The 117,536-nt window shown below is 42.7% G+C and overlaps 5 protein-coding genes, 1 non-coding gene and 1 pseudogene across 10 annotated transcripts; 3 read left to right on the forward strand and 4 right to left on the reverse strand.

The window, feature by feature from the left end:
- Window positions 1-12,209: 12,209 nt before the first annotated feature.
- tonsl (tonsoku-like, DNA repair protein) lies at window positions 12,210-39,917 on the reverse strand. The gene is made up of 28 exons (XM_014210148.2): window positions 39,521-39,917; window positions 39,107-39,202; window positions 38,437-38,579; window positions 37,950-38,133; window positions 36,055-36,184; window positions 35,442-35,613; window positions 35,001-35,115; window positions 34,657-34,805; window positions 34,244-34,396; window positions 33,972-34,097; window positions 33,533-33,731; window positions 33,272-33,318; window positions 33,046-33,135; window positions 32,883-32,955; window positions 30,209-30,372; window positions 29,936-30,059; window positions 29,237-29,457; window positions 28,570-29,047; window positions 28,203-28,387; window positions 27,637-27,731; window positions 26,921-27,077; window positions 23,808-23,886; window positions 23,190-23,497; window positions 21,045-21,216; window positions 20,598-20,773; window positions 13,042-13,115; window positions 12,758-12,891; window positions 12,210-12,680 (listed from the first exon to the last, which is right to left on the reverse strand). The coding sequence occupies exons 1-28, from the start codon at window positions 39,543-39,545 to the stop codon at window positions 12,481-12,483; spliced, it is 4,269 nt and encodes a 1,422-aa protein (XP_014065623.2). The 5' UTR covers window positions 39,546-39,917; the 3' UTR covers window positions 12,210-12,480.
- A 5,512-nt stretch (window positions 39,918-45,429) lies between these two features.
- On the forward strand, window positions 45,430-60,203 carry LOC106610684 (gamma-aminobutyric acid receptor subunit rho-1). Its single transcript, XM_014210149.2, has 10 exons — window positions 45,430-46,060; window positions 52,403-52,456; window positions 52,683-52,789; window positions 56,924-56,991; window positions 57,391-57,614; window positions 58,450-58,532; window positions 58,647-58,787; window positions 58,961-59,113; window positions 59,359-59,555; window positions 59,886-60,203. Exons 1-10 carry the CDS (start codon window positions 45,945-45,947, stop codon window positions 60,201-60,203), a joined length of 1,461 nt encoding a protein of 486 aa, XP_014065624.1. The 5' UTR covers window positions 45,430-45,944.
- Window positions 60,204-61,498: 1,295 nt separating this feature from the next.
- On the reverse strand, window positions 61,499-61,574 carry trnat-ugu (transfer RNA threonine (anticodon UGU)). Its single transcript has one exon. It is a non-coding gene; the product is annotated as a tRNA-Thr (tRNA).
- A 128-nt stretch (window positions 61,575-61,702) lies between these two features.
- LOC106610685 (peptidase M20 domain-containing protein 2) lies at window positions 61,703-67,653 on the reverse strand. Its single transcript, XM_014210153.2, has 7 exons — window positions 67,193-67,653; window positions 66,866-67,014; window positions 66,592-66,734; window positions 62,809-62,963; window positions 62,576-62,702; window positions 62,378-62,485; window positions 61,703-62,134 (listed from the first exon to the last, which is right to left on the reverse strand). The coding sequence occupies exons 1-7, from the start codon at window positions 67,616-67,618 to the stop codon at window positions 61,956-61,958; spliced, it is 1,287 nt and encodes a 428-aa protein (XP_014065628.1). The 5' UTR covers window positions 67,619-67,653; the 3' UTR covers window positions 61,703-61,955.
- Window positions 67,654-95,159: 27,506 nt separating this feature from the next.
- LOC106610686 (cannabinoid receptor type 1A) lies at window positions 95,160-98,314 on the forward strand. Its single transcript, XM_014210154.2, has 2 exons — window positions 95,160-95,448; window positions 96,288-98,314. Exon 2 carries the CDS (start codon window positions 96,298-96,300, stop codon window positions 97,711-97,713), a length of 1,416 nt encoding a protein of 471 aa, XP_014065629.1. The 5' UTR covers window positions 95,160-95,448; window positions 96,288-96,297; the 3' UTR covers window positions 97,714-98,314.
- A 1,201-nt stretch (window positions 98,315-99,515) lies between these two features.
- Window positions 99,516-107,688, forward strand: LOC100379103 (akirin 2(2a)). 5 transcript variants are annotated; one of them, XM_014210079.2, is made up of 6 exons: window positions 99,516-99,749; window positions 99,986-100,194; window positions 106,408-106,542; window positions 106,673-106,822; window positions 106,919-106,990; window positions 107,131-107,688. In XM_014210079.2, the coding sequence occupies exons 2-6, from the start codon at window positions 100,017-100,019 to the stop codon at window positions 107,139-107,141; spliced, it is 546 nt and encodes a 181-aa protein (XP_014065554.1). In that variant the 5' UTR covers window positions 99,516-99,749; window positions 99,986-100,016; the 3' UTR covers window positions 107,142-107,688.
- A 1,262-nt stretch (window positions 107,689-108,950) lies between these two features.
- Window positions 108,951-114,560, reverse strand: LOC106610647 (origin recognition complex subunit 3-like; annotated as a pseudogene).
- Between the last annotated feature and the right edge of the window lie 2,976 nt (window positions 114,561-117,536).

A 117,536-nucleotide genomic window follows, 5' to 3' on the forward strand; every position in this document is an offset into this window, starting at 1 on the left:
CTGTTCACCCCGCTACCATCCAGAAGGCGAGGTCAGTACAGGTGCATCAAAGCAGGGACAGAGAGACTGAAAAACAGCTTCTATCTCAAGGCCATCAGACTGTTAAACAGCCATCATTAACACAGAGAGTCTGCTGCCTACATACAGACTCAAATCTCTGGCCACTTTAATAAACGGATCACTAGTCACTTTACTAATGCCACTTTAATAATGTTTACATATCTCCATTACTCATTTCATATCTATATACTGTATTAGTATAATATATATATATATATATACTGCCTAGAAGGCCAGCATCCTGGAGTCGCCTCTTCACTGTTGACACTGAGACTGGTGTTTTGCGGGTACTATTTAATGAAGCTGCCAGTTGAGGACTTGTGAGGTGTCTGTTTCTCAAACTAGACACTCTAATGTACAATGTCCTCTTGCTCAGTTGTGCACCAGGGCCTCCCACTCCTCTTTCTATTCTGGTTAGAGCCAGTTTGCGCTGTTCTGTGAAGGGAGTAGTACACAGCGTTGTACGTAATCTTCAGTTTCTTGGCAATTCCTCGCATGGACTAGCCTTTATTTCTCAGAATAAAAATAGACTAATGAGTTTCAGAAGAAAGTTCTTTGTTTCTGGCCATTGAGCCTGTAATTGAACCCACAAATGCTGATGCTCCAGATACTCAACTAGTCTAAAGAAGGCCAGTTGTATTGCTTCTTTAATCAGGACAACAGTTTTCAGCTGTGATAACATAATTGCAAAAGGGTTTTCTAATGATCAATTAGCCTTTTAAAATGATAAACTTGGATTAGCTAACACAACGTGCCATTGGAACACAGGAGTGATGGTTGCTGATAATGGGCCTCTGTACGCCTACAGTATGTAGGTATTCCATTAAAAATCAGCCATTTCCAGCTACAATAGTCATTTACAACATTAACAATGTCTACACTGTGTTTCTGATCAATTTGATATTATTTTCGATGGACAAATAATTCACTTTTCTTTTCAAAAACAAGGACATTTCTTAGTGACCCCAAACTTTTGAACGGTAGCGTATATATTCTTATTCCATTCCATTCCTTTACTTAGATTTGTGTGGATTAGGTAGTTGTTGTGGAATTGTTAGATTACATGTTAGATATTGCTGCACTGTCGGAACTAGAAGCACAAGCATTTCGCTACACTCACAATAACATCTGCTAACCATGTGTATGTGACCAATGAAATTTGATTTGATCAATTGAATGTTAAACATACTTGTGATGTTCACCTACATGTCTGTCATGTTCTCTTACAGACTTCTCCTGTCAGCCATGCATTACAATGAGAATGCAGACATTCTCAGGCCTCAGGCAACCACTCCAGCCGGAGAATCCTGGTTCAAATTCGGTTCCCTAAGGGGGCTTTCACACCAAATTGGTTTGGAGCTTTTTTTTACTCTGGTGCATTTACCCTGTTAGTTCAGTTCGTTTGGACTGGTGTGAACAATCTTCTGGTGTGAACTGGTGTGAACACGCTTCAGATGACAACACAGTCCAGACTAAACGCAGGAAAATAACCAGAGTCGCACAGTATTATTGGTTGTTTGACTGTGAGCATTTGATGAAATGCACGCAGCATCATAACTTGATATGTCTGAAACATTCTGTGAGTAGCAGCGCATTTATGAGCACATCCGATGCAAATAATGTAATGCAGACAGGTTACGCTTCATGATAATCATAGATGGATTTAACTTGAGCATGGACACGTGGTTTTGTTTAGGAATTTTTGTTTGTTTGACATTTGGCAATGTGAAACCAACCAGACCAAATTAAAAAATGTGACAAATAATTGAACTCTGTGAAAAACGCCCTAGTTCGGCGTTAACACTAGGGGTGCGCCATTAAGGCCATACTCATATTCGTAAACATATCTATAAATTGACAGTTGATAGTCGGATAGGATGATACTCGAGATCGGGAAAAAAATGAAGTGTTTTCATATGTCAAAGTAGGAAATCTCCCTGCACCAAATGAAAAAAATACAATGTAACAAATAATCAAACTCTAATTTGAACGATAGCTCAGAACTATGTATGCAGTGTAATATAGAAAATCCCCATCAACTGGATGAGTCACCATTTATAGTTTGGTGGAAATTATCCAACCATTATGTAGGTTGGTGGAAATCCCCATCAACTGAGGATGAGGGGTCTCCATTATGTAGATGTGGAAAGATTAGGCTGAATACTAATAAACTACATTTGGTGACTGGAGTCATTGACCATTTTTTGGGCCTTCCTCTGACACCACCTTGTATATAGGTCCCGGATGGCAGGAAGCTTGGCCACAGTCATGTCCTGGGCCGTACACACTACCCTCTGTAGCGCCTTACGGTCAGATGCCGAGTAGTTGCCATACCAGGCGGGGATGCAACCGGTCAGGATGTTCTCGATGGTGCAGCTGTACAACTTTTTGAGGATCTTGTCGTGCCCTCTTCACAACTGTCTTGGTGTGTTTGGACCATGATAGTTCGTTGGCGATGTGAACACCAAGGAACTTTAAACTCTCAAATACAAAATATCCTAAGTCTTAACAGCATAGAAAATGTACTACTATGATATACAAACGTACATCAGGAGATCGGTTTACCAATGACTTCATGATCTAAGTTCAAACCCAGCTTTTATTCTTCCAAGAGCACCAACTCCCAATATCTCCCATCATCTAATAAACATCACTTTGCATGGACCTAAACATTAAAACAAAGGCATGAAACTTCACACGCATTCTCAGATCTAATCATCACACCTCAACACTGCATGATAAGTGTCGCTCCTCTTTGAACTCTCTGCTGTACAGAATAACACAGTTTCTCTGTAACAATACATCCATAGCACTTACAGTACAATGAAACATATCAACATTCATAGCTCTTCATGAACTCTTAAAACAATCCAAACATGACAATTGAACTCACAGAATATCATTAATTTAGTCAGTGACCCTAGGACGTCACTGACATCAGTGACCCCAGGACTTCAGTGAGAATGTCTCTTCATCGAGATTGCCACAGATCAAGTGTGTTTGACCCCTGTGATAACCCACAGATGGTCTTTCACTCAAACAATGTCATAAATCGGGATTGTCATCACGCTGTGCTGCCACACCAGCCAGTCGGCAAGTCGCGAGTATCACCTTCTCTCAGTCTTCCATTACATGTGTGAAAACACCCTGAGAACGAAGGAAACCACAGTGTGCAACTGTGTGTCTTTAGAAGCTCACACCTAGTAGGGGGGGAAATAGTTATATTGCAAGACTCATGACATTCCACCCATAGAGTTGTGTCGGAGATAGAGCGGCTGTGGGAAGAGACTGGAGGGGCATAACAGAATGAAAGGCACATTTTTTGGTTTGACCTTTACTCAGTCAGTCTGCTAATTTTGGGAGGTTGCATGGAAAAAAAGCACCATGGTAATAAACATAGTCCAAAAATAATTGTATTTTTCATTGAATACATAGACACAATACAAATAGACACCATTCATATGTATAAGCACACACACACACACACAGACAGACACTGTATGGATGGTCAGTCCCTTGCATCCATAGCTCTCCCTATGAACTTGACAGTGGTTACACTTCTTCATGAACTCTTAAAACAATCCAAACATGACAAATGAACTCACAGAATATCATTAATTTAGTCAGTGACCCCAGGACGTCACTGACATCAGTGACCCCAGGACTTCAGTGAGAATGTCTCTTCATCGAGATTGCCACAGATCAAGTGTGTTTGACCCCTGTGATAACCCACAGATGGTCTTTCACTCAAACAATGTCATAAATCGGGATTGTCATCACGCTGTGCTGCCACACCAGCCAGTCGGCAAGTCGCGAGTATCACGTTCTCTCAGTCTTCCACTACATGTGTGAAAACACCCTGAGAACGAAGGAAACCACAGTGTGCAACTGTGTGTCTTTAGAAGCTCACACCTAGTAGGGGGGGAAAATAGTTTTAATGACATTCCACCCATAGAATTGTGTCGGAGATATAGCGGCTGTGGGAAGAGACTAGGGGGACATAGCAGAATGAAAGGCACATTTTTGGGTTTGACCTTTACTTCAGTCAGTCAGCAAATTTTGGGAGATTGCATGGAAAAAAAGCACCATGGCAATAAACATAGTCCAAAAATCATTTTATTTTTCATTGAATACATACAAATACATAGACAATACAAATAGACACAATTCACATGTACAGTGCCTTGCAAAAGTATTCACCCCCCTTGGCGTTTTTCCTATTTTGTTTCATTACAACCAGTAATTTAAATAGATTTTTATTTGGATTTCATGTAATGGACATACACAAAATAGTCCAAATTAGTGAAGTGAAATTTAAAAAATAACTTGTTTCAAAAAATAAAACAAATAAAACAAAATAAGTAGTGCGTGCATGTGTATTCACCCACTTTGCTATGAAGCCCCTAAAAAAGATCTGGCGCAACCAATTACCTTCAGAAGTCACATAATTAGTTAAATAAAGTCCACCTGTGTGCAATCTAAGTGTCACATGATCTGTCACATGATCTCAGTATAAGGCCCCAGAGTCTGCAACACCACTAAGCAAGGGGCACCACCAAGCAAGCAACACTATGAAGACCAAGGAGCTCTCCAAACAGGTCAGGGACAAAGTTGTGGAGAAGTACAGATCAGGGTTGGGTTATAAAAAAAATATCTGAAACTTTGAACATCCCACGGAGCACCATTAAATCCATTATTAAAAAATGGAAAGAATATGGCACCACAACAAACCTGCCAAGAGAGGGCCACCCACCAAAACTCACGGACCAGGCAAGGAAAGCATTAATCAGAGAGGCAACAAAGAGACCAAAGATAACCCTGAAGGAGCTGCAAAGCTCCACAGCGGAGATTGGAGTATCTGTCCATAGGACCACTTTAAGCCGCATACTCCACAGAGCTGGGCTTTACGCAAGAGTGGGCAGAAAAATTGCTTAAAGAAAAAAATAAGCAAACAGGTTTGATGTTTGCCAAAAGGCATGTGGGAGACTACCCAAACATATGGAAGAAGGCACTCTGGTCAGATGAGACTAAAATTGAGCTTTTTGGCCATCAAGGAAAACACTATGTCTGGCGCAAACCCAACACCTCTCATCACCCCGAGAATACCATCCCCACAGTGAAGCATGGTGGTGGCAGCATCATGCCTTGGGGATGTTTTTCATCGGCAGGGACTGGGAAACTGGTCAGAATTGAAGGAACGATGGATGGCACTAAATACAGGGAAATTCTTGAGGGAAACCTGTTTCAGTCTTCCAGAGATTTGAGACTGGGATGGAAGTTCACCTTCCAGCAGGACAATGACGCTAAGCATACTGCTAAAGCAACACTTGAGTGGTTTAAGGGGAAACATTTAAATGTATTGGAATGGCCTAGTCAAAGCCTCAATCCAATTGAGAATCTGTGGTATGACTTAAAGATTGCTGTACACCAGCGGAACCCATCCAATTTGAAGGAGCTGGAGCAGTTTTGCCTTGAAGAATGGATGAAAATCCCAGTGGCTAGATGTGCCAAGCTTATAGAGACATACCCCAAGAGACTTGCAGCTGTAATTGCTGCAAAAAGGTGGCTCTACAAAGTATTGACTATGGGGGGTGAATAGTTTTGAATGCTCAAATTTTAAGTTTTTGTCTTATTTCTTGTTTGTTTCACAATAAAAAATATTTTGCATCTTCAAAGTGGTAGGCATGTTGTGGAAATCAATTCCTTTAATTCCAGGATGTAAGGCAACAAAATAGGAAAAATGCCAAGAGGGGTAAATACTTTCGCAAGCCACTGTATAAGCACACACACACACTGTATAGATGGTCAGTCCCTTGCATCCATAGCTCTGCCTATGAAACTGACAGTGGTTACACTTTTCCAGTGTTTTCCCATTAAAAGCGATAATAATTAAAAGCGATAATACTCATTCAAGGGTTTTCTTTATTTTTACATTGTAGAATAATAGTATGAAATAATACATTTTGAATCATGTAGTAACCAAAAAAGTGTTAAACAAATCAAAATATATTTAATATTTGAGATTTTTCAAAGTAGCCACCCTTTGCTTGATGGATTAAATAAGGATTTTTAAGCTTTGAGACATGGATTTTGTATGTGTGCCATTCAGGGGGTGAAGATTTAAGTGGTAGTAGGTGCCAGGCGCATCGGTTTGTGTCAAGAACTGCAACGCTGCTGGGTTTTTCACACTCAGCAGTTTCCGGTGTGTATCAAGAATGGTCCACCACCCAAAGGACATCCACCCAACTTGACACAACTGTGGGAAGCATTGGAGTCAACATTGGCCAGCATCCCTATGGAATGCTTTCGACACCTTGTAGAGTTCATGCCCTGAGGAATTGAGGCTGTTCCGAGTGTAAAAGGGGGGCGAGTGCAACTCAATATTAGGAAGGTGTTCCTAATATTTGGTATACTCAGTGTATACTGATGTTCCCTTACAGCCTGCGCTTGAGGTTCTAGTGAGAGTGCAAATAGGTATCCCTGTTTTGTACTCCTATGCAATACAACTCAGGCGGACCAGGTTTCCTATTTGGATGCATGCAGTGGGACCACGGTAGAGGGTACGAACCATATGGATAAATGAGGGTGCGAAGCCAAAACGCTTAAAAAGCTGGACATAGATAGTCCCACTCCACACCGTCAAAGGCCTTCTCTGAATCCAAAGAAAAGCCTGAACAAGACTGCTGCTGAGCAGGGGCAGCATCAATAAAACTGTACGTAGTAAACAACGGATATTATCCGAAGCCATACGGCCCTTTATGAATCCTGCCTCATCTAGATTTACCAGGGATGAAATACAAGTGTCCAATCTTCTTGATAGAACCTTTGCATACAGCTTGAAATCACAATTCAAATATGACAAGGGCCTGTAGCTGGAACATTTCACAGAATCTTTTTCACTTTTTAAAATAAGGGAAATAAGTGCAGTTTTCTGATATCTGTGAATAGTTCCAACCTCAAGCGAATAATTAATTGAGTCCAGAAGAACAGAACCAACAGTATCCCGTAATACAGTGAATAATTTGAGTGGTATGACATCCTGCCCTGGCAATTTAGATTTTGGCATTGAGTCCAAATAATCTTTCAATTCACCCAAGGTGATGGAAGCATGACATTTGATTGCATGATTCTCTGAGTGTAGGGAGCTCCAAAGAAGTGAAGGCTTGATTGATTAGAGGTACATAAGTTACCATTTACATTTTTTATTATATCAATGGATGCTAATTGTTCCGATTGCCTCAGTCTCAATGCCAAAAGTCTGCTCAGCCTGCATTTTGCATTCTGCATTTTCATAGTTGTTTTGACAGGTTCTCAGATGGAGAAATTCTGCCTTGGAGGACATTAGAGACTTGCATTCAGATTTGACAGTAGAAAGTTCCCTCTGTCTGTCATCTGTATAGTTGGATCTTTGTAAAGACTCAAGGCGAGATATTTTATTCTCAAGGGAAGATGACTTACAGTTAGGTTCTCTATTCCGATGTGAGGAAAAATATGTACAAGCTCCCATTATGAAACACTTTGTTACTTTCCATAAGGAGTGTGAATTGACATCTGATTGAGAATGAACCTCGAACAAAATCTTGACCGCCTTTCTTAATTTGGTTAAGGAAGTCGTTATTCTGTGAGAGAGAAACATTGAAATGCCACCTCTTAAACCCAGAAGGTCCAGGGGTGTTCAAAATAAATCAAGGCAGGCGCATGATCTGACAAGAGTATCTAATAGTTGCATGGGTAACACATTTAAAAAATATATATATAATCAATTTGAGAAAATAAATGGTGGCGAGAGGAATAGAAGGTGTAGTCTTTGGTAGTTGGGTTTCTTAGACACCAGACATCAAAAATGTTCAATGAAGCCCTTCCTGCAGAGATGTCAGGGTAGAATCAATAGAGTGGTCAAAAAGTTCAAATCATCTCCCAGGATGAGAACATAGTCTGAGAAATCCTACAACTTTAGCTGTAGCGTAATCCAATAGTAACCAATACAACAGAAATATGTACATAGTTCTCTCAATCTCCGTCACATGAATTCTAATACAATTACTCTTACATATGTAAATAACTGTAGCTCAATGAGTTAACTGTAAACATTAACTCTGTAACCCATTAAAGTTACAACATCCTCCTCCCCCATGAACAAATGTGTTCATCTAAATCTCTCAACAGTATATCAACTGAATAGGTCTTCTCATCAAAGTCCCTGAGGCAGTACAAACTGAACATGACCTAACTAGGCTATCTGGGCCTTCTGTCCCACTTTTGACTGAGCTAGCTCGATTCTTCTACCCAGAGACCTCCAAAGAAAATCCTGATTGGATATTTTTTTCTCTTAAGTATTAACTATTCTATTTCCAACAAAAACTGAAGAGTTTCAATCAAAAGATCATAAAAATGATTGTAAAGATTAAGTAAAAATTAAAAACGAAATTGAATGAAATATATACAGTACCAGTCAAACGTTTCAACACCTACTCGTTCCAGGGTTTTTCTTTATTTTTACTATTTTCTACATTGTAGAATAATAGTGAATACATCAAAACTATGAAATAACACTTATGGAATCATGTAGTAAAAAAGTGTTAAACAAATCAAAATATATTTATATTTGAGATTCTTCAAAGTAGCCACCCTTTGCCTTGATGACAGCTTTACACACTCTTATCGTGTTGCACACTCTTGTCACTCGGGGCTCCCGAGTGGCGCAGCGGTCTAAGGCACTGCATCTCAGTGCTAGAGGCATCACTACAGATCCTGGGCTGTATCACAAACGGACGTGACTGAGAGTCCCATAGGGCGGCTCACAATTGGTCCAGCATGGTCCGGGTTAAGGTTTGGCTGGGGTAGGCCGTCATTGTAAATAAGAATTGTTCTTATTTTAATTGTTTTATTAATCTGTATTCGCTTCTGAATCTCAGTCTCTTCAACCCAGCGAGTGAAGGTTATGAGCTGTTGTAAGAAGTGACTCTGGAGGCTGGAAAGTCCCGCCTATCACACTGTCAAATGAAACACAACGCTGGAAATCTATCTGCATCCACATGAACTAGTCCCGGCATTGTTCTTTGACAAACACGAAAGGTTGTAAATTGAATTCAATAGAAGAAAACAGAGAGAAAGGGAGAGAGACTGCGAATTCCTTAATGTGGGAATTGGCTACAGTCTCTCTCTCTCCTTCTCTCGCTCTGTTTTATTGTATTGAATCATATGTGGCCTAAATACTTAAACACTTATCTAAAGTGGGCAGGGGGGGAACACTTGAAATGCACTAATCTGAAATATGTAGTTTGGCTGTTATAAGGTATTATATAAGCCAATGGTCATCTATTAGGCATTTATTCAGTAATATTTCTTCTTTATCTAATAAATGTGTTCATTCATTCAGAAGTAGGAAGTTGCTGGGCCCAGCACATGCAGTGTGGTCCCCTGTTCTTCTGGTACCAGTGCAGTGGGAAAGGATACTAGTTTTAGCAGAGACAGCTCAGAAGTGAGTGCAGTAGATATAGGAGAAGAGAGACACACAGATGTAATGCCAGTTAATATGTTGGCTCTATTTGTAATAGCAATTAACACTTAGGAGTGACAGTGACAGACAGAGTGACAACAGAGGAGCACAAGGAGAATCACAGACAGACAGTGACAGGCAGACAGAGACAGACTGCACACCAAGGAGGCAACAGAGGCAGTTATACTGGTGAGTTGCATCTCCAGTGGTGCTTTTACCTGTTGTATTTTTATTAAACATGAGCTGGTTAAAAAAAAAGGACTATGTTTCGCCGGTCACTGTTACAGTAAAATGAGAGGGGGGAATTTGTCCCAGTCCAGCCTTGTTTTTAAGAGACACTTTCCCAAGTAAAGTATTGTTAATTGTGAAACGTACCTGGTTGTCAGTCATACTTCCTGAATTTGCACCATAACCAGAGTTTTCTCATATCTGACATGTCTTAGTCTGGCTTGCCTTACACTCATAGGTTAGCACAGCAGCTGTGGGAAGAGAACATAACCACAGATATGCACTTGCTGCACGTTTGCAACACTGTCCTATACCATAATACTGTAGTTAGCAACACATTTTATTTGTCACATGCACCGAATACAACAGGAGTAGACCTTACAGGGAAATGCTTACTTACAGGGTCTTAAAAACAATGCTTTAGGAAGTTAAGAAAAATAAATAAAAAAAAGTGTTAAGTAAAACATTTTAAATAGAAAATAAAAGTAACAAATAATTTAACAACAGCAGTAAAATAACAAGCGAGGCTATATCCAGGGGGTACCGGTACAGAGTCAATGTGTGGGGTCACTGGTTAGTTGAGGTAATTGAGGTAATATGTACATGTAGGTAGAGTTAAAGTGACTATGCATAGATTATAAACAGAGAGTAGCAACAGCGTAAAAGAGGGGTCTGGGTAGCCCTTTGATCAGCTGTTCAGGAGTCTTGTGGCTTGGGGGTAGAAGCTGTTAAGAAGCCTCTTGCACCTAGACTTGGCGCTCCAGTACTGCTTGCCGTTCAGTAGCAGAGAGAACCGTCTATGACTAGGGTGGCTGGCATCTGGGACAATTTTTAGGGCCTTCCTCTGACATCGCCTGGTATAGAGGTTCTGGATGGCAGGAAGCTTAGCCCTTTGATGTACTGGGCTGTACGCACTACCCTCTGTAGTGCCTTGCGGTCGGAGGCAGAGCAGTTGCCATACCAGGCAGTGATGTAACCAGTCAGGATGCTCTCAATGGTGCAGCTGTAGAACCTTTTGAGGATCTGAGGACCCATGCCAAATCTTTTCAGTCTCCTGAGGGGGAATAGGCTTTGTCGTGCCCTCTTCACGACTGTCTTAGTGTGTTTGGACCATGATAGTTTATTGGTGATGTGGACACCAAGGAACTTGAAGCTCTCAACCTGTTCCACTACAGCCCCGTCGATGAGAATGGGGGCGTGCTCTGTCCTCCTTTTCCTGTAGTCCACAATCATCTCTTGGGCACAGGGACTATGGTGGTCTGCTTGAAACATGTTGGTATTACAGACTCACTCAGGGAGAGGTTGAAAATGTCAGTGAAGACACTTGCCAGTTGATCAGCGCATGCTCGGAGTACATGTCCTGGTAATCCGTCTGGCCCTGCGGCCTTGTGAATGTTGACCTGTTTAAAGGTCTTACATCGGCTACGTGATCACACAGTCATCCGGAACAGCTGGTGCTCTCATGCATGTTTCAGTGTTACTTGCCTCGAAGCGAGCATTGAAGTAATTTAGCTCATCTGGTAGGTTTGTGTCACTGGGCAGCTCGTGGCTGTGCTTCCCTTTGTAGTCTGTAATAGTTTGCAAGCCCCGCCACATCCGACGAGCATCGGAGCCGGTGTAGTACGATTCAATCTTAGTCCTGTATTGACGCTTTGCCTGTTTGATGGTTCGTCAGAGGGAATAGTGGGATTTCTTATAGGCTTCAGAGTTAGAGTCCCGCTCCTTGAAAGCACCCGCTCTACCCTTTAGCTCCGTGCTGATGTTGCCTGTTATGCATGGCTTCTGGTTGGGTCTACTTAAACAGTTAACAAGGTGGCAGTAGCACCATCAGAAACCATTTACAAATTTTTTATAAATTGGAAATGACAATAACTATTAAAGAAATGAGTTCTCCTAACCGTAACCACCTAACCATAACCATAGTCATATTGTGGAACACTGAGGTGTGTGGTGTGAGTAGGCACTTTTCCCACATGATCTTGAAGCCAGTGGAGGCTGGTGAGAGGAGCTATAGGAGGACATGTGGTTTTCATGTTTGATACTATTCCATTAATTCCATTCTAGACATTACAATGAGCCGGACCTCCTATAGCTCCTCCTACCTCTGCTTGAAGCCCACCCAACACCCTCCTTTGTGGAACTATTCAACAGTGAGAAGGCCAGTCAGTGGGTTAACTAACAAGGTAGGAAACCACAGTGTGCAACTGTGTCTTCAGAAGCTCACACCAAGTAGGCGGGGGAACAGCCCCATTTGCAAGACTCATGATGCTCCAACCTGAGAGTTGTGTCGGAGACAGCGGCTGTGGAAAGAGACTAGGAGACAGAATAGAGGGATTTAATCATTTCACAGCTTGACCATAAAATCAGCTAATTTTGTGAGGTTGCATGGAAAAAAGCACCATGGAAATAAACAGCCCAAAAATAATGACAATCATGTTCACTTTATTTTTGTGGGTTTTCCATTGAATACATAGACAATACACAAACATGTATAAAACGCACCCACAAACACACTGAGAAAAGTATATCTACATTATGCATACAAGATAATTCATTCTGAGATCCTTCTGCAGCCTGTGTCACCAAAATATGCCTCAAATATGAGGACCAAAGGGTGTAAATCATCTCAAGTGTATGTATTGGAATCCAAGTGACACTAGTCGTTAACGGTGTGAGAACTCAAGGAGGCATCCTCACAGTGAGGGGGCAGCAGTGAGCAGGCACTTGGCATCTCTGGAGAGGAAGTGGCCCACGGGACTCCTCTGGCCCCAGGTCTGCCGCAGGGCCTCGCGGTCCAGTTTGTTGAGCCTCTGGGAGCACAGCCGCAGGTCCTGGACCTGTTCTGACAGGCCGTCCAAACTACAGCTGTCCCAGGGGCCGGCTACCTGACAACCTGAGAAAGAGAGATGGAACAAATTAGAGGGACTTAGAGAGAGACAGAGCCAATAGACTACTATAGGCCTAATGTACCTTGGAGGTTGAGATGGGTCAAAGGTCTCTGGGCGTCACGGAGGGCGGAGAGGAGGCTGTAGAGTCCTGCTGAGGTCACCGCCGGGTTCCCTGACAGGTCCACAGACACCACGGAGGGACAGACAGGCAGACATCTGGACACACAGAACATACGGATCTCAATACTGGACAGTCACATAAACCGGAGGTGCTGTACAGGGCAGACACTTGGAAAAGGCACAGGCAGCTCAACTAAAAGGACATGGGTGACATGAATAGAGAGAAAACACAAAATGCACACACACCTGGCGAGGGTGGCCACGCTGCTGTCCGTCAGTCCATTTCCCCCCAGGCTTAGGTGGGTCAGGGAGCAGTCATCCTGTGGAACACACAAAGAACCACAATCAGAACCATGTCCTCTGTGACTCCTCCATTTTCAGCAAGGGACCAATCAAATCCCTGATCTCATGGTGTGCCCCTGACCAGGCAATTAGAACCTTGTATGAGTAGTACGTCTTAGTACCACAGCTGGGTGTGTATTTGATCATTTGTTATTTAAATATTTATTTTCTGTGTATGAGTATTTTCAAATAAATGTGTCCCGAATCAACTGCTTCTATTGGTTAAATGGATGGGAGTGTATTTGAGTCAGTGAATTCTTTTTTCAAAATACATGCCAATACTTCAAGTGGATTTCCAAAAACGTGTTTTCCGGAAAATAATGCATGACGTGGAAGGTGTGTTCCAGAACACGTGAGCGGAGTTGCATTATTTTTCAGAGAACGCACAGAGCCCTGAGTTGATTATCCCTTTTAGACATACTATGGCTATAATTTAACATATTTGCTGCTAGAAATGTATTAATTTGCTAGTACAAAATGTGACAACATCCACTGAAGTAGCTAGCAAGTTTACTGGCTAGATAGTTGCAGTAGTTGCCTTGGTAACCAAACCATCATCCTGGGCTTGCTATTATGAAAATCGAATTAAACAATGCCAATGTTTTCAATTCGACTTTTGCCTTCAAAAGCAGCTCAAAAATAGAACATGTAAGAATGAACTTCATTGCCATTGAACTATACCGCGCAATTGTATGGAAATAATTAAGCAATAAAGGCCAATCAGCATTCAGGGCTCGAACCACCCAGTTTTATAATGTCCCCTGCATATTTATAAACTGGGTGGTTCGAGCCCTGAATGCTGATTGGCTGATAGCCGTGGTATATCACAGGTATGACAAAACTGTTATTTACTTTTATAATAGCAATAACACACCTCAGGGGGGAGTGATATACAGTGCATTCGGAAAGTATTCAGACCCCTTTACTTTTTCCACATTTTGTTACATTGCAGCCTTATTCTAAAATGGATTAAATCGTTTATTTCCCCTCATCAATCTACACCCAATACCCTATAATGACAAAGCAAAAATCATTTTTTTTTTACAATTTTTGCACATTTATTAAAAATAAAAATAAACTTTAAAGCATTCAGACCCTTTACTCAGTACTTTGTTCAAGCACCTTTGGCAGCGATTACAGCCTCGAGTCTTCTTGGGTATGACGCTACAAGCTTGGCACACCTGTATTTGGGAAGTTTCTCCCATTCTTCTCAGCAGATCCTCTCAAGCTCTGTCAGGTTGGAAGGGGAGCGTCGCTGTACAGCTATTTTCAGGTCTCTCCAGAAATGTTTGATCGGGTTCAAGTCCGGGCGCTGGCTGGGCCACTCAAGGACATTGAGAGACTTGTCCCGAAGCCACTCCAACATTGTCTTGGCTGTGTGCTTAGGGTCGTTGTCCTGTTGGAAGGTGAACCTTCACCACAGTCTGATGTCCTGAGCGCTCTGAAGCAGGTTTTCATCAAGGATCTCTCTATAATTTGCTCTGTTCATCTTTCCTTCTATCCTGACTAGTCTCCCAGTCCCTGCCGATGAAAGACATCCCCACCACCATGCTTCACCGTAGGGATGGTGGCAGGTTTCCTCCAGACGTGACGCTTGGCATTCAGGACAAAGAGTTCAATCTTGGTTTCATCAGACCAGAGAATCTTGTTTCTCATGGTCAGAGTCCTTTAGGTGCATTTTGGCAAACTCCAAGTGGGCTGTCGTGCGCCTTTTACTGAGGAGTGGCTTCGTCTGGCCACTACCATAAAGGCCTGATTGGTGGAATGCTGCAGAGATGGTTGTCCTTCTGGAAGGTTCTCCCATCTCCACAGAGGAACGCTGGAGCTCTGTCAGAGGGACCATCAGGTTCTTGGTCACCTCCATGACCAAGGCACTTCTCCCCCAATTGCTCAGTTTGGCCAGGCAGCCAGCTCTAGGAAGAGTCTTGGTGGTTCCAAACTTCTTCCATTTAAGAATGATGGAGGCCACTGTGTTCTTGGGGACCTTCAATGCTGCAGAAATGTTTTGGTACCCTTCCCCAGATCTGTGCCTCGACACAATCCAGTCTTGGATCTCTACAGACAATTCCTTCGACCTCATGACTTGGTTTCTGCTCTGATATGCACTGTCAACTGTGGGACCTTATATAGACAAGTGTGTGCCTTTCCAAATCGTGTCCAATCAATTGAATTTACCACAGGTGAATTTTGTAAAAAGCTAACATCTGTGCTAACATGTAAAAAATAAAACCCCTCTGGTCGCATGCCTTTGACGTCTAGCTAACAGACTTAGCTTACTTATTAGACGGACCCAAAGTCTCCTCGGGACAACATCGTTCGAGAAACAATGAAATGAGCACCTTCCCGCTGAAGAGATATGGTTTGCAGCCTGGAGCAAAACAATATACCATCCTTGCATTTTTGTTTGAGCTGGTAAGCAGAAAGCTAACGAAACCAACTAGCTTTTTGGCGTAATGTAGTTGCTAACGAGTTAGTGACTCGTTAGCAACTAACTTATTTTGAGCACATAAAGGCTCTCCTGGAACAAAGCGTATAAGATCTCCTTAGCCTGTGTTAACCTCAGACCTTATTGTTGGCATATCTCCTTATACCCAATTTATTTTCCCATTCATTTCCCCCTTTAGGAATGCCCAACGGAACGAGAGGTAGAAAATGCTAACTAATTTCCGCTTTTTTTAGGACTACAAGCTGGCAAGTTCTATTGAACACTTATGGGAAATTCTGGAGTGGCGCCTGAAATTTTCAACACAAACATGAAACACCAAATGATGGAATTTCTCATGGAAGAATGGTGTCACATCCCTCTAATATACACTGCTCAAAAAATATAAAGGGAACACTTAAACAACACATCCTAGATCTGAATGAATGAAATAATCTTATTAAATAATTTTTTCTTTACATAGTTGAATGTGCTGACAACAAAATCACACAAAAATAATCAATGGAAATCCAATTTATCAACCCATGGAGGTCTGGATTTGGAGTCACACTCAAAATTAAAGTGGAAAAACCACACTACAGGCTGATCCAACTTTGATGTAATGTCCTTAAAACAAGTCAAAATGAGGCTCAGTAGTGTGTGTGGCCTCCACGTGCCTGTATGACCTCCCTACAACGCCTGGGCATGTTCCTGATGAGGTGGCGGATGGTCTCCTGAGGGATCTCCTCCCAGACCTGGACTAAAGCATCCGCCAAGTCCTGGACAGTCTGTGGTGCAACGTGGCGTTGGTGGATGGAGCGAGACATGATGTCCCAGATGTGCTCAATTGGATTCAGGTCTGGGGAACGGGCGGGCCAGTCCATAGCATCAATGCCTTCCTCTTGCAGGAACTGCTGACACACTCTAGCCACATGAGGTCTAGCATTGTCTTGCATTAGGAGGAACCCAGGGCCAACCGCACCAGCATATGGTCTCACAAGGGGTCTGAGGATCTCATCTCGGTACCTAATGGCAGTCAGGCTACCTCTGGCGAGCACATGGAGGGCTGTGCGGCCCCCAAAGAAATACCACCCCACACAATGACTGACCCACCGCCAAACCGGTCATGCTGGATGTTGCAGGCAGCAGAACGTTCTCCACGGCGTCTCCAGACTCTGTCACGTCTGTCACATGTGCTCAGTGTGAACCTGCTTTCATCTGTGAAGAGCACAGGGCACCAGTGGCGAATTTGCCAATCTTGGTGTTCTCTGGCAAATGCCAAATGTCCTGCACGGTGTTGGGCTGTAAGCACAACCCCCACCTGTGGACGTCGGGCCCTCATACCACCCTCATGGAGTCTGTTTCTGACCGTTTGAGCAGACACATGCACATTTGTGGCCTGCTGGAGGTCATTTTACAGGGCTCTGACAGTGTTCCTCCTTGCACAAAGGCGGAGGTAGCGGTCCTGCTGCTGGGTTGTTGCCCTCCTACGGCCTCCTCCATGTCTCCTGATGTACTGGCCTGTCTCCTGGTAGCGCCTCCATGCTCTGGACACTACGCTGACAGACACAGCAAACCTTCTTGCCACAGCTCGCATTGATTTGCCATCCTGGATGAGCTGCACTACCTGAGCCACTTGTGTGGGTTGTAGACTCCGTCTCATACTACAACTAGAGTGAAAGCACCGCCAGCATTCAAAAGTGACCAAAACATCAGCCAGGAAGCATAGGAACTTAGAAGTGGTCTGTGGTCTCCACCTGCAGAACCACTCCTTTATTGGGGGTGTCTTGCTTATTGCCTATAATTTCCACCTGTTGTCTATTCCATTTGCACAACAGCTTGTGAAATTTATTGTCAATCAGTGTTGCTTCCTAAGTGGACAGTTTGATTTCACAGAAGTGTGATTGACTTGGAGTTACATTGTGTTGTTTAAGTGTTCCCTTTATTTTTTGGAGCAGTATAGTTCCAGGCACTTGTAGAATCTATGCCAAGGTGCATTGAAGCTGTTCTGGCGGCTCGTAGTGGCCCAACTCCCTTTGTTGGCGTTTCCTTTATTTTGGCAGTTACCTGTACCACAGGTCTGAGGCAGGCGCAGCTGAAAGCATGTGGAAATAACATTTCACAGCTTGAAAAGGAAGCATGTCATTCACACTTATCTGCTGCACAACTTTGCCTTTGCTATTCAGGCCAAGAAATACATGCTATGTTAAGGAAGACTCAATGGTTGTATCTTAAAGTGTATGTAGCGTTTGACTTAAAGGGGAGCTATGGCAAGATTGTCTTCAATAGAGGAACACATGTAGTGATGGTCCCCCTGTAAGTAGGATTCATGTCGACTAATGTTTAAGCTGGAGGCCAAGCTGAGAACTCAACATTGATATATCGGGTGACATAGTACTAACTGCCTGGTACTAAGCAGACCTGGGTTCAAGTACTATTTTAAATATCTCAGTTACTTTCACATACTGTACATTTCGAAGTAAGTATTCAGATATTGTTTATTTGAAAAGACAAGTAGTTGAATATTTAAGCAATAATGCCCAAGGAGGTGTGGTATATGGCTGTTCTTAGTGCCTGGACACAGACCTTAGCTGTGGTATATTAGCCATACAGTGCATTCGGAAAGTATTCAGAGCCCTTGACTTTTTCCACATTTTGTTACAGCCTTATTCTAAAATGGATTAAATAAAAATTCCTCAACCATCTACCATTTGCACTCTGAGGTCTGCTGTTGGTGGTGGGATTTTGAGGATGATTGAGGCAACAGGGGAAAGAGCCTCAGATCCACAAAGTCCCTTCCACCAGGTGGCTGATGAGATGTGTTGGCACGACTGCCATATTGCATCTCCATCCCAAAGCCCTTGCTTGGAAGTGTACTCCGTATGACTGCCAAGAACCTTGCCCTCATCTAGGCCAAGGTGGCGAGACACGGTATTGATGACACCATAGGCCTTGTTGATCTCTGCACCAGACAGGATGCGCTTGCCAGCATACTTGGGGTCCAACATGTACGCTTCGGTGTGTATCGGCTTCAGGCAGAAGTCTTCACGCTTTTGGATGTATTTCAGAACTGCAGTTTCCTCTGCTTGGAGCAACAGTGAAGTGGGCAGGGCGGTACGGATCTCTTCTCTTACATCTGCAAGCAGAGTCTGAACATCAGACAGGATGGCATTGTCGCCCTCAATCCATGCAATGGCTACTGCTATAGGTCTCAGGATGCTTACCACTCTCTCCCAAAATACATGATCGAGGAGGATCCTCTTGATGGGGCTGTCCATATCGGCAGACTGATATGGCCATTTCTTGGAGAGACTCCTTCCCCTCCAGGAGACTCAAACATGATGACAACACCACCCCAACAGGTGTTGCTGGGCAGCTTCAATGTGGTGCTCTTATTCTTCTCACTTTGCTTGGTGAGGTAGATGCTGCTATAACTTGATGACTCTTCACATACCTAATCATTTCCTTGGCTCTCTTGTAGAGTGTATCCATTGTTTTCAGTGTCATGACATCCTTGAGGAGCAGATTCAATGCATGAGCAGCACAACCAATGGGTGTGATGTGAGGGTAGGACTCCTCCACTTGAGACCAAGCAGCCTTCATGTTTGCAGCATTGTCTGTCACCAGTGCAAATACCTTCTGTGGTCCAAGGTCATTGACTGCTTTCAGCTCATCTGCAATGTAGAGACCAGTGTGTCTGTTGTCCCTTGTGTCTGTGCTCTTATAGAATACTGGTTGAGGGGTGGAGATGACTTAGTTAATTATTCCTTGCCCACGAACATTTGACCACCCATCAGATGATTGCAATACAGTCTGTTTTCTCCATGATTTGCTTGACCTTCACTTGAACTCTGCATCCAGCAAATGAGTAGATAAAGCATGTCTAGTTGGAGGGGTGTATGCTGGGCGAAGAACATTCAGAAATCTCTTCCAATACACATTGCCTGTGAGCATCAGAGGTGAACAAGTTGCATACATCAGCATTTCTCTGACTACGTTCCTCCATCAAGTCAAAACAAACTTTGATTCCAGGAGGACCATGAGCTGTTGTTATCGATAAGGTGTCTGATTCATCATTTTCACCTCGAATAGAAGTATTGGGACTTTTGTGAGAGGTTGCTTGTTGTGAGCGCTGAGGGAACTTTGCTGTCGGCTACTATTTACTAGTTAACAAAAAAAAGTATATAAGATCTTGAAAATCAGCTTAACGTGATGGGGATAGTTTAACCAAAATATGCCACAAGACCTTGAATTGCCTTGTGTATCCCACCAAAAAATTCACTGTTATAAGCTAATGTTTTTTGATGAATTTAAGCAAAATTCCCAAAATTCCAGGGCTTAACTTCCCATGGAAAAATTCCAGAAAGTTTCTGACCCTTTGCAACCCTAATCCTGTGTTTACCACAGACCTTTCTATGTTCATCCCAAAACCCTACAAAAAAAAACATTTATGGTGAAGTTAGCCTCCTTTAGTGCCTACAAAAAGACACCATTACCATTGCTCTCTATTGGGTTGAGATCTCGTGACTGAGACACACAAACACACCCTTTAAACCTCCTATGCTCATTTGAGACTCTTCTTTCAAAGTCACTGAGATCTCTTCTTCTAGCCATGTTAGCCAAAATAATGGGCAACTGGGCATTTTTATACTAATCAACTCAGGTACCACACCTGTGTGGAAGCACCTGCTTTCAATATACTTTATATCCCTCATTTACTCAAGTGTTTCCTTTATTTTGGCAGTAACCTGTATGGGTTTACAGGTTACAGAGAAACAAGAGTTTCCAGAAACCTAACCAATTATTTGGACAAATTCCAATAAAAAGCTTTTTATCATTTACCGATTTATTTCTTGTAATTGCATATCAGTTTATTTTCGTGTACCTTCATGGACAAATGTACACCCACTTAAGACTACTTAGTTTGTGCAGTTCTTTAGCCAAACAACGCTTCATTCATGTCAAGTATTCTAATGATGCAGTATTTGAATTTGCGCGTGTGTGTGTGTGCATTTGTGTGTTTGCATGTGCTTTGTACCTGGGACAGGACTGACGTCAGGTGTTCTAAAGCAGGGTGGTCAGCGGGTCCACAGCGGATGGCAGACAGATGGAGGTGTGTGAGACAGTAGAGAGGCAGAGTCTTCAGGACCAGCTCAAAGCCTGTAGAGCCCAGAGCATTATGGGATAGATTCACAGACTTCAGGTGCCCTGTACCTGTAGGATGATGAGATGTTCCAGAAGAATCAGTATCATTTCAAACTACCTCAAACAGATAGCAATGTATCCATTTGGAGTTGTCTCTTTCGCCATTTATATAAATTATATTTAATAATAAAATACCATTTAGCAGATGCTTTTATCCAAAGCGACTTATAGTCGCAAACATGCATACATTTTATGTATGGGTGGCCCCGGGACTCTGGAGAGGCTAATGGTAATATTTAGAATATCAGTGTGAAAAGGGTATATTAATGAGCCTGTTTACCTGCCAGGGCTCTGGCCAGTAGGAGACGGTGTTGCTGTAGGCAGCGGGCTGTGAGGTTGCAGGCCTGCAGGGAGAGGCTGGCCAGCAGGGGGCACGCTGACAGCAGGCAGGACAGGGCCTGGGACAGACCATCACCCAGCGGGTTCACACTCAGGTCCAATTCCTCCAGACACTAGAGAGAGATGGGAGGGAAGAGACGACCATTTTGTTTAGCTAGCCATCAACACATCCATCCATATGGAGCAAGGTGGACTTGATGTAGCCGTACTACGCCATCCTTTACATATTCATCCTGTTCTTATAGTTTAGATATGAATAATCTACACATTGCTGAACCTATAGGTGAGCAACAATAGCGAACACATACATACTACATTATTGATTCAAACGTTTGGTCAGTCCATATACTATTCTTAAATAACATGACCTCTGTGCAGAATAGAACAATATAAAATGACACAGACCAGTGTACTGTAAACCACGACTGAAGATAGGTTACAGAATCCTGGGCCCCTACAAGTCCATATAAGGGCACAGCACAGCGAGAGTCTTACACGTCAGTCCCATAGGGGTGCATATGTTTCTGAAACAACATTCTCGGATGCTAAAACATTCAAGGGAAACAAAAAAAGGCCTTCCGACATTCATAGCTTCACTTGCTTTCCAGCTGAGAGTATTTCACTACAAAATAAGAAACTATTCGTACAAATTACACTAAGCGAACTAAGTAAATACAAAAATCAGTCCTATTTATACTGAACAAAAATATAAAACGCAACATGTGTGTTGGTCCGATGTTTCATGAGCTGAAATAAAAGATCCCAGACATTCTCCATATTCACAAAAAGCTTCTCTCTATTTAGTGCACAAATGTGTTCACATCCCTGTTAGTGAGCATTTCTCAATTTCCAAGATAATCCATCCACTTGACAGGTGTGGCATATAAAGAAGCAGATTAAACAGCACGATCATTACACAGGTGCACCTTGTGCTGGGGAAAATACAAGGCCACTAAAATTTGCTGTTTTGTCAATACAATGTTGAGGGAGCATGCAATTTGCATGTTGACTGCAGGAATGTCCACCAGAGCTATTGCCAGAGAATTTAATGTTAATTTCTCTACCATAAGCCGCCTCAAACTTTGTTTTAGAGAATTTGGCAGTACATTCATCCGGCCTGACAAACGCAGACCACGTCTGGCCACGCCAGGCCAGGACCTCCACATCCGGCTTCTTCACCACCAGGATTGTCTGAGATCAGCCACCCAGACAGCTGATGAAACTGTGGGTTTGCACAACTGAAGAATGTCTGCACAAACTGTCAGAAACCGTCTCAGGGAAGCTGATCTGCGTGCTCGGTGTCGTAACCGACTTAAGTGGGCAAATGCTCACCTTCGATGGCCACCTGCACACTGAAGAAGTGTGCTCTTCACGGATGAATCCCGATTTCAACTGTACCGGGCAGATGGCAGACAGCGTATGACGCCGTGTGGGTTTGCTGATGTCAATGTTGTAAACAGAGTGCCCCATGGTGACGGTGGGGTTACGGTATGGGCAGGCATAAGCTACGGGCAACGAACACAATTGCATTTTATCGATGGCAATTTGAATGCACAGAGATACCGTGACAACATCCTGAGGCTCATTGTGGTGCCATTCATCCGCCGCCATCACCTCACGTTTAAGCATTATAATGCACGGCCCCACGTTGCAAGGATCTGTACACAATTCCTGGAAGCTGAAAATGTCCCAGTTCTTCCATGACCTGCATACTCACCAGAGATGTCACCCATTGAGCATGTTTGGGATGCTCTGGATCAACGTGTACGATAGCGTTTTCCAGTTCCCGCCAATATCCAGCATCTTCGCACAGCCATAGAAGAGGAGTGGGACAACATTCCACAGGCCACAATCAACAGCCTCTATACGTGTCACGCTGCATGAGGCAAATGGTCCCACCAAATACAGACTGGTTTTCTGATCCACACCCCCTGTATTCCCAGTCATGTGAAATCCATAGATTAGGACCTAATGAATTTATTTAAACTGACTGATTTTCTTATATGAACTGTAACTCACTTTAAAATCTTTTTGAAAAAATGTTATTGTTGCATGTTGCGTTTATATTTTTGTTCAGTGTAGTTACCGGGAAAGCAGGTTGAGTCTGCCCTTCCATGGCGTTCGCCGCCTTCTTAAGCCCCTCCCCCGTGATGTGATTGGAGGACACATCCAGATGGCGGAGCCGGGGCATGGTGACGGCAGCGGCGACCAACTCAGGGAAGAGGTCGTCATGGAGACGGTTGCCAGACAGCTGTAGCCGTGTGAGGTTGGCCTGCAGTTTGAGGGCACGGAGGAGAGGGGAGAGGGAGGAGGGGGGCAGGCTGAGGCCACACACTGACACAGAGGGACTGCCGTCCTGCACCTCACACAGACGAGCCACACGCTTGTTCTCCTCTAGAGAGACAACACACACACACACACAGAAACACACGGCATGGATTAACAATGCACATCAGGTATTCAAATACCAGTAATTTAGGGATACACGCTGAAAACTCTTAATTCTGTTATACACCGATGAACTGGATGTGGATTAAGGGAGCCCCCCCGCACCTCTCTGATTCAGAGGTTAAATGCGGAAGACACATTTAGGTTCAACGCATTACAATTGTGCAACGGACTAGGTTTCCCCTTTCCTTCTCTTATTCGCACATCTCCGCGGCAGGAAATGAACCAGGGAGGTATCAGTTGTTCACATACTCACCGACTGCCAGGCTGCGACAGGCCTTCTTGTAGCGCTCAGGAAGAGGTGGGAGGTCCCACGAACACACCTCAGCCAGGACCTGCAGTGGACATAATCATCAGCCTTTTCCTTACTTAGTTACGTTCACTACATAAACAACTGTAAAGATTAGTGTTTCTAATATTGCAATCCTTCACGGCACCATTCAAAACTGAGGCAGCACTGTACCAGATGATCAAAACAAGTAGCAGAATTTGCCATCGCACTCCTACTTACGCCAATTTGAAGGTAGGAGTTTCTTCTACCGACAGATCTAGGATCAGATTACCCTATCCTCACTCTTAATGTTAACCATCAGACTGAGGGTTTAAATAAGATCTGATCCTGTGTCAGTGGTTAAAAAGGTCCAATGCAGCCGTTTTATTTTCAAATTATTTCTGGGTAACAATTAGGTACCTCAGTGTGATTGTTTACAATTAAAATGGTCAAAAGGAACAAAAATAGCTTCTTAGCAACAAAAATGTTGCTAGGAATGTCGGAGTGGGCAGGGTAAAATTAGCTGAGAAGCAGGAAGCACCAGTGACTCTGTCTATAAAAAAAAGTGGTCAGATGAAGCAGATGCTAAACTACAGGACTGTTATGCTAGTACAGACTGGAATATGTTCCGGGATTCTTCCGATGGCATTGAGGAATACACCACATCAGTCACTGGCTTTATCAATAAGTGCATCGAGGACGTCGTCCCCACAGTGACTGTACGTACATACCCCAACCAGAAGCAATGGATTACAGGCAACATTCGCACTGAGCTAAAGGGTAGAGCTGGCGCTTTCAAGGAGCGGGACTCTAACCCGGAAGCCTATAAAGAAATCCCGCTATGCCCTCCGACGAACCATCAAACAGGCAAAGCGTCAATACAGGACTAAGATTGAGTCCTACTACACCGGCTCCGATGCTAGTCGGATGTGGCAGGGCTTGCAAACGATCAGACTACAAAGGGAAGCACAGCCGAGAGCTGCCCAGTGACACGAGCCTACCAGACGAGCTAAATTACTTCTATGCTCGCTTCGAGGCAAATAACACTGAAACATGCATGAGAGCATCAGCTGTTCAGGACGACTGTGTGATGACGCTCTCCGCAGCCGATATGAGTAAGAGCTTTAAACAGGTCAACATTCACAAGGCTGCAGGGCCAGAGGGATTACCAGGACGTGTACTCCGAGCATGCGCTAACCACCTGGCAAGTGTCTTCACTGACATTTTCAACCTCTCCCTGACTGAGTTTGTAATATCAACATGTTTCAAGCAGACCACCATAGTCCCTGTGCCCAAGAACACTAAGGTAACCTGCCTAAATGACTACCGACCTGTTGTACTCACTTCTGTAGCCATGAAGCGCTTTGAAAGGCTGGTTATGGCTCACATCACATTGTTGTATGTGTCGAATTGCTATGCTTTATCTTGGCCAGGTTGCAGTTGCAAATGAGAACTTGTTCTCAACTAGCCTACCTGGTTAAATAAAGGTGAAATAAAAAAAATAAAAAATAAACAACATCGCAGAAACCCGAGACCCACTCCAATGTGCATACCGCACCAACAGATACACAGATGATGCAATCTCTATTGCACTCCACACTGCCCTTTCCCACCTGGGCAAAAGGAACACCTATGTGAGAATGCTGTTCATTGACTACAGCTCAGCGTTCAACACCATAGTGCCCTCAAAGCTCATCACTAAGCAAAGGACCCTGGGACTAAACACCTCCCTCTGCAACTGGATCCTGGACTTCCTGACTGGCCGCCCCCAGGTGATAAGGTTAGGTAACAACACATCTGCCACGCTGATCCTCAATACGGGGGTCCCTCATGGGTGCAAGCTCAGTCCCCTCCTGTACTTCCTGTTCACTCATGACTGCACGGCCAGGCACGACTCCAACACAATCATTAAGTTTGCTGATGACAACAGTGGTAGGCCTGATCACCGACAACAATGAGACCGCCTATAGGGAGGTCGTCAGAGACCTGGTCATGTGGTGCCAGGACAACAATCTCTCCCTCAACGTGATAAAGGAGAGGATTGTGGACTACAGGATAAGGAGGACCGAGCACGCCTCCATTCTCATCGAAGGGCTGTAGTGGAGCAGGTTGAGAGCTTCAAGTTCCTTGGCGTCCACATCACCAACAAACTAACATGGTCCAAGAACACCAAGACAGTTGTGAAGATGGCACAACAAAACCTATTCCTCCTCAGGAGACTGAAAAGATTTGGAATGGGTCCTCAGATCCTCAAAAGGTTTTACAGCTGCACCATCGAGAGCATCCTGACAGGTTGCATCACTGCCTGTTATGGCAACTGCTCTGCCTCTGACCGCAAGGCACTACAGAGGGTAGTGTGTACGGCCCAGTACATCACCGGGGCCAAGCTTCCTGCCATCCAGGACCTCTATACCAGGCTGTGTCAGAGGAAGGCTCTAAAAATTGTCAAAGACTGTTCTCTCTACTACCGCACGGCAAGCGGTACCGGAGCGCCAAGTCTAGGTCCAAGAGGCTTCTAAACAGCTTCCACCCCCAAGCCATAAGACTCCTGAACAGCTAATCAAATGGCTATCCAGACTATTTGCATTGCCCCCCCACCCCCCCCCCACTGCTACTCTGTTATTATCTATGCATAATCACTTTAATAACTCTGTGTATATATTCCCTCAATTACCTCGACACTGGTGCCCCCGCACACTGACTCTGTACCGGTACCCCCTGTATATAGCCCCGCTATTATTATTATTTACTGCTGCCCTTAAATTATTTGTTATTGTTATCTCTTACATTTTTTTTATGGGTATTTTCTTAAAACGCCATTGTCGGTTACGGGCTTATAAGTAAGCATTTCACTGTAAGGTCTACTACACCTGTTGTATTCGGCGCAGGTGACTAATATAATTTGATTTGAGAAGTTTGGAACTCTTTCCTATTGGTCTATTAATTAAATTTACTCCGTCCCACCAAAACAGGCTGAAATTTCAGGCGGTCTTTTCAAACAGCTCTTACACTAAAAGTGCATTGTCATTTTCACACAATTATTCCAACCTCCAGTGTTTTATGTGCATTTCCACACTATCGTAAGTGTTTGGCCTCACCTCTTCATTGGTGTGGAGAACAGCCAGTAGCAGGTCTTGGGGAGAGAGCAGAGCGCCCTCTTTCTGCAGCGAAAGGCGTGGCAGGAGGCCACAGGCCTGGTAGTAGCGCTGGGACGCCTGTTCACATAGCCACGACACCGTGCATGAGTCTGCCTCGCTGGAATACACAGTGTTATGAGCACGCACAGTGTTATGAGCACGCACAGTGTTATGAGCACGCACAGTGTTATGAGCACACACAGTGTTATGAGCACACACAGTGTTATGAGCACACACAGTGTTATGAGCACACACAGTGTTATGAGCACACACCCCCCCCAGTTACAAAATATTTTCTTCTTCTTGAACTGCACTGTTGGTTAAGGGCTTGTAAGTAAACGTTTCACAGTAAAGCCTACACTTGTTGTATTCGGCGCATGTGACAAATAAAGTTTGATTTGAGTACAGAAGCTGAATCTCAAGCAAGGCCAAGTGCGGCAGGTAGCCTAGCGGTTAAGAGTATTGGGCAAGTAACGAAAGGTCACAGGTTCGAACCACTAGGCCGATTAGGTGAAAAATCTGTCCGTGCCCTTGAGCAAGGCACTTAACCCTAATTGCTACTGTAAGTCGCTCTGGATAAGAGCGTCTGCTAAATGACAAACATTTCAATTTAAAATGTACCACTTTAGACATTCACTCTCTTTCACACATACATGCAGGAAGACAAATACACCAACCTATGTGGTACTGGTATCAGAAACACGTTAGCTTGAACCCTGACCCGCATTCTGATTGGTGCAAGCATTGGCACAGCGACTGTCTGGTTTGGGACCTGAGGTTGAGAGGCAGAGAAATACAATTTTAGAAACAATAAAAATAGAACTACTAGAACAAAATCCACATTCAAGTCAATGATCCGTGATGGGTGAACCAGTCTAGTAAAATATATTTCTACGTTACAAACCATGAACTACCCATGAACTGAGTCTGCGACATAATCTTTGCAAGTCCGTTCACCCATTTAGGACCTTCATCTCCATACTGCCATCCCTGACAGTCCAAAACAGAATCTTGATGAACGATGTTCCGGTAACAGCCTAATATGCCCTGCTACAGTAATGATGTGACTTGACTCTGTCTCTCGCGCTGCGCTTGATGGAGCTTGCTTGTTAAAAATGAACCAATAGAAAAAGGTCCAAAAGGGCAAACCCGCCCACCTGGCACTCCAGGCAGACTAAATCAAACGCTCAAGGTATCTGAAAGATCTGAAATAGTATTTGAACCCAGGTCGGATCTCACTGACCTGCTGAGTGCTGTAGCGAGTCTGAGGCGGCGTGGAAGCTTGAGGGTCGTCGTCGTCAGTTACGGTGGGACTCTGTGGCCTGCTGACCTCTCGGCGGCCCAGCATTACCATGCCTGAGAGCTGAGTCATCTTCACCTGCCGCGGCATGCCGCGCAGAGGGAGACCCCTACTGGAGGAGGTCGACACTGCAGGACGAGAAAAAATATATATAAATAAATAAACAGGTTGTAATTCCACTGGCTAATACTGCCCCTTATAGTTCATAGATAGGCTTGTGCTCCTCTGTTAGGTTCCATATGGTTTCTACATTGAAGTATAGAGATGGGGCTGTGTGTGTGTGTGTGTAATCAGTGCAGCTGCTACACACCTCTGCTAGCCATTTCAGTCGTGGTTGAATGACAGTTCTGACTCCTGGCCCCTGATGACATCATATTCAAGTCCCGCCTTCCATTCTGCTCCTCCCCCACTCTCCTCTTCTTCTTCTTTGGCTGAACATTGCCCATGTCGTTCTCCAGCCAATCATCTATCAGACATTCCTCCTCGGGAACGAGCGCTGGCCTGCTATTGGCCGACACTGCCGGTGTGCTGCTGAACTGCGGCAGGCTCTGGGAGAGAAGGCGGGTCTTGGCACTGCCTAGGCCGCGAATGGCACTGTGGTACTCCTCCCTGCCAAAGACAGAGGGTACCGCAGACTCTCTCGCTTCAGGAACAGAAGAGCTTGTTTCCTGGCTGAGGGGAACTTCCTGTGGAGCTGGGGCTGCTGGGAAACGTCGGCGTGGTCGGACAGGGCGCAGAGGGCTAACCGCGCCATCCAAGTCACTGTGGTCGGAGGAGCTGCTGTCATCCTGAGGAAGACAGAGATTATTTGTCAGTAGGAACAGTGTCTCACTTGCAAATCTGCTTCACAACAACTAACTTTATGAACGCTGCTCTAGACTGAGATTCTATGACAGTCGTAAAGTGCCGGGTCATTGAGAATTGGTTTCAAACCTATGACAGACATCTAATTTCCTATGTTGTAATTCAACTAGTACCCCAAAGAGGATGGAGGCCCCTGTCCCTCTATGTCGTTGTTGGGGCCTCGGTTTGGGGATAGGTGGTACTGCGCTCTCCTTGGGGCTCCTGGTTCTGGGCTGGCTGTTGGTGGACGAATGGCGCCCCCCGGTGGGGATCAGAGGCTCTGAGTTCTCTGCGTCAAACAGCTGGCTGTCCTGCAGAGCATCAAATGTCTTGGGGGGTGCAGGAGCGGTGGGGACTGTGGTACAGAGAGTGTAGAAAAGTTAAGCGCACAGTAGAATAGTTAACGTCCTTACAGCAACAGGAATGTATATTGTGGGAGACGCCATATTTTCTGGACATTAATCAAGCCGATTTTAGGCCTCACAAACAGTGTGTTTAAGATGATGAATCCACATGTACGGAGTATATTTACACACAACACAAACTAAATGTGACACATTGAATAGACAACAGGGTTGGGGTCAATTTCATTTTAAGTCTAGTCAATTCAGGAAGTACAATGAAATTCCAATTCTCTTTAATGCTTTTCAATGAGGAACATTTTGAATTTGGTTTACTTTCTGAATTGACTGGAATTTCAATGGAACTGACCCCAAACCCAGACATAAAGGCCTCATAACCACACAGTTTCATTATATAAACCACTCTACACTGTTCTAGCCTTCTTGTATTGCGTAGGCCTACACCCACCAGAGGAAGCACGTAGACCTCACCTAACCCTGCTAGGGCCCTCCTCAGCAGTTCCTCTGTGCTGGACAGCTCATGTCTGGCCTCCTGGTCCAGCTCTCTTCTGTACATCCTCTGCCACAGACGCAGGCTGTCCAGGGGTGTCTCACCCTGAGGGGGACACAGACATACATGAGCCACTTGCACAAACACGTACAGGTGCGCACACGCACACACACACACACACACGCACACACACGCACACACACGCACGCACACACACACAGTCCTCCAAAACACACACACCATCTTGTCCTGACCTTGGCATTGCAGACAGTGACTGAGGCCCCCCTCTCCACCAGTAATCTGGCAGCTTGAAAGTGTCCACAGTTGAGGGCGTCGTGCAGGGGGGTGACCCCCTCACACAGTGACCCCCCCGGGTCGTTAATGTCAGCCCCCCTTTCTAGCAACAGAGCCACCACGTCTGAGAGAGAACAGAGAGGGAGAGAGAGAGAACAGAGAGGGAGAGACAGAGAACAGAGAGGGAGAGAGAGAGAACAGAGAGAAGCAGATGAGGGTTAAAAATGTGGATTAAGTCCAGACCTGCCAACCCTGTCCAACTTTTTAGAGTACCAGACGCTCGCGGCAAAGTGGGGTTTCAACTCACGCGCCGAATTTGGGTTCTCTCCCCGCCGCGCGGTTTGTGAGTCTGATCGCAATTATAGAATTGTACCAAATGAAGTCTATAAAAAGGTTGGAGTACTATCTTGACAGCATTCCATTCACACATATAGTAAAAGTCACTAACAAAATGTAATTAGAAAGAACACACAAAGGACCTTTCTTCTTGGAGTAAAAAAAGTAATAATATTTAACAAATAATAAAAGTTATTTGTTTAGGTACAAAATGTACAAACGTCTTATCCACGCTATTTTTTTTTTTTTTAACTATGATAAGAACAAAATGTTTGAAGAAGAGCATCAGTATCAAATAAACATGTTACCCATAATAAAAAGGAAAAAGCTATGATAGGAAACACTGGGTGAGAACAAATCTTCTGGAGACAGATTTGCCTGGTAGCTAGCAGATTTAGCCTTACGCAGCAGAGCATCCGGGTAGACTTCTCTGTGGCAAACAGTGCCCCTGGCAATCGTTGAAACCTATTAGGTAACGAGGGCACTCAGCATGTCTGTACTGAGGGAGGCTCTGTACTGGGTTTTGTCCTTGGAAACGCGACTGAGTATTCGTTCGCAGTCTGCATTGCTATGGAATATGACCAATATACCCAGCATCACAGCCGAAAGGTGGGAGTAGACCGGACTGCCCCCCCCCTTCTCATTGTGCCGATTTCTCTCCAGGCCTGATCCGTACACGTTTCCCAGACTCTGCTCAAAGGTTGTTGCCTGATGGAGTATTAACTCATCTTCCACCAGATCAACAGAGGCTCCCCTCGGGAATAAATGCTGTTGAGGGATGAGAACTTGGTCGTCTGCCTGTTGGCAATGTCAGCGACCACTGCATGCTGGAGGAGCACATCTTCAAAATGGAAATTTCATGGAGTATTAAGAAGAAAATATATTTCTGACATCTGCATAGGTCTTCAGATCCAGCTTGCCTTGGCCCCCAAGTTTGTCACCTCTCAAAACAGGACCAATCACTAGGGCCAGCTCACAAGTATTGGCTTTTCAGACACGGTTCCTAATCAACAGTAAACTGGCTACCGCAAAGGGAATCTGACCGCTGTTCAGCAGGCTACCGCAAAGGGAATCTGACCGCTGTTCAGCAGGCTACCGCAAAGGGACTCTGACCGCTGTTCAGCAGGCTACCGCAAAGGGAATCTGAACACTGTTCAGCAGGCTACCGCAAAGGGACTCTGACCGCTGTTCAGCAGGCTACCGCAAAGGGAATCTGACCGCTGTTCAGCAGGCTACCGCAAAGGGAATCTGAACGCTGTTCAGTAGGCTACCGCAAAGGGACTCGGAACGCTGTTCAGTAGGCTACCGCAAAGGGACTCGGAACGCTGTTCAGTAGGCTACCGCAAAGGGACTCGGAACGCTGTTCAGTAGGCTACCGCAAAGGGACTCGGAACGCTGTTCAGTAGGCTACCGCAAAGGGAATCGGAACGCTGTTCAGTAGGCTACCGCAAAGGGACTCTGACCGCTGTTCGCTAGAAGAGTCCGCTGTTTCAGCCTATGTAAAGGTGCCAATTGAATTTCTTTGCAGCGCATCCATCATTTGAGATCTTTGACATTGATAAAATGCCAAATCTCGTGCAAAGGCATTTTAGAAGCATTGCCTCTATAGCTAATACTCATTCATTCTTCATCGCGCCGTCTTCTAAACTCCCGACTCCATTTAATGCCAAGATGTTTATATTTATTTTTTATTATACTTTTGTAATGCTTTTTGTGACGTGGATCACAATTACAGTTACAGTCTATCAGGTTGCGTGGTCCTCGTAATGTTACGTGGAAAATACAACTAATGGGACGCAGAATGAAATCTATATCACACTCGCAGAAATGCGACCGGTTATTTTTCGTATTTGCGTTTCATTTCTTTCACTAGGAAATGTGAGCGAACTGCTGTCACTTTAGAGCCCACTGAATGTCCATCTTACGTTCGCTAACGTTAGCTTGAAACCATTAGGGGTTCAGCTTCCCACAACACACGGAGTGGAAAAGGGATTTGTCCGTGTGTTTACGTACAGCTGACAGTGGGCAAACTCAGCATCACAACAAACAGGGGGTAGCTACGTCGAATAATGATGTATTCATCTCCATGTCCGTTGACACAAAACTCCTTACATGTCTGTGTTGCAGCTCGAGAATCGGGATGTTAGATTTACTCAGTGGATTTATTTTTTATTAAAATGTAAAAAGAAAAATGTGCAAAATATATATTTTTTTATTATTTGTATTATTATTATTATTATTATTAATTTTTTTTTTAAAATCAGGCCCTATTCATTTCTGCATACTTTTAACTGTTACCTGTGTGTCCGTGGTTGCTGGCCTCGTGGAGAGGAGTCCAGCCACAGTAGTCCCTGGGGTTGACAGGATGACCCTGAGACACAGACATACTGGCTGAATACTACCATAGACAGTACCAATAGTCACAGAGAAGTAGCAGGAGTATAAACCCAGCTCCACTCACCTGCTCCACCAGGTACTGGACCTGCTTCAGGTTCCCATCTATACAGGCTCTGTGGAGAGACGTCTCCCCCTTCTCATTCCTCTTGTTCCACTGAAATCGAGGCAGACAGACATGAGTCTCTGCTTCTTTCAGTAACTTGAAAGCAGACCGCTTACACAAGTTAAAAAAAAATTATAATCCCAGACAAATCAAAAACAAAGCCGTCATTGACAAATTTGGCACTTACCCGACCCGGCTTTCTCCTGCCGCTACAGACCATCTTGTCATCGTCCTCTACGGAGAGACAAGAGAAAGACACTCAGACAATTAGCCAGATTGAAAAGAATCTGCGTAAGCAGTGCCAATGTTCATTGCTTTATTCAGCAACATCCTGTATGCTAAACTAAATGACTGGATAGCTCAAACTGAGGTAAAAGGTGCTTATTCTGTCATATAACAGATGCCCGCAGAGGACAAACATAGCTGTGGAGACCATAGTCTCACTCACCAGAGTCTGAGAGCTGGATATCGCTGTCCTCCATGGGTTCACTGTTCTCCATCTCCTCTTCGTCCTCCCCTCCCTCGCTCCCCCCATCAGGACTCCAGCCCTCGGTGGCACACAGCTCCTCTAGCCTGGCCTGCGTGTCATCAGTCTGCGACGAGCCCCCACGGCTCTGGGCAGCCAGCCATGTCTTCAGCACTCGCCTCTGATGAAGAGAGTGACAGGAAGGAAAGAGATCAAGAAAGATAGAGGGGGAAAAAAATTAAAAATGAAGATGGAAAAGAAAAACACGTAAATAACTTGCGGTTTCTGCTGTCCGGTTGAATAAAATATTTGATCTATACAGGCCTAGTGCTTTTCATTTCACTAAAAAACGAAACAAAAAAACAATTAGCATATTTCTATGGTGAGCCCAATCAGAGTGGACCACGACAATCTACAGTACCTGTAGTTTGGGTTGGCCAGCCCTCTGTGCACAGCGCAGGGCAGTGTCGTAGCTACAGTCCACATCCTCCACGGTCCTCCCACTCTCCTCCTGGGCTGCTGCGATGTTCAGCCACGTGTTACACTCCTGACACACACAAAAATGACGTGAGCATAGATTAAAAGAAACACAGCCAACGCTGATAAGATAGTATGCACCAAAGGAAACTCTTCCATATGACAAGCCCAGACTAAGAAATCCAGCCCCAGGCCTGAGTCCCAGGCAGGTCGTACCTCTTTGGGGTTGCCCTGTCTGAGGGCCAGCTCCTGTCTGTAATGCTCCACAGCCTTGTCATGCTGCCTGATGTCTGCGTAGGTGGCCGCCAGGGACACGTGAATGACAGCCAGCTCCCGAGCAGGCTTCCCCAACGCCTCTGCACTGGATAGCTACCGAACAGCGGCAACAGACAAGTGTCACGTCATTGGATAGGTCAAGGTTATACAATAAATACATGGATTGTTCACGCAGCTCACGACACACAAGACTGACGGGTATAGATGGGGCGGGAGTGGGGATAGGGAACGTTTGGATGGACGTGTACTCATCCAGGCAAGTGATTTAAATAGTTCAACGTTAAGAAACAGGAAGTGAAAATGGACACCGGAAGTGGTGACGGTGTGGGGCTAAGTGAGTGTGATGTTTTCACCTGCGTACGGTAGGCGTCCAGGGCTTTGCGGTAGCATCCCACTTTACAGTAGAGGTCCCCCAGCTGCTCCGCCAGTCCCACAGCCTCCTGGGAACGCCCCTCGTCACCCAGCTCCCCCGCTGCTTCCTCCAGCTGACTGCCCCGAATCGCTACGGCAACCATACACACAGAGAGAGAGAGTTCAAAGTTGCTGCAAGAGTAAGAAAAACCATTGAATCTATGAAAATGACATTTTCCCCCAGACACAGACGAAAAGCCCAGTCCAGGTTGACATGTGTGGCCCAGCCCCACTCTCTCTATCTCAGTGGTTTTAAGAGTAACAAACAAACAAGCCTCTCTCTCACCTTGTTTGAACGCCTTCTTCACAGCCTCCCTGTCCACAGCCTGCTGGGAGCCCAGAGAAAAGGCCTTCTTCAGGGAACGCCTGGCTGCCACAAAGTCCCCCAGAGACAGCTGCACCTACACACACACGTAACAGAGGTGGTTGAGTGACCACCCTCACGTGATCACTTGAGAAACCCTGCTTAAGATCGGAAGAGTTGCATTGCGAGTCAATACCCAGGCTTTTTAATGGGCAGGTGGAGACCCAGGTTCGAACCCTGTCGCATGCTCAAATGCACAGCCAAATGCGCGCGCGCACACACACACACACACACACACACACTAGCTTATACTGTTAATGGGAAGTCAGTTATAACATACAACTGTAATGCTTTATAACTGACTGAATTAGTGTGTTCATTTAAAATGAAAAATCGAACACCGTGAGAATTTCCACTCCTTACCTTGCCGATGGAGTAGAAGCACTCGCTCTCGCTGAACTTGTCTTTGATCTTGCGGGCACACTCCTTGGCCTGCTCCAGACTGCGCAGGGCATTGGAGTGGTGCCCGTTGCGGAAGTAGATGTTGCCCAGGTTGACGTTGGCACGGTACAAATCCTCCAGGAGCTGGTTCTTCCTATACAGACAAGGCAGAGGGACACCAACTCACTTCATGGTAAGATATTAGGAAAGGTATTATCTACTACTGTACAAGGATGCCATGGCTTGAACCTTACTCTAGGTCCTAGTTCAAAGTGTATTAGACCTAGCTATATATTTATAGAGTGTGGCATTGTATTGCGCTGTACTTCATGTTCTGCCTGCTATTAAATGTGTGGCACTGCATTGCAGGTGTATCTGTAGTCTAGCCGATGCCTTTGAACAGCAAGCGTTGGTGTCATGGTGTGCTAACTGTGTTACCATTGGCAGACCAGGGCCCGCATCCACAAAGCGTCTCAGAGTAGGAGTGCCGATCTAGGATCAGAATCCCACCTGTCCATACAATCGTATCAATTATGATGTGAAAGGCCAAACTGATCCTCCGTGGATACGGGCCCAGGTTGAGGTGAGCTCTTACTCAGCAATGTAGACGCTGAGGCGGATGTATTCACTGCATTGCTTGGGCTCCCCCAGGTGGTCACACACCAGCCCAAGGTTGAGGTACAGACGGGCCCTCATCTCACTCAGCTCCAGAGCAGCCACTGTTCCTGAGGGGGAGAGGAGATGAAGCGTTGTACAGGAGGAAGATAAAGACGGAAAACCCTTTGGCTTAACTCATGAATAGGCCCAGGGGTTTATCCTGATCAGATCAAGTGGTCAGGAAAAACTCTGGGCCCCAAATATGACTTTTCTGTTCACACATTTATTTGCCTCACTTGGATTCACATATATAAAAGCCATCCCACAAACACACAGTACCAGTCAAGTTTGGACACACCTACTCATTCAAGTTTTTTTTATTCGTTTTTTTTACTATTTTCTACATTGTATAATAATAGTGAAGACATCAAAACTATGAAATAACACATACGGAATCATGTAGCAACCAATAAAGTGTTAAATCAAAATATATATTTTAGATTTGAGATTGTTCAAAGTAGCCACCCTTTGCCTTGATGACAGCTTTGCACACTCTTGGCATTCTCTCAACCATCTTCATGAGGTATTGACCTGGAATGCATTTCAATTAACAGGTGTGCCTTGTTAAAAGTTCATTTGTGGAATTTCTTTCCTTCTTAATGTGTTTGAGCCAATCAGTTGTGTTGTGACAAGGTAGGGGTGGTATACAGAAGATAGCCCTACTTGGTAAAAGACCAAGTCCATATTATGGCAAGAACAGCTCAAATAAGCAAAGAGAAACGACAGTCCATCATTATTTTAAGACCATCAGGCATTACGATGAAACTGGCTCTCATGAGGACCGCCACAGGAAAGGAAGACCCAGAGTCACCTCTGCTGCAGAGGATAAGTTCATTAGAGTTACCAGCCTCTGATTGCAGCCCAAATAAATGCTTCACAGAGTTCAAATAACAGACATCTCAACATCAACTGTTCAGAGACTGTGTGAATCAGGCCTTCATGGTTGAATTGCTGCAAAGAAACCACTACTAAAAGGACACCAATAAGAAGAAGAGACTTGCTTGGGCCAAGAAACACAAGCAATGGACATTAGACCGGTGGAAATCTGTCCTTTGGTCTGATGCGTCCAAATTTGAGATTTTTGGTTCAACCGCCGTGTCTTTGTGAGACAGAGTAGGTGAACGTATGATCTCCACATGTGTGGTTCCCACCGTGAAGCATGGAGGTGGTGGTGTGATGGTGCTTTGCTGGTGACAGCGTCTGCAATTTATTTAGAATTCAAGGCACACTTAACCAGCAGGGCTACCACAGCATTCTGCAGCAATACTCCATTCCATCTGGTTTGCGCTTAGTGGGACGATCACTTGTTTTTCAAAAGGACAATGACCCAAAACACACCTCCAGGCTGTGTAAGGGCTATTTGACCAAGAAGGAAAGTGATGGAGTGCTGCATCAGATGACCTGGCCTCCACAATCAACCGACCTCAACCGAATTGAGATGATTTGGGATGAGTTGGACTGCATAGTGAAGGAAAAGCAGCCAACAGGTGCTCAGCATATGTGGGAACTCCTTCAAGAGTGTTGGAAAAGCATTACTCATTGAAGCTGGTTGAGAGAATGCCAAGAGCGTGCAAAGCTGTCATTAAGGCAAAGGGTGGCTACTTCGAAGAATCTCAAATATATTTTGATTTATTTAACACTTGGTGACTACATGATTCCATGTGTTATTTTATAATTTTGATGTATTCACTATTATTCTACAATGTAGAAAATAGTAAAAATAAAGAAAACCCTTTTTATAAGTGAGGACTGGCAAAGTGTTCTCAATTCTCCGTTTTTTTGTTGGTTTACTATTCTTGTGGTACTCACAAGTATAGTAAAACGTGTACACACCTTCCAGTTTTTTGTCCACAATAGTCATGCTCTTTATAAAGGCATCTTCCGCCTGCTTCAAGCTGTCCCTCGATTGGTCTGACTCGTAGCGGAAGAGGAAGGTTCTTCCAATGGTGGCCAGTGCCCTTTGTTCCTCTGCATGATCATTGACGGAGCGAGCCAGATCGAGATGACATCTCTGGTGCTGAATCCAAAATACACACTCTTAATTAATATACTCTGCTTGTGTATGATTGGCAACAAGTGAAATGGTGGGGATACTCTCGTAATAGGTGGTTAGTACAGAATCTGATTGTATTAAACATTTTGCCTGTTCTTGTTGTGCCTTTCAGGCTGCATAGTTAAGTCTCAAAAATGTATCCAAATGTGTAGCACAAGCCCAATCTGAAGTTCCAGTCCTGCAGACAGTTGGCATCCCAAGTAATGTGCCCATCTGAAACAAAAGCAGGTAGAGGTTCAGAGAGTAAAGCTTGAGCTGTTCACTCACCTTCAAAGCCGCCTCAATGTTCCCCATCTCCGCATAACACTCCCCAATCTTACGATTGGCCACTGCACGTCCAATGACGTCATGCATTGCCGTGGAAATTTGCAATTCCTGCCGATGTTCCTCAATGGCAGCTCCATAATCACCTGATAGGAAACACAATGTGTAGAATCGTAGAGATGAATCAAGAAAAAAAATGATGATTAAATGATTCCTCATGAAACCCAGACAAAAAAAAAACATGACTTGGGGGATTTTCTCAAAATGTAATGCATAGAATAGTGGAAGGATTGTTGACATATGTCAAATATAATTGAGAAAGAATTACTCAAAATTGTTGAATGTATGACATTTTGGCCTGACCCAGGCCTTCTTTAAGACTCCGTGTTTCATCTGTAGATGTTACAAAACAAAAATTGGTGTCATATGAAGCTTAACGCTTGCTCTGTAATGGGAGTAGTAAATCATAAATATGCCAACTTTCCTAAAAGCATAACTGAGAAATAATTTTAATACCAACATATGTCAAGAATCCTTCCTCCAAAAGGACTACTCTATGGATTTGTGAAAATACCAAAATTCATGGTCTTTTTATGTCCGAGTTTCATAAAGAATAGATATGACTAAATTGACACTTTCTCTATGCAATACAGTAAAAAGATGACCACATTACCATTTCGTGACAGCACCACTCCCAGTTGATTGCACAGACTGGCCTCTTCTCTCAGATTATTATTGCTCTGAGCTTTACTCTTAGCTTTCTGTAGCTCTGTGGGTAAAAATATGAAAATACATTGTGTGTGTGTAATATATATATATATTACACACACACACACACACACACACACACACACACACACACACACACACACACACACAAATGACTGAATGCCTTGGTATGAGTTATGTTTGGTCAACAATAGTCTCGCGTTGCCATTCCTTCAACATCACGTCAACAGCAACCAGGCAATCATGATATATATATAAAAAAAGTTTTGGCAAATTCAGCTAACAGGCAATGCAACTTTTGGCAACTAGCTAGCTAGTACTCATCGTTACATGATCGGAGTAAAGGTGAGCAACTTACGTTTTATCTCCCGGGCAGTGTTCATCTTGTCCCGTTTGAAAGCGTACGTTAGGCAGAACTGACTAAATAAATCGAAACTCTGCAAGCTAGCTAGCTATCATTGACAGAGTAAAGTACTAACGTTACACGGATTACTAGCTAAATTAGCTTGCTAACTAGGAGTGATTGTGAAGAAACTAACGTCAGCTACCGCTTTTATTGTTCTGTCTGCTATTAGACTTTCCTGCCTACCTCATTATACGACTTCTACACTCACATTTCTCTTGATCATGATCCATAGTTCCTATATAATCCGATTATTAACGTTAATCCGTTTTTGTAGCTAAAATCATTTGTTGTCGTCTCAATACCTTTCCATAAAGTCCCGCCAATGTTTATTCTTCTTCGGGATTGGGTTGGCAGATCACAGCCAACGTTTAAGGTGCATACACCGCCACCTACTGTAATGGAGTGTGAGGCCAGTCACGGCCGACCTACATTCAATTCTCTTCATTATTCCTGTTCCTCTAAGAAAGTGAAATAGAGCCCGAGACACCACTTCCCTCCCCCCACTACACCACCCAAACCCGTCCAGCCTCTCTAACCCTTTCACCCAATCTCACCTTATCTATGTCATACAGTTCACAAAATATCAACACACTTGCACCGTTTCCTCCACTAAACACTAATAATCGTAGACTTGTTTCATGTCTCCCTATCATCCATAACGTGGCATTCAAACCTGTGTGCCCAAACCGTAGTCTACTCCACACAACTTCCTCTCACCTACATCCCATACTCCCCACCTCTTCCTTTACTGACCGGTGCAGAGGATAAAATTGCCTCCCCTTACTTCTAGCATCCTACTCCCTCTGCCAAGGATTGAGCCCTTTTGCCCGGATGATAATGGAATTTATATGTCTAAGGTTTTGACTAAATGATTCCACCCTAAAAACGTATAACTGAGTGATTATAAAACTAATTCTCTAAATGTCTGTGCATAGGACAAGCTAAGACTTTACTATTTAGCAATGTAAGTGAGACATTCAAGGAAAAGAAGAACTGTTAACAGACATCTTGGGACAGACAACTTGTGACCACTGTGAAACTAATAACAGGAAATGGTTTCTCCCCTCCCACCCAGGGAGGGGAGAAACCATTGGGCTTGCAGTAGATTATGTAACATGGGGCAGGATATGACAAGCAATGTATGTGTTGGAGAAGACTTGTAAATAAGCATTGACAGTGTTAAAGAAGAGGAGGGGCATTTGCAAGGGGTATGACATTTGTATGTGAAATGTGTAATATAAAAGGTTATGTGCATTGTATGAATTTCAGAGCCCTCGTGAATAAACATTGTTGACTATTGTAAGCTGGGCCTGTGTCATTTAACCAGAATCTTACAAACTCTGGGGTACAGACTGAGTAGTTTAATTGAAGTTCAGTTTATGAACATTGGGAACAGAATTCCCATATCAACGGATCAAGGACTTGACTTCCCTGCGGCCCAGCGGGACCTGAATATCTACTCCCTCTCTCCTCACAGCACTCTTAGCCACAACATTGTCTTTCTCATTATCCTCCACACCCACATGGGCGGGAACCCAGCCAAAGCTTACCACCACTCCCATCCTCTCCAATCCCATTAACAGCGCCATCCTGTCCGACCTGCCCGTCCTCACACTACTCAACACTGCATCAGAATCAGAACAGATCACCCTTCTCAGTGATTTCACCTCCTCCACCCATCTAAAACCTATAATCATGGCCATCAACTTGCCCGCATATACTGACACATAATCAGTTAACCGCTTACATATTCTAACATTGAAATCTGGGATATACACCCCTGCCCCCACTGTACTGTACCACTGACTGGATCCTCTGAACCATCTGTATATATCCTATATATCTATGTATCTCTCCACACATACAGTGACGGAAAAAAGTATTTGATCCCCTGCTGATTTTGTATGTTTGCCCACTGACAAAGAAATGATCAGTCTATAATTTTAATGGTAGGTTTATTTGAACAGTGAGAGACAGAATAACAACAAAAATATCCAGAAAAACGCATGTCAAAAATGTTATAAATTGATTTACATTTTAATGAGGGAAATAAGTATTTGACCCCTCTGCAAAACATGACTTAGTACTTGGTGGCAAAACCCTTGTTGGCAATCACAGAGGTCAGACGTTTCTTGTAGTTGGCCACCAGGTTTGCACACATCTCAGGAGGGATTTTGTCCCACTCCTCTTTGCAGATATTCTCCAAGTCATTAAGGTTTCGAGGCTGACATTTGGCAACTCGAACCTTCAGCTCCCTCCACAGATTTTCTATGGGATTAAGGTCTGGAGACTGGCTAGGTCACTCCAGGACCTTAATGTGCTTCTTCTTGAGCCACTCCTTTGTTGCCTTGGCCGTGTGTTTTGGGTCATTGTCATGCTGGAATACCCATCCACGACCCATTTTCAATGCCCTGGCTGAGGGAAGGAGGTTCTCACCCAAGATTTGACGGTACATGGCCCCGTCCATCGTCCCTTTGATGCGGTGAAGTTGTCCTGTCCCCTTAGCAGAAACCCCCCCCAAAGCATAATGTTTCCACCTCCATGTTTGACGGTGAGGATGGTGTTCTTGGGGTCATAGGCAGCATTCCTCCTCCTCCAAACACGGCGAGTTGAGTTGATGGCAAAGAGCTCCATTTTGGTCTCATCTGACCACAACACTTTCACCCAGTTGTCCTCTGAATCATTCAGATGTTCATTGGCAAACTTCAGACGGGCATGTATATTTGCTTTCTTGAGCAGGGGGGACCTTGCGGGCGCTGCAGGATTTCAGTCCTTTACGGCGTAGTGTGTTACCAATTGTTTTCTTGGTGACTATGGTCCCAGCTGCCTTGAGATCATTGACAAGATCCTCCCGAGTAGTTCTGGGCTGATTCCTCACCGTTCTCATGATCATTGCAACTCCACAAGGTGAGATCTTGCATGGAGCCCCAGGCCGAGTGAGATTGACAGTTCTTTTGTGTTTCTTCCATTTGCGAATAATCGCAACAACTGTTGTCACCTTCTCACCAAGCTGCTTGGCGATGGTCTTGTAGCCCATTCCAGCCTTGTGTCGGTCTACAATCTTGTCCCTGACATCCTTAGAGAGCTCTTTGGTCTTGGCCATGGTGGAGAGTTTGGAATCTGATTGATTGATTACTTCTGTGGACAGGTAGGTGTCTTTTATACAGGTAACAAGCGGAGATTAGGAGCACTCCCTTTAAGAGTGTGCTCCTAATCTCAGCTCGTTACCTGTATAAAAGACACCCGGGAGCCAGAAATCTTTCTGATTGAGAGGGGGTCAAATACTTATTTCCCTCTTTAAAATGCAAATCATTTTATAACATTTTTGACATGCGTTTTTCTGGATTTTTTTGTTGTTATTCTGTCTCTCACTGTTCAAATAAACCTACCATTAAAATTATAGACGAATCATTTCTTTGTCAGTGGACAGAACGTACAAAATCAGCAGGGGATCAAATACTTTTTTCCCTCACTGTACATCCTCACCCCATTCACTCCTACCCTCAATCATGTCCACATCTACACCTGGTTTCGGAAACAGCCACAGAGGAATGTTCCCCAATGCAATTGCCTGCCCTATCTCTCTCTTCCCCAGTCCATATTCTACCACCTTTTACCCGATAGTCTACCCATACAGTACGCCCTCTGCTTACCCACTCCTCGCTCCCAGCATTCCCCAGTTGCCGTGACCGCAGGATGTCCTTCTGAACTCCCTTTCAATCTCGCCCAGTACACTAATGCAAGTTTGTCCCGCCTTATCCTCAGTGGCAGTTCCCCACTATCCACCTGCAATGCCTCAACAGGTGTCTTCCTGAAGGTACCCACACACAATCTCAGGGCCCTTGAATGTATCCTATTCAGGCGCTGTAGTACCGTTTTGTCTACCGATCCATATACAAAGTACCCATAATTCAAATATGACCTGATCAATGCCTGGTACATATATAACAGTGTATGTCTATTTGACTCCCAATCACATTCTGCCACTGCCCTCATGAGGTTCAGCACCTTCCTACACTTCATTTCAATATGCTCAACATGTCTCTTCCACGTAAGCCCCTCATCAAACCACATACCTAAATACTTAAACTCAGACACCCAACTTATATCCTGACCATATATTTGCATCCTAACATCTTAAACCTTCCTCCTAGAATACACCATAGAATACACCCATGTAAGAGACCAATTTTACACAACTCCCACAGCTTCCTGCATCTTCCTGATCACATATTTCACATTCCCACCTCTCTTCCATACAGACCCATCATTGGCATACAAGGCCACAACCACTCCCTGTCCCACCTCCTTAAATATGTAATCTATCATCAGGGTGAACGACACCGGGCTAAACACACTTCCCTGAGGAGAAACCATTGTCCACCCTCTCTCGTTTGACTCTGAAAACACCAAAAGAAAGATGCCCAGGGTCCCTGCTCATCTGTGTGAACGTGCCCTAGGCATGCTGCAAGGAGGCATGAGGACTGCAGATGTGGCCAGGGCAATAAATTGTAATGTCCGCACTGTAAGACGCCTAAGACAGCGCTACAGGGAGACAGGATGGACAGCTGATCGTCCTCGCAGTGGCAGACCACGTGTAACAACACCTGCATAGGATTGGTACATCTGAACATCACACCTGCGGGATAGGTACAGGATGACAACAACAACTGCCCGGGGTACACCAGGAATGCACAATCCCTCCATCAGTGCTCAGACTGTCCGCAATAGGCTGAGAGAGGCTGGACTGAGGGCTTGTAGGCCTGTTGTAAGGCAGGTCCTCACCAGACATCAGCGGCAACAACGTTGCCTACAGGCACAAACCCACCGTTGCTGGACCAGACAGGACTGGCAAGAAGTGCTCTTCACTGACGAGTCGCGGTTTTGTCTCACCAGGGGTGATGGTCAGATTCGCGTTTATCGTCGAAGGAATGAGCGTTACACCGAGGCCTGTACTCTGTAGCGGGATTGATTTGGAGGTGGAGGGTCCGTCATGGTCTGGGGCAGTGTGTCACAGCATCATCGGACTGAGCTTGTTGTCATTGCAGGCAATTTCAATGCTGTGCGTTACAGGGAAGACATCCTCCTCCCTCATGTGGTACCCTTCCTGCAGGCTCATCCTGACATGACCCTCCAGCATGACAATGCCACCAGCCATACTGCTCGTTCTGTGCGTGATTTCGTGCAAGACAGGAATGTCAGTGTTCTGCCATGGCCAGCGAAGAGCCCGGATCTCAATCCCATTGAGCATGTCTGGGACCTGTTGGATCGGAGGGTGAGGGCTAGGGCCATTCCCCCCCAGAAATGTCCGGGAACTTGCAGGGGTCTTGGTGGAAGAGTGGGGTAACGTCTCACAGCAAGAACTGGCAAATCTGGTGCAGTCCATGAGGAGGAGATGCACTGCAGTACTTAATGCAGCTGGTGGTCACACCAGATACTGACTGTTACTTTTGATTTTGACCCCCCCTTTGTTCAGGGAGACATTATTCCATTTCTGTTAGTCACATGTCTGTGGAACTTGTTCAGTTTATGTCTCAGTTGTTGAATCTTGTTATGGTCACACGATAATATACACATGTTAAGTTTGCTGAAAATAAACGCAGTTGACAGTGAGAGGACGTTTCTTTTTTTGCTGAGTTTATGTGGATTATCAAAATAACTACTCATAAACAGAGCTGACTTCCTAAAATAATGAATGACAGCCTATGCTGGTATACTCTTCATTGATGAATATGATTCATTTCTATATTAATGAACTATTTGTTTAAATAGGTTAGGCTCATCCAATAGACACCAATCTCTTTAGAGAGTGTATGTAGGCTAATCCCACATAACTATGTTAGCAAAACTCAGGCTGAAGCCATATTTTAGCAGCATACTCTTGCAGCCTTTCGAAGACGTCTTAGCAAAATAGCCTCGGGAGACACGTTGAATAGCACTGATAAACACGCAGCTGAGGGATTTAACAGCCTTCCACATCAAGGACTCTGTGTCTGACTGTGCGATCCAGATCCTGTAGCTACAATATCTCCCGCCATTGACCTCCCAAACGAGCACGCCGCATCATTATGAGAATTGGTCTGGGCGGTACAGAGCAGAGTAGAGTAGAGCAGCAGAGCGAGTGAGCCACATCCGCCACTGGAGGGATCTAATCTGTGCAATCTGACGCTCAAGGATTTATAGGTTTAGTCAAAATTGCTTTTCTCCACTGTGGAGATTAAGCACCGTGGGATGTTTTGTTGGTCAGGCCAGAGCTGCTGCTTCTTACCCGGCCCGAAGCTGTTCTGCTGAAGACAATGTCCCAGGACCCACGCAGAGAGGTTTTATCCCTATTGGGGTGTGGAATTTGACTGGAATTTGAGGGGTCCGCGGTGGTATGTGCACCATGCAAGTGGATACTGTGTTTGTGCTGTTCTGCGTCTGCCTCATGGGGGTTGCTGGGAGATCAGCTCATCAAAGAGGCCAAAAGCTAGAGACCTACAAACAAAGCAGGTAAATGCACCTTACATCCTGACATCTATACATAAAATACATTTTAAAATGGCATGAAATGTATAATTTGATTCACATTTTAGATCTGGGCATGGGTTAAAATGTGAATCTGTATTTTTTTTAAAAAGTGATTTCATTTAATAGTATTAATAATAGTATTAATAATAAGCCATTTAGCAGACGCTTTCATCCAAAACCATGTATAGTCAAGCGTGCAAACATTTTTACTTATGGGTGGTCCCAGGAATCGAACCCACAATCCTCGCATTGCAAGCGCCATGCTCTACCAACTGACACATATTTGATTGGTGCTGAGTGCCTGGGTGAGGTCCACTTGGTGATAATAATGTGTCACCTGTTCTGTTTTCCTCACCTGTTTCCTTACCCCACCAGGTGAATTCAGATTTATTCAGAAAGGGGATTAAGAGAGGGCACCTATATTCCGGTATCTATTTATGTTCTATTGGTGGATGTTTTGGCTGTTGCTCCATGGTGTGCTGGATGTGGCACTATTGGCAGATATAATGTATGTAATTCTCATCAGCTTATGATACATGTTTATGGAGCCCTAGCTCAACCTAGCCTAGTCATAGATCTGTTTGTGCTGTATTGTGGTGTTTAGTCACCTATTTTTGGCATGTCAACAACCATAGCTGGTGGCAAGACAGCACTAACAGATCTAGGACTAGGCTAGGCTCAACGAATACTTTGTATGAAATGCATACACTTAACAACAAACATAACTAATTATGCGGGAGTGATGGATTAATTGTTACCCGCAAATACCATAACAAATACCACAGCACGCAAAATATGAAATATTCCTTAAACGTGATAGCTGAATCCTACATTACAATGACAAGTACAGAACAGTGCACCCGTTCATCTCTGGTAAAGATGATAAGGATTTTTCCTATCCAAAGTGCAGGGTGCCTTTATCAGCTTTGAGTGATTTATACCCACTTAATGTATTCCAAAGGCCCTTTCATATCATAATCCCACAAAACCATGTCTCCTTTAGGCAGTATCACTCTCATGTGATCATGGCCCTTTGAGCTATTTTTAGGTCTGATCTGAAAACAGCAGCTAGAAATCTTTTCACCATTAGACCAATCTTACAGATGGTTTATAAATATATATCAGTGGTTTATTATAGAGTAGGGTTCCCCGACTGGCGGCCCGTGGGTGATTTTATTTGGCACCCCAAGTTTTTGTATTTACATGTTTTAATTGTTGTACATCAAAAAACTGTTCAAACACCAGTAAATCAACTCCAAGTGATTTTAATTTTGGAACTCTGTTCCAATGTAATCCCACGCATATTAGAGAGATATATGTGATTGTATACAAATAAATGTAAGCAAAGTTTTAAATGATAATTTTTTGTTATATCTCTTTGGGCTTCTTGCGGTCAATTTGCTGTCTACAAATGATATGTAATTATGTTCCAGCACCATCCGTTCAAGAAAAAATCATCCCGCAGCTGAACTACTTGATGATCCCTGTTATAGAGTTTGACTTCTCACAAGAGATATAGTCTATCAATAGGCATTAGGCAATGCATACTTTTACAGGACAACCATGTTTTAAATTTAAAGGAAAAAAACATTGTGTTACAATATTGAAACACAATTATATGTTTCAGGGAAAATGTCAAGTTCTTTATTTCAAAGTTATACAAATGAAGAGTTTATTTCCAAAATGCTATATCCACCAATTCTTCACATTAGTTTTTTTTTCATCAGAAATGATTGCTTATGGGTACCTTCATGTGTGTAAAAATATCACTGTTCTCAGATTTTTCATTCAATTTGGTATTCAAATGAATGTAAATGTCATTTTTTTTGGTCAACAATCTACACAAAATACTTTGTAATGTCAAAGTGGAAGGTTAAAAAAATATAATAATTAAAGATGAAGAGAAATGAAGTAACTAAAATATAGTCGCTGCATAAGTATTCAGCTCCCTGAGTCCCACTCCAATTTTTTTTTTTATCAACTAGTATATTTGAGTTTAACCATAATATTTGTTGTAATATTTGTTCTGTCTTTTATGGTGGATTAAACATGTTACATATTAGAAACACCTTTGGCAGCGATTACAGCTGTGAGTCTTCTTGGGTACGTCTCTAAGAGCCTTACACACCTGGATTGTGCAATATTAGCCCATCTTTGTTTTCATAATTCTTCAAGGCCTGCTCTGTCAAGATGTTGGGGATCATGGCTAGACAGCAATTTTCAAGTCTTGCCATACATTTTCAAGCATATTTAAGTCAAAACTATAACTTGGCCACTCATGAACACTCATTGTCTTCTTGGTTAGCAACTCCAGTGTAGATTTGGCTTTGTGTTGTAGGTTATTGTCCTGCTGAAAGGTGAATTCCTTTCTCAGTGTCTGGTCTAAAGCAGACTGAAGCAGGTTTTCCTCACGGATTTTCCCTGTGCTTAGCTCCATCCCGTTTCTTTTTATCCTGAAAAACTCCCCAGTATTTTCCGATGTCAAGCATACCCATATCATGATGCGGCCACCACCATGCTTGAAATTAAGGAGGCAGTTACTCAGTGATGTTTTCTGTTGGATTTGCATCAAACGTAAAACAGTGTATTTCTTTGCCGTGTTTTTTTGTTGTTGCAGTATTACTTTAGTGCCTTGTTACGTATGTTTTGGAATATTTTTATTCTCTATATTTGTATTCTTCTTTTCACTCTGTTATATAAGTCATTATTGTGGAATCACTACTACTGTATGTTGTTGAGCCATTCTCAGTTTTCTCCCATCACAGCCATTCAACTATGAAACTGTTTTAAAATTACCAATGGCCTCATGGTAACATCCCTGAGCAGTTTAATTACTGTCCAGCAGCTCAGTTCAGAAGGACAACAGTATCTTTGATGTGTCTGGGTGGTTTAATACATAATTATTAACTTGACCATGCATGTTAAAGATACATTTAATGCCTGATTTGTTATTGTTACCCATCTACCAATCACTACCCTTCTTTATGAGGCTTTCGAAAAGCTCACTGGATTTGTAGTTGAATCGATGCTTAAAATTCAATACTTGACTGAGGGACCTTACAGATGCTGTATGTACTGTATGGGGGACCAAGGAAGGGTTAGTCATAAGAAAATAATGTCAACCCCCATTATTTCATACAGAGTGATTACATGTAACTTATTATGTGATTTGTTAAGCCAAATTTGATTCCTGAACTAATTTAGGCTTGCCTGAACAAAGCGGCTGAAAACGTATGCATTTACTATATTTTATTAATCACATTTTTATTCATATTTTTTTTTTTTAATCTTCCACTTTGATATTAAAGTATTTTGAGTACATCGTTGACAAAAAAAATTACAAATACATGTTTATCCCACTTTGTAACATAATAAAATGTGAAGAAATCCAAGGGGTATGAATAATTTTGCAAGGGATTTTGCAAAAGAAAAATGATTATTTGTCTTCTTGAAATGAAACCATCAAGTGATACATATTAAACAAATACATGTCTGTCATTAAACAACCCCATGCCATGATAAGATTGTGAAAAAAACGCACCGATCGCTTTCATCATTTATTTAAACAATAAAAGCTAATTTATCAACATTTCTGAATATGTACAGATAATTTAGGCAATAAGGCCCGAGGGGGTGTGGTATATGGCCAATATAACATGGCTAAAGACAAACCCTCGAGGGGCCTTATTGCTATTATAAACTGGTTACCAATGTAATTAGATCAGTAAAAGTAAATGTTTTATCACACCTGTGGTATACTTACATACCACAGCTGTCAGCCAATCAGCATTCATGGCTTGAACCACCCAGTTGATAAATAGCGTTTGGAAATGACTCTTCAAATATTGTTGTAGATCACCAATTTCTCTCTCATGTAGACTGGAAATGATGAATTGTATGGTCATAGATGCCACACATTTTTTGCAATTGAAACATAGTAGCCTATATTGGTGTGGGTGATACCAAATGTTAGTGACACATAACTTGAACCAGACCTATAAACTGTACATACATGGCTTAGACTTGAACATGTGTTATTTTCTCTCTATAAAAACAAGTGAACAGAGTACAACAAAAACACTATCAGACCAGCTTAGCTAAGTTTAACAGACACTGAAGGTATACTAACTAACCCTGACTTCTCACCCCGAAGGTGTTTCTCCAAAGGTCATGAAAAACATTCTCTGTCCTCTTGAATGGCACCAAATAACAACAATAATCAATAGTACAATCCGATTCTGAGAAATGCAATGGCTTGTTGGCTTGCCGTGGATCCAATCACAAAACTTGAGCAAACCTATTTCTGGACAGAGCAATTTTCAATTGGGATCTGTGAACTGCGATGCACTTTTAACTGAGTTTGCACTTCTTATGTGCACTTAACAGGAGTCGATTAATGATCATGTTGTTGACTCCGTCTGTCCAGAAAAGGCAGGCAGCTGTATAGCAGCAGCAGAACTATAGGAAGCCCAAAGGCAGTGTTCTGCAGACAGACAGACAGACAGACAGACAGACAGACAGACAGACAGACAGACAGACAGACAGACAGACAGACAGACAGACAGACAGACAGACAGACAGACAGACAGACAGACAGACAGACAGACAGACAGACAGACAGACAGACAGACAGACAGACAGACAGACAGACAGACAGAGACTCACAGACAAACACATTCAGTCGTACACACACACACATGAATACACACACATTGACAGACTGTTCTAGTCTCCGGTTCGTGGAGGGGATTCTGCCAAGCGGATTAGCTGCTGGGGCGTACAGAGAGGAATAGCATCCATTACCCATCAGCCCACAGCAGTTAGCACCCAATAGCTCTCTCTCTCTGATTGTCACGGTAGATAATATCGCTGTCGGCTGTTCTCTCTCCATGCACGCCTGTGGGGCATGTCACCACATGCACTCATGCCTCTAGGCTACCCATTAATCCAGTTTAGGGTTTTAGGGGGAAATCTATTTTTGTATTCTGTTTCAAATGTTTATGCCCTGACTGGGATAATGCAATCAAAGAGACAATTCATTCAGATGTAGGATCTCTTTGAGCGTTGTCAAGAGATGAGTGCGTTCTCTTGAAATAGTGTTTCTCTGAATGCCTTCATGCCCTTCATGTCTTTTGGGATAAAAATGGCAATGAATCAGCCTGATCTATCTCCTTGAGCCAAGTTGAGAGTAAAAGAGACATTTTTGTTTGTTTAGCTGTATAAGAAAACATGATATAAAGTGAGCTAGAAAAGTATTGGGACAGTGACATTTTTTGTTTGTTTTGGCTCTGTACTCCAGCATGTTGGATTTGGAAGGATACAATGACTACGAGGTTAAAGTGCATACTGTCAGCTTTAATTTGAGGGTATTTTCATCAATATCAGGTAAACCGTTTAGAAATTACAGCCCTTTTTGCACTTACTGTAGTCCCCCCATTTTAGGGGACCAAAAGTATTGGGACAAATTCACTTATAGGTGTATTAAAGTAGTCAAAAGTTTAGTATTTGGTCCCATATTCCTAGCACGCAATGACTGCATCAATCTTGTGACGCTACAAAAAAATGTTGGATGCATTTTCTGTTTGTTTTGGTTGTGTTTCAGAATATTTTTTGTCCAATAGAAATGAATGGCAAATAAAGTATTGTGTTATTTTGGAGTCCCTTTTATTGTAAATAAGAATAAAATACGTTTCTAAACACTTCGAGATTAATATGGATGCTACCATAATTTGTAGAGTCACAAGGTCGATGTAATCATTGCGTGCTAGTAATATGAAACCAAATACTAAACTTTTATCCCAATACTTTTGATCCCCTAAAATGGGGGTTACTGCTGTATGTACAACTTCTAAACAGTTCACCCGATATGGATGACAATGCCCTCAAATTAAAACTGACAGTCTGCACTTTAACCTCATAGTCAGTGTATCATTTCAAATCCAAAGTGCTGGAGTACAGACTCAAAACAACACAAAATGTGTCACTGTCCCAATACGTTCGTAGTTCAATGTAGTCTAAGCCTTTGTAGTTTTTTGCTTTGAATTATTTATTTGTTGTCGTTGCTGCACAAAACTTCCTTTGTATTTCAGCCTCACAATACTGTCATACAATGGTCTTCAGCAAGATTATAGGTCATTACAAGGTTACTACACTTCTATGGTCCTTTGTCACTTCTTCTGTTTCTACCACCTATACTAGAATTCATCTTGACATTTTGACCAGAAGTTGTTTGCAATCATTTTGTGTTCTTTTCATTATGCCCAGGTGAATGCCACTATTTCTTTCCTAAAAACAACAAACATCTTGTGATTTTTCCATCAACAGATCCAGGAGACAAACGTCAAGAATGGATGGAGGAACTCATAGCAAGTCTGAAAGGTTAGAGTTCATTGTCATTGTACAAAACACTGATCTGAAAAAGTGGGTTGCAAACTCATAGCATAACATGAAAGGTGTTATCAATACTATTGAGATTGTAAATACAGTAAAGCTGATATTGTAATTTGATACCCTACTTGACAGTGTAAAACATGTCTTTGCCCATTGAAAAAAGAGATAATCTCATAGCCTAACCCTATAAAATAACCAATTTTCCTATCTACAGACCAATGCTAAAGCGAAGTTCAGACATGACAAAATCTCCCATGACAAAATCTGAGCAGCTCCTAAGAATAGATGACCATGATTTTACCATGAGACCAGCATTTGGAGGTAAGACTTTACAGGAGTCATGTAATTTGTATATTTCTACCTAGTGAAATCATCAGGTTTAGCACAGTTGAAGTCGGAAGTTTACATACACCTTAGCCAAATACATTTAAACTCAGTTTTTCACAATTCCTAACATTTAATCCTAGTAAAAATTCCCTGTCTTAGGCCAGTTAGGATCACCACTTTATTTTAAGAATGTGAAATGTCAGAATAATAGTAGACAGAATGATTTATTTCAGTTTTTATTTCTTTCATCACATTCCCAGTGGGTCAGAAGTTTACATACACTCAATTAGTATTTAGTAGCATTACCTTTAAATTGTTTAAATTCGGTCAAACGTTTCGGGTAGTCTTCCACAAGCTTCCCACAATAAGTTGGGTGAATTTTGGCCCAATCTTCCTGACAGAGCTGGTGTAACTGAGTCATGTTTGTGGGCCTCCTTGCTCGCACACACTTTTTCAGTTCTGCCCACAAATCTTCTATAGGATTGAGGTCAGGGCTTTGTGATGGCCACTCCAATACCTTGACTTTGTTGTCCTTAAGCCATTTTGCCACAACTTTGGAAGTATGCTTGGGGTCATTGTCCATTTGGAAGACCCATTTGCGACCAAGCTTTAACTTCCTGACTGATGTCTTGAGATGTTGCTTCAATATATCCACATAATTTTCCTTTCTTCATGATGCCATCTATTTTGTGAAGTGCACCAGTCCCTCCTGCAGCAAAGAACCCCCACAACATGATGCTGCCACCCCCGTGTTTCACGGTTGGGATGGTGTTCTTCAGGCTTGCAAGCCTCCCCCTTTTTCCTCCAAACATAACGATGGTCATTATGGCCAAACAGTTCTATTTTTATTTCATCAGACCAGAGGACATTTCTCCAAAAAGTACAATCTTTGTCCCCATGTGCAGTTTCAAACCGTAGTCTGGCTTTTTTATGTTGGTTTTGGAGCAGTGGCTTCTTCCTTGCTGAGCAGCCTTTCAGGTTGTGTTGATATAGGACTTGTTTTGCTGTGGATATAGATACTTTTGTAGCTGTTTCCTCCAGCATCTTCACAAGATCCTTTGCTGTTGTTCTGGGATTGATTTGCACTTTTCACACCAAAGTACGTTCATCTCTAGGAGACAGAACGCGTCTCCTTCCTGAGCGGTATGCGTACTATTGTTTGTACAGATTAACGTGGTACCTTCAGGCATTTGAAATTGCTCCCAATGATGAACCAGACTTGTGGAGGTCTACACATTTTTTTCTGAGGTCTTGCCTTATTTCTTTGATTTTCCCATGACGTCAAGCAAAGAGGCACTGAGTTTGAAGGTAGGCCTTGAAATACATCCACAGGTATACCTCCAATTGACTCAAATGATGTTAATTAGCCTATCAGAACCTTCTAAAGCCATGACATCATTTTTTGGTATTTTCCAAGCTGTTAAAGGCACAGTCAACTTAGTGCATGTAAACTTCTGACCCACTGGAATTGTGATACAGTGAATTATAAGTGAAATAATCTGTCTGTAAACAATTGTTGGAAAAATTACTTGTTTCACGCACAAAGTAGATGTCCTAACCAGCTTGCCAGAACTATAGTTTGTTAACAAGAAATGTGTGAAGTGGTTGAAAAACGAGTTTTAATGACTCCAACCTGAGTGTATGTAAACTTCCAACTTCAATCCAATGTGAAAAACATGCTCCACATAAGATTTGAAGGAGCACTTCATCAATGTACGTAATGTGCAACAGCAGTGATGCACAAATTACTTTGAGGGCAATGTACAAATACTTTATTCGCTCCTTTTAGTTGTTGTTGTAGTTGCTTTTTTGTTGTTTTTTATTGTTGCTTAGAGCATAATTTCTTCCCTTTAAACGGGGTCGTCCAATCTATCCAATGGTCTTATCAGCTCAGGCCTCCAAAAGCCCTTATGACACCAGCAACATGACAAGCTGTACATTGGCATGCTAGTACTCTTTCTTTTAACAGGGATGTTGACAGAGTGTTTTTGGTTTCATGGTCAACGTACAGGGATTTGCTGTTGTGGGATTAAAGGCCCTGCATGTGGGATCTATTGTATTAGTGAGAGGCTTAATGGGTTCTCATGTTAAAGTAACATGTTCTTTTTGAGCTATTTACATGTTTGGAATCCATAATACCTTGAGGACGGCCATCTCAGGTCAGAGATACATCAATGATCTAGGACAAATGACAAAATGTGTTTCACACAAGCCCATGGATCAAGCAACGTGTGGGTTGCTGAAAATGAATGTCATATTTTTGAACAGAACAATGGCCAAATATATTTTGTTTTATGTGTTTTATGAATATATATAAAATAAACAATAACAGACTGTAAAGAGTAATCTGAGTGATAAAAACATCACACTATGAATGATCCTCCTTTAAAATGTCTGCTATTGGGCCTCCCGAGTGGCGCCGTGGTCTAAGGCACTGCATTGCAGTGCTAGCTGTGCTACTAGAGATTCTGGGTTCAAGTCCAGGCTCTGTCACAGCCGGCCGTGACCGGGAGACCCATGGGGCGGTGCACAATTGGCCCAGGGTCATCCGGATTAGGGGAGGGCTTGGCCGGCAGGGATGTCCTTGTCCCATCGCACACTAGCGATTCCTTTGGCGTGCAGTGCACGCTGACATGGTCGCCAGGTGCACGGTGTTTCCTCCGACACATTGGTGCGGCTGGCTTCCGGGTTAAGTGGCCATTGTGTCAAGAAGCAGTGTGGCTTAGTTGGGTTGTGTTTCGGAGGACGCACAGCTCTCGACCTTTGACTCTCCCGAGTCCATACGGGAGTTGCAGCAAAGAGGACAAGACTGTAATTGGATACCATGAAAAAGGGGTAAAAATTTAACATTTTACATAAATAAATAAAAAAGTTGCCACACCAGCTCTCCAAATCTGTCTGGAAGAAGAAAAATAAAAGATCTCAATAGCTTCCAGATGTTTGACGCTGCAACAACTTGATCCATTGTGACCTAATTGTATTCCTGTACAATGGCGGATGATGGCGAGTAAAGGCTAAAATAGGTCAAAAATAGCCAGTCATGGCACAAGCAAATCCAGCCTATTAATAGGCCTACACTGTATTTGAATAAAACTACTATATACTCCACACAGCCTAGTCACAATACACTCAGTGGTCAGTTTATTAGGTATACCCATCTAGTTTCGAGTCAGACCCCCCTTTCCCTCCAGAACAGCCTGAATTCTTCAGGGCATGGAAACATTGTTCAATTGGTATCAAGGGACGTGTGCCAGGAAAACATTCCCCACACCATTACACCACCAGCCTGTATTGTTGACACCAGGCAGGAGGGGGGGCATTGACTCATGCTGCTTACTCCAAGTCCTGACTCTGTCATCAGCATGACGTCGGACCAGGCAATGTTTTTCCACTCCTCAATTGTCCAGTGTTGGTGATCGTGTGCCCACTAAAGCGGCTTCATCTTGTTTTTACCTGATAGCAATGGAACCCGGTGTGGTCATCTGCTGCAATAGCCCATCCGTGACAAGGGTCGACGAGTTGTGCGTTCCAAGATGCTGTTCTGCACACCACTGTTGTACTGCGCCATTATTTGCCTGCTTGTGGACCGCCTGTTAGCTTGCACGATTCTTGCCATTCTCCTTCAACCTCTCATCAACAAGATGTTTTCGCCTACAAGACTGCCACTGACTGGATGTGTTTTGTTTGTCACACCATTCTCGGTAAACTCTAGGCACTGTCATGCTTGAAAAGCTCAGGAGGCCGGCCGTTTCTGAGATACTGGAACCTGCGCTCAAAGTCGCTTAGGTCACTCGTTTTGCCCATTCTAACGTTCAATCGAACAGTAACTGAATGCCTCGATGCCTGTCTGCCTGCTTTATATAGCACGCCACGACCATGTGACTCACTGTCTGCAGGAGTGAACCATTTTCGTGAACGGGGTGGTGTACCTGACACATGATGTTCTCTGTGGTAGAATCAATGAGTATCCATTACAGCAATGCATGAATGAATGAAGGAAAAACTGTAGTGCCCTTCTAATTACATTTCTTTGATAGCTTTTTGAAAAGAGGACAAATATAGCAAATTCAATCTGAAAATCTACTCTCTCACTGAACTTTCTATTAATATAATTGTATTTAATTACAGGACCCCCTATTCCAGTTGGGGTAGATGTTCAGGTTGAAAGTCTGGACACAATCTCTGAAGTGGATATGGTGAGTGGGATTTGAGTCTCTTTATTACACAGTGAAGAGTAATCTTTCCTAGCATGGTGTAAACAAGCCTCATAGCACGATAGCTCACATTCTGTTTCACTTGAAGCGAAAGGAAACGTGAGCACAGCAGTCAGTCTGCTTGACCAAGCTAAATCTTTGCCCCATACTATTGCAAAAGTATTCCACTATCTAGAAAATGTTTCAACCAGAGAAGCCTTTCATGAATATTACATAAGCACAAAAAGTTAAGCTCACTCAAATCAGATATCTCTATGTGGAATCCTCCAACACATGCTGTACCTACATTCAATCCAAAAAGCAGCTTCATCGATAGGTGTGATTGTCCCCCAACAGAGGGCATCACCACCACCATAACAAGCCCCTATTGTGTTGTTTCAGGACTTCACCATGACCCTGTACCTGAGGCACTACTGGAAGGACGAGCGCCTATCCTTCCCCAGCACCAATAACCAGAGCATGACCTTCGACAGCAGGCTGGCCAAGAAGATCTGGGTTCCTGACATGTTCTTCGTCCACTCCAAAAGGTCGTTCATTCATGACACCACCACAGACAACGTCATGCTGAGGGTGCACCCTGACGGAAATGTGCTCTACAGTCTAAGGTAGCTGCTCAGCTCTCCTGTATTAGAATGATGAGAACTGGGCCGTGTCCATTAGGGCACACCATAGAAAAAGTTTTGCAACGGAACATGAAAACAAACGTTTCTTATTGGACAGGTTCCAATAGTACCCCGTTTCCGAACGTTTTCATGCTAGCTGAACACGACCGTCGTCTGATGAGTATTGGATTTAGCGCTGAGCTCATGTTCAAACTGATTTATCAAGGTATATGAAGAAGGCCGATTTGTTGGACTGCTAAACAAAGCTATTGAACATGCTACTTAGTAAGCCTGTAATGTTACCATATGGGAAAAGGTTAAATCATGTGCGAGCAACCTTCCTGGGTTGTTGAATTGGACAACCTGGAACACTTGAATGAGTTATCTTAACACATATTTTGTCCATTGAATAAATTATGTCCATTGAAAGATATACAGTGCGTGACATAATTTTCCATTTTATGAGACAGATGGACAACACTGAAATGGATTCTAAACACTTTCCCTTCCCCAGCCAAATAGAGACCTCATGTAACCCATGTTATACATAAGTCCTTCAGTGACATCCCACTGGGAAAAAAACTGGTTGACTCAACACTGTTTCCACATAATTTCATCCCAAAAAATCAATGTCATGACGTTGAATCAATGTGGAAAACTGATTGGCTTTGCAAATAGTAATCAACGTAGGGGCATTTTGTCGTATTTTTTTCACCCAATGACATGGTGAGATGTTTTTGATTGAATTCACGTTAGTTGAAAACTCAACCAAATGTAAATCAAAACTAGACGTTAAATTGACATAAGTCAGGCTATGATGTCACTTTTGTTCTCACAGAATCACAGTCACGGCCATGTGCAACATGGACCTGAGTCGCTTCCCTCTGGACACACAGACCTGCTCGCTGGAGATAGAGAGCTGTGAGTGCATCTCTCAACTTCACCATTTATCTACACATCTCTGATGACATTTGATCCAGTTTTATCACAATCATGTGAGGTATTCATTGTTTTTTTTTAACGTTCTCTCATCAGACGCGTACACGGACGATGACCTCATGCTGTACTGGAAGAAAGGCAACGAGTCACTGAACACGGACGAGAGGATATCTTTATCCCAGTTCCTCATCCAGAAGTTCCACACCACTACAAAGCTGGCCTTTTATAGCAGTACAGGTAACCCTGAAGTCACATATTTACTAAGACAACCATGGGCCACATTAAATTGCCTTGCGGGCCGCATTTAGCCAGCGGGTCGTGAGTTGCAGACCTCTGCACTGTGGGAATGGAAACAAGTGAAAGGGGCAGGATTTGCGTAGAATATCAGCTGTGTTCTTTTTCCTTCCCAGGCTGGTACAACCGTCTGTACATCCACTTCACTCTACGACGCCACGTCTTCTTCTTCCTGCTCCAGACCTACTTCCCTGCCACCCTCATGGTCATGCTGTCCTGGGTCTCCTTCTGGATTGACCGCAGGGCTGTCCCCGCTAGGGTCCCTTTGGGTAGGAAAGGCCCTTGCCAGAAGGACAAGAATGTTTCTAGCTCTAGGTTTAATGGATATTTCAGTTTTCTATTTGAGATGTAGTACAGTCTTGATGCTCATGTGTTTGATTGTGATGTTTGGTCTCAATTGTGGCCCCAATGAGGCTTTAAATGAACTGTAAAGGGACAGACTAAAAAGCTATTTCAATGGAGATCGGTGTCAAATCACCTATGTTGCTGAACCCTCTGTTTTGACTCTGTCCAGGTATCACCACGGTGCTCACCATGTCCACCATCATCACTGGAGTCAACGCCTCCATGCCCAGAGTGTCCTACATCAAAGCGGTAGACATCTACCTGTGGGTCAGTTTTGTGTTTGTCTTCCTCTCGGTCATAGAGTATGCAGCGGTCAACTACCTCTCGACCGTGCAGGAACGGAAAGAGAGGAAGCTAAGAGAAAGGGTACATTTTGTTTAATTTCATTAACATGAAATGTTTTTCTGCATTCATTTATTTTTAGGACAACATCTGGTGCACAACATTGCTCATATCTCTCCATATGCCAAATGTTGTGGCATACGGAGCTTAAACTGCATAAGTAGCCTCAGGAGGAAGTATTTCAACACAGAGTCCCCGAAAACTTTTCTTGCCACAAACAACCTTGTTTAGAAGCCCTATGCAAAATAATTTGCATATTAGACATATTAGTGTCTTTAAAGCCACTTCAAATACTTCAGTTTTGTAGTTCTAGCCTTGTCCGTTAATTCACCTTTTACTTCCGCATACTTGCAGTTGCCCTGTACCTGTGGCATTGGCAACCCGGACGACATGACGTGCGACCCCCAGATCTCCGGCTACACCACCATGGACGTCAACAGCACAGTGAACTATGGCACAGCAGGGAACTATGGGATGCCAGAGAACGGCGGCAGGCAGGAGAGGATGTTGGCCCAGGTGGTTCTGGGGGATCCCCAGCTCACGGGCCAGGTAAAGAGGCCAGGCTATGTGAACATTTGGATAGACACCCACGCCATAGACAAGTACTCACGGGTCCTATTCCCTGGTTCCTACGCCCTGTTCAACATCATCTACTGGTCCATCTACTCCTAACGCCTGGCCTGTGCCACAAATGGGGAAGGACCCTTCTACCCTGTCACACTCACATGCTGCAGTTAGAGCACAACATGGTCATACGCATTAAGCACCAAATAGGCAGAGAACTGGCTCAAACAGTGAAGCAGTGGGACTACCTGAACTTGTCGATTTTTAGAGTGTGCCCTAATGAATATGACCCAGGACTCCACTGTGACTCCAATAACAGGGATAGTGGCCACAGAGAGAACATGTTTTTGTCTGTTTTTCAAGACGCAGAAAGAGATTGAGATATGGCTCATAAAAGGAAAAGGAACATTGCCTTCTTGACCGAGCCTCTTAAATGGACTTATTTAAATATGTACTCTTTCCATGTGTATTCAAGAAAACAGTTAAGGGTTTATCGTCATTTCCACTGAGCCACCGGGTCAAGCATTACAAAATTGGGTGCAGTATTTTTATTTAAACATCCACTGAAAATGTTCAGTTACAATATGGTTTCTCAAACATCAGACTAATTAATATTGATAACTGGTGCATCGGGGTTGAAAAAAATATTTTTGATTGCAATGTTTTGGGAATGTCAAATTTTGAAATACAATGTTTTGAATTATTTTCCATAGAACGTATAGCCCCTTGTTAATTATATATTTGACATTGAGACGTTTTTTTTTATTATGGTCACGATTAATTCTAAATTCGAACTTTTTGGGATTGCGTCATATTGACTGTGGCCAATGGACAACTAAGCAACTGAAAAACAACATTGATAGGTTTCAGATCTGAAGGCTTGCCCACTGGGTGAAGGGCCTTGAGATGACGTGTATATATTAGTGACTTAGCATGACTATGACGCCTCGGAGAGTGCTAGCCCGTTCAACTCTAAAGCCTGAATTTCAGGTGATATTTTTCATTTTTATTTTCGTATTTGCAGTTCTAAAATATGAACACACTATTTGGATGTTATGTATCGTTGCTTCTGATTTTAAACACTAGTTTGTTGGTAATAAGCAACCATTTCACTTTGTGATAATTTTCACATCAATAGCACAACTACATGTGACACTAATACATAAGAAACAAACAGGTTAGGTTATTTGAAGCCAAATGTACAAATCACCTTAGAATGTTTTCCACTATTTTGATACTTTTGAAATTGTCTCTTGGTGTATATTATTGTGGGAAATTCACTGTATTAGTTGTTTCAGGTTTTAGTATTTTTCCACTTACATTTTAGTCATTTAGCAGACGCTCTTATCCAGAGCGACTTACAGTAGTGAGTGCATCCATTTCATATTTTTTTTTCTCCGTACTGGTCCCCTGTGGGAATCGAACCCACAACCCTGGCGTTACAAACACCATGCTCTACCAACTGAGCCACACGGGACCCGCACTTGAATGCGTTTGAATAAATAACCTCGTTGATAACCTCATATATAGCTACAGGATGGATATATTATTGTCTTACGAGGAGAGATCGTGTCTCCAAATACCCCTTATTTGTATAATCAATATGAGCATAATCACTCAACACACCTATGTAAAGCTATGTTGTGATCATTGTTAAACATATTTAATAAATGTGATGTTTTCTGAGAAAGAGGAAGTCATTGCATCTGAAATGGAAGAACACCTTTTGAACTAGCCTACTGCAAAGTAAAGACATGGAAATTGACATATTACAGTAATTGCAATGCTGTAGTGTCTCATTAGAAGCTTTGCTTTATGCTTCAATACTTCCTGTTAATCACGAGGTCATCAATGTTTTTTTCATGAATGTGTGGAGCCAGTAGTGTCCTTGTCTTTCGGTCCTTGCTCCTGCTTTAGTTTGGCCTCAGAGAATTCCTCCCTCATCTTGTTAAACAGCTCAGGGCAGCACAGCACATCCACAGCTGTCATGGCCAGGGCCTTGGCCGTCCGGAGTGTGTAAAACTGGGCCTTTTCTGCACCTGGACCGTTCAATGGAATAGGCATGTGAATCAGTGGAGGCTGCTGAGGGGAGGATGGCTCATAAGCCGTCCTCCCCTCAACAGCCTCCACTGATGTGAATAATGTCATAATGGTCCGAAAAACAGTCTGTACCAGGGTCCATTTTGTATCCATTTTCTGTATTCACAGTTTATTTTGTAGAGCTTAAAATAGGCTGAAATCAAGTTGAGCAGTACCCATCTGTTTTTATTACTGGATCCTACCTGCAGCTGCAGTATACTCCTCAGTATGGTTCAGCGCATCGGTGCCAATGTAAAAGAAAGGGTGTATCCCGGGGACGACAAATGACACATTGCCAAAGTCAGTGGAACCTGCCAAGACATAGACAAGACTATGAAGACAAGTGCTCATCTCCAGTAATATTACTCGCTCTACAATGATTATTATTTCATTTTTTCTACCTGAGAAATTGTTCTGCACTTCCACAAACTCAATCCCCAAGGCTCGACCATTCTCTTCGTAGAGCTGTGCAAGGGTGGTGTTGGGAAGGATGTTGGAATATGTGTGGTTTGGATAAGTTATCTCCACCTATGAGAAATAAACTTACACGATTTACCCACCAACATATTTTCCCTCAACCTTGATGGTAAACAAGGGACAACGAAAAATATATATATATTTTGAGCATGCTTACTTGGCAACCAGTTGCCATGGCAGCTGACCTGAAGCAGGCCTCTGCCTTGGCTTTGAGGTCAGACAGGTCCGTGACCAGTGGAGTGCGCAAGTAGTACTCCAGCTCGGTGTAGGCTGGGATGATGTTAGGCTTCACTCCACCATGTTTGATGATGCCTGTGGAAGAAGACAAAGAAGAAACCAATTGAACCTTTATGTCTGATAAGGAAGAGGTGTACACAGAGACTGTGAATCAGCCAGGTATGGTGGTTTGTTCAACAGCTGTTACAATATGAAGCCATCAATGGGGTACACAAAGACTTGATACATAACTGCACAGGTGCAACAGGTGAATACCAAAATATTTTTTTAAAGCACATAAAATCAAAACATTACTTTCAATGGTTAAGCCCACACATGCAGGCAGGGGCGCAACTTTGGTTTTAGAAGTGTGGGGGGGGGGACATAATATACACTGCTCAAAAAAATTAAGGGAACACTTAAACAACACATCCTAGATCTGAATGAAAGAAATAATCTTATTAAATACTTTTTTCTTTAGATAGTTGAATGTGCTGACAACAAAATCACACAAAAAGAATCCATGGAAATCCAATTTATCAACCTATGGAGGTCTGGATTTGGAGTCACACTCAAAATGAAAGTGGAAAACCACACTACAGGCTGATCCAACTTTGATGTAATGTCCTTAAAACAAGTCAAAATGAGGCTCAGTAGTGTGTGTGGCCTCCACGTGCCTGTATGACCTCCCTACAACGCCTGGGCATGCTCCTGATGAGGTGGTGGATGGTCTCCTGAGGGATCTCCTCCCAGACCTGGACTAAAGCATCCGCCAACTCCTGGACAGTCTGTGGTGCAACGTGGCGTTGGTGGATGGAGCGAAACATGATGTCCCAGATGTGCTCAATTGGATTCAGGTCTGGGGAACGGGCGGGCCAGTCCATAAAATCAATGCCTTCCTCTTGCAGGAACTGCTGACACACTCCAGCCACATGAGGTCTAGCATTGTCTTGCATTAGGAAGAACCTAGGGCCAACCGCACCAGCAAATGGTCTCACAAGGGGTCTGAGGATCTCATCTCGGTACCTAATGGCAGTCAGGCTACCTCTGGCGAGCACATGGAGGGCTGTGCAGCCCCCCAAAGAAATGCCACCCCACACCATGACTGACCCACCGCCAAACTGGTCATGCTGGAGGATGTTGCAGGCAGCAGAACGTTCTCCACGGCGTCTCCAGACTCTGTCACGTCTGTCACATGTGCTCAGTGTGAACCTGCTTCATCTGTGAAGTGCACATGGCGCCAGTGGCGAATTTGCCAATCTTGGTGTTCTCTGGCAAATGCCAAACGTCCTGCACGGTGTTGGGCTGTAAGCACAACCCCCACCTGTGGACGTCGGGCCCTCATACCACCCTCATGGAGTCTGTTTCTGACCGTTTGAGCAGACACATGCACATTTGTAGCCTGCTGGAGGTCATTTTGCAGGGCTCTGGCAGTGCTTCTCCTGCTCCTCCTTGCACAAAGGCGGAGGTAGCGGTCCTGCTGCTGGGTTGTTGCCCTCCTACGGCCTCCTCCACGTCTCCTGATGTACTGGCCTGTCTCCTGGTAGCGCCTCCATGCTCTGGACACTATGCTGACAGACACAGCAAACCTTCTTGCCACAGCTCGCATTGATGTGCCATCCTGGATGAGCTGCACTACCTGAGCCACTTGTGTGGGTTGTAGACTCCGTCTCATGCTACCACTAGAGTGAAAGCACCGCCAGCATTCAAAAGTGACCAAACATCAGCCAGGAAGCATAAGAACTGAGAAGTGGTCTGTGGTCACCACCTGCCGAACCACTCCTTTATTGGGGGCGTCTTGCTAATTGCCTATAATTTCCGCCTGTTGTCTATTCCATTTGCACAACTGCATGTGAAATTTATTGTCAATCAGTGTTGCTTCCTAAGTGGACAGTTTGATTTCACAGAAGTGTGATTGACTTGGAGTTACATTGTGTTGTTTAAGTGTTCCCTTTATTTTTTTGAGCAGTATATATATATATATATATATATATATATATATATATATATATATATATAGTCAGAAGTTTACATACACCTTAGCCAAATAACTGAGTTTAAATGTATCACAATTCCTGACATTTAATCTTAGTTAAAATTTCCTGTCTTAGGTCAGTTAGGATCACCACTTTACTTTAAGAATGTGAAATGTCAGAATAATAGTAGACAGAATGATTTATTTCAGTTTTTATTTCTTTCATCACATTCCCAGTGGGTCAGAAGTTTACATACACCCAATTAGTATTTAGTAGCATTGCCATTAAATTGTTTAACTTGGGTCAAACGTTTCAGGTAGCCTTCCACAAGCTTCCCACAATAAGTTGGGTGAATTTTGGCCCATTCCTCCTGACAGAGCTGGTGTAACTGAGTCAGGTTTGTAGGCCCTCCTTGCTCGCACACACTTTTTCAGTTCTGCCCACACATTTTCTATAGGATTGAGGTCAGGGCTTTGTGATGGCCACTCCAATACCTAGACTTTGTTGTCCTTAAGCCATTTTGCCACAACTTTGGAAGTATGCTTGGGGTCATTGTCCATTTGGAAGACCCATTTGAGACCAAGCTTTAACTTCCTGACTGATGTCTTGAGATGTTGCTTCAATATATCCACATAATTTTCCTTTCCTCATGATGCCATCTATTTTGTGAAGCACACCAGTCCCTCCAGCAGCAAAGCACCCCCACAACATGATGCTGCCACCCCCATGCTTCACGGTTAGGATGGTGTTCTTCGGCTTGCAAGCGTCACCCTTTTTCCTCTAAACATAACAATGGTGATTATGGCCAAACAGTTCTATTTTTGTTTCATCAGACCAGAGGACATTTCTCCACAAAGTACAATCTTTGTCCCCATGTGCAGTTGCAAACCGTAGTCTGGATTTTTTATGGCGGTTTTGGAGCAGTGGCTTCTTCCTTGCTGAGCAGCCTTTCAGGTTATGTCGATATAGGACTCGTTTTACTGTCGATATAGATACTTTTGTACCCGTTTCCTCCAGCATCTTCACAAGGTCCTTTGCTGTTGTTCTGGGATTGATTTGCACTTTTCGCACCTAAGTACGTTCATCTCTAGGAGACAGAACGCGTCTCCTTCCTGAGCGGTATGACGGCTGCGTGGTCCCATGGTGTTTGTACTTGCGTAATATTGTTTGTACAGATGAACGTGGTATCTTCAGGTGTTTTTAAATTTCTCCCAGGGATGAACCAGACTTGTGGAGGTCTACAATGTTTTTTTTAGGTCTTGGCTGATTTCTTTTGATTTTCCCATGATGTCAGGCGAAGAGGCACAGAGTTTGAAGGTAGGCCTTGAAATACATCCACAGGTACACCTCCAATTGACTCAAATGATGTCAATTAGCCTGTCAGAAGCTTCTAAAGCCATGACATCATTTTATGGAATTTTCCAAGCTGTTTAAAGGCACAGTCAACTTAGTGTATGTACATTTCTGACCCACTGGAATTGTGATACAGTGAATTATAAGTGAAATAATCCGTCTGTAAACAATTGTTGGAAAAATTACTTGTGTCACGCACAAAGTAGATGTCTTAACCTACTTGCCCAAACTATAGTTTGTTAACAAGAAATGTGTGGAGTGGTTGAAAAACGAGTTTTAATGACTCCAACATAATTGTATGTAAACTTCAGACTGTATACCTCCTGTCCCCAGTGAAAGTTGCGCCCCTGCATGCAGGTACATGACAGTAGGAGCCTCTCTCATTCATTATTTACCATGGAGTCTCCAGTCTGGCTTTAACTGCTGCCTCAGAACTGACAGGCTGTTGTACGCCAGCACTGCTGCATCCAGGGCATTGACCCCCTCCCAGGGGTACGCTGCAGCATGAGACGCCTTCCCATGGTACTTCACTGTCACACTGAGAATAGATGAACCAAGATTGAACCAAAATGGAAGCATACACCTTAGCCAAATAACTGAGTTTAAATGTTTGTAAGTTACAATGTTGTCAACTGGAATTGGATACAGACGACAGAAACAGAATCTCACTCTGTAATGGATACACAGGGTAGGAAGGCAACATCCTGCTGAGCGGGGTGAGCCATGAAGACAACATCCATGTCTTCAAATGCCCCAGCCAGGATGAGGTCAACCTTCCCTCCTCCATCCTCTTCTGCTGGGGTCCCAAGAACTGTCACCTATGGCAATGACACATGGCTGTGTTTACTGAGGCAATTTAATCAATCAGTAGGTCAATCGATCATTTATTCAAATGGCAGATGGTGACATTTTATCCATGCGCAATAATTTAGTAAGTGGACAAATGGACACACCTTTAAGGCCACAATATATGCACTCGCTGCTGGAAAAATGTACCTTTACACGGAGAGGAGTCAGACAGTCCGTTGGTTCTCTTACTAATCCTAATGCACCAGTCAGCCCTAGTGCAGCAGCCACACCGACTTCTGCAATAAGGTTGTGTCCACATGCATGGCCAATACCTGGCAACGCGTCGTACTCGCATAGGAATCCCACATTCAAAGCTCTGTCGCCGTCTTTACCACCAAATGGGCCCCATGTCGCCCTAACTGCGGTAGGCAGTTTGTAGTGACTTTCAACTACCCATAAATTATCATCAGAGAGAAAACGAACGAGCCTGTCGTGCGACTGTTTCTCCCCATATGCAAGCTCTGGACACCTCCATATGTCTTGGCTTAGAATAAACAGCTTGTCTTGAATTGTGTCTATGCAGGGTCCAATATTGTGTTTCAACTGCATTCGCGATTGAGAGCCTAGTGCCATAATCTGTTTAGCAGTCCAGCAAACTAGTAATAGTCTTGCGCATACTGATTTTGAGATAATAACTAGGGCAGAGGTGTCTCACCGCCATCTACTGTCTGGAGTAAGAATGTGCACTTATTCAATATGAGGTATCTGAGGAAGGATGTAATTATTATGGGGCTATAATTTAAACCATTCTGAAATTAACTTGATTTTTTTTTTTTTTTTTAAGTAGGCCTGAAAAGCATTTGTCTTAATCTATAGATGGTCATAAGCAAGGCTGAGACTGTTTTGAATGGTGTCATTTTTTGCAATCTCATATATGTAGGCTAAAACGAGAAGCGAATCGAGTGAAGTCCATCAACCTTCTGCATTTCAATCTAATAAAAAGAATCAGAGGTTCTTTTTCACTCTTACTACACTAGAGGGACCCAAAGTAATATTTTTGTGCCGATGCAAGCACCACGCTCCATGGTTGTTATTACTGTATTATATACCAATGCCTACAGCACTTCAAATCCTATTATTTGACAGAATGAGGGTTTTGCAGCAATTATTTCAGAATCCATTTGGTGAAAAAGACAATACACTGTATTCAGTAGAGCATTTGTCTCTCACCTTGAATTAATAATGAAATCCAAACTGACAATATTAGTGTGAAATAAAAGCATAGAAGGAATCAATTATTCCCCCCCCTCCTTTTTCTATTGTCAAGAGTCTTTTTTCATGGTCACTCGAATAATAAAACACTCATGCAGGAAACAACGGAGTACCTTGGGATGGGGCTACACAACTGCGAGCAAGGTCTGACCCAGCGGAACGAGCTCAATTAGTGCCAAATGAATAAAAACAAGACCATATGGCTGTCACGCTACGACAGAGGACTCAAGTGTGTGTGCGTTTGTGTGTGTGTGTGTGTGTGTGTGTTAGAGAGAGCAATTGTGTGCATGCGCTGTGTGTCTGTGTGTGCGCACTCTTCATGCGCGTGTGTGTATAGAGGGGCTGCCGTGTAGGAGTTGGGGGGTTAATTGGGGTCTTTGTCAGCCACAGGAGGAGATGTTGTTGGACAGTGCAGAGCAAGCTGTCACCAGTACCCCTCTCTGACAGGGCCTGTCACTCAGTTTACTTTACACACCACCGGTGTCACTCTCTATTGTCTGTCAATTAGCTGACATAAGGGAAATAACCCTTTTGCTTTCCTATTTTCTTAATCACTGATTTAGTTTGTGGACAGCTGTTTAATTCCACCTGATTACCTAGTAGTGCTTCATACCCTTTCATATCTACCCTGAGAGGGTCAAGACTGTTCCATGCCAAACAATTTCCGTCAGCTTTCGCTCTGTTTCTCAGTGGTGGATAAAACGTTATAATATAATATCTATGTTATTGCACTACTAAAACAGACGGTACAATATTAGTTTAATAGTGTAGAATACATTTCAACTCGTGTCTTAATATGAAATAAAGGTGCCAGGAATGCCAATCTGAATGATGGGCCAAATAAAATCCTTGCCAAATCCATAAAGTTTTCTCTTGCAGCAACGTAGAGACATTTCCTATGTTCAATATTTCAAGTAACCCTTGACGTGATGACTTGATCAGTGCAGTCCGTCAGTGAATTGGCATCAATCCAAAGTAGAGTGATATGATATGCACATATAGGCATCACAACAACAGGAATTCCTTAGGGAATAGTGTGTTGATAGGCAGAATAAATGTGCTCCTCATTTCAATGAAATTAGTGATTGGATAACAAAGACCTGTGTTTAGTGCGTCGTGTGTGTTGTGTGCTATCTTTGTTGTGTGTGGGTGTGTTTACGTGTGTGTTTACGTGTATGTTTACGTGTATGTATGTGTGTGTGCGTGTGTGTGCGCGCGTGAGTGTGTATGTGGTGCGTTTGTCTGTGTGTGTGTGTGTGTGTGTGTGTGTGTGTGTGTGTGTGTGTGTGTGTGTTTGTCTGTGTGTGTGTGTGTTTGTCTGTGTGTGTGTGTGTGTGTTTGTCTGTGTGTGTGTGTGTTTGTCTGTGTGTGTGTGTGTGTGTGTGTGTGTGTGTGTGTGTGTGTGTGTGTGTGTGTGTGTGTGTGTGTGTGTGTGTGTGTGTGTGTGTGTCATTGACTCTCATCACAACCAGTGATGTCCTCAGAGACACACTCAGACAGTACTGATCAGACGGTTTTAAAACATGAGGTTTCAGTCGACTGAGGTGAACTGTCATTCTGTCATTATTTCTGGAAAGATGGAATCTCAATACCACTATCGAACAAAAAGCACACCCCAGCACGCACTGCTCCTCAGGGCAAGAGCTCTGTTAATTGGAGGAGAGGCCGCAGGGCCTCTTGAGGGTGTCTGTTTGTATTCTGCTTGAAAGCCCTTCTTGTCATTTATGTCACACTGCACACACAATCACAGCACTCCTGCTGTGGTAAACACCTTCGATACATTTCTTTTCCCCCTGTAGGTCTAGGTGGAGGTTGGGTGGGATTCTCTCAGTAATGGTCCTGGTTTTGTGAAGACCGAAGGACAAAAACTGTTACAAAATATTGTCCAGGTACTTCTTTGTCTATTAGGTAAAACATAATACAGTATATAAATGCTTGCTAAAACACAAATATTCTCTCCAAAAGCTCCTCCCCAGCATTGTAATACAAAACAATGTTGTAATGCATTTCTCTCCTTAGATAAATTATGCACGGGGGTCCTATTCTTCTGCCTACTTCAGTTCTGTCAGTCAGTGGATTGTGAGTCTCAAGATTCACACAGAGAGCCCATACAACTGCCCAGCTTCTCCCCAATATTCCACTGGAGGAGCGTGTAGTTCCTTTGTGAAACCACAGAAAAGGCTGCTGCCAGTCTCAATAATGTCAGCCTTTGTTGCGAGTCTCGCTGAACAGGAAAGAGTGAGCTGTTCCTCCTACCGCAGAATAGCCTATCAGCAGGGTGGGTGGAGAGGTCTAGAGAATCAAAGGTTAGCACAGTCTCATGGTTTTTCTGTCCACAAAAGGTTAACCGCATGCTGTGCTCAAGTCTGTTGAGAGGCTAAAATGGCATTGTAGTGTTACCATCATAGTCTGAGCGCAGTGCAGAGACAACTACATTCTGGTCATGAAGAGAAAAATAATCATTAGACATTAGGACATCAGACATTTCTCAAACAGACGCATCCAATGCTACAAAAGTACCAGCAATGAGATTGGAACTAAGGTTGGAACTGGTCTGTGTGTCTGTCTGTATCAAACCTATAGTCCCCAATACTAAGCGACAAAGTGTAAACTAATACATACAGACACAACAATCCAGCAGGCAAACAAATCTTCAAAATAAGTCAGTGTTGGTGGAGCGTTCACAGAGTTCAAACGTGGCTCTACAAACATTTTACATTTTGGTAGAGGACCTACAATACCTCCTCTCAGTGAGAGCTTATTACGACTAGAATGTCTTCTACTGACTTGAACATTCAAACACTGAACCCTGCATGTGTGTTCACAAAGACATGAAAGCTAGAGAAGCTACGATCGCAGTGCATTCCCCAATGGAAAGATCTTTGTTGGATATTTCCCACTTGGTAAGGTGAGGACAAGGATATTTAGATCTATTAATATTTTGAAGATGAGCTTTTTGTTTTGGGTCTGTGATTCATTTCTCTCTTTCTCTCATATCTGTGCATCCTTCCATTGCTATTTTCATCATAATGATGCCACATATTTTTATTATTGATTTAGTTCACCAGTTTACATGTTCTTTGCCGTGACCTTTGAATTACAGCAGTTGACTTATCACTAAGGAAGATAGTTAATTTTACCTCAGATTCATCATCATTCATTGTTGAGATGCTGGGTTATAGGTCTTTGAAAAACAGTATAAATAAAACATGGTCTGGTGACGAGGGATTTGAGCACAGGTGGTTGGTGGCACCTTAATTGGGGAGGATGGGTTCATAATAATGGCTGGAACGGAGCTAACGGATTAGTATCAAACACATCAAAAACATGGTTTCCACGTGTTTGATACCGTTCCACTCACTCCATTCCAGCCACTATTAAGAGCCGTCCTCCCCTCACCAGCCTCCTGTGGACTGGAGTGCACCTGTCGAGTATAAAAACATATCGATATCACAAATGTTGCGTTGTCACACTCTGAATACTAAGAAGGCTGGTGTATTCCTCCTCACAGTGGTTCAATTCAAAAAGGTGAAACTGTAGCTCAAAAGTCAAGCTGTTGCTATGAAATGGATCTACTGTGATTTAGCGTAGCAGGCATGAGGTGGGGTGGGTGGGGATCAGATAGGAGTGTAATTGTCCTCAGGTGAACTCTCTCTCTCTCTCTCTGGAACACCTGCAGTCACAAGGTAATATCCACTACCTCAGTGTGGACTGGTCACAGCCACTTGGAGGATACGAGTAGATGTGAGTCATAAACAGGGTTGCTCAGAGGTAACATTAGGTTTTGTTTTTGTCCAAGTTATATGTCGAAAATGTTATCTAAGAAGGTTTAAAGAAACAAATCAAATCTGACCATCTGGGGATTTCAAACTTCTTTCTTTCATTTTTGGTTGGATCTCTAACTTCACAGTTACAAACGTGCATACATGCACGCACTTACGCATTCACGCACGCACTCACTCACTCCAACACATCAGCCAGAGAGCTAGAGTAATTGGTAACTCTCCTATGGGAACTCTGGGGCATCTTCCTTGTCCTTGGTGTTTATGAGCTAATGTGATTGGCCACGGCTTCCTTGGATTCACACTCCTTGAATAATGCACATACTTAATATTCACTCTTAAAGAAAGGGTTTTATCATGACCTGTTCTCCATAGAAAATAGAAGAGGGTGTTTAAATCAAGACCTGACACATTTTGAATATGTATTGTTACACACTGGAGACCATGTCCACAGGGTTACATATTAGTATATGATTTGATTTATTGCAAGTGTTTACTGATGCATTTACTTTGTGCATTCCCTGGCTGTTAGTGTGATACATGTTGTTAAGTAATGTTTCTATAGTATGAAAAAGTATGAGTATCCTAAAAATATTTACTTTGATTCAATTACTACGCATACTACTGAAATGTTCCGCAGAACTAATTCTATTTAATGAATGTCATGTGCTTGATCATTTACATTTAACCTCCAGTGATGACGCAATTCATTTTCTGACTGAAGGATAATGTTGTCTCTACATTGTTTGTCTTCTGCTCATGGACACAGTCGTACAAGAATGATACCATAATATCATGAATATGAAATTAAAAGGAGCCACTCATTATTAATAGCAACTGAACCAGAGTCATGCTTAAATTACTTGATGGATTTGACTGTATTGATCAGCCAAACATCAGCATTCACATCACAAAATGCACATACATTTTGGATGATTTCATGCACAATGCATCATACCCATTAGGTCACATTTGGCCCTTCAACAGTATAATATTTACATAATAAGTAGGGTGTGATTACATTTCATATTCAACTCTTTTTTCCACTAGTTACCACAGCCACAAAGTCCAAATTGGCCTATCATAAAAATGTATTGAAAAAAATAACATTGGTTTTTTTGGTCTTAATTTAAGGTTAGGGTTAGGCATAAAGTTAGAAATTAAGTGAAGTGTCACGACCGTCGTATGAATAATTGGACCAAGGCGCAGCGTGAGTAGAGTTCCACATTTTAAGGATAGTGAAACTTCCAACACAACAAAGATATAACGATCGTGAAATACGTAGCGCACATAGGCACTCATACAAAACAATATCCCACATCGCTGGTGGGAAAAAGGACACACTAAGTATGATCCCCAATTAGAGGTAACGATATTCAGCTGCCTCTAATTGGGAGCCATACACACACACCAACATAGAAATATAATACCTAGAAACCCCCCCTAGTCACGCCCTGACCTAACACACCATAGAGAACCCCGAGGGCTCTCTATGGTCAGGGCGTGACATGAAGGCTAAGGTTAAGGTTAGGGTTAGGTTTAAAATCACATTTTAAGAAGAGAAGTTGCAGAAATAGACAGGGTTTATGACTTTGTGGTTGTGGTAACTAGTGGCGACCAGATTATTGTAATTTATAAACTGGGTGGTTCCAGCCCTGAATGTTGATTGGCTGACAGCCGTAGTATATCAGACCTTATACCATGTGTAACAGTATAGGTTCCGTCCCTCTCTTCGCCCCAACCTGGGCTCGAACCAGGGACCCTTGCACACATCAACAACTGACACCCACGAAGCATCGTTACCCATCGCGCCACAAAAGCCGCGGCCCTTGCGACGCAAGGGGAAACCCTACTTCAAGTCTCAGAGCGAGTGACGTCACTGATTGAAACGCTATTAGCGCGCACCACCGCTAACTAACTAGCCATGGGTATGAGGACGTCGGGCGAGGGGCCTTCAGTACCTCGTGGACTGGGAGGGGTACGGTCCGGAGGAGAAATGCTGGGTTCTGGTGGAGGACATGTTGGACCCTTCAATGCTGCGGGAGTTCCACCGTCTCTGTCCGGATCGCCCTGCACCTCGCCCTCCGGGTCGTCCCCGGTGTCGGCGCGCGGCTCATTGGGGGTACTGTCACGACTTCCACCAAAGTCGTTTCCTCTCCTTGTTCGGGCGGCGGTCGGCGTCACCGGTCTTCTAGCCATCGTCGATCCACTTTTCATTTTCCATTTGTTTTGTCTTGTTTTCCTACTCATTATTTGTTGTGTATTTAACCCTCTGTTCCCCCATTGTCTTTGTGTGGGATTGTTTTGTTGTAAGTGCTTGTGCACTTGTTTACTGGTGCGCGTCAGGTTTTTTGTACCCATATTCTGTTGTATTTTTATGCCGTTGGTTTTTGGATTAAACTGCTCCGTCTACTACCTAGTTCTGCTCTCCTGCGTCTGACTTCCCTGCCACCAGTTACGTACCCCTTTACAGTGTGTGTGTGTTGAGAGAGCAGCACAGCTATTGGCTGAGTCATGTGAGCGAGAGGAGATTAGGCTACAGGTAAAACAAATTCTAAAAAATAAACACTGGCTGTTGTTGACAAGCATATTCAGTTCATATACATATGTTTTATATTTAATTCAGTGATTCAAATTATTACCCCATCCTCAGTAGCCTATTGCAGCAGGCTATTGGGAAACACTTCTTACCTCTTAATAGCCTCGCTATTCATGTTGAATAGATTAGTCTATTCATTTGAAATATGCAAGTTGCTAAATCGTTCAGTTTACATCTTGCCTACATCTTGTCTAGGCTACTGTATACCATCGGAAATGAGATGTAGGCCTATCAGGGGCAATAGAATACTTGCCTTTATCCAAGAAAACCATGGCAAATTTGAATTACAATCATAAACCCAGATTTTAATCTGCAGCCTATGCCTATTGAAATGGGCCATTTGTAGTCTTAATATTTGGCATATAATAACAGCACAATTGCCAGAAAATAGCCTAACATTAGTTTTTATGTTGATCCAAGTTTTTTTTGCTCATAGATTTCGAGATCCTCTGTCCAATTCTCATCACTCAAACTCTCCTGTCGGGTTTATCTATAGTTATGCACATGCGCAAAGGGATTTATTTACAATTATTAACCTGGTTCGAGCCCTGAATGCTGATTGGCTGAAAGCCGTGGTATATCAGACCATATACCACGGGTATGACAAGACTACTTTTTACTGTTGTAATTACGTTGGTAATCAGTTTATAATAGCAATAAGGCACCCCCGGGGTTTGGGCTAGTTTTCAGGCCTTTTGGGCGGGTTTTGAGTGGTCATTAGACTATCAATTTGTTTGACCTGGCAACCCTGCTTTCGAGACATTTTAGTGGGAGGACCACACAACATGTCATCGAATGACTCCCAAGTTTATTTAGATCCGATGGTTATTGGATCAATATTTGTGCATAAATGCGTTTCCACCAACATTTGTCACATAATTAATTTTATTGACAGAAAAATATATTGTCTAGCGTATTTTATTTAGTCGACATTTGTAAAGTTTGCAGACAAATGTTATTTTTCCATCAGGCCTGTCATGACATTTTTTACAGTAATACAAGTGTTCTCACAGGATTGTTCATGAAGTACTGGTGGAGGGGAATTTGTGAATATGAAGACAAAGAAATTGGGAAAATGTAAATATCTGCCATGGTTGCTTTACAAAGACTCATTTTTTTCCGCATGGAGATCTAATTAGGTCAGATTTGATTACTATTATAAAATGTATACTGTCACAAAATCTGAAAAAGAATTCACAGGAAATGATAACGAGCATCTTCACTTTCTGCAATCAGTGATTACTAAAAGAAAGCTTAATGATGGCTTCACTCCATGCTGTGACTAAAGGGATGCAAAATATTGACTTCACCCCTACTATAATCAACAGTAGTATTTCCAATCAGAAACATGTTAGTAGATGAGATGTTTGCCAAAGAAATTGCCATTCATGATAGTACAGACACAAATTGGTCAGAAGAACCTACTATTTGCCCTTCCTCTTCTATAATGGTTCTGTTCAACATGACCAGATAATATTGGTTCCTAATACACTATTTCGGAGCATGGCATCGTTGATGGAATGGCATCATCCCAAATTAAATGTCAATACTGAATCCAAACAGTATATCACTGCACCCATACTCAGAGATGTTTGTTAGCTTTAGAACATCTTGTATCAGTATTCTAAACATGGGAAGATTGTGTTTCTATTAAACGATGTCCTTAAAGCATCAAACGATGAAAATGAAACAGTCTCCTTTGATGAACCGAGAGGGATTTATCTTCTTTGAAAGAATAGAGGGGACGGTGGATGGAAAATAATGACAGATCAGATGAAAAGCAGAAGACAAACCACTGTAATATCCTATGATTATAGATAGAGATCCCGATGTCTACCTCCTGTGACATTACACTGACTTTGTCCCAGCCAGTCGGAACCAAGTCTTGTCTATCAGTGACACATTTAAAGCTCATACATCAATGAAATAATCAATGTTCCCCATTCTGAAACCACTGCTTCCTCAAACAGAATGAAGGGAGGCTGATAATGACCATGTGCTCCAGAGGCCACATCTAAATAATATATTGGGACATCAATTTCACATTTGAGCTTGATGAAAAGTATAATCTGCTGATCTTCCTGTGCGAACAGGTGTCCTTGTTTGACAGTGCCATTAATCAATCAAAACCTAACAATGAACTCCCTTGACCTTGGGCACGGACACAAGTTGGAGTGAGAGAGATTCAATGTAGTTCAAAGGTAAACCATTTAGATGTATGGGCTGGATAGAAGACAATGGGAGATGGATCAGTTTAGTCTCCTGACAAGACATGTGGCATTGGCCTTCACTGGAGAAGCTCTGCCCTCATCTTGACATCTACCATGGTACTGTATTACACCAAGGGATGTATGAAAATACTACCTCAGCCAATGACTGCTATAGCTCTGTACTGTATACTCTATGCCTCTTGGGGAGGTTTACACATGTGACATAATGAGTATCAGAGTGTCTGGTACAGTACGGTCAAAGAGTCTTGGTGAAGTTGCTATGGTGATTTGCCCTCCAATGCGGGTAAAATTGTATTAGTCCTCCTCATAATCTCCCTAAATGTAATTTCAAATGGGGATTGATAATTGCATTTGTCTAGATGTTATTTGATTGGGGACATAGATAGTAGTCAGAGCCAATTGCCAGAGGGATAGAAACAGTAAGAATGTGTGAATTACTACATCACTGGGACAGCTATACAGACACATTGGATAATATGATGATGGTAATCATCACAAAAAGGTTAAGACTATTTGAAGATTTGAACTTCTTTTGACCTTTTTTTGTCTTCTTTTGACCAGGCTCAATTCAGCAAGAAAGGTCAACACATTCACCCACCCGCTAATATATGGAATTGTTTAGCTATTTGATTTAGAATTGTGTGTTTTTTCCCTGGTTTACATTCACCCTATTGCAGGTTTTATTACAGTGCCTTCAGAAAATATTCAGACCCCTTGACTTTTTCTACATTTTGTTGCGTTAAAGCCTGAACTAAAGATTGATTCAATTGAGATGTTGTGTCACTGGCCTACCTACACATGCCCCATAATGTGAAAGTGGAATTATGTTTTTAGACATTTTTACAAATTAATTAAAAGTGAAAAGCTGAAATGTCATGAGCCAACAAGTATTCAACCCCTTTGTTATGGCAAGCATAAAACAGTTCAGGAGTAAAAATGTGCTTAACAAGTCACATAAGTTGCAGTGACTCACTCTGTGTGCAATAATAGCGGTTTTAAAATTTTTATACAAAAATATATAGATATTTTTTACCCCTTTTTCTCCCCAATTTTGTGGTATCCAATTAGTAGTTACAGTCTTGTCTCATTGCTGCAACTCCCATACCGACTCGGGAGAGGTGAAGGTTGAGAGCCGTGCATCCTCCGAAACACAACCCAGCCAAGCTGCACTGCTTCTTGACACAAAGCCCACTTAACCCAGAAGCCAGCCGCACCAATGTGTCGGAGGAAACAGTGCACCTGGCGACCATGTCAGCGTGCACTGCGCCCGGCCTGCCACAGGAGTCGCTAGTGCTCGATGGGACAAGGACATCCCTGCCACTCGAGAGGCCCTCAATAATAGTGTTTAACATTATTTTTAAATGACTACCTTATCTCTGTACACCACACATACAATTATCTGTAAGGTCCATCAGTCAAGCACTGAATTACAAACACATATTCAACTACAAAGACCAGGGAGGTTTTCCAATGCCTTGTAAAGAAGGGCACCTATTGGTAGATGGGTAAAAAAAAAGCATTATATCCCTTTGAGCATGGTGAAGTTATTAATTACATGTTGGATGGTGTATCAATATACCCAGTCAATACAAAGATACAGGCGTCCTTTTTAAATGAGTTGCCGGAGAGGAAGGAAACCGCTCAGGGATTTCACCATGAGGCAAATAGCGACTTTAAAACACTTACATAGTTTAATGGCTGTGATAGGAGAAAACTGAGGATGGATCAACATTGCTACTTTTTGTCCTGAATACATTGTGTTGTTTAGGGTAAATCCAATACAACGGCCACTTATGTCGCTTATGCCTAGAAACGGTCAAATGGTACTGCTAGTGTACATTCAATCCTCAGACACCAGGCAAAATTTTAGAACTGTGTCACAACTAATCTCATTTCCCTCTCAACTGCTTGTGATATAGTATTTGTGCTGCTGTTTAGATTACTGCTCAAAACACTGAAAAAATGATATATTGGAAAACAGATTTCAAAACCAAGCTGCTAATTGCTAATTCAAAACTTCTGTTCTCTCCCAAAATCGAATGGTCTTTGTACATCGCTAGTACTTTCCACAGGTTTCTAAATCATTAAACTAGCTAGGAATCCATCCAATTGGTGCCCCAACTGTTTAGCAAACAATGTAACAAAACAAATAATAGAATTAATAAAGCCACATAAAACATGGTCTCTTTTTTGCTTTCTTGAGTAAGGCAGCTCCACAATGCAGGTGCTTCAGCCTAGCTCAGTGCTTTCTGTGGTGGTGGGGCAGCCAGTGTAAAATACAGAGTGTAGGGGTTGGTAATGTTCTCTAGTTGCGCTGTGATTGCCTCTGTTCTGTCACTCATGGGGACAGCTTGAAAATGCAAGACCCTTAGGGCTTAGATTTACATTAGAAGTGCCCATCCAAGAAGGCTCAAGGTCATTGGCTAAAGATAAAATGACGTCAAATCACTTTATATAGCTTTGATTGGACATGTCAACATCATACTTTCAATATATTAGCTAGCAAGCTAGACAAGCAGTCATCATCATGAATCAAGTTGACAATCTACTGGCAAATCCTTTTCAATTTTTATTTTATTTAACCTTTGTTTAACTAGGCAAGTCAGACGGCCTACCAAAAGGCAAAAGGCTTCCTGCGGGGAAGGGGGTCTGGGATTTAAAAAAATACAAAAATAAATACAATATAAATATAGGACAAAACACACATCACAACAAGAGAGACAAAACACTACATAAAGAGAGACTTAAGACAACAACATAACAGCAAAACATGACAACACAGCATGGTAGCAACACAACATGACAAAAACATGGTAGCAACACAACATGGTAGCAGCACAAAAACATGGTACAAACATGATTGGGCAAAGTCAACAGCACAAGGTCAAGAAGGTAGAGAGAACAATACAACATACAAAGAAGCCACAACTGTCAGTAAGAGTGTCCATGATTGAGTCTTTGAATGAAGAGATTGAGATAAAACTGCCCAGTTTGAGTGTTTGTTGCAGCTCTTCCAGTCGCTAGCTGCAGCAAACTGAAAAGAGGAGCGACCCAGGAATGTGTGTGCTTTGGGGACCTTTAACAGAATGTGACAGGCAGAACTTGTGTTGTATGTGGAGAATGAGGGCTGCAGTAGATATCTCAGATAGGGGGGAGTGAGGCCTAAGAGGGTTTTAAAAATAAGCATCAACCAGTGGGTCTTGCAATGGGTATACAGAGATGACCAGTTTACAGAAGAGTATAGAGTGCAGTGATGTGTCCTATAAGGAGCATTGGTGGCAAATCTGATGGCCGAATGGTAAAGAACATCTAGCCGCTCGAGAGCACCCTTACCTGCCGATCTATAAATTATGTCTCTGTAATCTAGCATGCGTAGGATGGTCATCTGAATCAGGGTTAGTTTGGTAGCTGGGGTGAAAGAGGAACAATTACGATGGAGGAAACCAAGTCTAGATTTAACCTTAGCCTGCAGCTTTGATGTGTGATGAGAGGGGGACAGTGCATCGTCTAGCCATACTCCCAAGTACTTGAATGAGGTGACTACCTCAAGCTCTAAATCCTCAGAGGTAGAAAGAATACCCGTGGGAAGAGGGGCATTCTTCTTACCAAACCACATGACCTTTGTTTTGGAGGTGTTCAGAACAAGGTTAAGGGTAGAGAAAGCTTGTTGGACACTAATAAAGCTTTGTTGTAGAGCATTTAACACAAAATCCGGGGAGGGGCCAGCTGAGTATAAGACTGTATCATCTGCATATAAATGGATGAGAGAGCTTCCTACTGCCTGAGCTATGTTGTTTATGTAAATTGAGAGGAGCGTGGGGCCTAGGATTGAGCATTGGGGTACTCCCTTGGTGACAGGCAGTGGCTGAGACAGCAGATCTTCTGACTTCATACACTGCACTCTTTGAAAGAAGTAGTTAGCAAACCAGGCCAAAGACCCCTCAGAGACACCAATACTCCTTAGCCGGCCCACAAGAATGGAATGGTCTACCGTATCAAAACCTTTGGCCAAGTCAATAAAAATAGCAGCATAATATTGCTTAGAATCAAGGGCAATGGTGACATCATTGAGGACCTTTAAGGTTGCAGTAACACATCCATAACCTGAGATGAAACCAGATTGCACAGCAGAGAGAATACTATAGACATCAAGAAAGCCAGTCAGTTGATTTTTGACAAGTTTTTCCAACACTTTTGATAAACAGGGCAAAATAGAAATAGGCCTATAACAGTTAGGATCAGCTTGATCTCCCCCTTAATAAAGGACAAACTGTGGCTGCCTTCCAAGCAATGGAAACCTCCCCAGAAAGAAGAGACGGGTTAAAAAAGTTGGAGTTAGGCTTTGCGATGATAGGGGCAGCAACCTAAAGGAAGAAAGGGTCTAAACCATCTGACCCAGATGTTTTTTTGGGGTCAAGTTTAAGGAGCTATCTTTAGCACCTCGGACTCAGTGACTGCCTGCAGGGAGAAACTTTGTAGCGGGGCAGGGGAAAAAGAGGGAGGAGCATCGGGGATAGTCGCATTAGAAGAGTGGGATATGAGGAAATGTTGGACGGGCAAGGAGGCATGGCTGAGTCAAATAGGAATCCAGACTTAATGAAGTGGTGATTAAAGAGCTCAGCCATGTACTTCTTGTCAGTAACAACCACATCATCAACATTAAAGGACATGGGCAGGTGTGAGGAGGAGGGTTTATTCTCCAGGTCTTTAACTGTTTTCCAGAACTTCTTGGGCTTAGACCCACAGAGAGAGAACTGCTTCTTAAAGTAACTAACTTTGGCCTTCCGGATAGCCTGAGTGCACTTATTTCTCATTTGCCTGAACGATAGCCAGTCAGCCTGAGTATGCGTGTGCCGAGCCATTCGCCAAATGCAATTCTTGAGGTGGAGTAACTCTGGCTGAACCTGTTTTTAATTCTCAATCCTTGTCATATGAAGAGAAATTATAGATAAAAAGTATCGGTGCTCATCGGCCATTGGACATAAACATCGGCCATTGGAATCAGTGGCTAACTGCAAGCGTTGCAAAGCAATCACTAGCCTGCTATTCAGTGGAGTGGGTGTGTGGTACAATTCTGGGTTTAAGGGTCTCTTTTCCTTTTTAAAAGGATAAACATTCACATGCAACACCATGGTAAGAAAAAGTTGAATACATTGGCCATGCTGTCAATCCAGCATGACTTCTGCCGCGTTAAAAACAACTGGTAACTCGGAACTGGGAAATCTCCGACTTCAGTGAGTTCAAGACAACTGGGAACTCTGAAAAAAAACTAGCTCCGACTGGGAAAATACGTTTTGATCGGTCATCCAACTCTCAATTCCAAGTCGGGAGTTCGGACCTCTTTCTAGAGCTCCGACCTGAAGATCACTGACGCCATGATTCGACCTTGTTTTTTTTCCGAGTTCTCAGTTGTCTTGAAAGCACTAAAAATCCAGAGAATGCCAAAACTTTGATGATGAAGTTTGATTACAAAATTTTCCCACAAGAAGAATCGCTGCACCACCTTCCTGTTCAAGAGAGCACAGCACAACACGGTGAGTCCAAACATGTCTTGCATGATGCTGCATAAAGGATGTAATATGCCAGGGAGATATGTATACTGCAGATAAGAAAGTAATACTAAGTGTATGTTGTGTATTAAGCTGATCATTTGGTCCCTTTCCCCCTCATAACTTAGCCTACTGTTCTGACTTGGTGGTGCACATGTAGCCTATAACCTGTTTTAGAGAAATGTCATCATTGAATATTGTAAGAGCTTTCATTGTCTGCTTATAAGCACCCTTTATGTATCCTATGGTTCTGACTTGGTGTACAGGAAGATTACTGAGAATACTGAATACCATGTTCTGAATCCTGTCGCTGTACATTTCAAAAGTGCTGAACAAATAGTTATATTTACTACATCCGTCTTAGCTCGGTCATTCATTTCTTAATCAAAATTATGGATTGCCTTATCCACTCATTGTTCCTTCATGCCATAGTTTGTACATCTCAATTGTTTGTATTGAACTGTTGATAATTGATAATATCAGCTATGTTTCTTAAAAAGGCAGTAAATGAGGCTGAATGAACTGTTTCACTGCCAGACAAGCCTCCGCTGATAGCCAGGTGTAGCGGTAGTAAGGACTCACTCCATGGGGCTGAAAAGAAAGCTCTACTGTTTGGGACAGCTTTTTTAGGCACCGTTTGTCACCGTTATAGTGCAATTCATGTATTGGTTAGTGTTGTGTTGTGTAGTGGCTTTGCTGGCATGCAACATGTTTTTTTTTTAAGTGAGTTTGCCCCACCAAGATTTACATGCTAAAATCGCTATAGCAGACAGTGCAGGAAGGCTTGCCAACATGATGAGATGATTATGGACAAAAGAGCGAGCTGTTGTTTTTTTGTCAAAAGGCAGCCAAGCATCGATCATGACGTCACCAGAATAAGACCCTCGATATTCAAAGGAGCATCAATTATCATGCACTTTCATCACCCTGTGAAATTCATCATAACTTATTTCATCTGGAGCCTAATAAACTGCATGCTATCAAAACTACGAAATAACATATGGAATCGTGTAGTAACCAAAAAAGTGTTAAACACATTATCATTCCCTCAACAAGCTTCACCTGGAATGCTTTTCCAACAGTCTTGAAGAAGTTCCCACATATGCAGAGCACTTGTCATAGTTTTGATGTCTTCACTATTATTCTACACTGTAGAAAATAGTAAAAATAAAGAAAAACCCATGAATGTGTAGCTGTGTCCAAACTTTTGATTGGTACTGTAGGTATTTCGTATGATGTGCCTCTCTGCTTACATTTGACACAGAGTATCCCCTCCATCCTGAAACTAGAGAGACACAAATGTACTGTCCATTTCTCTCCTTACTGCCCTGTATGCTCAAAGTGCTTTCTCTCTAGAGGGGATTCTAACAAAATGTCCAGAACATTCAATACACCTAACACTTCCTCTCCTCTCTGAACTCAGGTCCTGTCAGGAGCACTCTCTCCTCGAAGCTACACAGACATCTGCTACTGTTTACATTCCTATATCTCCTTAGTCATCTGCTGTTTGCCTGTAGCCTCTGATACACTTCCAGTATATTAGGGACTTAAAGATAGTGTGTCGCTGAGCTGAACTGAGCGAGAGTAGTCATGGGGAAAATCATTGGTGTCGGCACAGTGTAGGACAGAAGAATATCCCAGATAGAGAGATGTGGAGTTCTCTCTTTAGAAAAAAAACACATGAATGAGGTTGATTCAAGGAATGGACACTGCTAAAATGGATTTAGGATATTTTCAGCATATATGTGTTATCATGCAGCTCTGTTAAGCAGGCCAGCAATATCACCCCACAGCCGGCTTTCACACTGTCTGTCACTGTCTGTCACCATCTGACACAGGCAGTGTGGGGTGCCTCACCCTAATTTGTCACCCACCGAAGGTCATACAGTGAGATCAGGGGATGAGTATAAAAAGATTTCAAAGGCCTTGAATATCCCTTGGAGCACAGTCAAGACTAAGAAGTGGAAGGTGTATGGCTACACTAAGACCAAACCTAGATCAAGCTATCCCTCCAAATTGGATGACTGAGCATGTTGGAGACGGATCAGAGAAGCTACCAACAGTCCAATGGCAACTTTGAAAGAGTTACAGGCATTTTTTTGCCAAGACTGGTCAAAGCGTGCATGTAACAACAGTGCCCCAAGCAGCCATTACTTAAGATAGCCCACCTTGATTCCCATTTGAAGTACTGTAATTTCCGGACTATTGAGCGCACCTTAATATAAGCCGCACCCACTGAATTTAAAAAAAAATATTATTTTGAACATAAATAAGCCGCACATGTCTATAAGCCGCAGGTGCCTACCGGTACATTGAAACAAATGAACTTTGCACAGGCTTTAACAAAAATAAATAGGCTTTAACGAAACACGGCTTGTAACAAAAATAAATAGGCTTTAACGAAACACGGCTTGTAACAAAAATAAATAGGCTTTAACGAAACACGGCTTGTAACAAAAAATGTCAAATTAGCAGTGAGCTTTAGTTGTCTTTTTGCACTGAGTCAATTCCTCACGCTGCTGTTTCCAACGTCTTATCATCGACTCATTAAGACCAAGCTTCCGTGCAGCAGCTCTATTTCCTTTTCCAACAGCCAGATCAATCGCCTTCAACTTGAAAGCTGCATCATATGCATTTCTCCGTGTCTTACCATGATGAGGGTGACAAAATGACTACCGTAATCAGAATGATGGGAAGTTTGAGAGCGCTCAATTTAATCTAAACAGTAAACAAAAAAGTTGTTTAACCTTAACCCGTTCTGCAATTTCATTGGTCTAATGAAAGCTTCATTCCGCCAAAAAACTGAGCACGTCACAGAATGTGTTTTTAAAAAAAAATAAAACATTGAAAGCGGGAAAAATCCATATATTAGCCGCGTCATTGTTTAAGCCTCGAGGATCAATGCGTGGGAAAAAAGTTGCGGCTTATAGTCCGGAAATTACGGTATGTAAAAAAAATATTCAAGAGATTCTGTAGCCAAGTGGCAAAAGGTTTTGTGGTCTGACGATACAAACATATTTTTGGGGGGCCTTAATGCAAAGTATTATGTTTGGCGCAAACCCAACACGGCACAACACCCAAAATTAACGGAGCAATGTACAAAAAAGTCCTTGAGGAAAACCTGCGGCTCTCTGCAAGAAAGCTGAAACTGGGGCAGAAGTTTACCTTTCAGCATGACTACTACCTGAAGCATACAGCCAAAGCTACAGTGGAGTGGCTTAGGAATAAAAAGATAAATGTCCTTGTCAGCCCAGTCAGAGCCCTGACCTAAATCCAATCGAAGATTTGTGGCATGATTTGAAGATTGCTGTCCATCAATGTTCCACAAAGAATTTGACAGAGCTTTGACAATTTTGTAAAGAAGAATGGTCAAATATTGCCAAATCTAGGTGTGCAAAGTTGGTAGAGACCTATCCCAACAGACTCACAGCCATAATTGCTGCCATTGGTGCTTCCACCAAGTTTTTACTCAGGGGGATTGCGACTTATACAATTATGATATTTAAGATTTGTATTTTCAATATATAGTTTTTTTTTCACAATAAAAAAAACATCCTTAAAAGTGTGGAGTATGGTGTGAGTGGGGGGAATCCTTATTTAAATGTATGAAACTCTGAGGCACTGACACAACAAAATGTGAAAAAAGTTCAAGGGGGTGTAGACTTTCTATAGTCACTGTTTAAATGGCCTTTGCTTTTATTGATTTATAAAATACATGAAATGCTTTTGTTCACTTTCTGGCATTCAAAATAATAGATATCTCAAAATCCCCAAGACATGTCACATCACTACTGGGACATGTCATAAGCGTCGTAAGGACTGGACCAAGGCGCAGCGGGTAAAGTGCTCATCTTCTTAATTTATTTAAAGAAACCACTTAAACAAAATAAACAAACAATGATAACAGTTCCATAAGGCTCCCAGGCTATACAGAAAATAACCACCCACCAAACACAAGTGAAACAAACACAACTAAATATGGCCTCCAATTAGAGACAACGACAACCAGCTGCCTCTAATTGGAGGTCATTGCCAAAAACCCAACATAGAAATAGAAAACTAGATATAAACATAGAAATAGATAACATAGAACCTAAACCCCAAAACACCGAAACACACAAAACAAACACCCCCTGCCACGCCCTGACCAAACTACAATGACAAATAACCCCTTTTACTGGTCAGGACGTGACAGGACAAGCCAATTTGCTTACCCTAAGTACTTTAAACAATTCATAAACATAACGTTTTGCCGTTTAAAGGACTGGCATTATGTTTTATCAATTATCAACAGTTCAATACAAACAAAAACATGTATGATGTGTAACAATTTGTCATTGTGTTATTGATAGTTGCAAAGGCAAGGGAGGCAAATGTCCCCGCAATTCTGTTGCATTCATTTAATTATTTTTGTATGAAGATGGAAATATTGTGTTTCTGCCACACATCTGCACACATGTTGCATAGTTGTTACACATACTATACCCAGATGTATGGCAGGGTAGCCGAGCGTTGGACTAGTTACCAAAAGGTTGCAAGTTCGAATCCCTGAGCTGACAAGGTACAAATCTGTCGTTCTGCCCCTGAACAAGGCAGTTAACCCACTGTTCCTAGGCTGTCATTGAAAATAAGAATTTGTTCTAAACTGACTAGACTAGCTAAATAAATAAAAAAGTACAGTAAGAACCTGACATCAAAATGGTGTGACTTGGGGACACCTCATGAAAACATGACATGATTTACACAAGAATGTGTAAATATCCGATTTTCTACGGGGTATGTGAGAGAGCAGTAATGCTGTACAGTAAGATACTAACAACAGAATCACTTTCTCACTGCTTGCATGTAGCCACCTGTATGCCATCTCTACCTCTCTGAGGAAACAAACTGTACTCCCCTATCCCAGTCTGTCTCCACGTGGATCTTCCATTACTATGGGAGAAGAGAAATAGACTACTGGTCTATGTAGGAAAAGCAATTATCCTTTAGCTACTTATCTTAAACAGCAACAGTACTATTCTGCTGGTATAGGAAAAAGGGATAAAGATCTAGTGCCATGTCGCAGGTGGTTTGTACCCTCTAGGAGGCATGGATTGATATGACTCCAAGCATATCATGTTTTACTTCAGAGTCATTCGGTTCAGTCTGTGGTCAAGGAGAGCTGATACCTCTGTTTCCCAGGATGTATACATATGGAACAGCCTTTCACCTTATGTGAGGTCGACCACTGATAAGTGATGTATGAGGGTCATGTCTGGTCATACAGACTGTGGTCATGGGAGATGTCTTGGCAGGGCATAGGGCACTTTCCAGGAAAGAAGAAAATGTCTTGGAAGTAGGTATTTTAAAAATAGAAAGTAGGTCTTGAAATAAAAGTCAGTCTTGAAAACATGGATTTCATTGTGATATTGTCACATGACCAAAGTGTTTTCAAGACCTTCTTTTACAGGGCAGAATGATGCTATTCAAGACACACTGCTGGTATGTTTTTTTTCTCCAAATGATAAATATAACCCCATAATTTCAACAGCTTGTGACATTAACCCATTTGCTTACATTTGGCCAAAATGACTGGGAAGATGAAAATCCTCAGGTGACACATAACTCACAATGTGGGCCCTGCATAGGACCACACATCCCCATTCACAAACTGTACCTGTCTCTGTCACCTCTTAGCCCATGGAGATCATGTTGGTTTGGTGTGCACAGGGAGATTTATTGTAATGTGAGACCACAAAATGAATTATACATTTTCTGCTGTGGGCTTTTGATATTGCGCATAGAAGCCCAAAGTCCCCTGGCGACCTTATCACCACAATATACAGTATATGTAGAGATAGGCCCCATTTCTTCCTTTTGTCCCCTAGCCTCCCACAAACAGCCTGCAACTTGAACCATTAGCCTACTAGCTGAAGACAACCGTTTTCATGGCAATAATCATCAATCATCTTTGTTTGCGCTGCCTGTTTCCAACTGCCATACAAAGAATACGAGCCAGACACAAATATTATAGCTATGATATACACAGAACGGGCGTCAAAGGCAAACTTGAGGACAAAAAAAAATTAAAAGTCCTTAGGCATTCATATTTGGACTATGAGGACAAGTGCGGTGCCTTCAGAAAGTATTCATACCCCTTGACTTATTCCACATTTTGTTGTGTTACAGCCTGAAATCAAAATACATTTTTTTCTCATCCGTCTACACGCAATACCTGTCACGTCCTGACCAGTAAAGGGGTTATTTGTTATTGTAGTTTGGTCAGGACGTGGCAGGGGTGTGTTGGTTTAGAGTGTTTCGGGGTTTGTTGGGCTATGTTCTGTTTTAAGAGGGGTGTTTGTTTAGAGTGTTTCGGGGTTTGTTGGGCTATGTTCTATGTTAGTTATTTCTATGTTTATCTAGTATGTCTAGTTCTATGTTTAGTTAATGGGGTTGACCTTCAATTGGAAGCAGCTGCTCCTAGTTGCTTCTAATTGAAGGTCCTATTTAAGAGGGGTGTTTTTCTGTCGGATTTTGTGGGTAGTTGTTCCTTGTTTAGTGTTTGTGCACTTGACAGGACTGTTTTGTTTTGTTCTTTTTTTTGTATACGTATTTATTTGTTTCTCCTTCTTCAAAATAAAAAGAAGATGAGTATACATATTCCCGCTGCATTTTGGTCAAATCCATACGACGTCCGTGACAATACCCCATAATGAAAATTAATGAATCAATACTTTGTAGAAGCATCTTTGGCAGCGATTACAGCTGTGAGTTTTTCTGGGTAAGCCTCTAAGAGCTTTCTACACCTGGATTGTGAAAATTTGCCCATAATTCATTTCAAAATTATTCAAGCTCTGTCAAATTGGTTGTTGATCATTGGTAGAGAGACAACCATTTTCAGGTCTTGCCATAGATTTTCAAGTAGATTTAAGTCAAAACTGTAACTCGGCCTCTCAGGAACATTCAATATCTTCTTGGTAAGCAACTCCAGTGTAGATTTGGCCTTGTGTTTTAGGTTACTGTCCTGCTGAAAGGTGTATTCATCTCCCAGTGTCTGGTTTTCCTCTAGGATTTTGCCTGTGCTTAGGTCCATTCCGTTTCTTTTTATCCTAAAAAAAACTCCCTAGTCCTTGCAAGCATACCCATAACATAATTCAGCCACCACTATGCTTGACAATATGGAGAGTGGTAACCAGTGATGTTTTGTATTGGATTTGTCCCAAACATGACACTTTGTATTCAGGACAAAAAGTTAATTGCTTTGCCACATTTTTTGCAGTAAACTTTAGCGCCTTTTTGCAAACAAGATGCATGTTTTGGAATCTTTTTATTCTGTACAAGCTTCCTTCTTTTCACTCTGTCTATTAGGTTAGCATTGTGGAGTAACTACAATGTTGTTGATCCATCCTCAGTTTTCTCCTATCACAGCCAATGGGGGATCCATAATAAATACAAATACATTAAACGCTAACTGTTTTAAAGACACCATTGGATTCAACTTATTAAGCACATTTTTACTCCTTATTTAGGCTTGCCATAACAAAGAGGTTGAATACGTACTGACCCAAGACATTTCAGCTTTACATTTTTATTCATTTGTAAGAATGTTGAAAAACATAATTACACTTTGACATTATGAGGTATTGTGTGTAGGCCAGTGACAAAATCTAAATTCATCAATTTTTAATTCTGGCTGTAGCACAACAAATTGTGGAAAAAGTCAAGGGGTGTGTCATTACTGTTTGTGCTGTGCGAACGTGACAGGGATGAAAGTAAGCCGGTACGGTCCGGTACGGCAAAATAGTGAACCTATCACAATAATTAACACAAAATGCCAAGAAAAATGTATTTATTACTTAACATTACCGCATATCAGCCAAATGAAAAATGGTATATGCTACAAATTGCATTGTGGTTCAAAGAGAACACTTACATTTTTCCAAGCAGAGATGAGTGGTCAAGACTGAGACGCAGGCAGACAGCTGTGGATGCATCAATTCAGGCTGCAAGTGTAGGTGTAATGACAATCGCAGAATGTCATTGCAATACATGTTTAATTATTAATTTTTTTACGGAAGTTTTTTTCCTTTCCATTCATCAAATTGCGGGTGCACAGCGCACTGTTTGAATGCTAGAATTATTTTGAGTGGACCAACATACGCGGGTAGCCTACAGGAGCGCCTTTGGAAGTGATTGTTTGACAATCAGATGAAAACAGGATGACTGGTTGTGTTTATGCCACATTAAAAGGTAATAGGCTACTAGGCCCACGGAGATCATATTACGTTTATTTGGGTTCTATATGTAATTCTTTGATTACACCGAGGTTATAAAAAAGTTTGCGCGCCTGCTTGGGTGCCCCGTACCTGTAAGAAATTAAATCTACTTTCACCCCTGGCACGTGGTGATGTGGGCTGGTGTTGCTGAAATGCCAGGGCTACATTTTTGTCCCAGTCCGTCCCTGGATGTCCCTTTGCATTATGGTGCTTTTCCTTGTTAATGACACTTCAAATGTATGGCCGTAATAGAGCTGGATGGAAAGACTGTAATGTTTTCTTTGATATTGTTTCATATGACGGGAGAGACAGCATTTTCATCAATGTTATGTTACTCTGTTTGTCCATGTCTCATAGGCTACATTTGTGAGGCAGAAAAGACACGCAGAAACAAATTAATGCAGTCCTACATTAATAACACCTGACATTTTACAGTCTTACAAATGCAGAGACATGGAACAGATTATACTTAATGGGCCAGATAAAGTGTTATGAATACATTATCATTGGCATTTGAATACAGTGTTGCTTTTGGACACAGTTTCTGTGACAGTCCAAGAGTAAGTGCTGAAATCCCTCTTTGCTATATTGTAGAGGTCACATACACAATGAAAAGTGTCTGAACCTTTTCCAAAATGCTGCATCTAAAAATAGTATGTTATTATCCCGAACAGTTGTTTTTCATTTGGTGGAGGGGGTGTTTGGGATCAGGGTTCACGGTGGAAGTAATTTTGCAGCTGTGCAACACAGAGGAACTACTTCAATCTTTACATATTATTTCATAATATTTATGGGCAAAAAAGTGGTAAAAGGCACACACACCACACAAATAATGCTAGCAAAAATAGCCTGCCTCACAAACCCTGTCACCCTCATAAACCCCCATAGACTTGTCTGTTCAAAGTTTGTCTCAAAACCCAACCCTAGGCAACAGCAATGTGGTCTGAAGGCAATTTATATTATTCTGTTGGTGGCGGATGTGTTGTTACCTACCCCTACCACTTGGGGGCAGCCCATCAGGAAGTTCAGGATCCAGTTGCAGAGGGAGGTGTTCAGTCCCAGAATCCTTAGCTTATTGTTGAGCTTTGAAGGTACTATGGTGTTGAATGCTGAGCTGTAGTCAATGAACAGCATTCTCACATAGGTGTTCCTTTTGTCCAGGCAGGAAAGGGCAGTGTGGAGTGCAATAGAGATTGCATTATCTGTGGATCTGTTGGGGCAATATGCAAATTGGAGTGGGTCTAGGGTTTCTGGGATAATGTTGTTGATGTGAGCCATGACCAGCCTTTCAAATCACTTCATGGCTACAGACGTGAGTGCTACGGGTCGGTAGTCATTTAGGCAGGTTACCTTGGTGTTGTTGGGCACAGGGACTATGGTGGTCTGCTTGAAACATGTTGGTATTACGGACTCAGACAGGGAGTGGTTGAAAATGTCAGTGAAGACACTTGCCAGTTGATCAGCGCATGCTCTTATTACACGTCCTGGTAATCAGTCTGGCCCTGCGGCCTTGTGAATGTTGACCTGTTTAAAGCTCTTACTCATATCGGCTGCGGAGAGCGTGATCACACAGTCGTCCGGAACAGCTGGTGCTCTCATGCATGTTTCAGTGTTATTTGCCTCGAAGCGAGCACGGAAGTAGTTTAGCTCATCTGGGGGGGGTTAGAAGGATTACTTTATCCTATCCTAGGTATTCCTTAAAGAGGTGGGGTTTCAGGTGTCTCCGGAAGGTGGTGATTGACTCCGCTGTCCTGGCGTCGTGAGGGAGCTTGTTCCACCATTGGGGTGCCAGAGCAGCGAACAGTTTTGACTGGGCTGAGCGGGAACTGTGCTTCCTCAGAGGTAGGGGGGCGAGCAGGCCAGAGGTGGATGAACGCAGTGCCCTTGTTTGGGTGTAGGGCCTGATCAGAGCCTGAATGTACGGAGGTGCCGTTCCCCTCACAGCTCCGTAGGCAAGCACCATGGTCTTGTAGCAGATGCGAGCTTCAACTGGAAGCCAGTGGAGAGAGCGGAGGAGCGGGGTGACGTGAGAGAACTTGGGAAGGTTGAACACCAGACGGGCTGCGGCGTTCTGGATGAGTTGTAGGGGTTTAATGGCACAGGCAGGGAGCCCAGCCAACAGCGAGTTGCAGTAATCCAGACGGGAGATGACAAGTGCCTGGATTAGGACCTGCGCCGCTTCCTGTGTGAGGCAGGGTCATACTCTGCGAATGTTGTAGAGCATGAACCTACAGGATCGGGTCACCGCCTTGATGTTAGTGGAGAACGACAGGGTGTTGTCCAGGGTCACGCCAAGGTTCTTAGCACTACCCCCTCTGGTTGCACATTTAACATGCTGATCCAAATTTGGTAAAAACGAATTTAAGTTTCCCTGCATTAAAGTCCCCAGCCACAAGGAGTGTCGCCTCTGGATGAGCGTTTTCCTGTTTGCTTATGGCGGAACACAGCTCATTGAGTGTGGTCTTACTGCCAGCATCGGTCTGTGGTGGTATGTAGACAACTATGAAAAATACAGATGAAAACTCTCTTGGTAGATAGTGGGGTCTACAGCTTATCATGAGATTCTCCACCTCAGGAGAGCAAAACCTTGAGACTTCCTTAGATATCGTACACCAGCTGTTGTTTACAAATATACATAGTCCGCCCACCCTTGTCTTACCAGACGCCGCTGTTCTATACTGCCGATACAGTGTATAACCAGCCAGCTGTATGCTGATAGTGTCGTCGTTCAGCCACACAGTTTTTAAAGTCCCAGGGGTAATTTAATCTTCCTCGTAGGTCTTTGATTTTATTTTCCAATGATTGCATGTTAGCTAGTAGAACGGAAGGCAGTGGGGGTTTATTCGATCGCCTACGAATTCTCAGAAGGCAGCCTGACCTCTGTCCTCTTTTTCTCCCTCTTCTCATCACGCAAATGACGAGGATTTGAACCTGTTCCTGGGAAAGCAGTATGTCCTTCACGCAGGGCTCATCAGACTCGTAAAAGGAAAAAAAAGCTTCTGCCAGTTCGTGGTGAGCAATCGCTGTTCTGATGTCCAGAAGTTATTTTCGGTCATAAGAGATGGTAGCAGCAACATTATGTACAGATTAAGTTCAAAAATAAGTTACAAACAACACAAAAAAACTAACAAAAAACATATTCGTTTAGGAGCACGTAAAACGTCAGCCATCTTCTCTGGCACCATGATGTTATGTTAGGTTACATTATGAATGGAATAGTACAATATCGTAGAAATTATAGGACATATAGTATCATACATCTTACCCGGTCGTACAATAACATACGAATTGGATGATGTAACTTATCATACGCCTTCGAGGGGGTGTAGTATTATACGTCTTATTCTGAGACCAGGTTGCTTGTTCCGTCATAACAACAAAGGAGAATTACAGGGATAATTGTCGTTGGAGTTAGGGAAACAAAACGTTTAAATATCTCCTAAGCCTGTGTTTACCACATACATTATTTTTGGCGTTTATTCAAAAATACAAAAAATGATACAAAAGAAAAACGTGAATTTCCCCTTAGGGTTTGACCAACGAGCCATGGCAGTGTTTGTGCCTACAAAAAGATGCCATTAGCCTACTATTGCTTTCTATTGAAACCAGACCCTAGTCAGTATGGTCCTATGGTCCGATTTTCGAGAATAGATCAGAGGCAGCCAAATATTCTGGTGCCACTCAGGGAATTGTTGATTGAGGACATGTAACCATTTTTTTTTTTATGTTGTGTTGCGCTGTATTTTTATTTTACATTGTATTGATCGCAGTTTTTTTCATATTGTATTTGATTGTTATGTTACTGGGATCAGGGCACCCTTGTGAATGAGACCCTGGTCTCAATGGGTTTTCCCTGAATAAATAAAGATAAAATAATTAACTTCCTCAATGCGAAGTAATCCTCAGACTGAATTCACATGATGGGCAGCTGACTCTAATAACCCACTTACCAGAGACATATAGCTTATTCTCTGCAATTGTCCCACTACACACCCACAACCTCATTTTAACACCTCTGCAGCTCCTGATATTATATATTTTTCTACACACTGCTACATGTGGTTAAATATATCAAACTTGGCTGGATATTTTTTTTTACCCACCCTTCTTTCCAGGCTATAGAACACATCATGCCTTTCTGCCAGTCACAATAAATGGAATACTCTACCATTAGTGATGGTTGCATACATACAAGAACACATCATACAGACATATTACCCAAGATAGGAGGATGTTATCATTTCTTATAGGTTGAAGTGAGAATCTAAACACAATAGTAATAAAAAGTGCTTTACCAAGTAAATGTTAGTGTTTTAGCATTAATTAGAATAATGGTACTCATGCTTTCGTTATCCTCAACCACACTGGTCGATAATGGTTGGGTGGGTGTTCAAAATGATGGAGGGTCTCATTATTGAGTGAGCGTGGATGTTGGGATGCGATGCGAGCGCACTATACTGGTCCAAGGCGTTGTGGCACCTCGGAGCACGTGACACAGAAGCGCACAAAGCGACCCCTTCCTTATAAATAATAATCCCATACCTCAAACAGACACATCGCTGTCTCTTGGCTTTACTAAACAATGATGCCGGGCTCATCATGACGAAAATTCGAATTAAAAACGACTTTTGATACACTTTGATAAAGAAACTGTTGACATCAATAGGCTACGATTCCTGAGATTGGATATGTGGATACACTTTCTCTTGTCTTCATGTAATAAATTAAATCTGGCATATGGATCGACGCAAGTTATTTGTGCAAAGAATGTGAAGGTAAAAACAAATTTTGTTTTAATAAAATCAAATGTTGCATTAATGCATAGTCAAAAATGTTTTACTTCATTGATTTCTCTATGACCTTATGACAGTGTATATTCTTATGTGAATCTAATTACTTGCCTGCAGCCTCTCTACAACCTTACTTATTGTTGGTCTTTCTTATTCGTTCATGAGTGGGACAAGGGGCATCGTCACGTTGTTGTATAGCCTATATCACAACCAGTAAATGGTTTGCCTATCTATAAACATCTGCATGAAAATGTTATCACAATTATTCTCAATAGCCTGTACTTTTTTATTAATGAAAAAGGTTATTGTAGGTTATTGTAATTTTTTACGAAATGTACAGATATATTAATTATCAAATGGAAGGGTTATGTACTGTTTATCTATGAGAGCAAAACAGAGTCATGTACAATTAAATAGATTGATTCAACAAATCAATATTGTATTGAGAGAATATAACTACCTTGATGCATAATTAATTGAATAATTATTTTGAAACGTAATCCTTTATTAACCCTTAATTGAAAGGAGAGATTGACCTACATAGGCTACTCAATGCAATGTCTTTATCCTGAGGGCAGCACAGAAGGTTAGATATGGGTCTCATTAATTTGTCATTGACTGTTAATTCTCTCACCATTGTCTGAGACGCATCTGCTGGAGAGTCAGCTGGCTGATACAGCAGGGATGTCAATAATGTGACCCAGCAACATACCCACATCACCCACAGTTAAATACATACACGTTTGCCATCCCCCACGTCACAATTAAACTAAATAATAAAAAGGATTGATAATTTCTAAATTGTCTGGAACTTTTTTCTCTAGATACTCAGCCATGAAGTCTGCTCTGGATGGAATAGCCGACACCACTTTCCGAACAATAACTAACGGTTTGCAATATCTTGGCTCCAACGATGTGAGCTACAGTGACCCGTCCATTGATTCTGGCTTTGCCAAGACTGGATTCCATTTAAAGAAGGCTAACTCTGCCCCACTTAGAAACTACTTCCCTGGAGTAGCTAGAGACGAGGAGCTCATCTTTAATGGCAACTCCATTTACCAGACCAACTTCTCTGATCTGGTTGGCAATGGGACCTTTGTGGACGGCGGGGATTCTATCCAATGCGGGGAGAACTTTGTGGACATGGAGTGCTTCATGATTCTGACCCCCAGCCAGCAGTTGGTAGTAGCGATCATGGCACTCACTCTGGGAACCTTCACAGTGCTGGAGAACCTTATCGTACTGTGTGTGATCCTCCACTCCAGCACCCTGCGCTGTCGGCCCTCCTACCACTTCATAGGCAGCCTGGCTGTGGCCGACCTTCTGGGCAGTGTCATATTTGTGTACAGTTTCTTGGACTTCCATGTGCTACACCGGAAGGACAGCCCCAATGTGTTTCTCTTTAAGCTTGGTGGGGTCATCGCCTCTTTCAGTGCCTCTGTGGGCAGTCTCTTTCTCACAGCCATAGACCGCTACATCTCCATCCACAGGCCCATGGCTTACAAGCGGATCGTCACCAAGACAAAGGCTGTCATCGCCTTCTGCATGATGTGGACTATCTCAATCGTCATCGCGGTGCTCCCCCTACTGGGCTGGAACTGTAAGCAACTGAACTCAGTGTGCTCTGACATTTTCCCACTCATCGACGTGATGTACCTGATGTTCTGGATAGGGATGACCAGTGTGCTGCTGCTGTTTATCATCTATGCCTACATGTTCATCCTGTGGAAGGCCCACCACCATGCCGTGCGCATGATGAGCCGCAGCTCCCAGAAGAGCATCATCGTCTACACAGCACATGGCACCAAGGTGCAGACATTGCGACCCGAGCAGGCCCGCATGGACATCCGCCTGGCCAAGACCTTAGTGCTGATTCTGGTGGTCCTCGTCATCTGCTGGGGCCCTGTGCTGGCCATCATGGTCTACGACCTGTTCTGGAAGATGAACAACTTTATCAAGACGGTTTTTGCCTTCTGCAGCATGCTCTGCCTGCTCAACTCCACCGTCAACCCCATCATCTACGCCCTGAGGAGTAAGGACCTGCGCCGGGCCTTTCTTAACATCTGTCAGACATGCAGGGGAACTTCTCAACCACTGGACAACAGCGGTGAGTCCGATTGCCACAGCAGGAGCGTAAAAGGCACAGCCACAGCCCACAAATCCACGGCTAGCTGTGCAAACACCACTGTGAAATTGGCCAAAGTCACCCTGTTGGTCTCCCGCGAGACAACGGCGTCTGCCATCATGTGACTGTGAAGGAATCGACTCTGAAGGAATTATGTAGAATAGTCACTACCCCAACTAGCACTGCACTGAAAGTTTGCTAAACATCAACTTCTAATTCAGTTCTTTGAAGTATATGTAGCTGTAGGATAAGATAGTGTTTTTTTTATTTCAATCTTTCAGAAGAACTTCATTTATTTTCATATGGAAATAATGGCGATAAGCATTGTTAAACTGCACAGTTGTGTATTTAGTGGCATGCTGATCTGCCCTTTGACTGTATGGTTTGTCTCTATAAAGTGCTTGTAGGTGAAATTGGCTGTTCTTTATATTGTAAATTAGTACATTGTGATGGTTTGTAGTTCTTGTCATAAAGCATGTTGTATGAAACTGTTTCGATTTCCTTATCTTTTGAGTGATGCATAATTGAGGGCCATGTTGTGATATACAAGAGTAGATCATGTACATCTTTTCAATGATTCACATGATTTAATCTTATGCGGAGACAGATTTCCCCCAACGAAGAACCACAACCACAAATACATGTAATGTTGTGCAGTATTAAACATGTTGTTTCCCCCTCTCCATCTCTCCATATGCATTAAATAAGTGTTTTTCTATGAATACACATTTTAATTTCTGTTTCAAATAAAAACATTCAGGAAAGCAGCTTGTGAACCACATACAGCATAATACACATGTATTTTTTGCATCTCATGAGATTGAGGACGGCACTGCAATGCTACTGTGAAGAATAGACCTTGTTATCTCATGAAACTACAGAGACAGAAAAAATAGAAAGTATTTATGTGCAGTTACTTATTCCAAACCAGCTAATTTAGTAATAAGCAATGTATATGAATGTTTTCATCTGATCACAGCAATTAAAACACAATAGCCAGTGTATTTTATTGCAGCTGTACTTACACCAAAAGCTTTACAATCCATCACCTACCAAAAACTGACAAAACAATGACAAATGAAAGAAAATCTGCAGAGAACCTCTAAGTCAGTGAAGAACTAAAGGAATGTGCATTTTTAAGATGTCTCTGCTAGGATAAATTGTGCACATACTTCATTTACAATCATAATAATATATATTCAAAATGATTAAACACCTTTATGTGATTTAGTTTCCAAGCCTCTGAATAAAGTCAAGTGTGCACAGTACTCATAAGGCAGGCACGATATATTCTTATCAGAAGTAAGTAGTCTTATCGGACTTTTGGTTGTTCATGTTTTTGTCAGTCTGGAGGAGAAAGAGGTGTAGGCAGTGGCACACGGGATAATGTGCCATGTTGTAGTGGCACATGAGATAATGTGCCATGTTGTGTGAGGTACTGTACTGCCGCGTAAAAGTAAGTTAAACCCAAGATAAAAATAAATATAAAGTGAAAAACTAACAGAAAAGGCACAAAACCTACATGTGAAACAAGCAATTTTACATTACGGGCCCATGCATTTGCAGAGCAAAAGAGACAGGCAAAGACTAATGGAAATACACCAATCTTCAAGATTAAAGTAACAAGAATGTGTATGAATATGGCTACTGGATATATACTAAAGTATATGGATAGCAGCGCAAAATTATGTAATTTATTATGTAATTCCATAACCCCACAAACGACCAACTTTTGTCTGCACTACAATTCTGCTATCCCGAATCCTTGAGACGTCCCTACCCTTATCTAACTCTTTGACCATTTTAAACTTCAACTTCAATCGGCTAATGTCAGAGTTTGGACGTCCTATGGATCCCAGATTGCAGGGACCGCAGTCCAAATCCCATCATCATCAGTCTCATCAGCGCATGCCCAACCGACCCGGCATGAGCGCATAGTTGAATATTTCACGTCATCAATACAAGAAACAGACGGCTCTGGTGGTCAAAAACAAGAAAAAGCTGACGTTAGGCAGCAAGTTATATATTCGTCTGAATGTATAACTTAGCTAGCTAAGGACATCCAAACAGATAACGTTATAAGATAGGTAAGAGTGAAAACAAAAGTCAACGTTACACGGGCGTCGGAGTGATAGGAAGAGGGCAACTTTTCCCCGGAAAGGTGAAGGGAATTTGTTTTAATTTGGTTGGTTAACGCTAGCTAGCTAGCGTGATAAGTTAGCTAACGGTAGCAAACAACAGTCGCAAGACTCCTTCCTGGACTTGTCGAAGTTGCAAAGCTAGCTGAAAATCCATCAGGATAAGCTCTTTCTTAGCTAGCTAACGAACGTTAGAAAGCCATTTTCTTTTGTGTTTCGCATTAGCCACACTACCCTGTTCCTCGTTCGGTCTTTGTAGACCAATCTTTGAACCCTCCTAGGTTCAAATCATGGCGTGTGGAGCGACCCTGAAAAGGACCATGGATTTTGATCCATTGATGAGTCCGACGTCCCCTAAAAGGAGAAGATGTATTCCGGTGTCCCCATCATCATCCTCCTCATCACCACGGAAATACCTTCGCATGGAGCCATCACCATTTGGAGAAGTGTCATCCAGACTATCAGCTGGTAAGTACTATACCGGATGAACCCAAACTCATAACAGACATCTAGTAAGCCAGGCAGTGGGCAATCTTACTGCACGTTAAAGGTCCAATGCAGAAGTTGTTTTTAATCAAAATATCAAATAATTTATGGGTAATTAAGTACCTTACTGTGATTTTAATTTAAAACAATGGTCAACAACAAAAAATTGCTGGCAGGCCAAAACTCCATTCCACCAAAACAGGCTGAAGTTTCAGGTGGTCTTTTAAAACAGCTCTTACACTAGAAGGGCATTTTTCACAATATTATTTCAACCTCATAGTGTGGAAATATAAAACACAGGAAAATCACGTTAATGGCACTGGGCCTTTTTAAGTTAGCATGTTCTTTTTCCAAGATCATGCTAGGTGTTAGCCAATAGCTACTTGTGTTATTGCAGCAGCTATAGTGCATTCGGAAAGTATTCAGATCCCTTGACTTTTTCCACATTTTGTTATGTTACAGCCTTATTCTAAAATTGATTAAATAAATGTTTTTTCTCATCAATCTACACAAAGTACCCCATAATGACAATTGATTGGAGTCCACCTGTGGTAAATTCAATTGATTGGACATGATTTGGAAAGGCACACACCTGTCTATGTAAAGGTCCCACAGATGACAGTGCATGTCAGAGCAAAAACCAAGCCATGAAGTCGAAGGAATTGTCTGTAGCTCTCCGAGACAGGATTGTGTCGAGGCACAGATCTGGGGAAGGGTACCAAAAATTGTCTGCAGCATTGAAGGTCCCCAAGAACACAGTGGCCTCCATCATTCTTAAATGGATGAAGTTTGGAACCACCAAGACTCTTCCTAGAGCTGACCGCCCAGCCAAACTGAGCAATCGCGGGAGAAGGGCCTTGGTCAGGGAGGTGACCAAGAACCCAATGGTCACTGACAGAGCTCCAGAGTTCATCTGTGGAGATGGGAGAACCTTCCAGAAGAACAACCATCTCTGCAGCACTTCTCCAATCAGGCCTTTATGGTAGAGTAACTAGATGGAAGCCACTCCTCAATAAAAGGCACATGACAGCCCGCTTGGAGTTTACTAAAAGGCTAAAGGACTCTGACCTTGAAAAAACAAGATTCTCTGGTCTGATGAAACCAATATTGAACTCTTTGGCCTAAATGCCAAGCGTCACATCTGGAGGAAACCTGGCAACATCCCTACGGTGAAGCATGGTGGTGGCAGCATTATGCTTTGGGGATGTTTTTTAGAGGCAGGGACAGGAAGACTATTCAGGATCGAGGCAAATATGAGCGCAGCAAAGGACAGAGAGATCCTTGATGAAAACCTGCTCCAGAGCACTCAGGACCTCAGACTGGGGAGAAGGTTCACCTTCCAACAGGACTACGACCCTAAGCACATAGCCAAGACAACGTAGGAGGGGCTTCGGGACAAGTCTCTGAATGCCCTTGAGTGGCCCAGCCAGAGCCCGGACTTGACCCCATCGAACATATCTGGAGAGACCTGAAAATAGCTGCGCAGCAATGCTCCCCATCGAACCTGACAGAGCTTTGGAGAAACTCCCCAAATACAGTTGTGCCAAGCTTGTAGCGTCATACCCAAGAAGACTCGAGGCTGTAATCTCTGCCGAAGGTGCTTCAACAAAGTACTGAGTAAAGGGTCTGAAAACGTATGTAAATGTGATAGTGTGTAGGTTGATAAGGGGGGAAAAATAATAGGGGAAAAACAATTTAATCCATTTTAGAATGAGGCTGTAACATAACAAAATATGGGCAAAGTCAAGGGGTCTGAATACTTTCCGAATGCACTGTATTTTGAAAAAATATCCGTGTTTTCAAACCCAGATGCGCGAAGCAGACTTATGGAGCGAGAGACCTGCCAAAAGGTTGAACGTACGTATCGTTAGGATCCTAAGAAAATCAATATGTAAATTGTTAGGATCGTAAGAAAAGCCATGCGTGAAACATAAACATTACATTTAATTTGTGAACATACAAACACCATGTTACAATTACGGACTAACATTTTAGGCTTGAACAAATCTTGTTGCAATCCTTACGAACAATAATACCTTTGAGTTTGTCAGTTTCATATTACCAACAAACAAAAAACGCACACCAAATGGCCTGTGAGGGGTGCTACGTGAACAAGCATAACACAGCATAAAAAAAAACGAAAGTCGAGGAAACCGGAAAGAGGTATCCAGCATGTTTTCAAGTTAAGTCTCTATTACTCCTTAGTTAAGTTTACTTCACATTAGGTACTTAATGTAATTGATTTGTTTGCCAGCACAAGTCTAGATAGCACTAGCTGTGTTATGCCTACACCTAGCGGACTGAAACTTCACTGATGTATCTCTAAAGCATGGGCATATCTCTGTGTGACGTGGACATCCCCATCCATGCACCTTATCAAAATAAGACTAATTCAATATTGCACCATCCCATTCTCTGGGCTCTGTATGCAATCATAACTAGTAGTATCTACCAGGAATAATGAAATATTGAGTCGTCTATTATTGTGCTATCTTGCCAAAGCATACTCTGTAGGAGGGGTTAAAATGAATGTAAAATAATTTGACATGATTTATATGAATCGGGTCATGAACATATGGACTGTGAAATGAATAAGGGAGCGGTTAAACGTAGGTTAAGTCTGGCATAAGCTTATTCCCACACTTTACAGTAACTCTGTTGCAATGGTCTTAAGTAGTCTCCGTATAGGCTATTCCCTCCATCGTGACACTGCTGCCCAGTTGAAGAGCTTGTGATCTCCTTGCAGCACCATGCAACTTTGGAAAAGCACCCCTCAGCCTCAGAAGATGCCCTTCTGGAGGCATGCAGCCATAGTCGTTATACCCTAATGTAGACCTATTTGCCTACTAGCCAAATAAAGTGATGAGCATACATGATGCATGCAACTCGTCATTCCAACATATTTGAACATTGAATTCATCCTTCATTCAGTTCAGCCAGTCAGTATGCCATCCATTCAGTAATTTGTCTGAGTTGCAATAGGAACTAAATCAAAGAGTAGAGCATTCTTATCATTTTTTTTTTATTTCACCTTTATTTAACCAGGTAAGCTAGGCCTGGCCAAGATAAAGCAAAGCAGTGCGACAAAAACAACAACACAGAGTTACACATGGAATAAACAAGCATGCAGTCAATAGCACAATAGAAGAAAATAAAAAAGTCTATATACAGTATGTGCAAATGGCGTGAGGAGGTAAGGCAATAAATAGGCCATAGAAGCGAAGTAATTACAATTTAGCAGATTAACACTGGAGTGATAGATGAGCAGATGATGATGTGTAAGTAGTGATACTGGTGTGCAAAAGAGCAGAAAAGTAAATAAAAACAATATGGGGATAAGGTAGGTAGATTGTGTGGACTATTTACAGATGGACTATGTACAGCTGCAGTGATCGGTTAGCTGCTCAGGTAGCTGATGTTTAAAGTTAGTGAGGGAAATAAGTCTCCAGCTTCAGCGATTTTTGCAATTCGTTCCAGTTATTGGCAGCAGAGAACTGGAAGGAAAGGCGGCCATAGGAGGTGTTGGCTTTGGGGATGACCAGTGAGATATACCTGCTGGAGCACGTGCTACGGGTGGGTGTTGTTATCGTGACCAGTGAGCTGAGATAAGGCGGAGCTTTACCTAGCATAGACTTCTAGATGACCTGGAGCCAGTGGGTCTGGCGACAAGTATGTAGCGAGGGCCAGCCGACTAGAGCATACAGGTCGCAGTGGTGGGTGGTATAATTTATTTTATTTATTTATTTTACCGTTATTTTACCAGGTAAGTTGACTGAGAACACATTCCCATTTACAGCAATGACCTGGGGAATAGTTTCAGGGGAGAGAAGGGGGATGAATGAGCCAATTGTAAGCTGGGGATGATTAGGTGGCCGTGATGGTATGAGGGTCAGATTGGGAATTTAAGGGGCTTTGGTAACAAAACGGATGGCACTGTGATAGACTGCATCCAGTTTGCTGAGTAGAGTATTGGAAGCTATTTTGTAGATGACCTCGCCGAAGTCGAGGATCGGTAGGATAGTCAGTTTTAATAGGGTAAGTTTGGAGGCGTGAGTGAAGGAGGCTTTGTTGCGAAATAGAAAGACGATTCTAGATTTGATTTTGGATTGGAGATGTTTGATATGAGTCTGGAAGGAGAGTTTACAGTCTAACCAGACACCTAGGTATTTGTAGTTGTCCACATATTCTAAGTCAGAACCATCCAGAGTAGTAATGCTAGTCGGGCGGGCGGGTGCTGGTAGCGATCGGTTGAAAAGCATAGTTTTACTTGCATTTAAGAGCAGTTGGAGGCCACGGAAGGAAAGTTGTATGGCATTGAAGCTCGTTTGAAAGTTAGTTAACACAGTGTCCAAAGAAGGGCCAGATGTATACAGAATGGTGTCTGCGTAGAAGTGGATCAGGGAATCATCCGCAGCAAGAACGACATCGTTGATATATACAGAGAAAAGAGTCGGCCCGAGAATTGAACCCTGTGGTACCCCCATAGAGACTGCCAGAGGTCCGGACAACAGGCCCTCCGATTTGACACACTGAACTCAGTCTGCGAAGTAGTTGGTGAACCAGGCGAGGCAGTCATTTGAGAAACCAAATCTATGTGTATTCAAAATTCTCTAAAGGTTCTTTAGCCTATCATTTTAATAATACATTTTTTAATTTAGGCCTATTCAAATGAAAAAGCCTAAATTGCAATACCTAAAAGTTGAAGGCCTATCATTTTGGGTACTAGTGTCGTGCGGAATAATTTTAGAACTCTATTTGTGTTTTATACCTGTTTTTATCATAGGGCTCCCCTTTAAGAGACCCTAGCTCCCAGGCCTCTAAATATAGCATCTACATCATTTTTAAACAAAATAGTTGAAGCACGTGCAGTGGCTGATGGCTTAAACAGATCTGGCAATAAGAATAGGCTATAGATTGTCTTTGTGACCCCTTGGCTATTTCGCTCAGGACAGGTTGTAGCCAAGACTTAGGCAATATTTTGTTTCATCTCATTTATTGACATGGATATAGCCTCTGAGTGATGGGGTTGTGCAATGCAAATGTCTAAAACAAGCCTACATACAAAGTGGAATTCTTTATTACAACAGTCAAAATGCCTAATAAAGGCCTACAGTCCGTACTCCCAAATACTGGAAAAAATGTGATTCATTAGGTTACATGATCACCACAGTAGCCCCACGCGGCTATAAAAATAAATTATGCAATTATATGGCCATTAAATAACACAACAGCATGGCATATTTAGATAGCGGAATAGCCCTAGCTTAAATCATATTTACTTTCTATTTTGCAGCTCACGTGGTTATTGTAGACAAGGCTCTTCTGTGTCTTTATCATTCTCACACAAGTCAAAGGCCCAAGCCAATACTACACCATCTACTGGTATAACGTCGTTATTGAATGCAGATCTAAAACAAGCTCTAGACTTTTATTTTGGAATTGAAACCAGAAGCTGCAAAGCAACTAACTTCTGGGCTAGAGTTGCTTGATTGACTAGCTACATTCGGTGCATGTCCTTTGCAGATGCCACATTGCTGCCAAAAGTTTGTACGCATAAAAAAGATCTGTAACCCAGTAAAGTGAGACGTAATAATTAAGTGTACATGTTCATTTATAGTCGTAACGTTTACAGATCTAATTTTACGCTTCATGTTTCATTAATGGATTTTCTTACAGTCCTAACGATACGTAAGTTCAACCTATTGGCAGCTCTCTCGCTCCATACAGACCAGACCAGGGTTTGTCAAGTCAATGGGAGAAGTGAAATTCATCCTTAGTTGTTAATTTTCTTTCATATTAAAGCCAAAACCTAGATTCGAGCCAGTGTCTGAAGTAGCTGCAACTGTCATTACTACAACCCTGTGAAAGTGACACTTTTATCGAAGGAGTGCCTTTCATTTGACGGCCTGCACATGCGCAGTTCGGCGCAACAAGACTGTTAGACCCGATGACGTGTTTCTGCGCACAAGCTTTGCTATCAAACATCATCTTGACATCGCTGACAAGTGTCATCAGGGATTTCTATTGGAGAAGCAGTTTCTGCATATCGTCATACTGTACTGTCTTTGTTAACATGTTGTTGTCGGCCATAAGGAGTGATAAGGATTGCACTGTAGTGCGAGGCCTCCAGTAGATTTGACAAGTTTGACCAACGTCCTATCTGAATAATTTAGACTGTGTATCATCTTATTCTAGAGCAAATTCTGAACAACATCAAGCAGGAGTACAAACGCATTCAGAAGAGAAAGCACATAGATGGAGTTTACCAACAGACAGAGGGTTGCTACTCGCCAGAGTCTCCACCCCATCTTAGTGGATCCAGTATGCCAGGTTTGTTATGCGCTTAGAGTGTACTATTAGCCTAAACCCTGGTGAGTGGGGGAGATCCACAATACTAAAGGAACTAGACCCCCCCCCCAACATGCAAATGACCTAATTGCTTTATTTGTGTCCTCTGCAGGCACATCTGCTGGAGGTTCTTCTCCATCAAAGAAAGAACAGCCCTTATTTACTCTTAGACAAGTTGGAATGATTTGTGAACGTTTACTGAAGGAGCGTGAAGACAAAGTGCGGGAGGAATATGAGGAGACCATGACTTCCAAGTTGGCAGGTGTGGACAGTCAAACACAATTCAGAAAGTGCACCATGTGATTTTTAGTTACAAGCAAATTAAACCCCTCCCTTTCCTCCCACATTTCTATTACAGAACAATATGACACTTTTGTGAAGTTTACACATGACCAGTTGATGCGAAGATTTGGAGAACAACCTGCAAGCTGTGAGTATTGTTCTGTCCATTTTTCAGTGCATGTACCATTCCATTGCTGAATGTGAGAAGGCAACTGTGACACCTGAATGGAAAACCTCTAAGGTGACGCTAATATGGCTGGTTTTCTGCTTTTATCTATTCATTTCCAGATGTTTCCTGAGAGACCGACTTTGCTAGGCGAGTTATCGAGTTTAAATCTTTGGAAATCCCTGCAAGAGATTGGTTTAATGAAACGTCTTACTGTGCCATATTTCTCCTTTAGGCAAAGGTTTATCTAAGCCGTTGTCAGTGGTAATCTCTCTCTCACGTAAGCAACTAGGTGCTTCCTAATGTAATTTTATGGACCCCCTCTACCAGTGGCCTACATTTCTCCTGCTGTACCTGTATCGATAAGTCGTCACTCTCTTACTTTTATAAAGACATCTGGCATTCCAGACTTTATTCACCGTTTTATTTCTTTGTTACACGATAAAGGAATGTAGACAAAGGTTTGCTGGTCAATCTATTAGCAAGTGGAAGGTACGGTTTGGAGAAGATAATTTGCAATGCCCCAGAGCCTTTTTGTATGGGACTTTACAAAGACTAACTTCAATTCATTAGATTTTTTCCACTTTCAAAATGTTATTTATTTAATTGACTGTTTTGCTTTCAAACCTATGTACTTCGTAGAAAAACCAAACAATAAAATGTTAAGTTTCATGTCGTCACAACAGGGTAATGCTCTAATTAACTGAAGTACTATCTAATATTTCAACGGTAAATAGCTAATAATGTAATCAAGTAGATATAACACCTATGATATCAGGTTCTGTCAACCCAGTCGCTTGTGTTCCACCACAGCTCCCTGCCTCCACTATGGAGTTAAAGCCAAAGGCACGTGTCAATCTCATTCCACGGATGGCCGGGATTTTGCTCCACCCTTGTACTTGATCGCTGAATTAAGGTCACTGATTAGTAGGAACTCCCCTCACCTGGTTGTCTAGGTCTTAATTGGAAAAACAAAACCCACACACTCGGCCCTGCGTGTAAGGCTTGACAATCTTCATTTAGCCCTCAAGTGGTGGAATGATCTCGTTTCGTCACCTGTTTTCAACCACTGCACGAAGACCCATCTGTTCATTACATATGAATGCACCCCTTAAACTTGTTAACATGGCTGCTTTTATCCTTTTTGTGATACTGCTACTTGATGACAGAATGTTTTATAATATTGTATATACACACTTCCCTTTGAGTGTGTTTTGTTAATGGAGTAAACTGTAAACATGTTTGCATTTGCCACACCTTTTAAGAACACACTGGAGCAAATCATGATAAACTCAATTGAAATCACCTTTTATTCAAAAACAATTGACACATACATACTATACAACAAGCTCAGAGACTGTGAATCAGCAGCCTCCCAGGTCAGACTTCTGCTTGGTGGATTTTATGAATCCCAGGAACTCTAGCTCAGAAACAGCCTGGATAATTTAAAAAAACCTGGTTGCCTTTGGCAGGAGGCTGAAACTTGGACCCAAGTGAATCTTCCAGCAAGACAATAACCCTAAGCACACATCGAAGTCCAAAGAAATTGTTAATTGACCACAAAATTAACGTTTTGCAATGGCCGTCTCATTCTCCGCACTTGAACCCCATGGTTTGAATTCAAGACGGCTGTCTTTCTGAGCAATTGTATTAGTATAACAATATAATACAACATAGCTCACTCGGTATTTGTGCTATTCATTTTCTACAGTCTTTTGTTGCTCACCTTTATTAAGGGTGCCAATAATTTGACCTGACTGTATATCTAGGCTATGGGAGAGGAAAAAGACTGCAGTAGGACATGTGGTATGAAAAGCAATATTCAAAATACATCACAATCAAGTATTTTAAGACTTCAACTGTTAAAGGATACCGTTTGAGTTCATCCACTTTGCCATAGTCAGCATCCTTGCCCTCTGCAGCCGAGACCACTGTAGCATAAGCCTGCAAATACATACAAATTCACTCAATGCAATATGTAAAGTGTTCTTGTTCAGTAAAGAATACCAACAATAGTGTTTCATTTGATTCTTTATAAAAACCTACCTCCTGCCAGTCACAGGTTGACGAGCCTCCCACACTCCATATGGAGTTTGATCACAATGCAGATGTCAGGAGCAGCATTGGAAATTGTCCCGTCCTTGGTCAGCAGGTTTTCATTCTGAACCACACAACATTAGCATCAGCTGCTGTTGTAGCTTTAACACTTAAAGTTTTGGCTGATACTCAGTTGTCTAAAGAGACTGGCTTACCTCCTTTCCTTTTCTTTCATCTGCACTGAAAGAATTGTGAATAGGTGAAAGTAAGCCCACTGATAGTAGTCCACCATATTGCTTACACCCATCAAGTCTTTCCAGATTAGGGAGAGGATATGAGGAAAGGAGTTTACTAGACACTATTGAGACAAAGCCTCTCAGTGGTAAGTTGTTTACCTTCAGGTAATGGTAGGGGTTGCTGAGGGCAGTCTGGATGGCGTGGCGTTGAGGTGGGGTCCCAGGACAGCAAAGGAGCTATAGTAGCACACCTCATACTGGGATTCGGGTAGGGGCACTACTGTACATATTAGACGTGTATTAAATCGGTCTTTCTCTTCCATTACAAAAATGTTACCTTTTGCAGTTGGAACAGGTCTGTTTTCTTGTGGAGACCTTTCCCTGGAGAAGAGATGATCTCCCCCGCTGCAGCAGCAACATCTGATAGGGTAGAAGCAATCGAAAAGTACATTTCACCACCATAGAAATATAATTAAAGTCTGCTATTTTAATGTGTCAGAGATCCATTTAAAAATGTTAAAGCAAAACCCTCATCATTATCGCTACTTTCTGTCCGACTTTTAGCGAGTAAATCTTCCAGTTGGAGCAGCGCTTATTTTCTTGGTCTTGCCAGGTTTCAGGATCGCAGTGCACTTTTGCAGCGCTGCTACAAGTTCATCTTTGGCCATCATCCTGGGGTGAAACGTAGAGTGTTGTCAAAAGAAAGGAGAGCAAACAAACTGAACTTTCTTATCTTAGCAGGTAACTGAGTACATGGCAACTTGTATAGAACTTGGAAATATGTTTCGTAAGGCAATGTTTGTGCTTTATATCGACGTTAAACATCGATTTTGGAATCAATCATTACCTCAGCTGCATGGCAGACACACACTCTTCATTCTCCCACACATTCTTCTCCAGACAGGATATGTGCAGTTCCCTTATCTGAAAATCGAGGCATATGTGGAACAGGCGAGACTGTTGGTGCAATGCTCTACAATTACATTCCTAACATGAGGTATTATTTCAATGGCAACCTTGATAAACAAAATGTTCAAACCTGTTTCCCGAGAGGGTATTTAGGTAGAGAAGACGTTAGAGCGTGGAGACACCTCAGAATGGGGTAGTAGTTCTTATGGTATTTGCGAAGAACTTTCAGTAGTTTCTGACACAATTCCTAAAAAGAGTGGCAGGACACACAATCACCCAAGACCAGAGTCAATACATTACGGTAAGCTCATAATTCAGTCTTGTCAATATAAGGTTCAGAACCTCTCAACAGCACTCAATATTTACCTTCACATGGTCATCACTGGTCAACAACTCCATTTGCTCCTGGGGAGCCTGCTTCTCTACGTACCTGGGTGAAAGGGTGCGAGGTAAACACCAAGCATCACAACAAGTTTTAAACAGACGAATGTTACTCAACCATCATATGGGTAGAAGTGTGTGTGTGTGTGTGTGTGTGTGTGTGTGTGTGTGTGTGTGTGTGTGTGTGTATTGGAGACTTGTGGGCCTGCGTGTGTGCATGTGTGTGAGACAGTCACCTCATGAAGGATGGCAGCTGGCAGCTGTTGGATCCTCTACATCCCGTGGCTGAGCTCATTGGCGTGGCCTCCTTACAGCATGCTCAGAGGCTGGCTGTGAAAGTGCTCCAGCAGAGCCAACTGCTAAGGGGGCCCCATGGTCAACACACACACACAAACCTGAGAACAAGCAACGCAAAAGGTAACTATTCACAGGAATAATCCAAAATAATACATCTAGCCCACATCTCAAAGTTAGTCTTTGAAAGACAATACAGAGCAGTCAACATTGTGTTCAGTCAGTTATTCCACTTCAACACATTTGAACAGTTCTAAAACAGTCACACCAACAATCAGAGGGCAGTACTCACCTGCAGGCCTTCGATGAAGTTGCGTACGGAGAAGTCGTGGTGGAGGAAGATGCTGACCAGCACCTGCAGCACCTTGCCACTGGCTTAACAGGAAAAAGTGGGGTTAGGATCACCTTGAGTCTCAGACGGGAAAGCAATACTCACACTAAAGTCTGAATTCTAACTTGAGATAGACATGTAACAAAACAAAAAAAATAATGTCATCAATGGGGATTAAGAGTGAAAATGTGCGTTATGTGTGTTGATCTCTAGTTGGTATTCAACTGCACCTTTAGAACCCTATTGGGTTTAGGAATGGGGCACAGAGGAACATGATCACTGTGTCCAATACAACTACATCAAAGTGAATGGATGGATCCATGGTAGCTACAGACCTACCTTGTCTATGACAGTAGTCAGGTGCTGGGTGCAGGACAGGGACTGGAAGAGCTCAATGCACAGCAGAAAGAATATGGACTGGGGTAGCATGTGCTGAATGGTGCTGGGAGACGTGGTGATGCCAAAGACGAACATCAGAGGAAGCTGCTCCACGTACTGACTGTTGCAGAGAACGGGGAGATTATACAGCATGTCACGCATGAGCATTTTTAACATATGTTAGAGGTACCCTCACACAAGTACAAGTGTATTTTCCTCATTCAATCAATCTAACAGAGGTCAGGGATCATGTCCCCCCCCTGCAGATGATGAAGTTTTGCAGCACTCTAGGGTTGAAAGCCTCTAGGTCCTTGAAGATCACTAAAATGGGAGGATGCTGTTGCATGTCTTTGCCAACAGAAGTACGCTTTTTGCCTGGGATGCCAGACAAATTATTAGGACCAAACAAATTATTTGTGCACATAAGACTCATGAGTTGTAATGAGCATTTACATAATGTAGAGATAGTAAGGTCAAAATCTATAAAATGTGACTGTTTTACATAAAAGCATTATATTAGTCCTCAATTGTGTGCAGTAGCTTCGTACCTTTGTCACAGTCTATCTATCCTACCCTGCCTTTCTAAGGTCTTCGAAAGCCAAGTTAACGAACAGATAACTGACCATTTCGAATCCCACCGTACCTTGTCCGCTATGCAATCTGTATTCCAAGCTGGTCATGGGTGCACCTCAGCCACGCTCAAGGTCCTAAACGGTATCATAACCGCCATCGATAAAAGACAATACCGTGCAGCCGTATTCATCGACCTGGCCAAGGCTTTTGACTTTGTCAATCAACACATTCTTATCGGCAGACTCAACAGCCTTGGTTTCTCAAATGACTGCCTCGCCTGTTGTCGGGACCTCTGGCAGTCTCTATGGGGATGCCACAGGGTTCAATTCTCGGGCCGACTCTTTTCTCTGTATACATCAATGATGTCGCTTTTGCTGCTGGTGATTCTCTGATCCACCTCTACGCAGACGACACCATTCTGTATACATCTGGCCCTTCTTTGGACACTGTGTTAACTAACCTCCAGACGAGCTTCAATGCCATACAACTCTCCTTCCGTGGCCTCCAACTGCTCTTAAATGCAAGTAAAACTAAATGCATGCTCTTCAACCGATCGCTGCCCGCACCTGCGCGCCCGTCTAGCATCACTACTCTGGATGGCTCTGACTTAGAATATGTGGACAACTACAAACACCTAGGTGTCTGGTTAGACTGTAAACTCTCCTTCCAGACTCACATTAAGCATCTCCAATCCAAAATTAAATCTAGAATTGGCTTCCTATTTCGCAACAAAGCATCCTTCACTCATGCTGCCAAACATACCCTCGTAAAACTGACTATCCTACCGATCCTCGACTTCGGCGATGTCATTTACAAAATAGCCTCCAACACTCTACTCAGCAAACTGGATGCAGTCTATCACAGTGCCATCCATTCTGTCACCAAAGCCCCATATACTACCCACCACTGCAACCTGTATGCTCTCGTTGGCTGGCCCTCGCTTCATATTCATCGCCAAACCCACTGGCTCCAGGTCATCAGGTTTTTGCTAGGTAAAGCCCCGCCTTATCTCAACTCACTGGTCACCATAGCAGCACCCACCCGTAGCATGCGCTCCAGAAGGTATATTTCACTGGTCACCCCAAAAGCCAATTCCTCCGTTGCCCGCCTTTCCTTCCAGTTCTCTGCTGCCAATGAGTGGAACTAATTGCAAAAATCACTGAAGCTGGAGACTCATATCTCCCTCACTAACTTTAAGCATCAGCTGTCAGAGCAGCTTACAGATCATTGCACCTGTACATAGCCCATCTGTAAATAGCCCATCCAACTACCCCATCCCCATACTGTTATTTATTTATTTTTGCTACTTTGCACCCCGGTATCTCTACTTGCACATTCATCTTCTGCACATCTATCACTCCTGCGTTTAATTGCTAAATTGTAATTACTACGGCCTATTTATTGCCTTACCTCCCTAATCTTACCTCATTTGCACACACTGTATATAGACTTTTCTATTGTGTTATTGACTGTACGTTTGTTTATTCCATGTGTAACTCTGTGTTGTTTGTGTCGCGGTGCTTTGCTTTATCTTGGCCAGGTCGCAGTTGTAAATGAGAACTTTTTCTCAACTGGCCTACCTGGTTAAATAAAGGTGAAAAAAAACAAGACAAAAAGAAGTAAAGTACCAGTCACAGAGTGTGCCAAGGGAGCAGTGCACCCTCTTCTGGTTAACATTGGTACTGTGTTGCTTAGGCTCTTCAACATCCACTGACACACAAGCACCCATCAGTCTCTCTAGAACTCTCTGCATCAGGTGCTTCAGGGCTGAGGACAGAACCAAATGAAAATATTATGATTTGAGTTAGGTAGTATCCATGTGTCATAATAAAAAAAATGGCATGCAGATACTTATTACATCAAAGTACAAATAAATTAAATGTACCAATTACCAACCTCAAATAGCGGTTGTACAAAATTCCCTTGTTGACTAATAATAGAAATAAGAGTTATTTCTCAAGTACCACATACATGGGACTGACCTGCACACTCTTTGGCTTATAAGGAGACAACAAAAGGAGTCACCGACTGCTGCAGCTGGTCAGAGGCGCTCTGGAAGGTAATTTCATGATTTGGCTCATTAACTCCTACACAGTAAGAAGAGACGAGACATACAGTTACTTAGTTAATCTCTATCCCATGGACAACATATCAAAACACACTAATTTAGGCATTTCGCATGAGCCCTGGTCATGCCAAAGACTTTTGCATGTGCACCCTCTCTTTTGAGTAACATACCACGCACTAGGGCAGCTGTGGGAATCTCATTGGCTCTCATACCTGATGCCCAGTCATCGGTGCCACGCTGGAAAGTGGAGGCACTCTTTCTGCTAAACTCCAATAGGCTGTCTAAGGTTATCCTGTTCAGCTCATCCTGCAGAAACTGTAAAGAGTAAACAATGTACATTTTCATGCCTGATAAAAGCCTGTCACTTTTTCAGTTGGTGAAACGTTCACAACGTTACAGATAGAAATGTAATAGAGCCGACACAATTCCCTATTCTGCATGACAATTATATATGTTCAATATTCTATATTTATATGGGAACATTGCTCCCTCCTAAACAGGGCACAACTGATTGGCATAAGCATAATGATGCCAATGCCAAATGTCTGCCTTCATTTTCTCCAATAATGTCTGCTATTCTCTGTGTCCTCATTGCCATGAGCGAAATAATCCTCTGGAGAAAATATGGGCGCGCGCGATCGATCGATCAATACAAAATGGCACTGGCAGAATATTCCGTTTTCACAAAACGAAGTACACATATTAATCAATTACTGTGTTTAAATATGACCAGCGACCCATATAGTTATCAATAAGATCACTCACCCACAGTTGGCCTCTTCTTTCTCTTTTTGGCACTGGGCTTGAACACAAAGCAACCCTAGCCATGCGGGGTATATACACACGATGACACGATCATTGTGTCTTCAGTGGGCTGTCAAGAAGCAATAACTTAATAAACAAGTTTTGTGGCGCGATAACAAAATTATAGGTAAGGTCGTTTTGCCAAACTAAAGTTAGTAATCCAGTTGACATACGTGGGAAAGATGTAACGTTATTTTCCACGATGATGTATTCATTCACCACTCCCAACAGGAAATCTCAGTAAAACAAATTGACTGTCATTAGCCTACCTTTGAAACTGACGAAGTTGTCGAAATGTGACTGTCCCAGACAGACTATGTTATGTAAAATATATTTTATTCTTTGACAGATTGTACGGAGCACTTTAGTGGTCATGGTGGGGGGGGGATTAATCCAGTATCAATTCTCCCGATTTTGTTATCCTTTCACTGATAAAAGAAAAAGTAATTCCTGTTAATAATCTGCATGTTTTTTCCCATTCATTGTGTATGCATCCCTAAACCAGAAACATGCTGCTGATAGAACCATAGTCTGGAATCGATTAAAAACAGGTCATTGATTTCTAATTTCTTATGTAGCTAGCTGACTGACTCAGCTGTGCTAGCTCGGTCGTCCGTGTAACAATTTAAGCAATAGGCTCTATGCATATACTCTATACTGCCTCCAACGTTGTAATTTACTTCGATCATGGAATGTGCATAAGAGCTATTGATAGCTATTTGCTTTGTTGCTATGACAATACGTTCACCTGTAACGTTATACCAGCTGATAGCCAGGCTGGGATACGTAGCCAGAGCTAGCTTTTGATCGATATCTAACCAGCCTGCCCCCTCTATCCTCTGGAGTATAGGCTAGCTAAGAGATGGAGCAGAGCCAGGAATTGCTGCGCTTTTTTGAGAGATCGAGGGTTTGCTGAGGATCTCGTACAGACCTTCATCAATTAAAAAGGTAGGCCTACGTGATAGCTGACTTTTAGGGGTTTCATGACAAACTAGTTATAGCGCAGGGATGAGCGCGCACCATCATTGACATTTGCACCTGTTAACACCGGAAGCCTCCAGTCCTAGAAGTTATTCCTTTCTGCCTCTGACAATTAGACACATCAAGGCGTTTGCCTGATGCCATGTTTTACTGGAAAATCAAATGATGTCACTAAGCAAGCACATTTAGCGTAGTTCCGGGTGGAGAAAGTTGCGTTCTGTGCATGGTTTAGCTCTGTATTTACAAATCAGCAATCGAATAATGTAGTTGACAGTACGGTAAGGAGCAGGCAAAATAAACTTTCCAATTACCTGAACCAGTCATGACAGCGCTATTATTTCATGGTGTAATCTCAATTATCCAGCAGATGGCGCTGTTCATGTTGTGCATGTAGCATGAATCCGAGTTTGCGCATAGTGTCTTTAGTTTGCGTCGTAAACATGCATAATTCAGTTATGACAGCTAGCGAGGGTCCTGACTTTTCAGGTCATTGAAATTACTAAACTTAAGTCTACTTAAGGTCGCCGTTCATAGAGCTACACAAATCCAGAGTAGACTCATGTTCAACTATAAAGTCAGCCATATCAGCCATGGTTCTGAAAAGGGAGTTAAAAAGGCAGTAAAAGGAGTTTGTCTCAATAATATATTACAATACTATACAAACAATGAATTCATAGGCTATTATAATAACCAAAAGTAGTAATGAAATGATAGCCTATCAACAAACAGACTAATAACTATTTTCTCTGTATACATCAATGATGTCGCTCTTGCTGCTGGTGAGTCTCTGATCCACCTCTACGCAGACGACACCATTCTGTATACTTCTGGCCCTTCTTTGGACACTGTGTTAACAACCCTCCAGACGAGCTTCAATGCCATACAACTCGCCTTCCGTGGCCTCCAACTGCTCTTAAATACAAGTAAAACGAAATGCATGCTCTTCAACCAATCGCTGCCCGCACCTGCCCGCCCGTCCAGCATTACTACTCTGGACGGTTGACTTAGAATATGTGGACAACTACAAATACCTAGGTGTCTGGTTAGACTGTAAACTCTCCTTCCAGACTCACATTAAGCATCTCCAATCCAAAATTAAATCTAGAATTGGCTTCCTATTTCGCAAAAAAGCATCCTTCACTCATGCTGCCAAACATACCCTCGTAAAACTGACCATCCTACCGATCCTCGACTTCGGCGATGTCATTTACAAAATAGCCTCCAATACCCTACCCAATAAACTGGATGCAGCCTATCACAGTGCCATCTGTTTTGTCACCAAAGCCCCATATACTACCCACCACTACGACCTGTATGCTCTCGTTGGCTGGCCCTCGCTTCATACTCGTCGCCAAACCCACTGGCTCCAGGTCATCTACAAGACCCTGCTAGGTAAAGTCCCCCCTTATCTCAGCTCGCTGGTCACCATAGCAGCACCCACCTGTAGCACGCGCTCCAGCAGGTATATCTCTCTAGTCACCCCCAAAGCCAATTCCTCCTCTGGCCGTCTCTCCTTCCAGTTCTATGCTGCCAATG

The sequence above is a fragment of the Salmo salar genome, chromosome ssa09 (genome assembly GCF_905237065.1).
Source record: "Salmo salar chromosome ssa09, Ssal_v3.1, whole genome shotgun sequence".
Classification (NCBI taxonomy): Eukaryota; Metazoa; Chordata; class Actinopteri; order Salmoniformes; family Salmonidae; genus Salmo; species Salmo salar.

What these genes read in the sequence shown, in the direction of transcription:
- LOC100379103 (XM_014210079.2), top strand. Translation starts at nt 100,017, where the DNA reads ATGGCGTGTGGAGCGACCCTGAAAAGGACCATGGATTTTGATCCATTG. An exon ending in GTCATCCAGACTATCAGCTG is followed by an intron (nt 100,195 to 106,407) that starts GTAAGTACTATA and finishes ATCTTATTCTAG; the next exon opens with AGCAAATTCTGAACAACATC. An exon ending in TAGTGGATCCAGTATGCCAG is followed by an intron (nt 106,543 to 106,672) that starts GTTTGTTATGCG and finishes TGTCCTCTGCAG; the next exon opens with GCACATCTGCTGGAGGTTCT.
- LOC106610684 (XM_014210149.2), top strand. Translation starts at nt 45,945, where the DNA reads ATGTGCACCATGCAAGTGGATACTGTGTTTGTGCTGTTCTGCGTCTGC. An exon ending in GAGACCTACAAACAAAGCAG is followed by an intron (nt 46,061 to 52,402) that starts GTAAATGCACCT and finishes TTCCATCAACAG; the next exon opens with ATCCAGGAGACAAACGTCAA. An exon ending in CTCGCTGGAGATAGAGAGCT is followed by an intron (nt 58,533 to 58,646) that starts GTGAGTGCATCT and finishes TTCTCTCATCAG; the next exon opens with ACGCGTACACGGACGATGAC.
- tonsl (XM_014210148.2), bottom strand. Translation starts at nt 39,545, where the DNA reads ATGAACACTGCCCGGGAGATAAAAC. An exon ending in GGGCCTCCATCCTCTTTGGG is followed by an intron (nt 29,048 to 29,236) that starts GTACTAGTTGAA and finishes TGTCTTCCTCAG; the next exon opens with GATGACAGCAGCTCCTCCGA. An exon ending in CTCGCTACAGCACTCAGCAG is followed by an intron (nt 27,732 to 28,202) that starts GTCAGTGAGATC and finishes TCTCAACCTCAG; the next exon opens with GTCCCAAACCAGACAGTCGC.
- LOC106610685 (XM_014210153.2), bottom strand. Translation starts at nt 67,618, where the DNA reads ATGGCACTAGGCTCTCAATCGCGAATGCAGTTGAAACACAATATTGGA. An exon ending in GCCAGACTGGAGACTCCATG is followed by an intron (nt 62,964 to 66,591) that starts GTAAATAATGAA and finishes CTTCTTCCACAG; the next exon opens with GCATCATCAAACATGGTGGA. An exon ending in CCATGGCAACTGGTTGCCAA is followed by an intron (nt 62,703 to 62,808) that starts GTAAGCATGCTC and finishes TATTTCTCATAG; the next exon opens with GTGGAGATAACTTATCCAAA.
- LOC106610686 (XM_014210154.2), top strand. Translation starts at nt 96,298, where the DNA reads ATGAAGTCTGCTCTGGATGGAATAGCCGACACCACTTTCCGAACAATA.